Source organism: Phoenix dactylifera, chromosome 3, assembly GCF_051530095.1.
Source record: "Phoenix dactylifera cultivar Ajwa chromosome 3, Ajwa_hap1_PhDact_Kaust_v1.1, whole genome shotgun sequence".
NCBI classification, from domain to species: Eukaryota; Viridiplantae; Streptophyta; class Magnoliopsida; order Arecales; family Arecaceae; genus Phoenix; species Phoenix dactylifera.
This window is the reverse complement of record NC_143192.1, coordinates 67030-211208: the sequence shown is the minus strand read 5'-3', so window position 1 is coordinate 211208 and position 144179 is coordinate 67030. Positions and strand designations below refer to the sequence as shown.

Sequence of the window (144179 nt, the reverse complement as noted above, 5' to 3'; positions counted from 1 at the left end):
CTCAGCAGCAAGGACATTGCCCCTTGAACCTTTCAAGGCTCCCTCAGCAGTTACCAACATGTTGATTAGTTCAGTCTTAGTGCATTCAATCTTATTCATGTGGTAGTTTACTATAAACTGACCAAATGAATCAGGAAGTGACTGTAGGATCAAATCCACTTGCAATTCCTTGTGCATGTCCATACCGAGCTTCTCAAGCTCCTCTAGGTCCTTGATCATGGTCAGACCGTGATCATGGACAGACTGCCCCTCGCGCATCTTCGCTTTGAAAAGCCTCTTGGACACTTCAAAACGAGCTGTGCGACTCTGCTCACCATACAACTCTTGCAGGTGTGCCAGTATGTCCCTAGCAGTCTTTATATTTTCATGCTGGCATTGGAGTTCATTAGACATAGATGCCATCATATAGCATTTTACTCTAATGTCATCGTCCAACCACTTTTTATGCATCTCACGCTGAACATCAGTGGGACGTGCTGGTAATGTGGGGATATCTGAATCGAGTATGTAGCCTATCTTCTCACAGTCCAAAACTATTTTGAGATTTCTAAGCCAGTCCTTGTAATTGGTTCCGGTCAGTCGGTTGGTCTCAAGAATACGGGTCAAAGGGTTTGAAGCCGACATTGTATCTGCAGAGAGTAAAGATTCTAGTTAGACTTTTGTACTTGATCCTAATCTGTCCTAAGGTCTTTTAGAACAAATTGTGACTCCCACTATTTTCTCGAATTCCTCACACTCCCCTGGTAGGAAAACGGAAATCCCACACGACTAGGGTTTCTAGTGGGTACTGCGGTCCCACCGATTTACATGCCACCTCACCTAACAGTTATTGGTGACACATAGATGGATGAGTGTACAACTCTTGTACAATGCTTCTCAAGCATGTTGCAGTGTAACTTGGTCTCTAAGCCATGAAGACCTCACCTAACAGTTATTGGTCCCATTTCTTAGTTAAGTCAGACCCACCGTATAACCGTAGGAATAAAGTCGTCATTGGGTCCTCACCTAACAGTTATTGGTGCCCAACCCCACCTTTACCCTACAACATCTCATGTCTATAGAGAGGTCCAGCCCCCAATGCAACTTGACCACTGTATCCAGCCGAGACAAGTCAACATCAGAAAGGCCTTAGCAGCTCTACTACAGTGGAAGACCTATTGACTTAATATTGGTTAATCAGGTCTTAGTGTTTGCAACTTGAACCTTTCATAAGAGGTAATCGAACAATTGGCCAGGTAAGCAGGTGGGAGGCTCCCCTTACTCAGAGAGTAAGGTCCTAATTAAGTAACCACCTTTTATGCTTTCCTAGACACCAATTAGATCAATTAATCTAATATGACTTGCTCATGTCGGTTCACTCTCGACTTGATTGAGGAGGTTTTGATTTAGGTCTCAATTGGGTTTGCTACATCACATGTAAGCCTATCTACCCGACTCTCATTCACATCACATGCAAACGGCGCATTGCAGGCAGTTATAATCGCGGCAATAATTAAAGCTAAACTTTAACTAGGTGATGATCATGGATTCTAATTAGGTCGTATTACAAGCACATGCACATCAATCGATCAAGTGGTCTTCAACTCTTGAATTGATTCCAAGCTTCCTTGATTCGATCCTTGATCAACTCTTGATCCCATCGCCATCAACCGCTTAGATCATCTTTCATCTCATGCCTTTGCTTCAACTTGATCGTTGATGTACATCACATCACAGAAATACAACCAGATGTAAAATAAAAATAAAAATAATTTACATCTCCTTTTAGGAGGCACGCAGGCCTCTCAAAACATCAAATAAGATGCATGCAAGCATCTGAAAAATTACATGACATCGCAGATCACATCGCAGGTCATTACATTTGATACCAAAAGGGATTGAATCCTATGATCATCACCGTATGCTACAATTATAATTTTCAGATCTGAAACTTAACTGATTATATCATGACATAGGTTGCTGATCATGCTAATCATGATTCTAAACTTTGTAATCCCATTAACAATGCAATTAGAATAATCTTTTTATCACATAAAAATCAGCATGTAAAAAATCAGCACCCCTGAAAAATCTGCATGCAGAATTTTTCAGCATGCATGATCATTTAATTTTCAGATCTAATATGCCTTTAGATATTTAATTCTTACCTTAATCTACGAAACCTAGGCTCTGATACCACTGTTGGGAACCCGCCCATGCCGCTGATATTTCAAAAATTTTCAGATGGCAGCGGAATCGGCATGCACGAGTTCGACGTTCATCGCATGAACGTTGTTTCGAGACCTTTCGTAATTAGGCAAGAATTAAAACTTTTAAAACTAATAGGAAGATCAAATCTTCACCTTGTGCGGGTAGATGATCACCGCGAATCTGAATTCGTGGTTTTGAAAGAGGGTTCGTTTGAAGCCGTTCAAACGTCCGGCCTCTACGGGTATCCACACGAAGTAGAGAACCGATCAAAGCTTTCTTGTCTTCCCGGGGTGCTAGCTCCCTTGCAAAGACTTCCTATGATGGCTGATCTCTTCTCTTTCTTTCAACTCTTGAAAGTGCTTGAGAGGAGGAAGAAGAAGAAGGAACTCAAGGAAGAAGAACACAGCTTCTGCAGCCTTCTTTCTTTTCCCTGCGTTGGAAGAAGGATTGGAGGAAGAGGAAGACACCAACGCTTGGACCTTGCTCTCCCTTTGCTTGCGGCTGAACCAAGAGAGGAGAGGGGAGGGTGGCGGCAGCAAGAGGAAGAGGACTCCAATGCCTAGGGCGCCGGCCTCATGGTGCTTTTTATAGCCATCAAGGGCTCCTCCAAAGTAGGAGCCCTAGATGGTTTTCCAAAGAAAGAAGGGGGGGCGCCGGCCCCTCTCTTCTTCAATCCGCACCATCCAAGATGAGAGGGGCTGATGCCCCTCTTACTTGGTTAACCTAATCCTCTTCCAAAGAGGATTAGGTGCCTCTCTCATGGTTTAATCCTAATCTAATTAGGATTGGCCAAATTGGGTTCAATCTATGCTAGTCCTGATCCAATTAGGACTTGAATGAACCATGACTCAATTGAACTCTTCAATCCTAATCCAATTAGGAGTCATGTTGATTCATTAGATTAATAATTAATTTAGACTTAAGGAATCCTAATCCAATTAGGATTTGTTTTAATTTTAGTCCTAATCCAATTAGGACTCTATTTGAATCCGAAGTCCTAATCCAATTAGGATTTCTAGGAATCCTACTCCAAGTAGGAATCCAATTTTAATTCAAAACTCCTAATCTCATTAGGATTGAGGAATCCTATTCCAAGTAGGAATGCCAGTCCTAATCCAATTAGAACTCTAGGTATCCTACCCGAAGTAGGATTCTTGTTTCAAGTCCAATTAATTAATTCCTTTTCCTTCTTCAACTTCTTATCAATCAAATTGATTTCTTGTGATTCCTAATCACGATTTCAACTATCGGATCGGTCAATACTTCTAGTGTGTGTGACCCCATAGGTTCTATTCTGACTGGTAGTGAGATATATTGTGATCTCTATCACTATATCATTGAAAACTCCTTTCAATGGGTTGGAACGATTCCAACTCAACTCATTAGGGTTTATCGATCATCAAGATAATCCCTATGAGTCCCACCATCCACCAGTGACACCTAGCAGCATGTAGTGGCTACCCAGCAGAATGGAATGATGAACCTCTAGGTGCAGTTAACATGTGATACAGTCCTACTATCGTGGATCCCTACAGGACGGAGGTCATGGACAACTCGTCAAACCCCATCGTCTGTCATATGTCAAGATTTATTCGACTTGAGTTCGATAGTGGAAAACTCTTTCTCCACTTTACTGCCCTGGCCAAGGTCTTAGAACTCAGTCTAACAAATCACATAGGATCACTCCTCTTCTATCAAGGTCGATAGATTCCTTATAGGTGCATACCCTACTCCTACAGTGAACCTACTGCAGCCAATCTACACTGCATGGACCCATATGGCTAGAGACCATGTATGTGTGCAGTCAAACTACAATAACCTCACTGTGAGTAGCCGAAGCACCGCAGGTCAAAGGACCAGTCACACTACTGCAACATCAAGTAAGTCACTGACGAGTGGATAGACATCCAAGTGACTTCTTGTCTTGGTCACGCTCAGTACCCTTGTTCTCTAACAAGCACCTGCACTATCACTTCAGTGTCCCTACATTGTGGACTCAAGTCTCGTCCATCCAGAAGGAAAGTGATCTGTGCACTGATCGGATCGATCACCGTCCTCGTGATGATCCATTGATCAGGAGCATTTAGAAATTAATCACCAATGATACATGGCTCAAATTCTCAACTCTTGAGAATATGTATCATCATCTTATTAATTTCTTGGACGATTCATAGACACATAAACAATATGAATGAAAAAGATGCCTTTTATTTATTCAATAATAAATAGTCAAGTACAAAAATATGTCCCTAGAATCAACAATGTGTCAGCCAAATTGGCTTCTAGGGCATACATCTAACAATAAGGCACGTTGAATACTTAGAAAGAGAATTCGTGTTATCAAGAACATACTCCATAATTAAATTTTATCTGCCTATAATTCTTAAAGAAAACAAAAGAATCATAGAATTTATCGCATGAATTTGATATTATCAAAGGAGATTCTGGATCCCTACACCATCTTAATCTATCCAAACTTCGATTCTCTATTTACTGATTTATTTTCTATTTGCAAAACATCATCTTAATCCACAAGTTTATTGAATTAATTAATCTAAAATTATGCTAATAATCCATATTTCGTTCCCTGAGGAATCGACCTCGGACTTCCGAGTATACTACTTGTGCGATTCTCCTGCACTTGGGAGAGCAGTTTTATTTTTTGCACCAAGTTTTTGGCGCCGTTGCCGGAGAAAAATAACTCGGAATATCACATGTTGTCTACATTCGTCAAGAATGGTTCGTATGTAAAGAAAGAGCTATCAATTCCAACTAAGTATCCAAAGTACACAAAGGTCCAATACAATGGAGTCAAACCAGCCATTACCACATGTCACTGGGTTCAGCCCGACCAACCCTATTCATGTTTTTGTTTTTTTTTTAAAAAAAAAAAAAAAAACACATATGGTGATTACAATAGTCCAACCCCCTTAGGCTCTAGCAAGGTCCATGTAGCGAGTTTTCGGCCAATGACTCTTGATCCAGTTGGCTCAAGGCATTAGGTGAAAACACCCCTCGGGCTTAATTACTCGAACCAAACTACGCCACGAGGTTAGACTTGTCATCTCCTCATTTATCTATTTATTTAATTTTTTTTATTATTTTTTTTTCAAAATAGAGAAGGTAAACTGAACCATATAATGTGACTGCAATGTGACTATAGGTCAACCAAGATCGGAACATAAGGCACTTAGATGATCTAGCCGGGGTATTCAACCTCTATCTTTATGTGAAAACCAAATCAAGAACCTTATAGTACGGACAAGGATACTCGTACTTCTTTTACAGATATGGCTTAATAAAAATGCATTAAACAAATGTGAACTCCTGAGGCCTTCCTATAATCATTAAATACATGTGCGGGGATCTAATAATAGGTCTCTAATCAGTCATAGTACGCATGTATTCCTTGCCTTAATAGTTGCACAAACTCAATATGAAAATACATGTGCATTTGCTTAGAAAAGAATGCAAAAACTTTTTTTTTTTTTTTGCAAAATACTTCCCTCCCCCCAACTCAAACATTGCATTGTCCTCAATGTAATAGATACAAGAAAATTATAATGAAATACAGTAGAGAAAATAATATTGGAGAGAAGAGAAATACCTTGAGCTGTTGATATCCAGAAAATAAAACCTACAAAACTAGAAAAATAATCCTAACTAATATACACATACCTTTGCCTTCATGTTCAGTCATAAGAAGGCTCCCCCAAGAAAAAGGAGTCTTCTTCATCTGCAAAATTCTCAAGAAAAGGTTTAAGTCTGTGTCCATTTACCTTAAAAATTCTACCATCCCGTGGATTCTCAATCTCAACCGCCCCATATGGAAAAACAGTTTTTATAATATAAGGACCTGTCCATCTCGATCGCAACTTACCAGGAAACAGATGTAAGCGGAAATCATATAAAAGAACTTTTTGCAAAGGTTCAAAAGATTTTTTTAAAATTGATTTATCATGTAAGATCTTCATTCGTTCTTTGCAAATTTTAGCATTGTCATAAGCATCTCTGCGAATCTCATTAAGCTCATTCAATTGCAATTTTCTAGCTAGACCGGCATCTTGTAAATCAAAATTCAATTTTCTAATTGCCCAATACGATTTATGTTCTATTTCTACAGGCAGATGACACGCTTTTCCATAGACTAGACGGTAGGGAGACATGCCAAGAATGGTTTTGTATGCAGTACGATAGGCCCATAATGCATCTGATAGTTTCAAGGACCAATCTTTTCGTGATGGGTTCACCATTTTCTCTAAAATACGCTTGATCTCCCTATTGGCTAATTCTACTTGGCCACTAGTTTGCGGGTGATATGGGGTAGCAACTTTGTGGGTGACACCATACTTTTTTAATAATGTCTCAAAAGGCTTATTACAAAAGTGTTTTCCACCATCACTAATTATGACCTTAGGCATCCCAAATCGTGAAAAAATATTTTCTTTTAAAAACTTCAGGACGGGTTTGTGATCATTGGTCTTACAAGCAACAGCTTCTACCCATTTGGACACATATTCGACACCGACTAAAATGTACTCATATCCAAAAGACGGTGGGAATGGGCCCATAAAATCGATACCCCAACAATCGAAAATTTCGATAATAGTAATGGGTTGAAGAGGCATCATTTGCCTACGAGTTAGACTTCCAATACGTTGACATGGATCACATGTCTTGCAGAACTCGTGGGCATCTTTGAACATAGTGGGCCAATAGAAACCACATTGCAAAACTTTTGCAACAGTTTTCTTAGAGGCAAAGTGTCCACCGCAAGCATCAGTGTGGCAGAAAGAAAGTACGCTTTGTATATCATGATCCGGTATGCATCGTCTAAAGATTTGATCATTGCAATATTTAAACAAATAGGGTTCGTCATAGTAATAATTCTTTACTTCGCGCAAGAAAATTTTTCTATCTGTCGACCCCCAATGCTCCGGCATCCGGCTAGTAACAAGAAAATTTACAATATCTGCATACCATGGTATACTAGAAAGTGCAAACAACTGCTCTTCAGAGAATGAGTCCTTGATGGAAAATTGTGGCACTGAATCATGAAAAACTAATCGTGATAAATGGTCAGCAACCACATTCTCTACTCCTTTTTTATCTTTGATAGTGATGTCAAATTCTTGGAGTAGAAGTATCCATCGTATTAAGCGTGGTTTGGCCTCTTTCTTATCCAACAAATATTTTAGTGTCGCATGGTCCGTGAAGATAACAATAGGAGCACCAAGGATATAAGAGCGAAATTTATCTAAGGCAAATACTACTGCAAGCAATTCCTTTTCGGTGGTAGTGTAATTCATTTGAGCATCGTTTCAGGTTTTGCTTGCATAGTAAATGACATATGACTTATTATCCTTGCGTTGTCCTAAGACAGCTCCTATTGCATAGTCGCTAGCGTCGCACATAATCTCAAAAGGTAATGACCAATCGGGTGGTCGAACGATGGGTGCAGTGCTAAGCATAGACTTTAACTTCTCGAATGCATCTTGGCAAGTTTCAGTCCAATTGAACGGTGTATCAAGGGATAGGAGATTACATAATGGTCGAGATATGACACTAAAGTCCTTGATGAATCTCCTATAAAATCCGGCGTGACCCAAAAATGATCTAACATCTCTAACCGTCTTGGGTGCAGGTAGCTTAGCAATTAAATCAGTCTTAGCTCTATCTACTTCCATGCCCTTCGATGAAACAATATGTCCTAAGACAATTCCCTTTGGCACCATGAAGTGGCATTTCTCCCAATTCAGTATCAAATTCTTTTCCATACATCGAGCTAAGACAGCTTGTAAATGTGACAGGCAATCATCAAATGTGTCGCCAAAAACGGAGAAGTCGTCCATGAACACTTCCAAAAATTTCTCGTTCATGTCTTCAAAGATGCTGAGCATGCATCTTTGGAATGTTGCAGGTGCATTACACAACCCGAATGGCATTCGTCGGAAAGCAAATGTGCGAAAAGGACAAGTGAAGGTAGTCTTCTCTTGATCTTCCGGTGAAATTTTAATTTGATAATATCCCGAATAGCCATCGAGAAAACAATAGAAATTATGCCCTGCAACCCTCTCCAATACTTGGTCTAGGAAGGGTAGAGGAAAGTGATCCTTTCGTGTGACCAAATTCAGCTTTCGGTAGTCAACACACATGCGCCAACTCGTCGGGACACGAGTTGGAACTAGTTCACCTTGTTCATTTTCTACTACCGTCAAACCCGATTTCTTAGGAACGACTTGAGTAGGGCTTACCCACTTGCTGTCGGAAATTGGGTAAATAATACCCACGTCAAGCAACTTGAGGACTTCTGCCTTAACCACATCTCTCATTGTAGGATTTAACCTTCGTTGCATTTGCCTTGTGGTTTTGGCATTGTCCTCCAAATATATCCGGTGCGTGCAAATTAAGGGGCTAATTCCCTTCAAATCGGCAATAGACCACCCTAAGGCTCCTTTATGATTCTTTAAAACATCAATTAATTTTCTTTCTTGGGTATGATCAAGTCCAGACGAGATGATTATAGGAAAAGTATCTTCGGGTCCAAGAAAAGCATACTTAAGTTCCTTTGGTAAGGGTTTCAATTCGAGCTTGGGTGCTTGCTCATGGGATGGTACTATTTTCACCTCTTGAGGCGACAATCCCTCAAATTCTTCTACTTTTGGTCTCCACCCATTGACCATCTTGATATCCTGATTATCCACAATAGGTGTGACTGACAAATCACCATCATTGGTGCCATTAGGACACCAATCAATCAAGCTATCGTTGAATGGGTCGTTAATTGCTTTAGCTAACAAATAATCTTCTGCGATGGTTTCAACCCAATCAACCTCCTTACTCTCTTCGGGATCATTGGGTTGTTTGCACACATTAAAAATATTCAGTTCTAAGGTCATGTTACCAAAAGAAAGCTTCATGACGCCATTCCTACAATTAATCAATGCATTAGAAGTTGCAAGAAATAGACGTCCTAAAATGACCGGAATCTGAGACTGTGAGTTCGAAGCCGGATGTGTGTCCAATACAATAAAATCGACAGGAAAGTAGAACTTGTCTACTTGGACTAATACATCCTCGATAATCCCCCTTGGAATTTTAACTGATCTGTCAGCTAATTGCAAAGTGACGGAGGTTGGCTTCAACTCACCTAAACCAAGTTGCTCATATACAGAATATGGCAACAAATTCACACTCGCCCCTAAATCTAACAATGCTCGCTCTATCCTAAAGTCACCTATGATGCACGAGATGGTTGGGCAACCTGGATCTTTATATTTAGGGAGAATGTTGTGCTGCAAAATAGCACTCACATTTTCAGTTAAAAATGCCTTCTTCTTAATATTTAGTCGGCGCTTAACAGTACACAAGTCCTTCAAAAATTTGGCATATGAGGGTACTTGTTTGATTGCATCAAGAAGAGGTATGTTGATCTTTACTTGTTTAAAAAGTTCAAGAATTTCAGAATTAGGTTCGAGCTTTTGCAACGGCTTTAACCGTTGTGGAAAATGTGGAGAAAAAGGACATTCAACTTTCTTAGTAGAAGTTGGGACCTCAACTTCTTCTTTGTCCCTTTCATCGACTTTGGGAGCATCAGAATTAGAAGTGACTTGCGGTCTCAATGGGACGGTTTGATCAATGACTTTTCCATTACGCAAAGTCATAATGCTTTTTGCATGCTCTGTATGCGAACTAGAAGGAGCCGTATTATTACTACCGTGCATTTGTGGGTTAGGTTGGGGTTGAGCTGGAAGCTTACCCTTCTCTTGAATACTTAGGACGGTAGTCAACATTGACAATTGGTTCCTTATATCTTCAAAATTTCGAGTATTTTGAGCATTGATATTAGCTTGACCTTGTAGAAAAGTTTGTATGGATTGCAAGGTATCCTCGATATTTGGCTTTTGAGAAGGTGATGGTGCATAAGTAGGATGTGCAGGTGGAGGAGCTGAATGGTGTGACTGTTGAGGATGATCGTTTCTCCACCTAAAGTTTGGATGATTCTTCCAACCAGGGTTATAGGTATTCGAGTATGGATCGTTATAAGGCTTTTGGTAGGAGTTCATAGCATTTGCTTGATCGTGCAAGACTTCTTTGAATGCCGGTATGGTGGGACAATCAGTAGTAGTATGACCCGACATATCGCAGATACCACAACACTCGTTTCTAAGCTCTAAAGTCTTGACAGGTTCAACCTTCCTAAGCTCAATTTCTTCTACCTTCCTAGTGAGGGCTGCCATTTTAGCATGAAGATCATCCTCAGTTCTAAGGTTGTAAAGGCCTCCCTGTACAGAGCTAGTAGGCTTAGGCAAAGACTTATTGTTTCTATCCCCGTTATCCCAAAGTTGGGCAGTCTCAGCAAGGGAATCCAAATACTCCCATGCCTCATCAGGTTGTTTTTCTAAAAATCTACCATTGCACAAGGTCTCTACAAATTGTTTCAACTGTGGAGATAAACCTTCATAAAAGAAGCTAATGGTTCTCCAAGTTTCGAATCCGTGATGAGGGCATGAGAGAAGAAGGTCTTTAAATCTTTTCCAACATTCATAAAATGTTTCATTATCTTTTTGTTGGAAATTGCTGATATGTCTTTTCAAAAAGTTAGTCCTTTGTGTGGAGAAGAACTTCTTTAAAAATTCTCTCTGCATATCTTGCCAATTTCTTATTGATCTAGGTCGCAAAGAGTTTAGCCATGTTTTGGCCTTATCCTTTAGAGAGAAAGGAAACAATGTCAACTTGAGGACATCCTCGGTGACATTTGGCACTCTAAATGTAATGCTCAGTTCTTCAAAATCCTTTAAATGAAGATACGGACTCTCGGACTCTAACCCGTGGAACTTGGGCAGCAATTGGATTACCCCGGGTTTGATGTCAAAATGTCCTACATTATCAGGAAAAATTATGCATGAAGGCTGACTAGTCCTAGCCGGTTGTAGGTATTGTCTTAGAGTCATAACATGGGGTTCTCGTTCTCGATTATGGTGACTCCCCGCATCTTCATTTAAATCAGCCATCTCACAAGGTGTGAGATACTGCGAAGGAATTTCAGGGGTATGTCCTAAGGGATGATCTAAAGTTGTACGACTTAATCGACCGGTGTCGTCCCTATTCCACTTTAGCATGCAAAATATTTTCCTCTTTTTTTTTCTTTTTCTTTTTTTTAAAAAATAAAAGAAAATAAAAAATAAATATAAGTACCAACTAAAGTTACCCTAAAACGATATCCTAAAACAAAAATTTTATTCACAATCAAACATGCAACAAAACATTACACCTCAATTTCTAATATTTTTCTTAAATTTCTAGACAGCTCCTAACTGGTTTGAAGAGGACACCTAAGCCTCCAATCCGGTCTAATGAACCGAGTTGACCAGGTAAGCTCCCAGGTAAGTGGAGGGGTCACGATGCGTTCGCAAAGGTCCCACTTAAAACCCACTTGCCTCGAACAGATGAACTGTCTCCCTTATAGGGACAAAGCTTGCCTAGACATCAACTAAGCCACAGAGCGAAATTGGTGCAACTTTCGGTGGTCTTCGTCCTATTGAGCTCGAATGTCCTTAGGGGCCAATGTCTAGTTGATTTTAGTTAAGCTTGGGACATTTATGCACTGGGGTGATTTTTGGGCTAAGGACGAGTGATGAAATCCCGACCTTATCTTTTTAAATGGGTTCAGCCCTTAGAATATTTTATGCTGATGCCTTATACTATATGCAACAATCAAGATATTTTTTTTAATATTTTATGACATGACATTAAATTTCATTGAATAGGTGATCAAGCAAATTATTTATTTATTTTTTTTTTAAATTTTATGAGTTATAGTTTGAAATTTGAATTCTGAAATTTGAAATTTGAAATTTGAAATTTTAGGTTTTCCCTTTTTTTTATTTTTGAATAATCACCCTTGATCTGTTCTTAAGGTTTCTTTTCTTCAATTTTTAATTAGCAACAAGGGTTAATGAGATATAATAACAATATAATTCTGATTCTAAAAAATAAATGCAGAAAATTCAAAACAGAAATCAGCAAGACTTTATATTAATCTAATGGTCTTAAAAGTCTCAGAATGTCAATCAGACCGTTCAGATTATTCAACAATGTGTCGTGCACTAGCTGACCTAATTTGAGTCAAATCCGACGGCTAATTTCTATGATATCAGAGTTTGATGCAAACTATGCAGGGAATTAAAAATAGTAGTAAAGATGCAATTTTTTTTTTTCAAAAGAAAAATACTAACTACTAAGGTAAAAAATTAAATCTAAAATTATGCTAATAACTCAGCCGTTCCCCGGCAACGGCGCCAAAAACTTGGTGCAAAAAATAAAACTGCTCTCCCAAGTGCAGGAGAATCGCACAAGTAGTATACTCGGAAGTCCGAGGTCGATTCCTCAGGGAACGAAATATGGATTAGTAGCGTAATTTTAGATTAATTAATTCAATAAACTTGTGGATTAAGATGATGTTTTGCAAATAGAAAATAAATCAGTAAATAGAGAATCGAAGTTTGGATAGATTAAGATGGTGTAGGGATCCAGAATCTCCTTTGATAATATCAAATTCATGCGATAAATTCTATGATTCTTTTGTTTTCTTTAAGAATTATAGGCAGATAAAATTTAATTATGGAGTATGTTCTTGATAACACGAATTCTCTTTCTAAGTATTCAACGTGCCTTATAACGTCAACGATGAATCAAATAATCGAGGAAGACATGTATCAATAAGCATAATCATAAAAGAATTTTCAATATATAAGAATCATGACATAATCAAAAAATAAATCGTATAAAGCAAAGGATTAGAATTTACATCATAAACTCGGTACATCAAAGAATCTTCCTTCACCCATCACCTAGGACTTTAGCCTTCCATTAAAAACATTATCGCAAAAACTTGGTGCAAAAAATAAAACTGCTCTCCCAAGTGCAGGAGAATCGCACAAGTAGTATACTCGGAAGTCCGAGGTCGATTCCTCAGGGAACGAAATATGGATTATTAGCGTAATTTTAGATTAATTAATTCAATAAACTTGTGGATTAAGATGATGTTTTGCAAATAGAAAATAAATCAGTAAATAGAGAATCGAAGTTTGGATAGATTAAGATGGTGTAGGGATCCAGAATCTCCTTTGATAATATCAAATTCATGCGATAAATTCTATGATTCTTTTGTTTTCTTTAAGAATTATAGGCAGATAAAATTTAATTATGGAGTATGTTCTTGATAACACGAATTCTCTTTCTAAGTATTCAACGTGCCTTATAACATCAACGATGAATCAAATAATCGAGGAAGACATGTATCAATAAGCATAATCATAAAAGAATTTTCAACATATAAGAATCATAACATAATCAAAAAATAAATCGTATAAAGCAAAGGATTAGAATTTACATCATAAACTCGGTACATCAAAGAATCTTCCTTCACCCATCACCTAGGACTTTAGCCTTCCATTAAAAACATTATCCTCCCTCTCATCACTCTTTTTTTTTTTCTTTTTCTTTTTGGAAACAGGGCATACCCTGTTTCCTTCTTCTCTTTTCCTTCAACCGCAACAGCCCCCGCCTCCTCTGTTCTTCCTCCTCCTCTCTGCTTTCGTGAGAGCAGCTTCTTATAACAGCCGAGATGCTCACGAGCGTTGGAAAGGAGGAGGATGCGGATGGCTGGGCGGTGATCGCGGCTGCTGCGGCGCTTCACGGGATCGGGCGTTGATCGCGGAAGGTGGGATGAACTGACGCTGGCCCAGAAGCATGGGATCTCGGTCTCGGGCGGAAGAAGAGGAGGCAGACGGCTGGGAGATCATGGGCTTGCGGACGTCGCGATGCTTCACGGCTGGCTGGGATGGATGGGATGAGTCGTAGATCTGGAAGACGCCCGGAAAGGAGTTGATTGCGGACGGCTAGAGCGGCTGTGAGGCGGGATCACATGCTGAAAAAATGGACTCGGAATCTTTGAAACGGTGAGGGAGGCGGATGCTTGGGAGGTGATCGCGGCTGCTGTTCACGGGCTCGGGCGGACGCTGTGGATACGGGATGATGGATCTTGGACGGACGCTGGGAGAAGGAAGCTGGGAGGCGCCTTAAACGGGCGGAAGAGGCGGGCGGACGATGAAGGGAGTTGATCGCGGGTGCTTCGCCGACGCTAGGAGACGCGTGAGGCGGATGAAATTTGGGTGAGCGGAAATAGGGGATGCACGCGTGAGATGCTTGCGAGATGATGGGCTCGACTAGGCCATGGCGAGATCGGGTGCGTACAGCTTGGGCTATGCATCTTCCTGAACCAAATCTGTATCAAATATGCATTTTATTTCTGATTTACGATAACCTATACGAAACAAAAGTATAATATTAACTCGACGAAATTATCATCATCTGTTAACAATAAGACTAATTTAAGTGGTATGTAGATCGCACTTTTGTGCTCTCATCAACAACCCAAGTGGCTGCTCTGTCAGCCATCTGTCATCCATCACATTGATAGACCGACCATCACCTATACACTATCTGATCCAGAGGAGCACCACCGGGGTGCGGGCATAGATCTCCCTTTAGCAGAAAGAAATGTGTCACCCAGTCTGCAAGTCGAGGGCCCTCATCAAGGTACTCCAAATACTCTCAGGTTTAGGGAGGTACTTGGCTACATGTTTGACAACAAGGAGCTCTCACCCCACAAGCAATGAGTGAACTCCCAGTCCTCCACTACTCAGAGGTTGACAAACCACCTCCCAGGTCATCAGGTGAATTCTGCTTCTGCCCTCCCACCTACCCCAAATGAAGCTTCTTAACATCTGCTCCAAGATCTTCAGAGGTGCCATGGGCATAATAGCATTGGACAACAAAAATACCGAAATTGACCTGAGGACAGATTGTACCAAAGTAACTCTGTCCATCATAGAAAGAGCGCCTAACTACCAACCCTTAGCCTTTGCCCGATGCTCTATTCTATGTGGTGTAGTCCAACCTGTGAAGGCGAGCTTCTTAAACTGAATGCGCTTAATATCTCTATCTCCTCTTCGACCAGTGATAGGCACCCCCAAATATCTCAAAGTGCTCTCCTGCTCGCCCACACCTAGTAATTTCTTGATAGATGCTTTCAGTCATGGTTTGATCCTCGGACTGCAGCAGATAGCTAACTTGGCTAGGTTGACCTGTTGCCTAGAAGTTATGCAGTACTTTGCTAAGATCTTCTAATTCAGCTATGCAAACTGTCTCGTCGCTCTGGCCAAAAGCATTCAATCATCAGCAAAAATAAGGTGTAAAATCTGAACAAAAGTCAGCACAGGCCTATAGGCCTCCAGGGCCTGAGATACTAAAGCAACCTAAAGGGCTTTGGACAGGACATCTGCACAGATAATAAAGAGGAAGGGAGAGAGTGGGCATCCCTATCGAAGTCTGATAGAAGACTCGAAAAACTGTGTAAGCATACTGTTCACCAGGATGGCAAAGGAGGAAGTTTGAACACAGTCCATAGTCCATCTGATCCATATCTCGTGAAAACTGAAACTCTCTAGGGAGTGAGTCAAGAAGCACTAACTAATTCTGTTATAGACCATCTCCATATCGAGCTTGACACCCATCAAGCTTTTTCGGCACGAGACTCTCTAGAGTTCAAATATAAACTCCCGAGCAATGAGAATGTTGTCAGAGATACTAGGTCCCCCGACGAAGGCCCCTTGCTCAGGGCTAATGAGCTAGGGCAAGACACTCCTCAGCCTAGTCACCAAAATTTTTGTAGTGGCCCTGTACAAGGTAGTGCATAGACTGATCAAGCTATAGTGGCTCGGCTCCATGGCGTCCTACTTTTTGAGATTAGAGTAAAGGTCATGTTCCAAGCCCTGGGCACCATGGTCATCTTGAAAAATTGATGAATGGCCGCGGTCACCTCCTGCCTAATAATGAACCAATATATATTTTGAAGAAGACTGGAGAAAAACCATTCGACATCGGGGCCTTATCCTCGGCCCAAGGCCCAAAGAGCCTTCTGGACTTTTTTTGTTGAAATCATGCTGACTAGTATAGCATTCTCCTCTTTTGATACCCTCTCCATCGGTGTTGGCCCGAAAGGCGACCTACTACTACCAATTCAATCCGTCTATCTCGATCTAAAGAACTGCAGAAGCTTCACCCTGATAGTACTAGAGTCATCTGTCATCTGACCACTACTATCCCTGATGTTTATGATTTTGTTCCTTTGTCGATTGATGGAAGAATTTAGTATTCTGATCTCCCTCCATGATCCATTGTACCATCGATTTCTATCTCCTAAAGACCTCTTGCTGATGGAGAAGCGAGTGATGTATAACTAATTGTGCCCTGAGCTCCCCCAACTCTCCTTCAGATAGCCCCCACCCCACCACCCCTCTATGCTCTTCTAGAGATTGGAGGTTGGCAATGGAAGCTTTTGTTATGTGTAAGTTTACCTATGTTTTATGAAGAATAAGATTGTTTATAATTCTCTCCATGCGAATACAATTCCTTTTTTCTTGCATGGTTGGTTTGAGATTGTGGTGAAACTGTGGTGGTTTCAAATATGGACATGAACACCTTTCTTGAAAATTTTCTTAGGAATTATGAATTAAATCATGTCATGTATAAAATTTTTAGCTTTGTTTAAGAATGAGAATGCTTGATTTGATCTTGAGTTTTGGAATGCCAACGTCTGGCGCCATGGTAGGTTCTGGCGCTGCTGCTCCACGCGTAAAATACACCGCTCACCGGAGATGATGATGCTGGTTCTTATAAGTTCTCTGGACGGAGGACCTGCTCATGAGGCTAATAAACTAATGAACTCAACGTGGAGCCCTTCTTATTAAACGATCCGGGACTATGACTGACATGGTGCTTGTACGCCCCATAATTTTGTGCCTTGTGCCTGCTGGCTCCTACGTTCACCGGACGGTACCTGCACACCTTTGTTGTATACTTCCTCATCAGTCTCTCAGCTCCCGTCCTCCGCAAGGGAAGCGGTCACCTTGCATGCCAATAGATGGTGGAGATGCATCAGAATTGGCTTCTTAAATCTATCAGGCTTGGGGTCGGACAAGTCATACTGTTACGAACATCAGCCTGGATGCAAAGCTCCAGAACAGGAGCTGGGAGTTGCAGTAAGGAGAACATCTCATCATGAGATATGTCCATATATACCAGGGCGGTCCAAGAAATGGTAGCCCTCAATGGGCATGAATACATCTTCCTCCGCTGCATTAGTCCAGTCCAGTCATGCAGGCCTTTCATTGCAATAACTGGAAAGAAAAAAAAAACATTCCCCACTTTGATTCAGGAAAGAGTGCAACTCCTTTCATGCATAACTTGCTGATTTTGGTTATTTACCAACAGGCATAAGAAACAGTCACTCAGAAAACTGCCCAAACTCTGTAGGGAAGAACAGGTAAAAAACATATATAGTTATATACGTGATATGATAATATGCAGCAGAATATTGGTGATATTCAAAGTCAGTTGAGACTTCTCAGTCTGCCGACTCATAAAAGATGGAGAGGGCTACAATCAGATGAGCGCATTTTAGTCAGTTTCGCCTTATAACTGAAGATCGAATAAAGAATTGGGTGGGTTCCCCTCCAATATAATTTTTATATATAAAAAAATGTTGGTCAGAACCCCCAAGGTAGCTAGTACAAGAACTGCACTCTAATTGCTTGAGTTCTGAGTAGAGAAATTTTCATTGGTGTTGTCACACCCTTGACCCGAAATCGCAAGTTGGGGTCGTGATCGCCGCATATTCAATGAGAACTCTCTCCACATACATGCAAGGCATCTCATCATTATATTATAATAAGCAGCGGAATAAGTTTAAATAAGTAATGTTCAAACTTTAATTTAAATAACTAAAATCTAATTTTAATGTCTTACAGGACTAGCATTATTTAAATAGTTTTATATCAAACTCTAGCCAAATTCTGACCTAAACTAAATATGTCAAACTTTGCATTTGGTCACTCTTCTGATCATAATCTTGTACCAGCTTAATTCTCAGAATCTGAAAAAAAAAGAAAGGGACAATAAGGTCGACAGCCAAATAAGAAATGAATATCCTAACTAGATAATTCATGTAATAGCATAAGATCCAGTAGTAAAATACAAATTACAATAAATCAATATAAGGACATAATCATTTTCATTTCAAAACACAAATTTATATCTTTCAAATATTTATATACATAAATCTGATTCGAAACAAATCACATTCAACTCAAAAGTATTTAATTATGGCCACACTTCTATCCTATGGCTAGGTCAGAAATAGAACTGTGTTTATACCCTGTGGAGTGAGCTGCAATACTGCACTTATATCCTGTGGAGTGGGCTAGAATATCATATTTGTACCTTACAGCAGGGCTAGAAGCAAAATCAATGAGCTCGTCCCCAATTGCCAGGGTCCAATACATAGTTAGACTGAGGGTTCAAATCTAATACATGTTAAAGTTATTTTTACAAAATAACATATACATCATAATCCAATCAAAACATGCATATACAATGTAAGATCAATAAATAATATAACAATAATCCGAAAAATATTACTCCAAATTATATATCTATTTTTAATTAAATACACTCTCATAAAATTTATAAATCATATATAAATTGATTAACAATTTATTTGATATAAAAATAATACTATATAAATAAAAAATTTAGAAAAGGCAGATTATTACTTTGTGAGTAAAACCAAACTACAAGTCCAAATAATTTTGACAATCCATCCTAGAACTCAAGATTCAATTGAAAGTCAAGAGACTGAAATCTCCAATAAACACTGTGAGTTAAGACCATTGGAAGTCAAGAGAAGAAGGAGAAGGAACTAATGATGGTTCAATAGTGGTGATCAACAAAACTTGTCAGTAGGGTGTGGGGTCTTTAAATAGCCATGGGAGGTCAAATTTTCTAGCTCCGTAAGAAATTGGGATGGAGGACTCCGTCTCCTACTCCAAGTTGAACAAGATTCTATCTTTTATATTTCTATCTCCTGCCCTAATACCGACACTTTTGCTTTCAATAGGGCGTAAGAAACTAGCAATAACTACAAGCAAAACATGGCAAATAGTTCATAATATTGTAATAGAATAAGTAATTAATGACTAACTTTCGAATTTGCAAAATAACATAGAAAGTTTAGACAGTTCTCCATGTTAAAAATGGGTGGTGGTAGGGGAAGCAAAGCATCATTCTTTTGTCCCGACTAAAATGAAATTCAGAGGCTAATGGAAAGAGTTCGGAGAGGAAATATGTCCTCACCATCTTCTTTTATTTCTTCTCTTTTACGCTGAAACTGTATGAATCAGATCATCAATAAAAATTGTCCTGGTTGGCACCTTCAGTGTCTCTGAAATAATTTGAGAAGCACTAATCAGATTAATTCATGAAGTTTGACAATATTTATGGTCAAGTATGAAAGCATAACTAGGCCATGTCATCTAGGTCATGAAGCAAAACCACCTCTAAACTAGCAAGTCCTCAGCATATCAACACAACCGTAGAAAAAAGAGGGGGAGGAGAGAAAGAGATGAAGAGAACAAAAAGATCCTTCCTTGTTACATTAGGAAATAGCTATAGCCCACCTTTTATAAGGAGAAGGTGGCTATCGCATACAGTTACAACGGCTATAGTATCAGGTCATATACAATCACGTCACTAGCTAAGCTAATGTACAGCTAAGCTAACATCCTTCCTCAAACTCAAGATGGGAGTGAAGATGTCATCTTGAGTTTGCGAACCAAATTACGATGATACCCTGGTGGATGTGCCTTTGTAAAGATATCAGCAAGCTGATCCGCAAAAGTAACATATATCAACTGAAGAGTACTTTGCTTGATATGATGCCGAATAAAGTGACAATCTATCTCAATATGCTTCGTTCGCTCATGAAACACATCGTTACGAGCAATCTGCATGGCATTTACATTATCACAACAAAAAGAAAAACTGCTAGTCAAAGAAACACCCATATCATGCAGTAGCCATTGAAGCCACAAGAACTCAGAGGTAGTATTTGCCGGTGCACGATACTCAGCCTCTGTACTGGAGCGAGAGATAATTATTTGCTTCTTGCTTTTCCAAGAGATAAGAGATGACCAGAGCAAGAAACAATAGCCTGTGGTAGAACGGCGATCAGCATCAGAATAGGCCTATATATCTAAAGTAGAGTAGGCTGAGAAATGAAGACCGTGAAACAATGTACCTTAACGTACTGAAGAATACGTAGGACTGCTGCATAGTGCGTAGAGCGTGGAGCATGCATAAACTGACATTTTTATGCAGTCACCTTGGTTAATATAATATTGATTAATATACGTAGGCTGAGAAATAGCCATTTCCAAGTGCCAAAGTGCCAATCTTTGATTAATATAATATTGGCTTTCCCTCCACAAATTTTCACCAAAATGTTACTTGAACATGTGTAGGATATGAATGCTTATAAAGGTATCTAAAAAACTCTACATAAGCAATGTGGGACTAAAACCCCTCTCAAACATTACAAACTACATAACGATAGCTAAGAAGTCTCATGTTGGTCAACAAATTGCCTTAACACCGTATCCCCTTGGCTAGTCACTATGCCCAACATATCTTGTTAGCTCTCATCCAAATGAAACTTGAATTGTGTGACAAATCATAGGATTTCACTGTCATCCACTAAAAAGATTTTGCATGGGGAACCTGTTTTTGGGACTACGATCACCTATTAGGCTAAAATTGGTTTGTTTACCAAGGGTAGTCACTTGTCCTTGGGGAACCTGTAGGCTATGTCCCGATGGTTCACTTTGCTATGCTGGCTATGCATCAACAGCAGCACCACCACCACCAAACCTGCCGGTCTAAGAATAATTGGGCAATGGTTGATTTTTTTTTTCTTTTCTTCCTAGGCCAGCATCTTAATAGTTACCCGGGTCCCTCCTGGCGTGCTAGAAGACTTGTTGGGCTTTTTTGTAGATATAAGAGTTCAGTAGGTTAATTGGCTAAATAAATGCTCGGGCATGCCACCGATCCTCACCGGAAAGGCGATGCAGAAACTGTGTATTCTATCACCTTAAACCTTCAGAGACTTTTACCACTAGGATGCTGCCCACTCGTAGAAAGCGACGATAATAGATTAGGTAATGAACTAAGAATTCAATCTAAACATAAACTTCACTAGAAAATAAGGATAAAAATTTCATTGAAAATCCCACTTTCACAGTTACAATCTAATATTTATACATCCCTTTCTATAACTGCTAGGATAGACGGTCCATTTCTATTCTAACAGATGCCCCTATATATCATTTCATGCTCCCATCACTTTACTCTCTATTGCTCACAATCTTTATCTTCGTTACCAATTATCAATTGTTCCTTTTCATCGGAATACTTTGTTCTTTTCTGACTTGTTCTTATCCGACTAGGGGTATTTTGTCTTCTTTAATTGTAATCAAATCTTTTTGGGGATTGTTTCATATCCTATCACTTGATCGATGCTCGGCCGGCAAGCATGGTATTTTTCCATGCTCGGTCTGCATTCTGGCACTTCATAACTGCATTCTGGCACTTCATGCTCGGTCTGCATTCTGGCACTTCATGCTCAATCTATCATTTTATGGGCTCGTTTGGTTCGCGGGAAAAGAAGGGGGAAAAGTGTGGTCAACGGGAAAGTAATGAGATGCCTCTTGTTTGGTTGGAGTTTTCAAAGGAGAGAGAAGGGAAAGTTGTATTTCCATGGGAATGTGATTCCCACATTTCATGGGAAAGTCTTTCCCATGAGAAACATGGGAAAGTTACTTTCCCATGAGGCGGGAATCACTCCATTTTTATTTTTTCCCAAAAAGTCCCTTCAGCATTAAAGAAGCATTAAAGAGGCATTAAAAACTTAATTTTTATTAAGGGTATAATAGGAATTATATATAACTTTCCTAGGAAAGTGGATGGCCAACCAAACATAAGCACTTTGGAAATTTGTCACTTTCCCATGGTCAACCAAACATGCCAAAAGTACTTTCCTAGACATCCTCTTCCTAGGAATTTGTTTCCCAGGAATCATATTCGTAGGAAGGAAAATGCTTTCCGCGAACCAAACGAGCCCTATATGTGAATTATGCTCGATCTCCTCAGTATTTGGTTTGTGCTCGGTGTATACTCTGATGCTCGATCCATGCTCAATCTGCCACATGGTGCCTAGCCTCTGCTTGGTACACCTTCTATGCTTGTCCCTTGGGCTCCCACTTTTCATACTACGGACAAGATCTTTAAATACGTGGCAGTTCACATCCTTTCTTGAATTCATCACTTCTTGGCTTATCTTTGTTGACGTCACAAAATTTGTATATGGCCGGTCCATATCTCTTGATTATTAGCCTAGATATATATGGTGTAAGCAGAATCAGAATTTCTCTTAGAGTCTTTATTTGATATATGATTAATAGTCTTTAATTTTGAAAGATGATAATCTAGCTAGCGACTAGTTCTTTTACTACATCATCTAAAAAAGATTTACCTAGTTTGGCATCTGGATCCATCTCATGGACTGTGAACATGAGAGGGATATTTTTAGCCGAGGATGCTGTTTTACTGGATTAGATAACTTTATTTGTTCAACTTCGGCCGTTTTGTCACTGCAAATATGTTTAGGACTGATTTTTCTCTCTCTTCATTCTTTTCTAACAAATAATTTTTATTCTCTCTATTTGTTTTCATTTAGATTAAATAGTTAAATTGGTAAAGTTTTATTGTTCATATAATTGTTTGAAATTTTCAACCTTAACATCTTCACTGAGATTTTTGAAAATAATTTTAAAGGACTAGCTTTAACTCTTCCACTATCTGCGTAGTTTTAAAGGGTGGATAGATTGACTCCACTTCCACCCTTAGAGCGGTCTTCCAAGTATTAGGAAACCTTTTTATCATCATCACTTATTTTTATCGGGACAAATTTTCAAGCATAGACTCAAGAACAGTTAAAGAAAAATGTTTCTTTCCTCTTGTCTTCTTTGATTGTATCACATTCCCCATATATCTTTTCTTTTCCTTATAATGTTTGAAAAATCATTTCCTTTTATCCTCATTTTTTTTTTATTCGAGAGGATCATTAGACTCAATATCGACCACTTTGGCCACTATGAATATGGCTGATAAAGTCTAGGGGCAAGATCTACCATATCAGGAAGCCGAGATGAGCCAAATTTCTGGAGGCTATGACTTAGTCATACGACGCCCAATTAAGATGATCTCTTTTTTTTTTAAATCGGATAATATTTTGAGCTTTACGATGTGACGCCATTTCCTAGTTGTGTCCGAAAAAATCATACTTAAATTCCATCATTTGGATCTTGTAACGAGTCGGTCAAACCAAAAATCTCATTTTCAGAAAAGATTTTAACCTAACGTATCTCCTAATTGAAGAAGAATTAGATAAAACGACAGAAGACAAAGTTACTGTAACAGTCGAGATCTACCTCATGTAGAAGTTTAGCTCTTATAAGTTTATTTTTATTAATCATGTTTATTTTAGGAAAGTGAATCTTATTAAAACTAGGAGAGAAATTCGATCTAAATTGTATAAAAATAGATCTCACCATTATAAATAGTGATTATGTATCTTGGTTTTTTGTTACCAATGAAAGAAAAGGTGATGTAATTTCGACTTTCGCAATTTTTTTTACCTTCTTCTAATGTTTTTAAAGATTTGAGTTGAGCAGATTGAGAAATTCTTCTTTTTGCCCAATCGGATCATCTTCAGAATGAAAATTCCCTTTGAAAAGTCCTTTACCAATTTAAGTTTCTTCTATTAGTATTTGACATTTATTTCAAAATCTATGATAGATGATTTAAAGCTATCTACATAAATAATATAAGCAATATTTGTTGGCTTAGCTTAAACCTTTTGTTAGATATAAAAGAAGAAGAGACTTGGGCATCTATAAATATTCTTTTGTTAGACAAGAAATATATTTCAACATGCTTTTCCGGGGGTTAAGGATTTTTTTTATATTTCAGTTTCCTATATTTTCTCAGGCTCAACTTCTTGAAATAAAATCCATCTTTTTGGAAATGTAATTTCCTCCTATTTATGTTGCTTTGGGATAATAAATTTGTTCCTAGTATTGGCTTAAAAATTGTTGTATGTGCGTGTGTATACAAAGAAAGAGAGGGAGAGGGGTAGACTAGGTGTGAGGACCCGTGCGGGCGCGTGTTTAGTCCTACATCGGTTATTCGCTTGGTAGATCTTGGGTACTTATACAGGATCAAAGAACCCAAACAATAACTTCTGGCTAGCCATTTTGGGTGAGATACTAGGTTGTTACAAATGGTATCAGAGCGGACCCGACCCATAACTTATGTGGACTAGGGAACACTGCAGCACAGATCCATTGGGGTTGACCACGGACCGATCGTGGTGTTTGTGATTAGATTTGAATGAATTTGAACCCTTAGCCTGACGAGGACGTCAGGGCTTGAACAAGAGGAGTATGTGAGGACCCGTGCGGGCGTGTGTTTAGTCCTACATCAGTTATTCGCTGGGTAGATCTTGGGTACTTATACAGGATCAAGGAACCCAAACAATACCTTTCGGCTAGCCATTTTGGATGAGGTCCTGGGTTGTTACACTAGGCTACACTCGAGTGTAGCCCCATTCGACTAATGTGCATTCTGAAGCCTGAAAATTAGCTATTAAAAGCAGCCCCCCACAGCTACATCCAAAACATTAAAAATAAAAAGTGGTATTACATTAATAGAATAGGATAGAATTCATGCCTTTTCCTCCTCTCTTCGATATAACACTCATGTCTTAGGCCTTGTTTGGGAAGGCTTTTGAAGGGCCAAAAAGCACTTTTTGGCCCTCCAAAAGTACTTTTGAATGAAAAAGAGTGTTTGATAAAAAGTTCGAAAAACTGTTTTAGCTTTTCCAAAAAGCTGAAAACAGCTTTTTGAGAGAAGCTCTATTTTGGAGCTTTTCGAAAAGTTGTTTTCAGCTTTGTCAAGAAGCTGTTTTTTGATCAAAATACCCCCATTTAAAACTTTTTTCCTCCCAAAATGCCCCATCCCGCTGCCTCTTCCTCTTCCACCCATCCCCTCCTCTCCCTCTCCCCTGCCGCCGCCCGCGACGCCCTCCCCCTCTTCTCCCTCCTCCTCTGCTGCTCTGTATCCCACACCACCGCCGCCGATGCCCTCCGCCTTTTCTTCCTCCTCCTCTATCGTTCCCTCTCCTCTGTTGCTACCCCAATGCCCTCCTCCTCTGCCGCTCCCTCCTCTGCCGCTCCCTCTCCCCCGCCGCCTCCCCCGACGCCCTCTTCCTCTGCTGCTCCCTCTCCCCCGCCGCCACCCTCGATACCCTTCACCTCTTCTCCCTCCCCCGACCGCCTCTCCCTCTCCCCCGAAGCTTCTCCCTCCGACTTCGCCGCCTATCCTCCCGTCGTCGCGCCGCCGGGAGCTTGATCGCCCCTTCCATGACCGCGCGGGAGAAGTGAGATAAGGGAGGAAGTAGGGAGAGGAGAAGAGCTTCGGGAAGGAGGAAGAAGAAAAAAGAAGAGAAGGAAAAGAAAAGAAAAAGAAGAAAAGAAAAATAAAAGAAAAGAAAAAAAGAAGAAAAGGAAATGAAAAAAAATAGAGAAGATAAAATAAATAAATAAATAAAAATAAATATTAGTAATTGTTTAACCAATTTTATCATCTGATAGAAAATTTGTTAGAGAGATAAATGGTCATCAGAAGAATAAAAATTAATTTACGCTAATAATTAAAATATTTTATACCTTTATTATTGTATTATACTATAAATATTATATTATATTATATTATTGTAAATTAATATGTTATGTTAAATAATTTAATATTATGTTATATTATGAGAAATTAATTTATACTAATAATTATAATATTTTATATCTTTATTATTGTATTATACTATAAATATAATATTATATTACATTATATCATAATATATTAATATGTTATATTAAATAATTTAATATTATGTTATATTATGGAAAATTAATTTACGCTTATAATTATAATATTTTATATCTTTATTATTGTATTATACTATAAATATAATATTATATTACATTATATCATAATACATTGATATGTTATATTAAATAATTAAATATTATATTAAATTATTATCCTATAGTATATAATGTTATAGTACTATATTATAATATATTATATTACATTAAGATAATATTATATTATATCATATATTTATGTATTAATACATATTATATTTTATTGTGCTCTGTTGCATAATTCTTTGTAATGTCTTTTATGGTCATTTTGTTATACAAAAATACTTTCTCAGTTTGTTTACCAAACATATGTTAAAGTGCCACAGCACTTTAGAAATATAGTTATCAAACAGCAAACATCTTTTTATAAAAGCTCTACTTCCGACAGTTCTACTTTCAAAAGCTCCACTGTCAACAGCTCCCCCAAACAGGGCTTTAATGGTATGAAAAATGAAGCACCGTGACGCACGTGCCCATCCCTCAGAACATCTCTCTCTGCCCCGCCCTAGCCTAGATTTTTTAAAAAATTCAATAAAATTTTTGTTTATTTTCACAGACTAGGTATATATCACCGGGGGTTAGTATTTACTCCTATCAAATTAGTGTTTATTTTTGAGCACTTGGTATTTACTTCCTCCAAATTTTCTATTTATCCTACTCAATTGTTGTTTACTATGACACATCCTCACCTGATCGATAGTGGCCAGATTTTTTTATTTATTTTTATGATTTTTGTAATTATTTGCACAGTCTAAGTGTTTATCATTTTGGGGTTAGTATTTATCTTGAATCCCAATGAATAGGCACGAGCATGGATGGTGTGTCCTGTTGGAGTAAAAATGGATCGCGTCGAAACACGTGAACGCATCACCAGCATGTGACTGAAGGCGCCCAATCTGGAGGTGCCCGACCTGAAGGCGCCCAACCTGATGGCGCCCGATCTCGTCATCTCCGACTCCAAAATGTCGAGCCAGCCTCAGAAGGCCGACCTTGCCGTCCATACGTTGCGGCCACGCCTTGCGACAACCTCGCCACACCATGCTTAGCTCGCCAGCCATGCCACAACATGTCAACTTAGGACCATGCCCTGAGCAACTGTCAGCAATTAATGCGCATGGCCTTCACAGATCTCCGGCTTACTTAACAATTAATGCGCATGGCCTCTACAGATCTCCGGCCTACTCAAAATCTCAGGCCATCCACAGCAACTCATTGACTCACGCCTCCCCGCTCAATCATCTACGGCAACTCATTAATGCACACGATCATGCGGAATCATGATGGTAACTCATTAATTCGTCTAATCACATCTCAGGTAACTCTGCATCCCCCCTATAAAAGGGGAACTTCTTCCTCTTGAAAAGGGTCTTTTTCCCGTTGATTCCCAGTGACAATATACTGGTCGTCCTTCTTCAAACTAAGCCCCCTCTGACTTAAGCATCAGAGAGTCGGTGCCAGAAGCCCCGGCCACCGGCTTTTTGCAGGTCCCCCGGAGGATGCAGTTCATTGACGTACCATACCGCCCGCCGGAGCTCCTCCTTCTCAGTCGAGCGGTCGCCCCCGGGTCCAATTTCCAGCAACAGTTGACGCTAGAGGAAGGGCCCGAATTGCGGCCATGAAGCTAAGGAGCAAAGGAGCCTCCAATGCCTCCGGGCGTCCCGCACTAAGTTCTGGACACTCAGTCCAAAACTCACCACCAAGACCTCCGATGGACCCAGTTCCCCAAGTCCAGCCGGAACAGTTCAACATTCTGGTGCAACAAGTTCAAGCCTTGGCTGCAGCGGTCCAAGGCCTGCAACATGTGGAGCCCCCCCTATGCCGCCTCCACAAGTCCAGGTCCAGTCAGTGCTCCTTCCAGACGAACCGGCACCCCAAGGCCAAAATCTCCATGGCTCCTCGAGGGCCAACAATGAAGAACAATGCTGCTACTAAGGCTCAACCCGAGCATCTCCCCGGAGAGAGCCGCTAGGGAGAGGCCTAGATAGAAGGCCGTAACTATCAGAAGCCGAGTCAACCCCGGGTCAACCCGCATCGGAGCAGACTACCGTGGCAATCCTCCAGGACAGAAAACTCGATAAGAAGGTCGAGAAGCTCGAGCACCCGATCGAGGCGCTCCATAGTCGGAAGGCGAGGCACGAGGGTGACTTTGAGTTTACTACCAAGTCACCTTTCTCCCGTCAGATCGAGGATGAACCGGTCCCACCAAGGTTCAAAATGCCCCAAGTGGAGCCCTACAATGGGACTACTGATCCCTTCGACCACTTGAAAAGTTACCGGGCCCTCATGGCATTGCAGGGGTCCTCGGAAGCTGTGCTTTGCAAGGCCTTCTCAGCAACTCTTCGAGGAACGGCTCGGCTTTGGTTCTCTGGACTGAAGCCGAGCACGGTATCCTCTTTCAAGCAGCTCGGCAGGCAGTTCGCCATCAACTTTGCTGCCAGCCGATGCCAGCGGCGAACGTCGGACTCCCTCCTTGACATCAAGCAGAAGGAGGAAGAGTCCCTGAAAGACTATCTCGACTGTTTTACCGCCGCACCTGGAAGGTCCGCGAGCTCGACCAATCAATAGCCATATCAGCATTAAAAACTGGGACTCGATCCTACAGGTTCCTCTTCTCTATTGAGAAGAATTTTTCCGCCAACTTCACTGAGATGTTGGCCCGAGCAAGGAAGTATGCGAGGGCCGAGGAGGCTATCGCCTCCAGGCGGGGCACCACCGAGAAGCCGATCCCCCCGCCAAGATAAAAACCTGCCTCGGCTAAGGAATCTACATCAACAGCGAGCGCAGCTCCAACCGAGGTTCCCACCTCGACCGAGATCTCCACTGCGGCCACGGATGCCCCCAAGGAAGTACGAGAGCTACACTCCCCTCAATACACCCCGGACAGAGATCCTTATAGAGATAGAAGGCCAAAACTATCTCCGACCCCCACCCCCGATGCGGAAAATAGGGGCTCGGCGTAACCCTAGGAAATATTGCCGCTTCCATCGGGACCACGGCCACGACACGAAGGAGTGCTTCCAGCTCTGAGATGAGATCGAGGCGCTCATTCTCCGTGAAGTACTCAACCGGTTTGTGCAGAACCGGCGTGAGGAAAGAAGGCCGGTAGAAAATACCGCACCGCCCGAAAATTCAAATGACAACAGGCCCATCGCCGGCACCATCAACACCATCGGGAGAGGCTCGGCCGAAGGGAGCTCGGCTAAAGAGCCAACCGGGAGAGGAACCCCTCTGAAGCGCCCACGTACTTCCGAAGCTATCTCGTTCTCGGACGAGGACTTAGAAAGAGTTGAGACTCCTCATGATGACGCTGTGGTCATCTCCATGATTATAAATAAATTTGATGTAAAGCATGTCTTGGTTGATAATGAAAGATCAGCAAATATTTTGTATTATGATGCCTTTCCAAAAATGAATATGACAGAGAGCCAGCTCCAAAAAATGAATGCTCCATTGGTTGGATTCACCTGAGATTCGGTTCCGGTTGAGGGTGAGATCAGCCTTCTTGTCACGGTTGGGCTCGCCCCTCGAGAGAGCACCGTGAGGACAGGCTTTCATGTGGTCCGCCTTCCTTCAGTCTACAACGCCATCCTCGGGCGACTGGGACTCAACGCTCTTCGGGCCGTGGTTTCGACACGCCACCTGCTCGTATAGTTCCCCACCGAACAAGGAGTGGGCAAAGTCCGTGGGGACCAGATGGCGGCCAGGCAATGCTACATCGCCACCCCCAAAGCAAAGCAACCGACCAAAGAGCCAAGCCAAGCAGGACCATCGATCGAAGACTCAGCGCGAGTTTTCGATCGGGCGCTGCCTATCGAGACCCTGGAGGTGCGAGACGAACCAAAGAGAAAACGGGTAGAACCCGGTGATCTCCTCATCCCAATTCCCTTGGAAAAAGACCGTCCAGAGTTGACTGTGCAAATCGGCTCCGGCCTGAGCTCTCGCAAGCGGAACCACCTGGTCGAGTTCCTTCAGTCCAACGCAGACGTCTTCGCCTGGTCGCCCGCAGACATGCCGGGGAAAGATCCCGAGATTATGATCCACCGACTCCAGGTGAAATCGACTTGCAAGCCCATAAGGCAGAAGAAGCGGAGCTCTGCGCCAGAACGATAGTGAGCGGCGGCCGAGGAGGTGGACAAACTTCTCGAGGCCGGCTTCATCCGAGAGGTCTCCTATCCAGATTGGCTCGCCAATGTAGTCCTCGTGAAGAAGGCTAATAAAAAATGGCGCATGTGCGTGGACTACACCGACCTGAATAAAGCCTATCCGAAGGACAGCTTTTTTCTTTCCAACATCGACCAGCTTGTCAACTCTACCTCAGGGCATCAGCTGCTGGCCTTTATGGACGTATTCTCGGGGTACAATCAGATCCAGATGGCGCCCGAGGATAAGGAGAAGACAGCCTTCATCACTGACAGGGGCCTCTACTGCTACAAAATGATGTCATTTGGGCTGAAGAATGCCGGGGCGACCTATCAAAGGCTGGTCAGCAAAGTTTTTAAAAATCAAATAGGGCGAAACATGGAAGTCTATGTGGATGATATGCTGGTGAAGAGCCGAATGGCAGAGCACCATATAGCTGACCTCAACGAGGCATTCTCTACCCTTAGGAAGTACCAAATGAAGCTCAATTCTGCCAAGTGCGCTTTCGGAGTCACCTCGGGCAAGTTCCTTGGGTTCGTGGTAACCCAACGTGGAATCGAAGCAAACTCTGAGAAGATCCGAGCACTGCAAGAGATGGTGCCACCGAAGACAGTCAAAGAGGTACAACGGCTCACTGGGCGGGTCGCGGCTCTGGAAAGATTTGTTCTTCAAAATCCTCAAGCGGCCGAAGAACTTTCTATGGTCGGAGGAATGTCAGCAAGCTTTCGAAGAGCTCAAGCGCCTTCTTGCTTCCTCTCCATTACTCACAAAGCCCCAGCAAGGCGAGCACCTCTATTTGTACCTGTCCGTCTTCCCGATCGCGGTAAGCTCGGCCCTGGTCCAAGAAGAAAATAAGCTTCAAAGATCGATATATTATACCAGCCGGGTCCTGAGGGACGCTGAGATCCGATACTCTAAACTGGAAAAAATAATCTACGCACTGGTCACCTCAGTCCGAAGGCTCCAACCCTACTTTCAGGCCCACACTGTGGCCATACTTACCGACCAGCTATGAATCAAATTCTGCAACGCTCGGATCGTGCGGGGAGGATCACAAAGTGGGCAGTTGAGCTCAAAGAATTCGATCTCGAATATCGCCCAAGGCCAGCAGTCAAGGCTCAAGTGCTCGCTGATTTTATTGTGGAGTGCACCCTGCCAAACGATCCCGAGCCCGAGCTCGTACCAGCGGAAGAGACCCCAAGGCAACCATGAGTTTTGCATGTGGATGGCTCCTCAACCTCGGGGGGTACCGAAGCAGGCCTCATTCTCACTAGCCCGGATGGGCCAGAACAGGCTCTACGCTTCGAGTTTCCTACCTCAAACAACGAAGCGGAGTACGAGGCGCTCATTGCCGGGCTCAAACTTGCGAAGGAGCTGAAAGTGGAGGACCTGAAGGTCTTCAGTGACTCCCAGTTGGTCGTGAGCCAAATCTTGGGAGACTTTGAAGCGAGAGAGCCATCGATGCAACGATATCTCCAAAAGGTGCGAGACCTCACGTCCATCTTGGGCTCCTTCGATATCCAGCACATTTCCAGAGCAGAGAACATAAGGGCAGACCAATTGTCGAAGCTGACGACTTCCCGCATGAGCGAGCTTCCTAAAACAACAGTGCTTGAATACCTCCAAACGCCCAGTACAGAGGAGCCCGAGCCAACCCTCTGCATTGAGACTGAGCCAAGTTGGATGGACGCGTTCGTCAGCTATCTGCAGAACGAAATCCTCCCCGGTGACGAGCTCGAAGCTCGCCAAATTGGGCGCCGAGCTTCCAAATATATCTTATATGAAGGCAAGCTCTACCGCAGGTCGTTCACCTCTTCCCTCCTCAAATACCTCCGCCCGTCAGAGGCAGACTAAGCTATGCGAGAGGTTCATGAAGGAATATGCGGGAACCACTTGAAAGGCCGAGCACTGGCCCACAAAATTCTGTGCCAAGGATACTACTGGCCCACATTTCAAAAGGACGCATCCGACTTCGTCCGAATGTGCGATCGGTGTCAGCGGAACGCCAACATTTAGCATCGGCCCCGCTGACCTCGATCATTGCCCCCTGGCCATTCGCCCAATGAGGGATTAACATCCTGGGACCATTTTCTCTAGCCACTGGGCAGAGAAAATTTCTGGTTGTCTCCATCGACTACTTCACCAAATGGGTCGAAGCTGAACCAGTGGCCCAGATCTCCGAGCCGAAGATGCGGAACTTTGTTTGAAAGTCAATAATCTGCAGATTTGGACTCTCCCACATCCTTATATCTGACAACGGTCGTCAATTCGACCACGTCCATTTCAGAAAATTCTGCTCCGAGCTCGGCATCAACCACCGTTTTACCTCGGTCGCCCATCCACAGACGAACGGAGAAACCAAGGCGACGAACCGCACCATTCTTCAGGGGCTCAAGGCTAGGCTCGACCGATCCAAAGGGCAATGGGTCGAAGACCTATACAATGTTCTCTAGACTTACAGAACCACGTTCCGACTTTTCACTGGCAAGATCTCCTTCAACCTGGCATACGGAACGGAAGCCGTCATCCCCCTAGAAATCGGACTCCCCTCACCAAGAGTAGAGCACTACGATGCAGCCTCCAACTCCTCTCAACTCAGGAACAACTTGGACCTCGTCGAGGAGACAAGAAAAGCCGCCTGAAACTGCATGGCGATGTACCAACGAAAAGCGGCACAGTACTACAACTCCAAAGTAAAGGCCAAGCTTTCAAGGTGGGAGATCTCGTCCTTAGGAGAGCTGAAGCTTCTCAGCCTACCGAGCAGGGAAAGCTTGCCCCGAACTAAGAAGGCCCATATCGGATTGCTCGAGTCCAGCGGTCCGGAGCGTACAAGTTGGAGTCTCTCAAAGGGACCCTCATTCCACGAAGCTGGAATTTCAAAAACCTTCAGATGTGTTATCAGTAGAGCCCCCAGGGGTCCTCGACGATTGGAAACACAACTCTCGTTCCCTCGTTATGTTAATTTATTTGCAGCTCTCTCTTAATTATTCCATACTCTTCCTGATATTGGGACGCTTGTAAACTTCAGGATGCCCAACCAGGCTCGGATGCCTCGCTGCGTCGACGTCGAGCTCAATCTCGATCTCCATCAAAGATCCCGACCAAGATCGGGATGCCCCGCTGAGTCGACAGCGAGCCCAAGCTCCATCGACCTCGAGAAGCGTCGCGGGGTCGACAGCAAGCCCGAGCTCCCTCGACCTCGAGAAGCGTCGCGGGGTCGACAGCAAGCCCGAGCTCCCTCGACCTCATGCACAGTCCTCCGACTAAGGTCGGGATGCCCCGCTGAGTCGACAGCGAGCCCAAGCTTCCTCGACCTCGGGAAGCGTCGCGGGGTCGACAGCGAGCTCGAGCTTCCTCGACCTCGTGCACGGTCCTCATGCACAGTCCTCCGACTAAGGTCGGGATGCCCCGCTGAGTCGACAGCGAGCCCAAGCTTCCTCGACCTCGGGAAGCGTCGCGGGGTCGACAGCGAGCTCGAGCTTCCTCGACCTCGTGCACGGTCCTCCAACTAAGGCCGGGATGCCCCGCTGAGTCGACAGCGAGCCCAAGCTCCCTTGACCTCGGGAAGCGTCGCGAAATCGACAGCGAGCCCGAGCTCCCTCGACCTCGTGCATGGTCCCCCAACTAAGGTCGGGATGCCCCGCTGAGTCGGCAGTGAGCCCAGGCTCCCTCGACCTCGGGAAGCGTCGCAGGGTCGACAGCGAGCCAGAGCTCCCTCGACCTCGTGCACGGTCCCCCGACTAAGGTCGGGATGCCTCGCTGAGTCGACGACGAGCCCAAGCTTTCTTGACCTCGGAAAGCGTCGCAGGGTCGACAGTGAGCCCGAGCTCCCTCGACCTAATGCACGGTCCCCCGACTAAGGTCAGGATGCCCCACTGAGTCGACAGCTAGCCCAAGCTCCCTCGATCTCGGAAAGCGCTGCGAGGTCGACAGTGAGCCCGAGCTCCCTCGACCTCGTGCACGATCCTCCGACCAAGATCGGGATGCCCCGCTGAGTCGACAGCGAGCCCAACCTCCCTCGACCTCGGGAAGCAACGTCGAACAATGCTAAGTCAACCGCGAGCCAAGTCTCCCTCGACCTCGCGGCGACATCTCCGCGACATCTCCACAATGCTTCGACGACATTCGCAACTGTTCGACACCCCCTTATAGCAATATGCCCCAATCTGAACAAAGGCATCACGCCGGGTCGACCACAGGCCGAAGAACGCCGCTGAAAGTCAACCTCGAAGCGGAGTCGCTTAGCTCAACCCAGGACACCCATCCAGCTCCGATTGTGTGAGAGGTATATCCTACTCGGCATCTACATCTATGCACTTACTTGGTTATATTGCAGAACGATCATCGGGCGGGGCCCACCTATCGTGTGTATTCCCAACAAAGTCTCGACTAGGCTCGGAATCCTCCGACCAAGGTCGGGACGTCCTGTTGAGCCAGTTGTGAGCCCGAGCACCCTCGGCCTCGCACACGACCCTCCGACTCGGCTCGGAGGCCTATCCCGGTTCAAACGCCCCGGACCGGTTCGAAACACCCTACTACGACGATCCTGAGCTCTACCTAATAATGTCCCGGTCAAGCTCGGGGATACCTACTCTCATTGACCACAAACTCAACTTCAGATTCTACCCAACAACGCCTCGACAAAGTTCGGGATCAAAGAGCATGCAAGCTCCGACGACAACTCGGCCTTGGTCTACGCTGGTGGATCCAAAGACCTAATAAGGTCCCTCCGGAGGCCGAGCCCAAGGACTTGGCGAAATTTTGTCAAGAGTCTAAAGCCTAAAGCCTAAGTGCTTGGCAGGCTCTAGCGGGTTTCGAGCCCAAGGACTTGGCGAATTTTTCTGAAAGCCAAGCCCAGAGACTTGGTGAAAATTCGTCGAACAAAGGGTCAGTTCAAATAGCTAAAGCAAGAGTTGTTATAAAAGCAAACATGAGACTTGAGAAAAAAGATCTTTCATTAATGAAGAGCCCAAAGGCTAAATACAAAAGCAGGCCGCAGAGGCCGATTTCATTTACAAAAGGAAGAAAAGAAAGGAAAAAGGACTAAAAGGCAGTGGAGGGAGCAGCATCGGCTTCGGTGTCGTCCACAACGATCACCTCGAAAGCTTCGGCAGGAGCTGTCCTGAGATCATCTGTAACGGCCTCAGTTGGAGCCCCGTCGACGGCCTCGGGAGCGCCTTCGGGCACCTCCTCGGCAGCGCCCGTGGCGATCTCTTCAGGGGGACCCCCTCGGGCTATCTCCTCGGCAGCCTCAACTTCGGCCCTGGCCCTAGGGCTTGCGAGCGCACTATCGACCCCGCCATCTGGGTCCGCATGCTCGCCCCCATCTTCGTCCTCGGCAAGCCCCATTCTGGGCCAGATACCTTTGAGGTCGAGCTGGGGGCAGTACCGCTGCATTCGCCTGCAGAAGTTCTCGAAGTCGCGGAGGAATCCGTCCACGGCCTCTTCTTCCATTAAGCCACGGAACTCTTCCGACTCCTGGAAGAGTTGCACCGCATCTCGGGCCTCCTCCAGCGCCCTTCTTTCTCGAGCCTCAAGCTGCTCGATTTTGAGGTGAAAGACCCCTGCCTCGTACTTAAGGCCGACAACCTCGGAGCGAGCTTCGGCCAAGCGCGCCTCGGAAGCGCGGAGCTCTGACCTCGCCAAGGTATGCGAGGCCCTCTCCTCTTTGATCCGGTCGACTGCCGATCGCTGCCCGACCTCGGCGGCCTCCATCCTTGCTACGGCCTCCCTCCGCGCAGCCTCGGAGTCAGTAGAGGCCAAAGAGATGTCAGCGACCAAGACAAGAAAGCAAAAATAGAAAGTGTGACTTATCCGAATCGCAGTGCAGTAGGTCTGATCAACCAGACTCCTGGGATTGATGCCTTCGAACTCGGCCCGGTCGGCTGGGAGCAGCGCGCGGCGAAATATCTCACGTGCGACACCGCTATCATAAAGGACCGAATCGCCCTCACCTTCTGGGGACTTCGAGCCCCCAGGACCCCCCTCAGAACGGCCTCCGACCGCGGACGAGCTCGGGACATTGGCCCTCGACGAGCTCGGCCTGCCCGAGCTCAGAGCTGCAGGACGAGAAGAGCTTGGGATCCCGGGACCACTGCCCAGTTCGGGACCCGAACGCCGCAGGCGGATGACCTGGCGGCTCGACCGCTGGGAGATAGGGGTCAGGCAAGATGGGGCCGCCGAGTCCCTCGCCCCTCCGGAGCCCAAGCTCGTGCGCTCAGCAGGAGGGGCTTCCCTCTGAACGACCCCGGAGGTTCCGACCCCAGGAACTGCCATCCTGGCGGGAACAGAAGTGGAGGCCGACCTGGCCTTCTTCCTGGGCTCGGGATGAGCCCCGCCGGCCTCGGCCGCCCTCTTTTTAAGTCGGGAGAAGAGGGCAGTGTTGTTGGTCACCATATTGGCAATGTCTGAAAAGGAGAAAATCCCAAGTGTCATATCAGCACCAAAACTGATAAAAAAGAAAGAGGGAAAAAGGAATAAGTAAGACCAGACAAATGAGGAGCAGTACAACTGCCCTTACCCTCGGGGCGTGTCAAGCTCAGGCCGACATTCACCAAGGCCTCCTCGCTCAGAAGGTCGTTCAGAAGAATGTCTCCCCCAAGGCCGTGAAGAGCGTCGACGACCCTCTGCTCGTCCGCCGAAAGTGTGGAGAGCTTGTTAATGGCCCTGAGCCGGGGATGCCCCCATCTCGGGTCAAATCCCAACGAACGCTCGGAGGAAAGAAAGAAAAAATTTTTCTTCCACCCACGAATGGAGGAAGGGGCACCTCGGAAGAACGGCCTACTGCCCCAAAGGGCGAAGTAGAGCCATTCCCTATCCACCGGGCTGGACTTCAGCATGAAGCACCAGCGGAAGACATTCACCGAGGCCGGTATCCCGTGCGCGAGGCAAAGGGACAGGAACCCGATGATGGTCCTCCATGAGTTCGGAGCAAACTGCGCTGGGATGAGCTAATACGCCACCAGGAGCTCGTTCACGAACTCATGAAGAGGGAACCGCAGGCCGGCCTAGAGTGTCTCTATGTACACCCCGATCCGACCTGGAGAAGGTCTCGTTACCCAGTCCTCCGACCCTGCGGGCTCAAGATGAAATCCACCACGAGGGAAGAACCGGGAGCGGATTAACTCCAACTCCTCCTCGGTCAAGCTGGACCCGACTTCGTCCGGACCGTGACCCATCCCCAAGAGAAAAATAGAAAGAAGAAGGAGGAAAAACAGAAAAGCGAAAAACCTCCGAGCGGACGCAGGCAGAAGATCTACATAAATTTTACTTGGGACGCCGACGGCTAGAAGAGAAGAAGCAAGACGGTCACTGGAAATCGCCTTGGAGCACCCACGGAAGGAACTAAGCAGTTGTTGAAAAGAAAAAGGGGGGGAAGCCTCTAAGTGAGAAAGACAATAGTGGCGGCGGCCAAATAAGAACTTTTTAGGGCTAAGTCAGGGGGGTTTATATAGACCTTTCCGACGGCCCAGATCGGCAGGATCAGATCACGCCTTCTGTCTAGATCGCGCTACGTGTCAGCTTCGAAAATCGAAGCGACATACCAACCCAGATCGATACCTTAAAAGCAGAATCAAGGCCGCGTCCCATCGAATCCCGCAACTCCATCATGAGCCCACGACTCGAAGCAACCTCGAAAAGCAACAGGGCGTCGCCCCGTCATCTCTCATTAAAGATGCCCTGAAGCGCGCGGAACGGCGGAATAATTTAAAGCTACCTGGCTCCCCACTAGTACAATAAAGACAACTACTCCCTTCACCCGAGCTCGTAAACGGCTTGAACTCGAAAGTCGGAGGATAGTGTTGAGGAAAAAATGGATTGCCCCGAAACACGTGAACACATCACCAGCACGTAACTGAAGGCACCCGACCTGAAGGTGCCCGATCTGAAGGCTCTGGAGGCACCCGACCTGGAGGCGCCCGACCTGATGGCGCCCAATCTCGACATCCCCAACTCCAAAATGCCGAGCCGGCCTCAGAAGGCCGACCTTGCCATTCATACGCTGTGGCCACGCCTTGCGACAACCTCGCCATACCATGCTTAGCTCGCCAGCCATGCCACAACATGTCAACTTAGGACCATGCCCTGAGCAACTGTCAGCAATTAATGCGCATGGCCTCCACAGATCTCTGGCTTACTCAATAATTAATGCGCATGGCCTCCACAGATCTCCGGCCTACTCAAAATCTCAGGCCATCCACGGTAACTCATTGACTCACTCCTCCCCGCTCAATCATCTACGGCAACTCATTAATGCACACTATCATGCGGAATCATGATGATAACTCATTAATTCGTCCAGTCACATCTCAGGTAACTCTGCATCCCCCCTATAAAAAGAGAACTTCTTCCCCTTGAAAAGGGTCTTTTTCTCGTTGATTCCCAGTGACAATATACTGGTCGTCCATCTCCAAACTAAGCCCCCTCTGACTTAAGCATCAGAGGGCCGGCGCCGAAAGCTCCGGCTACCATCTTTTTGCTGGTCCCCCGGAGGACGCAATTTACCGACGTACCACGCCGCCCGCCGGAGCTTCTCCTTCTCAGCCGAGCGGTCGCCCCCGGGTCAAATTTCCAGCAATATGTCCCATCCCAGCCCATTAATTCTTTCTTCTTTTTCTTTTTTATGCAACGGATTGGTAGTTAACAGTTGTTTGGATGCTTTAAGATGAGCACCAATCGATTAGTGTCAGAGGCAACCAATTTCAGACTTGGCCATACTTGAGTAGCCTAGTCTATCATCATCTCCGAACTTGATTATACTCCAGCGTACACATGCATCTATGTATATGTATGTGTGTATGTATGCATGAATGCATGTATGTGTGTGTATATGTATATACATACATAAGCATGTATGCTGTGTGCATATGTATGTATGTATGTATGAAACCTCTCTTCATTTATTTAACTACAGTATCAAAAAAAAGCTTCATTCTTGAATACTCATAAAACTGAAGCTTTATCCTTTAGAGAAGAGATCAACTTTATCCAATTACTTTAAACAAGACGGCTCCACAAAGGATTGGGTGGGATTGATGACTGTCGATCGGTTCACTATCATCTTCCAATGGACAGTGCCAACATTTTCGTTGAGAGTTAAATATTGATGGGTAGGGAGCTGAAACATAATTTCTTTATAGCCTTTTATGAAGTTTTATGCTTGCTTCCAACCTTTATGAAGTTTTATGCTTGCTTCCAAGAAATGTCGTTGTTAACATTTTGTAGTATTACTTTCTTTAGAGACTTCTAATAGTATACTTCAGCATCCTGTCTCACGTTCGATGCATCTTTTTCCAGCATTTGTTCCCATCTTTCCTATCCCTATCCCTTTCCAAGCAAAGTGGATTTCAAATGGGTGGAAATGGGTTGAGCTTTAGATTAAGTAGAAAATTCATATTCTTTTGTTTGAAAGGAACGGGGTGATGAGTCCCTTCCTACCTTTTCTTCCTATCCAAAGATTTGTATGAGTTTGAAGCACATAAAAGGAGGTTAAGTTGTGCATGGTCATCTCTGAACACCAGGTGATTTTTTTTTTAGGAAAATAAATAAGCTTTCTTCCTCTGTTTCTTTCGAAGCTCGATGGGAATTTCTTTAAGGCAATGATATTGGTAAACTCCAAACTATGTGTCGCCTGGAAAATGGCATCAAGAATTCAAGAGATTCTATATTTTTAAGGGGAAAAAAAGCAGAAAAAGGAAACGGGTGGGTGTGGGAAACGGTAAAACCATGATGATCATGCTATATTTGGTTATTTATGTGGATCTTGCCTACACAATCATTGGAGCCATTTGTGAGTACGTAGCATAAGTCCAATCACGAAAAAGAGCCCCCACAAAGCATTCCCACGTTTTTTCTTTCTTTTTTTTTTTTTTTTTGATTGCAAGGGAGGCAAATGCATATCTAGACGAAAAAAAGCCACCCGACTTTTATTACATCTGCACAATCAAATGCATATCTAAACGATCTCAAGTGCTAAAATGCTTATTTTATGCATTTCTCAGAGACCAAGTTTACTCTATCCGCAGAAGAATCTCAAACCACGAACAGGCCCCTCCGAATCCGCTATAATGACCGTCCTAATGCTATAACGGCCGTTATTTTGGAACTCGATTTCTATAAAGGAAAACAAGTGGCCTCCTCTGCTTCTCTCTGCCCCCCGTCCCCCTCTGCCTTCCTCATGCTTCCTTCTTTGACGAGTCCTACAAACCATTAGCGTAAAGATAAAGAAACCCCTTGATCAACTCTTCCTGACTAAAAGGAAAGGACCTTCTCTTTTACCTGGAAGAAAAACAAACCATGGCTTAGAGCCCAGGATTTATAAAAGAGAGACGAAGGAGTGAAAAGAATACCCCGCCCCCTTCTCACTCCAAAGCAAGAAACTAGCTAGGACCGGAAAGAATACCCACCCATCCTCTTCCATCGCTCCCCGATGGCTCCTAAACTCCTCCCTCTCTTCTTCCTCCTCTTCCTTGCCATTCTCCCCTTGTCATGCCATGGCTCCATGCACAGAATCCCACTGCTGCCGGTGAAGGCCAACAACGGCCATCTTTCATTCGAGCTCGAACGCCTTCCCACATTCAGCTTCCTCCCCAGAGGCGTGCCCATCCCGCCATCGGGACCTTCGAAGCGGCACAACAGCATTGGCGACTCTGCTGCAACGGGCCGGTCCGAGGCTCCATGACCGGAAGGCTGCGGATTTCGATCATCGATATGTTTATATAATTCTAGGGACTGGATCCCAGATTCTTATTTGCATACTTTGTCGAGAGGAGAGTTCGACGATACGAAATACATGTGTCACCAGTTGGTTGGTTGGTTGATTGGCGTTTCTCTTTGGGTATCAATTTGCCTTCTTCCATCCTATATGATTTCTTATTGCTGAAAGACAGGCTGAGAAGAAAAAAGAAAGGTTGTGAGCGTTTCGTTGGATGGAATTTCTTTGTATAATTTCAGCTTTTGCGCAAACTACTACGAAGAAATATCTTTTACTATAAAGTTTGTTATGTTCAGCATGGGTGCCTTAGCAACATATGGTAGTTAGTATCTTACAATTTGGATGAGGAGGAAACTGCTAATAAATAACTTGAGGTTTTAGATTTGCTCAATCCTAGTTGAATGTTTCTGAGGAGCTTAAGTCTTGATTTACTTTAAGAACACGAAGTTCTTCTCCTTTTTAGTTTTTTATCAAGCCAAGCACGGATCCACTTGATATAACCTATTAATCTTTCTTTGCTTGTGTGGAAAACAATGGTTCTAAAGAGGACGAAAGTAAACGGCTCTGCTGTATCTGCAGGCCGTACCACCCAATTGTCAACCCACGATCTAAGCAGCTTGACTAAAGGCATCGCCTGCAGTACCCTGTAGGTGCCATTTATCAAAATGATGGTTTGCTGCTTTGCTAATCAAGAGCAAGCAGCAAGGGTTTGCTCCACATAATCACAGACTAGGCAAACTAAGTCATGCTTTAAATCAAGTTTAAGTTTTGAATTGTTTTTTCTTCAGAAAATTCCAAGCATATATAGTTCCTGGTTGTTTCATATATGTATCCCTTCATGTCATAATCACGACCATAACCATCAGGTCTTGCACCAACTATTTGCGACAGCTTTATGGGTCATAAAACATTGCATAAATACGAAAGATTAACGTCCTCTGTCATTATCGATTTTTAATAACCAATTGTCATGGCTTCTGGCCAAGCTTCTTCTCCAAGTCGTTCTTTCATGACGACCTTCCTTACCATTTCTACGCTCTAGTCACTAACTTCTCTTGCACCTGTAAATATTAATTAGTACATAAAGCGAAATTAAGTATAGCAAAACCACCAAACAGAATTATATCATTTTCACTTTAGGGCTCGTTTGGTTCGCGGGAAGCATTTTTCCTCTTAGAAATATGATTCCTGAGAAACAAATTCTCAGAAAGAGAATGCCTAGAAAAGTACTTTTGGCATTTTTGATTGACCATGGGAAAGTGACAAATTTCCAAAGTGCTTATGTTTGGTTGGCCATCTACTTTTCTGGGAAAGTTATGTATAATGCCTCTTTAATGCTTCTTTAATGCTGAAATGTTTTTTTGGAAAAAAGTAAAAATAGAGTTATTCCCGCCTCATGGGATAGTAACTTTCTCATGTTTCTCATGAGAAAGACTTTCCCATGAAATGTGGGAATCATATTCCCATAGGAATACAACTTTCTCGTCTCTCTCCTTTGAAAACTCCAACCAAACAAGAGGCATCTTATTACTTTTTCGTTGACCACACTTTTCCTCCTTCTTTTCTCGCGAACCAAACGAGCCCTTACTGATCTGGGTTCGCTAGGAAGGTGAAATTTGTTGGCCTTCGACCTAAATCGGGTCCAAGTAATCCGAATAGCTTGGTGTAACCGACATCAAATAAAGGGTTAAAATTAGAAAAAATCAAGCCTCCTTAGTCACTAACTTACCCTGGTGCGCTGATACTTTACAGGGTGCAGGTGACTGGGTACTGAGAAAAAATCAACACGGTAGGTGAATGTTGTTGCTAACCAACCCGCTGTGGGAGGAAAGGGCGGTGATAAGTTAGGCAAGAAGGGACCAGGGTGAGGTCACACGTGGCATTTGTCTGTGAGCTTGACCCCTTGCCAAAGATTGCATCGCAGGAGGATGTTTTGTTTCCGTCCGTCAATACGCCATGTCAGCTTGGTCAACGGCCGAGCCCAGCCGTTGCTTCCTAGAGCTTGAAACAACGACTTTTCATACTTGGCGGCCAAGATTTTTTTATATATATATACATGTTAATTTCTGTCTTTCTTTCTTCTTCGGGAGACGAAACCTAAGCAAAGTCAGAGCATGATCTAACTAGTTCCTAATCGTTGCATCACATGTTAAATAATGAGAATTTTCTAAAATCAGTCCAATTTATCTTTCGTTTTGCGCAACCAAACCACTGTTATTTCTTTTGCAGGAATGGCCTAACTAGCTTCCAATTTTTGGACACTTTGGATTCATTTCCCTCATATATTTAAGCAGAGTTTTATGTGCAAACCACTGTAAATGCACATATTTTAATAAGCATATGTCTTCTAATAAGTATATATTTGTAATATATGTACTTGTTGAGTATGCAATTGTACGTTCGCAAAATTGGATTATATCAATAGACACAAGAGCAAAAAATTCAATAATTATAAAACTGAGCCAGTTTGAAGGAAAAAAGAAAAGGGCAAAAGTGACTATTTTGAGTAACTTTTTTTGAGGAAAAAACTATGTCGAATTAACTTCAGCTAGCTGATAGCACCATCTTGACAGATTTCTCTAGTATTCTGATCTCCCTTCTCTCTCTCTCTCTCTCTCTCTCTCTCTCTCTCGTTGATTGATAGTATTGTAAGCTTCAAATGCCGTTTAATTATGCCGATGGCGCACACACCTACGGCCTTGAATGACCGACTGCACATATCCGCCCTTTCCACATGTGGACGCTAACATTTAATATATGCACCTCGTTTTGGAGCACTCATGGTATTCTGAGCAGAAAGGCTAAGAAGTTCACTGACAGCATCCATCAAGTCAAACAATCAAAAAAATAAACAGTTGGAAGTTCGTGGCCAGCCATCTGTGCTCGTGCTAGCTCACGTAGGCGCACAGCACATGCCGCTTGCATTCTATAATTGTATATCTACTAAATTTACAGAAATAAGTACAACAATATTACTTTGTATCATGGACGGCTATGCGTCGATCAAGGATTGGCACGTTACAAGCCAAAATCATATTTGGTTCAAAGCAAAGAATGAACTCCAGCCTAATCCATTTCAGCTCAATTTCAGCTCCATTTCAGCTAGTTTGGATCGATTCGGGATACATAGTGATGCAATCAAATTCATATTGGAAGCAAGCTATTTTTTCAATCTAAGCCTCATCCAAATACATTGGGTTTGAACTTGGCCATTGTCATGTCAAGTCCATCCAATCCACTTGCAGCTCTACCATCTCGACCAAAGAAGAAAATTTTGAAAACGAAATTAACAAAAAAAAAGACATGAAAAGAATATGTTTGCTACACAACCATATCAGCTTCATCCATCTACAACCAAATTAAGTTGCACATGAATAAAGCTTGGCCAGCAAAGTTCACTCCAGCAGCAAGGCTACGGAATATTGTGTTGCAAAAATAATAGATGAAAAGAAGAAAGAACTTATCAGTTGAAACGTGATTTCACTGTCCTTAAAAATAGATCGCGCCCCTCAGAGAATGAATCTCGATATAGCAGGTAATGGCGGCCTATCCTCCAGGACACAACAACTGGTTCACTCCAAGCGTATACTCGCAGATACAGTGACTCTATCGAACAGCCTGGAATCGCTCAGGAGCACAGATCAAGAGTATCATCTCGAGAATATAGAAAACAGCGAGATAATATTCTCTCAGGAACACAGAAAATAGAGAGAGTATAAAGAAGAGGAAGATAAGATTTTTCCTATCTTAATCCTCGGATCTGATAGGGTTTAAAAAGAAAAGAAGGAGACGCTTATTTAAAAGACACGACGTTTTACCAAGAGACACAAAAAACGGTTATAAGCACCCAGTTAACACGTTTCCGGATCGGATCCGCCAATTTTGACTTGGACCTCCATTAGACTCGTACATATGGGCTACTTACTTTTTTTGCTTAACCAAGTTAAAAGGTTGAATACTACATAAAGACCTTTTGAGTTTTATCTCTTTCAAATATGGAACTAAAAAAAGTACGCTAGATAAAAGACAAAAAACAAAGAAGGACAGACTTAAAATTTTAAAATATTCCAACATATTGCCCTTTTGGCAAAGAAGAGGTTCATCAAAGAAGTCCGATGTTATTGAATGGCTAATTCATTGACTTGGGATTGCGAGATGGATGGATGGACAAGAATGGGATAGAGTGTCCGGGGGGCTAACCACCAAGCCAAGTCCTCGGCTCAACTGCCGGCGAGAAGTGGGATGGCAAGTCAATTGGAATAGAATGGGAATGCTATGGTTGGCCCGGACCAAGTTCATTCAATTTTCGCAGTTCCTATGGTCCAAAAGAAGACTTGGCAATACGTAATGCAAGAGAAGTAATCAAAAAGAGTCGCTCTCTCCGTCTAGGATGTCAAGGACCATTACTTCATCCCACCATCAAACTTTCCACTTGGAAAACGCGAAAGCTTTTCCCGGGAGCCCTCTCCATTTACTTTTCTACTTGTGCGAGTCGAGGTACCACCAATAGCAGGGGGGAACCAGTCACCGGACCAGGAAATTTAGATTGCTTGCTGGTGAAGGCAATCAAGCCTCCCCCAATTGTGGTAGACTGATGACACCAGCAACTATACCTTGACGATTTCATCTCTCTCTGTTTCTTGGACTGAGTTTTAATGAGGTCAATCGCTTCTTTCTTCTTTTTTTTTTTTTTTTTCTTTTCCACTGCATCGAACTATTCCTCCAGCTTTTGCAAAACACACGCCATGAGCTGTGGTGAGTGCGGTGCCGCACGGCGCGCAACCTCGTCAAGTCGCCCCCGAGAGCAGACCGCTACCATGTCCCGGGATGCGAGGATGTGCCGAATGCGACGTTGGCAGCCACGATGGTGTGTCGCACGCAGCGTATACAACCAACCCGGTAGCTCTCCCAGATCGGGCGCCGACGGCTCGTGCTCGCCTAGACTCCAGGCTCGAGCAGTGAACTGAATCTAAGCGGGCCGAGATTGAATCTAAATGAGCCAAAGCGCTGCTTGAACTGAAATTGGTCCAAAATACGATCCGATCTCGGCTCAAATTGCATGTAATAGATAATACATAGGCTAATACTCGGGCCTGAATTTCAGGCTTGAAATTCATTTCAAGCCGAACGTGTCAGACCCAGCATTGCAACCTTACACAGTGTTCCCATAACAGCGCTCGATGCTGCTCTTGGCCATTGTCAGCCCAATCCGCACAAGGGCAGCACCCAGCCACCTGATCCAAAATGACCTGCACTATCGGACTTTGGATCTTTAAATGGCAGAATGGAGCCCAATAAAGAACCAGATCAGGTTGGGTCCTAAAATTGCAACGAGAAACAGTTGCCTATTTCAGTAAAACTAGAACTCCAATTTGAAGTGTGAATTGGTGCAAAACAAACCTGTGGAGGAAAAAATAGATCACTCAAAGCACGTGATCAAATCGCCGGCACTTAATAACGAACGTGACAACAGCAAGTATACTCTCAGAGTGCCCGACCTCCGAGCACTTGGTCTCGGCATCGACGACCACAGAGCTCACGACCTCGATCTCGATACAATCTTGGCAGGCATGGTCTCGGCAGAGTTAAGCCCGATCGACCTCAAGGCCAAGAAAGACCCAGTCAAAGGGAGAAGTAGACCTTCCCACTACATCGAAAATCAAGTCCTCCATATCCGGAATCAAATCCCGCAATCTCCGCCTCAACGGTTGCAGAGCTCACGACCTCGATCTCGATACAATCTTGGCAGGCATGGTCTCGGCAGAGTTAAGCCCGATCGACCTCAAGGCCAAGAAAGACCCAGTCAAAGGGAGAAGTAGACTTTCCCACTACACCGAAAATCAAATCCTCCATATCCGGAATCAAATTCCGCAATCTCCGCCTCAACGATTGTCAACATTTGAATACACGATCTCAACGGATCGCCAGCTAGCCCGAAATCTCGGACCGTTTACGGTAACTCATTGATTCCCACAATCACGCCCGATCACAGGTAACCGCTACACCCCCTCCTATAAAAAGGGAGGAGAGCTCTAGGTAGGGAACTTCTTCTTCTTCCCCCCGACCAAAAAATACATCCATACTTTACTATTCCTATTTCTCCTCTCCATCGAAAGCTTCTCTCTGACTTAAGCATCGGAGGGCCTACGCCGGAACCCCCGGCCGCAGGCTTCTTGCAGGTTCGCCGAAGCAGCCATCCGCCGCCGCACCACCAGCCGGAGCTCCTCCTTCTCGGTTCGCGGTCACCCCCGGGTCTAATTTCCAGCAACAAAACCAGTTCATAATATGGCTCCCCCTAATACAAGGATGAATGGATAAGAATTATATGAATAGATATTCCGGTGTATCCAAGATATGCTGACCCTTTCATCCTCTTTCTTAAACCCTCCCAAAATGTCTTCGTGTTATTTACCTCGGAAAATTCAAGCATATTTTATGGATGAAATCACTACAATCAACATATTTTGATGCCAAAACATATAAACTCATAAGTTATTTCCCTTCTGTCCAGCAAATACAATTCATCAAGAGAAAGCAAGTTGTAAATTACAAAACCAAACTGAAACCATGTGAAAGAGGTCACCATGATCCAAAAACTTATCAGACTTTATTTCCAATTTATTATTGCTATTCTCTGATGCAAACTTTCTTCTGGACGGCTGTGGGGCTGAATTTCCAACTGCCTCGCATCCTTTCTTCCTCCAACAACAATCCCTTCTTCCCTTGCCTCCATTCCTATGTCATCAAGATCTAATCCCTGCCCCTACCATACGCATCTATCGTTGCCACACCTTCACAATGCGCTGGTTATCATACTTTAGTATAGCTTCGTATGACAAGTACATAAAGAAGAATTCTCAGAAAGTGGTCCCATAGGCGAATAATTGCTCCAGCAAAAAAAATAAGTGCTTTAAAATGGTAGGAAAAGTGTTACAGAGCAAAAGCCATATGCGAAAAATAGAAGAAATCCAATGCTAAACGGCCCCTAGTACTCCCATGAAATGAGGAACCTTATCCAGGCATTTTCGCTCTTACCCATGATAATTAACTTTCAGCAGCGGCTTCAGCAGGAGTTCTGGTAGTCATTTGGTCAACAGCATGCACTGTACTCTGAAGCTCCTCCCATATAGCTTTATACACCATCCTCTGCCTATTTACTGCAGATTGTCCCTCAAATGCCTTTGAAATTACATCGATGCTGCAGCAGAAACACGCAAATGAATGTAAGCACAAGATATTTTTGATGTAAGAAACTGTTCTGTGAGAAACAATCATACCTACACCGTATAATAGAGAACTTGAAATAAACTAAAGGATACAGAGAATACCATACCATGAAAAGAAGGTACAAAAGTAGGTGTATGACAAACGAAACATGACTAATGCTGCTTGCAGGATATGGATCTTGCTGCAATGTAAATTTGAACTTACAATATTGATAAAGATTCTAGTTTGTGTCTAGAGAGTCGCAAGACATAGGGATCTCTTAGATTTAACTTTTGTTGCTCATTTAATGTTTTTTAATTATTTTTAGCTTTTAGCATATTATTTTAAAAGGAAGGCTGAGATTTAGAAATCATAGATCTTATTTGACAGCTGGATGAGCCTAATTTCTGTAGTTGTACTGTTATGGTGCCACTAGTGAGTCCAATATCATGTCCAACCCCCTCCCCCTCTTTGTGCATCTGATTCTGACTTCTCCGTCTTATTGATCTCCAAAGAGCCCATCGATTGCACAAATCAATTGTTCAACAGAACTCCATTATTTAAATTTCTGATCTTTGTCCACCAGTTTAGTCCTTAAATCCCAGCAACCTATAAGTTTCAGCTCTGTCCTAAATCATAAAGCTCCCTTCCATAGGTTGTCTTCCATCAAGTAACAAGGAATTAAACTAATTAGATATTGTTTTCTACTTCTATTGCTGAACTTTATAGTGCTCAAAGTAGGATCATATGTGATTTAAACTGGACCAGGATCATGCCTGTAAAAACATCTATGGACTGGGCTTCCTTCTCTTATGGAAGTCAAAATAACATTACATCTTTAGCAAGGCCTGGTTTTTCTCTTCCTGCATATTCAGCAACGTCTAGACCAATGCAATTCAATCACCCCATAAGCAACTCACAGGCCCCTGCTAGTGCGCTGATTTTATTCTTCCTCATTTTGTCATCATTACACAGGATTATACTGATTGCCCAACCAAAAAATTGGCCTCAATTTCTTGGTCTGGGCCCAGCCCGAGCTCAGTTTGTCCAGGTAGGATCTTTAGGCCATTCAGGCTTGCCCGGCCCATTATCAACCCTAAATTTGATAAAGATAGATTACTGCAATAAATCAGCACAGGCTTTAGAGTGGAGGAGGTGGATCAACTTTCTTGCATGATTCCCCTCAAGTCTCTACGCTTGTTAATGGTCACTGCAAAGGTAAAGATTTCTGTTCTCTCACTACCATTAACCCTTGTGTAGGAGGCATTTAGTGCGTACACAGTGAAAGCAAAAGACTTTGGGTGGTTGTGCAGCCAAACTGGGATGTGTCTGCCAGTGGCCTACATCTTCTTCCCCAACCATTCCAAGATGACATCATCATTTTGCAAGGATGAAGGTGGTTATCCGTAGATTACTCATGATGCACTACTGGGCTCAAGGTAAATTTTGCTAAATTTTAACAGCATGGATTACATGACGAATATGACATTATCATTGAATGGTGCGGCCATTGCTAATGTTCAGTCCTTTGGGCCTTTCTACTTAAAATTTGTTTTGTTCCTTTTCATTTGGGTCATTATTGTAGGAAGGTCTAAGCACAATTTTTTTCACTTGGACACGAAGCACTTCTCTTTCTAAGAGAAAGCTTGCCCAATTTCAGTCTCTTATCAAGAGGGTTTTAGAAATATTTGCAAAGCTAAGAAGATTTAAAAGAACTTCCTTTGGAAAGTATGAAAGATGAATTATAATATCAACTTGTTAAATGAGGAATACTCAAAAAGCAATCAGAGAATGTAAGTTTTGTGATAAGAATGTCAAAGCCTACCACTAGAACCTCCTTATAGAATGGGGTGGAGGTACTAATAGTCACACGGCATAATTTGGAAGGCCAATACAAAGAGTAATTGCACTACATTAAGGCTGTCTTTGGTTCTGGAATAGCTAACTAGTGGTGGCAAAAGCTAAGTGCCAGTACCCACCACTTAATGAGTTAACCTTAGATATAAAAAAAGGGGCTGTTTGGCTACTATGCAGTTAAACACACCTTTTTCTGAGATAACAAAAACGATGTTTGGTTGGAAAAAGCATGGGTTAAGTGGCTAAGTACCTTTTTTCAGATTATATGCAAAAGGTAAAGGAAAAGGGTAAAATAGGTCGAAAAATGAGGTGTGGGGGTCTTAACCACCTGGCTGAAGCTATTTCTCCCTTCTGCCTGAAATATATTGAACCATGTTTGGCTAGTTAGGCGGCATTGACTAGCTAGTTTAACCAGCCAAAAGGTTTGGTTTTTGGCTAGTTAAATGGATAACCACCACATAACCGGTGGTTGTCTAGGAATCTAATGCAACCTAAGGTTCAAGAGGTAGCAACACTTTAACACTTGGAAGGGTATGCAAGTGCTTTTGGGAGACAAATGGATTGGTTATAGAACTTCTAAAGTACGTTGTCCCTCGGTAGAGTGAGGTGCTTCATGAATAATTCCCTAAAGTGATGCTTCAGAAACTACAGATATGTGGTGGTGTGGGACTTACCCTTTGAAAGGAATAAAGAAGAGGATTTCTGTGGATGATAAGCTAGAGTCTTATTTGAAGGTCTCTACATTTCCAAGAGTTCTTCCTTCCATCTTAGCTAAGGATTTGAAAAATTTATACTGCCAGCATATCCAAAAAGTTCTTGCTCTAAAGTAACACTCAAAGAGTTTGTAAAAAAGGGCTTTCAAATCTCATTACTAATAGGTTGAGTGAATATGTCCGCTCAAATGTGTGGCTTTTATTGCAACCAGAAATTGAATCTTTATAAGAGCTTGCTATCAGAAAATGTGACCAAAACTCTTACCTACATCTCTTTATTTATCGTGTGTGGAGAAATGAATTCTTTCAAAGTCATTGGAGTCATTTTTCTTGGGGTCATCTGAATACACCTTGCACCACTGTTTTAAAAATTGAACCAGACCGGTCAATTGAACCGGTTGAACCATCAAATAGTCTAGTCTCCGGTCCAGATAGACCTATTAAACTGCTTCTTATTAAAACCAGCTTCTATTTAGAAAACCGCCTAAATTGCTGGTTGAGCCATCACTTCAACCAAACTATCTCAAGTTTGCTTAAACTAAATGGTCCTGGTTTCCTAGTAAAATTTGTTGAACACAATAGGATGGCTGACAGTTTCGTTTCATGCTCCTTGGGTTGTGATCGAAAGCGCCTGTTGTATTCTTCCACCCTCTGTGGCACAATCTTGACAAAGCTTCTTCGGCCGCTAGTGGACTCTGAGCAAGCCCGCCGTCTCTGTTTCTCTCTAGCTTTGCCAAAGGGGATCAAGACCTCGCTGGCCCATTTTTCTTCCATTAGCCCCAATCCTGATAGCTCGGCCTCAACATTGTTCTCGATGTCTTGCAACCTTTGATCAACCCCTCTCTATAATCAAAACCTCACTGACCTTTCTCCCTTCAGCCTCAACTCCAATAGCTCGGCCTCAATATCCAGTCGGTAACCTTTAATATCCATCTATCCAACTTCGAAAATGATGAAAATGATGGTGGATATATAAAAGTAGTGGTTGATTTTGAAATTTGGGATTCTTTAGGTTGTTCATTTTGAGATCTTGGTGGATATAAAGGATGATGTTTTCTTGTTTTGGATCGCCAGAGTAGAGAGAACAATGACAGAAAAGAAGAGTTGGAGATTTTGGATCACTAACCAAATGGAAAGGATGAATGCAAGAGGGCGAGTTGGGGATTTCAAGAACGGGAGTTTATTATCTTCATATGTTGTGAGAAGGAAGACGTTAAGACATGTGCTTTTGAATTGTTCAGAGAAAATTGAATTTTATAGATGATTCAGTGAGGAAAATTTGATCCAATTAAAGTTGATGATATGTAATGATCCTATTTTTTGAAGATTTCGGATTTTTTTCGATGTGCAAAGGCAATCACATATTTTTGAGTTCATAATATTGTTATATGATAACTTTTTTGTAATTTTTTATTTCTATATAAATCATTGATCCATAAAAATTTTAAATATACAGTATATGATGCATCATTGTGATACCATCTGGTTACAAATAGTGATAATAGTGTTTAGATAAGCATTTAAAAAATTATAGAATTTTTATATACTTTAAACTATATAATTTCAGCATATTTTTATTCATAATTAATATGTAACAATATATTTATAATATCATGGTGGTGTCGCGAATTTCCAATTAACTTGATGGTCAAACCAATAAATCATAACCTGGTTGTTTTCCCGGTTCGGTCAATGGTCTAATTTTTAAAACATTGCCCTGCACTCTAGCACAATAATTGATGGACTGCTTTTCAAGTTTGGCTATAGTGGTTGACTTTCGATAAAAAAGAAAAAATCATTGGTTTGAAACAAATCCAATCAGTTGGTTGATCATCGAGAAAAGCTAGATTAATATCATAGATTGGCTAACACACTTCTCAGTTGAGGATTTGAGGCAATTAGGAAACAATCATCAAATTTTTGCATAGGCCAATAGCAATGTTTTGTTTAACTTCTAGATCCTACTGTGTACTTATTGTTTGTATTGCACACGGTTAACTTGTTACATATAGATATGCATGTTTTATACACCTAAGCCTTGTTTCATACACATGTCAAGGACTAAAAATTAAATGGAATCGAATAGAAGGATTGAAAATATAGACTTTTGTCAATAGGTGCTAGTAATTAAACAGAAAATAGACCATGGATGGATAATTGATTTCTCCATATAAAAAATTACTGATGGGAACACAGTGACCCATCGAATATTCACTCTTTAAGAAGCAATTCAGTGGCTCATCAAATGCTCACTCTTTAACAAGCAATTCACTTGCATCAAAAGGAAAATAAAAAGAAAATTAAAAAAAGCAAGTGCTTTCACAAATCAACTGTCCAGTTAAAACCTAATCCTATCCTCTTCCTCCCCACTCTCAATGTTGCAATAGCCATAGCCTTCATTGCTTACCTCCTCCACCTGATCTCCACTATCCTCCACTAACCTATATCAAGCAACATTATGAGACTATTGCAAAGTTAACAACGCACATTGACTTGTCCTTCAAGATTAACTTTGTCTATATCACTAGCGACAACAAATGACACATCTTCAAAAACTTAATCATGACTTTGACTCAAATAGTATGTCGTGTGTTAAATAACCTCCTCACCTAAAATGTTTAAGGGGGAAGGGTCAACATTGCATATAAGGCTCAACAAACCCCCATTTCAAACCCCCATGCAGCTCAAACCATGCACGCAAAGGGATAATTGAGTTAACATAGAGATGTGTCAAGACAATAGACAAGAATTAAGATGGCAGATAATTGAGGATGATTAAATAAATAATTGATCTAGAGGGATTTAACCTCACAACCTCCACCAATCTTGGCTCTGATATTGTTAACTACTTGACTAATAGGTAATGGGCCAACATATTGGTAGTTAAGCATACTCAATGCCAAAAGCATCCAAAAATGAAAGGAAGCAAAACCTTGTTTTCTACAATAAGGAATGATAAATCAATGTCTTTGCATGTTATGCTACAAGATATTGAGGAGAATTCTTAAATAAACAAGTGAATTCTCAAATTCAACCAAATATCATAGAGAAAGCATGTTGCTAGGCAAGCTTGATATCATTAGAAGTTACTTGCATGTTGAAAGATGAGTAAAGGTTTTTGCAGCTATATTTACTAAAACATTCTAGACATGGCTTCCTTCCTAGTGGTAGTCTTTCTAACTCATAAACTTACTCTTGTAATAATCTAATCCTATAGGCACCTGCAAATTAGGATTCTTTTGTTTATTCCTTTGCTTCTTTTCTATGATGTCATAGCAGTAAACTTGCTCCATTATGACTTGGATGTCACGGATTCGAAATATGGAAACAACCTCTCCGTATGTAGGAGTAAGGTTATGATCATCTGACCCTCCCTAAACCAAGTAGCGGCAGGAGCCTCATGCATTGAGATACCTTTTATTCCTTTTTTTCTTTTCTGACCATTTTTATCACATGAATATTTACTACTCTCTCCTTTTTCTATCACATGAATACCTATTATTTTCTCCCTAGAGAGACTTACAAAGTGAAAGATCCTAAACAATGATCCAATGCATGCCAAATAGAAAAAGAAGGAGCAATCTCATCGACACTAAATGAAAGCATATTACCTTTGTCCAAGTTACATTAAACCATAAGTAGAAACAAAGGAACCAAAGATGAAAAATATTGGTATCAATAGGTTTGCAAATGCCATGGTGAGAAGGGCCAAATAAAAAACAAAAACTTGAAAGCATGGCTTTAGAAAATGCTCCAAAGCAATGAGAGCTCATATGTCAATAACTCTGACACAAATAACTGTCAAAACGACTCTATAAGCAAAAAAGAAAAAAAAGGGGGGGTATCTAACTCATACATGGTCTCTCATATAAGTCAGCATTCCTGTGCAAAAGCATGAGTGCACACACACACACATACAAGCATGCAGAGATAGAAAACACTAAGAATAACAACAATGGGTAACCAATTCATGCAATCCAGTATTTGCAAATGAACAGCACCAAAAGTAACAAGTTACTCTAGAAGAACCAGGCCAAAGCAAGTAACTTCATGATTCCCAGATAAAAGTGGCTCAGATCCTTCACAATCATTGTGACAGTATGTCAATAAAAGGTCATGGAATTAAGGAAAATGTCTGACTAATCTTATCAAAAAAATTTGATTACAGAAAGCCTCTAGCAGCTACAAAGTGCCCCATAGTCGAAGGGCACAGAAAAACAATGCAAGATATGAAACAACTTATAACGATGTTCTTACATTTTGAGTCAGTTTGAATCACAAGCAGATACACATAAATAAAAAAGAGACCAAAAAGTTTACAAGCACAGCCATTATGGATAATAGCAGAAAAAATGAGCTAACCTGACATGTCGACCATCTCCATATGCATCCTTGACTACAACGATATCTGCATCTAGTTGCTCCTTGATCTGCTAAATTGCAGGATGAATAAGACAATGATATAGAGACATTTTTAGGAAACAGATATTATAAGCAGTTGTTAGACATTTGAGAACATAACTCATTACTAATTATAGCATAACAATCATGGTAATGGATCTACTTCAAAAAAGAGTGCAGCTATAGAGGAAAGCCTGAGAAGCTGGGTAATTGAAATGAAAGAGGTACTTCTAATGGTATGCTGTAGAGAATCCATATTTAGAAACTAAATCTAAAATTTGCAAAATTGGCAATAAGAAAGAAATCCTAAGGCAATCTATGGGAGGTTGAAATAATGTGACAATCAACCAAAAACATGAAGCTGCATTTTTATGCACAGGCACAGGCATGGACATTGATACACAAAAGCACGTATATGGAGACCTTGGAGACTCTACAACCTTAGTTTCAATTCCCTGATCCAGCCTTTATATAATCAATATTTTTAAATTCGATTTCAATCATGATAGAACTTAAGCATTTGATTCTCCAGTCGAAATACGGGAAAACCCCATGAAATTTTCGATGGAAACGGAGTAATCATAATTCATAACAACCAGCAATATTCCTAGCTCTTTTAATATTTTTTATGTTCTAGTATTTCTTCCTCGACCTTTCACCTTTTGATCAATGACTAAGTGCTACTCCTCTATTGTGCTAACAAATCAGCTTTATCTGGAGGGAGTGGGGTGAATACATCTCGAATTGAAAGTCTTCGAGGCATCAAAAGCACAGCTTTGGCTTACTTTTGACAAGCTGAGCATATCGACGCTGTGACAATAGATTGAAGAGAAGAACTTAGTCATCAAGACAAGCGCACTGCTCTAAGCTTCTCATCAGACAACTATTCGACCAAGAACATAAGAGAATGAGGACCGAAAGAAGGGTTTTCTTTAGATCAAGAAGAGATAGCATCGGACCTTCTTCTCCATCGACCGCATCATGGGGGAATCAGTTGAGCCGGAGTCCGAAACGTGCGCCGCCCGCACGCTGCACAACTTACTCGCCGGGGCGCCTCCATGTCGGGGCGGTCCACCGCGCCGCAGCTCGAGCCTCGTCGCGGCCGGATGCGGCAGCGGAGGAATATACCCACGCCTCCGAAAAGAGACGGAAGGCAATACGGCTTTTAAAGGAGGAGGAGAATAAGGAGAAGAGAGACGGAGGCGGAAGAGGGAAGCGAGGGGGTAGAAGAAGGATCGCATCATCATCAGCGCCCGAGCTCTCAGGCTTCCTCTTTCGCGCGGCTCCAACAACTTGGGATTCTCTCCCTAGCCTCCGTTGCTACCATGGTATAACGCGATTACGCAAATGGCTTCGCGAATATTCACGTTGTGCGGATGTTAATTGAAACTCGGCATTTTTTTTTATTTTTTTTTTTTTTAAGAGAGAGAGATGTGGGGTTAGGTGAGTGGGTGCTTTAATTTTCGTGCAACCTTGGGTGGTCTCACGGGGATTTTATCGAACAGTAGGTGGGCGGGAGTCATGGCGGAGCCGGAGGTGGGAAGGAAGACTGGGACGAGGGAGGGCGTACCTACGCAGCCCAACCGGAGTCATGTGGGGGAAGGTGCGAAGGGGCCGTCGTGGTCGGGGGTGGCTAGAGGTGCCCCGATGCGGCCGCATTGGACGAACCTTCGCATCACGGCTGCGGAGCTGGAAGCGCTGCAGAGACGATACGATGATGTGGTGGAAGTTGAGGAGGATAAGCTGGAGGAGACCCGGAAGCCATGGATGGATTCGGCGGTGCTGATTCGGAGCCTGGGAAGGGTCGTCCCTGCCGAATGGGTGGTTAAGGAACTTAGTCGGGTTCTGAAGCTCTCTGATATCCCGGAAATCTTCCCACTGTTGGAAGGCGTCCATGTGGTTCGGTTTACCTGCGAGGAACACAGGGAGCTGGCATTGAGTTGGGGGCCATGGATGGTGGCATGGCAGTTACATGCCATGGAACGGGGGAGGCCAAACTTCATCCCTGGTGCCGGTGGGTTGAGCAAGGTGGTTGTCTGGCTTCGGATGCCCGGGCTGCCACTAGATTTCTGGGAGAAGTCCATCATTCTTCAGATGGCGGCGAAGGCTGGTAGGCCGCTGGCGGTGGACGAGGCAACGGAACAAGGAAAGAAATTGGGCTTTGCTAGGGTCAAGATCGAGGTGGACCTCAAGAATCCTCTAAGAGGTGGCACGTTTGTGAAGGGGAAGTCACAGAGGATGGAAGAGAGGGTTTGGCAATCGTTCATCTTTGAGAATCTTCCAAATCCGTGCTGCAGGTGTGGCAGAGTTGGCCATGGGGAAGGTTCATGTGTGTCCGGACCAATCGAGATTCCAGAGGATAGGAGTGGTAAGGCAGTGATGGAGGAAGAGATCCGATCATCGGAGGACTCTACACAGGGAGGGCTCAGTGGGAATGGCCCTTCGGAGACCCCGGGGTACGGACCGTGGATGGTTACCCACAGGGTTCGGCAAGTGTGGACTGGGAAAGGGAGTGAGAAACCTAGGAAGCAGTCGGCGGTGGCGGGCGGTCCCAAACCTGTGGGTACGCCCATCCGTGCGGAGGTCTCTTCGGTGGGTGGGGAGACGATCCTATCTGGCTCCCCGGTGGACCTGGACGGTTGGCAAAAGCCGTCCAAGGTGGCTCGGCGGAAGTCGCCGGACAAGGAAAAAGGGGCATGTTCCATTGGTAACTCAGGAGGAGGGGTGAGTCAACCTGGGAACGTGTTCGGCGCGTTGTCCGAGTCGACCAGCGACTCGGTGGTGGCTGATCGGGGCTTGCATGCAGGAGAACGGGCGGGTTTCCACGTCACGGCACGGCCCATTTCCCCTAAGGGTGGGCGGGCGGGGAACACTGGTCTTGGGCTGTTTTGCTCGAAGCCGGGGTCAAGTAGGCCTGGGGATGGGCCGGCCCCATTTAACCGAGGCTTGCCCATGACAGATCCGGGGCGCGGACCGGGTCTGAGTCCGATGAAGCGCGCCCGCAGCCCGTCTAAAAGGAATCGATGTGCCGACTTCGTGTGCCCATCTGGAGGTGCCCGGCCGGCCATGGGTCTTCGGAGACTGGCGGCGGGAGGACATCGGAGGAGCCAGAGCTCACCTCCGCCGACGGCATCGACGTGTCCCCGACCTCCTAGGGCAGCGGTGGCGACCGGTGATGGGCGGGAAGGTACGGGCGGAGTTTCTGCAGGTTGGAGGATCTCCCGTGCCACTTCTGTTGGGGACCTCTCGGCAGTCTTGCCGGCGGTGGAGGCGACGGCAGGGGCGGTGGAGGCTTTGGCGGGGACGGTGCGACAGTCGGAAGGTCGGGAGTCGGCCGTTCAAACAGGGGGTGGGGCTGGCTTGAAGGAAGGTTGCGGCACGAAGGAAGCTGGGGCTACTGTGGACTCTGTGTGCCATCCGGCACGGGAACACAATGCCCCAAGCCACAGCCAAGTATTTTCTCAGATCTTGGCTGCGGTGCAAAAGGAAGCCTCTGAGTCTTTTCCCAAGGAAGGAGTGAATGTGGATAGTGGGGTCGACTCTGGTAGGGAGAGCCGGGCCAATGAAACAGGTTGTCAATGAAGCTAATCCTTTGGAATTGTCGGGGGGCCGGGAAACCTTTTTTCGCCCCGGCTTTTCGGAGGTTGGTGCAGGTGCACAACCCTGATATGTGTATTTTATTTGAGACCCGGTTAGCCGGGAGGAGTATTGTGAGAGCTAGGAGGGCACTCCCGCGATCTTGGGGATTCTATGCTGTGGAAGCTCAGGGGTTGTCGGGAGGTATTATTGTAACTTGGAAATTGGATTGTGGTAATGTGGACATCTTTAATGTAAGTAGCCAAGAAGTGATTATGGTGATATCAGAAGGGGAGGGGAGGCCATGGATTATTGGAGCTGTATATGCTAGTACTGATTTCAAGGCTCGGAGGACATTGTGGGAGGAGGCATCCAAGTTGGTGGATCAGGGGCACCCAGTATTGATTGCAGAAGATTTTAACTGTATTGATGATCCACAGGAGAAGATGGGTGGGAGCCAATTCTCATATCAGAGGAAGGTGAAGGAATTTCAGGAGTTTATTTCGACAAATGGGCTGATAAATCTGGGGTTCACAGGGCCCAGATTCACATGGTGCAACAATCAACAGGGCCCAGCTAGAGTGTGGGAGAGGCTTGACAGGGCTTTTGCCACGGCTGGTTGGATTCAAGAGTTCCCAGATTATCATGTCAGACACCTCTCGCGGATAGCTTCAGATCACAGTCCAATACTGGTGAGCACTGATAGACCCATCCCTTTTCACTGCCCTTTCAGGTTTGAGAGGTTATGGCTGTGTTACCCTCGGTCTTGGGGTGTTGTGAGCGAGGCGTGGTGCAAGCCGGTCCGAGGGGATGCTATGTATCGGGTTTCTCGCAGACTTGAGTTGACAAGGAGATATCTTCGGAGGTGGAACAGGGTGGAGGTAGGGAACATATTCCGTAGAATTGATGAGTTAGAGGAGGCCATTGCAAATCTACAATCACGAGAGGCTGCGGGGGGTGGTCTATCACATGAGGAGTTGTCGGAATTGAGATCCTTCTTATCTATGCATGACTCCCTCCTTCACCAACAAGAGATCTTCTGGAGGCAGAAATCGAGGGTCAGTGGATTCAGGATGGGGACAGGAATACCAAGTTCTTTCATCAGTCGACATTGATCAGAAGACAGCGGAACAGGATCAGATCTATCAGGGGTGAGGATGGCTAGACCATAGAGGACCCAGATAAGATATGCAGGGTGTTTGAGCAGTTCTTCAGGGCCAGGTGGACAGAGCGGACAGGTAGTGGGATACATAATGAGCTACCCCTTCCATCTGAGGGGGTGTCCGGTGAGGATGCTTTAGCACTGATCAGACCGGTATCGGGGCGGGAGATCCAGGAGGCGGTGTGGTCCCTAGAGGGGGACAAAGCCCCTGGGCCGGATGGCTTTCCACCCGTGTTCTTTCGTAGGTATTGGTTGATAGTTGGACATGATGTTATTGAGGCCATCCAGCAGTTTTTTAGTACGGCCATGATGAGTCCGGATTGGCAGAGGACATTTATTACATTGATTCTCAAGCGCCAGGATGCTACTGAGCCTGGCCACTTTAGGCCAATCAGCCTATGCTCTACTCTGTATAAAGTCACGGCAAAGATCTTGGCAATTAGACTGAGAGGGATCTTACCCAGGATTATTAGTCCAGAGCAGGGTGCTTTCATAGGGGGGAGGAGTATATCAGATAATGTTCTGATTGCCCAGGAGTTCATGTTTGATCTGGAGAGGGCTCCTATGCGGCGTTGCCTCATGGGGGTCAAACTTGATATGGAGAGGGCATATGACAGGATGTGCTGGGATTTTCTTCGATCTTCCTTACAGAGTTTTGGCTTCCATGAGATGTGGATTAGGTGGGTTATGGGCTGTGTGACGGGCTCCTCCTTCTCCATTCTGGTAAATGGCACACCTTCTCACTTCTTTGATACATCTGTTGGACTTCGCCAGGGATGTCCATTGTCCCCCCTGCTATTTATCATTTGTGCAGATGCATTATCCAGAGCTCTTCGATCTGCAGTGGGTTCACAGACTCTGGAGGTTTATAGGCCGGTGTAGAGGGCCATGCCGATTTTCCACTTGCTATTTGCTGATGATTGCTTACTGTTGGCTAAGGCGACCTGGCAGACTGCACATACGGTCCGGAGGATCCTCTATGACTACTGTACTGCTTCTGGTCAACGGATCAACTTGGAGAAATCGTCTATTCTTTTCAGTCCGAAGACCAAGGCTCAGATAAAGGCAGCTATTATGGAGATTATGGGAGTTGGTGAGCAGGTGGGCACCTTGGCATACCTGGGTGTGCCGATTCTTGGGCGACGTCTACGTAGTGGAGATGTTCTCTCTCTTGAGCACAGCATCAGACACAGGTTGGAGGGATGGCAGATGCATACATTATCTATGATGGGTAGAGTCACATTGGCACGGTCAGTACTTAGTGCTATTCCGATATATCTTATTTCCCACGCTGTCCTCCCCGTATCTTCGTTGAGATCAGTTGAGCGACTTATCAGAGACTTTATCTGGGGGAGGCGTGGTGACAGAGGCAGAGCACATCTAGTGGCTTGGGAGGTGGTCTGTCAGCCGGTTAGACATGGTGGTTTGGGAGTGCCGTCCTTGGTGGCACGATGGGAGGACTCGGTTATGCGGTTGGCAGCTAGCCTCATGCTGGAGCCCGAGAGTATATGGTCCTCCCTGACGAGGGCTAAGTACGGTGCATTGACGGTTGGTGTTAGGGCGGGGCGGCTCCACTCCCCTATCTGGAGGGAGATCAGTGCTAGGGCTACATTAGTGCTTCCGGCGATCCGGTGGGCTATCGGGGATGGTATGTCGGTGGATGTCCTTGAGGATAGTTGGGTGACTGAGTTACCGATTAGCAGGCTACCGGCCATGGTGGACACGGGTAGGCTGATGGGACGTCGAGTTAGTGATTTGCTAGTCCCAGGGGAGGGGAGATGGGATGAAGTGTTTGTTCGGGAGACTTTTGGGGAGCACTTGGCGGAGAGGATTTTGGCCTTACCGATCCCGCTCCGGGCGGAGCCTGACAGATTGGTCTGGATTCCGACAGGCCGGTCGAGGGTGCGTGCCAGGGACATCCATGTGTGGACCAGTAGGGAGCCGGAGAGGCGGATTGATGGCGGATGGATATGGAGGATGAGGGTGCATCCCCGGGTGGCACTTTTTCTATGGAAGGTGGCTTGGGGCTGCCTTCCGACCAGGAGTATGTTGGCCAGACGGGGGATGAGGATGGGATCACTATGTGAGGTATGCCTGGATGCTGAGGAGACCATCGGCCATGTACTTCTCCGATGCCCAATAGCAGTGCAGTGTTGGAGATCGGCCTCGGCGCTACTCCCTCCTTTGTGGGAGTCGGTGGAGGATTTGCTGCGGTATTTGCGTGAGGCTACTCGGAGGCCGAGGGATGCTGAGACAGGTTCCATTGTGGCTTATCTAGCCTATCACATATGGCTGGCTAGGAATGACCGTCTTTTCGAGGGCGGGCGGTTACCCTCACGGGCTGTGATGGAGAGAGCACTGCGGCAGGCAGCGGAGACATCTATGTTGGCCACGTCGGCTCCACTTGGGAGGACTAGGGATATCTGGGGTACTTGCACTGCTGTTTCAGCGTCCAGGTTTAGTTTCTTCTCTTGGGTACCCCCACCCCCTAGCCATCTTAAGGTGAATTTCGATGGTGGTATGGCGGAGGATGGCGCATCGGGAGGCGTGGGTTTCGTGATCAGGGACCACCGTGGTACATTTATCGCGGCTGGAGGACGGAGTATTTTTGGATGTTCGGTGGTGGGAGCAGAGTTGCAAGCTGCTTGGGAGGGCGTTCTGGTCGCGAGACGGGTTCTGGGGGCCGACAGACTTGTTCTCGAGGGTGATTGCTCTACAGTGATTGACTGGATACGAGGTGTGGATACGTATGGGGATGGTCACCCTCTGATACGGGACACACGCAGTCTGGTACGGGAGCTGACTTCCTGTCAGATTGCCCATGCCTACCGAGAGGCGAACAGTGCAGCAGACTGGGTCGCCTCTTATGTTGCCCGGCATACTGGGGAGGCCTTCTGGTCTAGATTAGAGGGCATTCCACATGCTTTATTTTGTCTACTTTTCTTTGATATGTCTGGATGTATTCACGTTAGAGGTATATGAATGAAATACCGTTTTGACCAAAAAAAAAAAAACTCGGCATGCTCATTTGTCACATATATCCTTTTCTAAATGCTAATATTACATGGAACTATAAAGGATTGGATTTGGGCCGCTTGGCTTGGTCTGTTGAGAAGGGGCCATTCCAACTGCATCTGATACAAGTTACTAACTTTGTAGTTTGCCAGCATTATGCGCCTATAATTCGTGTGACATTGCATAATTGGTTGGTCATAGAAAGTGTAGCATTATGCACTCTCATCCGGAGAGTGCCTCCGGATTGCGCTTTGTGGTATGGATTGTGCTAGTTTTCTCCTCTGACAGGGGCATGTATTCTATGCGACTGAAGGCTCTGGCATGGATGATGCTCCATTGCGAAGACAAAATATCGTGTTGGATTGTGAATTCTCCTTTGTCAGTAAAATGTACTAGAGGCTCCGTTGGGGGCGAGGAAGCTTCCAATTTTCTATGACAAAGCATGCAATCTTTTACCATGCTTTGGCATGTTTACTTGTTTAGTTTTAGGATTCTCGTCTAAATTTTTATTGACCATCCAAGTAGCATGTAGATCACTCATTTTGAATTGAGATGACCCTAATGAATAATATGCATCCCCCTAAATTATAGGTTGATAATTATTAATTGGTTTCTAAAAAATTTTGATTTACATGCATCGACAATCAACATCATGCTATGTCAAGTCGGCAGAATATTTGCAAGGGAAGCATCATCAAACCATGCTAACTGAGTAGCATGTAATCCATGCCCTTCACTCCTCGTATAAGCTTTCTATCCCTTTGTTGTTGCCTTTTATATCGCTATCCTGACGTGGAAGTTCATCGAAATTCACGTGTGCCTACCTTCCGGTTATCCAATATGCCATGCAAACCTTTCAAAACAAACTACCATATCAATTTCCATCATATGTATACTTATAGATTTTTATACATTTTCTAAGTACCATCCATGAAGAGATATCATGCGTCATATGCTGCAGCATGCCTCGGAACCATGCTGCCCTGTATTGTTTACAGACTAGAATTTAGCAATAAAGATTATTCGCGTATATATGACATTTTACAAACAGAACCCTTGCCTCCAGACGGTATAACCGAACCAGCTGAAGAAACAAGTTGGCCGTTGCCATCAGAATAAACAGTTCAATATATTTTTTTTTTACTGTTTTTTTCTCAATGATTTTAAATGTCAAAATTTGTATGTTAATATACAAAACCACCTCCTTTTCTCCCAATAAGTAGCATTTTAAGCACAACAATATGTAGCATGGTATGCCATTGGTTCAACACGGGATGCACCGACACTCAATATAGTGACAGAATAGCGCCGATATGGAGCCCAGTACCAAGACGGTAAATCTTGATGTATATGAATAATTTCTCGCAGCCATGGAAGGGAAAAGATACAGGTCCGGTGGGAATAGTGATGGTTAAGCCACTGCAAGGTATAAATTAGCATTCCTCCTCATCTTATCGATTATGTATGTGGAACTTTAAGCTGCCTGTCTACCAAGGCGGACGGTCATCTTCCCTAGTTCGCGGTGGCTCTGGTTTCCAACCAGGTTTCTCATCCCAGTACATATCATAATATATATGGCCAGGATCACGGGACTCCACACAGCACCACAGGCCCACGTATCTTTTCACACGCTTTCTGAACTTCTCCTCCCTTACCTAATCATTCATTAGCATGGCACATAGTTCAGAAAATCTTGTGCTTTTGAGCAAAAATGCCTGAGAGTTGCAGAAAAAAAGGAGAACATAATCAGCTTACCTCATCCGTGAATCCTTGAAAGGCATCCTCCATCGATGAGAACTGTATGACTTTCACATCTTTGTATAGGGAGAAAGCTTGTATGAACTGCATGGCGAAACACCCTCGAGTCAGGCTTCTGCCCAAACAGACATAGGACCAAAAGTGCTTGGATGTGTAGAGTGAAGCATTTGTCTCATATTAAATTGAAAAGGACACCCACTCCGTTTGATGAACAATATATTACCTTCAGATAATAAACTCATCTATACAGTATTGTGGTTAACTATCTAACAAGACAGTGATCAGCTATTCAAAGGCAACAACTCTGTCCAATTAGTTACGTGCATGTTGAGAATCTCATCGATGGCAAGCTTCAATTGTTTTTCTTTTTTTTTTCCACTGAATAAGATAAATAAGATGGAAATAAGTTGTAATGGTTCTAAGCTCCTAAAATATTCAAAGAATTCTGCATGCAATATACTTTTTTTGGAGTAAATTCTGTGGTAGAATGCAAATTAATCAAAGATATCGAGTTAACGGATTTAGAACAGCGAGATGTGAACACATCTTTCTCTCACAACAATGGACTTTTATAGATACAACTCTCACTTCGTACTTCAAGAACAAGGTGAAAAGTGCTCCTATTTTTGTAGATGTTTATATTTTATTATATGTACTTTGAGGCCATAAATGAATGAGAAGAGCATCAAGTAAACAACAAATGTAACAGGAAATGATGATTAGAGTACATCCAATAGATTTAAGCAAACAAGTGGTGAATGATTCATGAAGTGTTGATTTTTAAACTTTATTTTTCTAATTTGTAATTAAAGTTCTACTAAAGTTAAACTAAAATGAACGAGAACCTAAACAAACAAGAGGATATGTAATATCATATCAGCATCTAGGACTAGTGTTCTATGCCTTGTACATATCCAACACTGCATATATGCAAGGTTCCAAAGCTACAAGCTTCATTGGTTGATAAATTAAAAAAATATCGTAATTATGAAGAAAGAAATTTTTTAGTTGACTTTCCAAGAAATGTCATCATAAATTAAACAAGCTACCAAATTTAAAACTCAATAGCCATAAGTACAATCCAAACTATCAGAAGCATAAATTAAGTGGCATATGCAAGTACCATCTGTTGGGTGCTATGCTTTGGAAAACGAAGAACTCCTCGTCTAGTTGTTTCATTGGCTATTTGGCATTTTGCAGAATGGTCATCACAAAGTTGAACTTCAAGTAGTGACTCCTTTATCTAAAGTAATTAGGAAAAGTGAATTGTATTGATATGCAAGAAATACACCAGCTGTTGACTGTTTTTGCATCTAAAATAGCTTCATTTACTTACCTCTTTTGGAACCAATGGATTCTGAAGGAAGGAATACTCTCTGAAATCAATTCTAGGGCCAAATTCTGCTTCAGGAAGTTCATTCAGCATCATATTCACCTGTGCATTTACATGTTTTCTTATAATGAGAAAATAGATGCGGCAGACACCACAAGAATTTTAATTTGAAGAAAATTACTGAACAAAGATGAAAAATCTATCAAAGCAGAAGTCTGAATATTAGTTTATTACAATGATATCTCAGAGCAGAATAATTTTCCATAGCCATAAAAATCTTCTGATTCATGCAAGTTATGTAGTTTAGACTGTTTGCAATGTTATGAATCATAATCTCTTTAAATAAGCATTAAGCATGAAGATAGTATAATTATACTAGGTATATTATCCCTTAAAATAAGCTTCTCAGAACAATATCGAACTACAAAAAAAAGAAGAAGAAGGGAAAAAAAAAGCATATACATTTATATGCAGTACACTATCACCAGATAAAGAAAATTTTATGTTACAGAATAATGATGTGGACCATGACTTTATCCTTATGTAAACCAAAATGTAAATGCATGGGGTGATCTTGGGACCAAATTCTCAAAATCCAATGGCTATAATGACTTTTCAAACAAACAGATGGCATCTGTTATATCTTGAATAGGTGAAGTGTATTATCCAATGCCTGGAAAAGGCCTGTAAATGGATGAGTGGGCCAGATTAGGCCATATCACTAATATCTAACAAAAAGAAGATATAATCTTATGGCTCTGAAGGCCTCACAGATCAATAGACGAACTAGATAAATTTGTCTAGTCCATCTAACTAAATGAACTTATGATCCAATGGCTTTGAAAGCCTTCTGGATCAATAGATGGATCAGATTAAAGTGTTTGGCTCATCTGACCAGATTAACTTACAATCTAATGGCTTTATAAGCCTAGTGCATCAATCAATGGACTAGATTAAGCCGATTGGTTTATATAATATAACTAAGTCACTTATGATCTGATGGCTCTAAAAGCCGTGCAGATCAATCCATGAACCAGGTTAAGGTATTTAGTTCATTGAACCAAAGTCACTTATGACTCTTCTGGATAATCAATGGACCAGATTAAGTCATTTGGTTCACTTACGTCATTTACAATCCAGTGGATTTAAAAGGATTGCAGGTCGATTAAGGGACCAGAGTAAGTCGTTTAATACATTTAACTAAAGCCACTTAACGATCCGATGGCTCCAAAAGCCTCGTAGAACAATTAACAGATCAGATTAAGTTGTTTTGTTCATTAACTAAATGCAGTTATAATCTGATGGCTCTAGAAGCCTTGCTAACGAATAAACGAATGGGATTTATTTTAGTCAATGTAACTTATCATCATAGGCTATGAAAAGTACACTTACAATCCAATGTTTTAGAAACCATGCCTACATCTTATGGAAGATGCCTACAATCTAACGATTGTAGATGCAACACTTACAGTCTAACGGCTCTAGTCATGATGTGATCCCAAATTAAGAGCAGTTTCTTAGGGTTTATTGCATTAGAAAAATACATAATTGCTCCTTAAAGATGGGAGCAACTACTCATCTGAAGAGGCCACCTTATATTCAGACGACAAAAAGAATAGCCAACTAAAAAATAAATGGTTGCCAGGTGGTTATCATGAAATCCTCTATAAATACTCTCTTAGAGAATATGAGAATTTTTGCTCTGATATTCCCCCCCAAAATCATACTCCCGCTCTTAGAAAAGGTGAGATGCCACCCATTGCACACCCGATTCTTCTTTTTTTTTTTAAGATCAAATACTAAAGTAGGGATCTTATTCCCTTCTTCTATAAGAGAGTCTCAAGACTCTGTGCATACAGGTCATTGACCCCTTAACATGAAGTATGTCTTCATTCATACTTCAATCAGAAATGAATTAGCCTCATCCAAAATGAGATTCCAGTCTCAAAATTTAAATAGGATCCTTATTCTGTTTTCATAAAGAGTCCAAGTCTCCATTAATAGGGAGCAGGCCTTTTGGTCATGCTTCAATTAGAAGTCAACGGACTTCATTGAAATGAAAATTGAGTCCCACAAGTATAGGATTTTGATCCTATTCTTATAAGGAGTCCAGGACTCCATCAATAGAAGGTTAAACCCCGCTTAACATGAAGAATGCCATCAATAATACTTTCACTAGAAGTCAACAGATTTCATTTAAAAAGAGATTCTGGTTTCGTAGTTCCCACAGGATTTCAATCCTATTTTATAAGGAGTTTTAAACTCCATTAATAGAGGACACATGAAGTAGACCCTTGGTTCTACTTTGGAAACCAAAGACTAAATCAAAATGGGATCTTTGACTTCATTATTTGGTGTAACATCTTGATCTTATATTGATTAAGAGTCTTAGACTGTATTAATGAAAAGAAATCAAAGATTTTTAAACAAGAAGTGTCTTAAATTATGCTTCAAAAGCAACTATGATTAATATTTTTTTAAAAAAAAGAATAATATCATGGTTTTAAAATAAAAATGGGCGTTTAGCCTTACTTTAAAAAGAAATCTAAATTCTACTGGCAATAGAATTTGATTTCAACTCCACTTTCAAAAGTCTTAAGTATAATGATATTGTTAAAATAAAAATAATTAAACTTCAATTCTTAATTTCACAAAATTCAGAATATAATTTTAATTCCAAATTGACATTATATTGACATTCATCCAAATTGATGTCATATTGACTTCTATCTTCTGAAATTATACAATAAAGAAAAAAAAGTTGATAAATCCAAGTTTGTATTAGTTAGCAACTGTGTAAAGTTTATTAATCGGAGACTTCCTAATCAAAAAGGAGTAATCAATAAAACATTCTTGAGTCTATTGGAAGTCTTGGACCTACTTAAATAACAAACCCTGACATATGGGTGAATTTGAACAAATCATACCCTAAATTATTTGTGTATCAATATCTATCCTAAGGTTTAATACCAAGGGACAGATTTGTGATCCCACAGTAAAATTTTGGTTACTTGCACATGGAAAGTGCAAAAACATACAGCAAACAGAAAACAGCTATAGAGACATATTGAAAATATTAACCAATTCACTTTATTGATTGTTATCATTGTTGTAATCTTTTCAAAGTTTTCTAATTTTTAGCCGCAATTTGAAGCCTAAACTGCTACAACAACTCATCTGGTTGGGGCCAGAAGTGAGAACGAATTTTTGAACCTTGACTAGAACAATGATGGTGATGAAGGGTACATAAGATTGAACCCAAAAAATTGAGGAAATGGGAGTAAGAGCACCAAAGAAAAAACAAAGGCCAAGTTTACAAAACCTTCTTTGTGCCAAAGTGTGCCAAAAGACTGGGCACAAAGGCATACACCAAGTGGCTAAGAAGTAGAGCTCAAGTTACAGACTTATTTGGACTCCAATCGAAAGAAGACAAGTCTCGAATTTACAGGATAGAAAGTTAAGATGGACAAGATTGAGGTTGAACTCCACACATTAAAGACGTTCTCAACTCGCATTACTCAAAATTGTGGTCTGAAAGAGAGAAAACTGAAACATTTTAGCAGAAGCACTTGAGTTTCAGAAAAATAATTTTATGTTAGGAGAGCTGAAAAAAGGGTCAAATCAGCAACTGCATTGCACAATGTAGTTATAACTGTGCACAAGAACCAGGCTCACTGTATTCCCAATTGAAATTTCAAGAAATATTGCAATGCCATTAGCAGAATATCACAAAGGCAATAAAAGGCTTCTGCAAAATTGGAGACTTACTACTGACATGAAATCAGGCCATATGTTAACATTGGGTGTGCATGGGTTGGGTCAGATTTGTTTGGAGATACACCCAAAACTGAACTAATTTAACTCGGTTTTCTAAAATCGGAATGAAACCGAATCGACCATGTACAAAAATTGCTTGAAACCAATCCAAGAAATTTGGTTCGATTTATTGGGTTCATGTACAATGGGTTGGGCTAAATGGGCTGGATTAAGTTTAAACATAAAAATTTCAGTTTTTATAGGTTGATATTTAATGAACTGGACTAAATGGGCTGAGCTAAGTCAAAAACATAAAAATTTATTTTATATATAAGAGAAAATATAAAAAAATAAAAACAAATTAAAATATATACACGCACATATATGAGTCGGGTCGGGTCAAGTTGGGTTGGTTAGAAAATATATATTTATATATGTACATATAGGTTGGGTTGGGTCGATTTGAATTGATTTTCTAAAAACTCAAACTAAAGCTGAACCGGATTTCTTCGGTTCAAGACTTTCTCAAACCGACACCAAACCGAATTTTAAAAAAAAACGATATAAACTAAACCAACAAGACTGGTTCCGATCAGGTTCACAATTTGGCCCCTTTTTTGCACATCCTTGGTTAATTTCCAAGAGAAGGGTACCAGAGGTAGTTGTTGACCAATAGCCAGCTAGTCCTTTTCAATAAAATATATAAAATAGTTGCAACATTTTAGTTCGTAGATTTTCAGTCTTGTCTTGAAAAGCTAATCTCAAGGTTTTAAATATTATAGGACAGGGTCATCTCAGTTTTCCTATGGAACATGACACCTGGTCCATGTTCCATATCCCATCATCCTGGTCCATATCTCATCTCGGTTTTAGATACTGACACTCAAGACAATGGATGTCCCATATTCCGTGATCCTAGTCCATGTCCCAACTCATCTAGTTCCCACATTTGGGACGGTGAGATACCAAATGCCTTCATTATGGGCTAATAGTTAGCGATTAACCTACTATAACACCTAATATTCTTCATTACTTAAAGGCATTTCTAAATTGGCCTCGAGGTGGACGAAAGTGGTTTGTCAAAAGTGATTTTTTCATTTTTTGAGAGTTTGGACCAAAATGTAAAAAATGAAAGCGACTTTGGACCCTAAAATCACTTTCCTAAAAACAACTAGGTGGGGTTAACATGACTTCCAGCCTGTCTCAACTTAAAGGTATCGAAAGTCGACCTTTAAGAGGAAAATGGGGGTCTCATTTTCAGCCCCCACTTCACCTCTTCCCCAAATACGGTCACCTCCTTCCTGATCCCTACGCCTCCCACTTGTGCTGCCCCTCTATGTTGTTGAACCTCCTTACTATGTTGTTGAACCTTCCTCATGCCCGACCACACTCTTGTCCTTATCCTTCATTCAGGTTTAGATGGACGGTGTTAGGCTACACAGTAGACAGTGACCTTTGCCACTTTTTCCCCAGTTTGGCCTCGCCGTAGCTTCCGAACATTAGATATGCATTTTCCAGCAACTAGAATACACTAACTATTTGTTGATCCTTCAAAAGTTGAAAGTTAAGGAGCAAGAGTTGGATTAGTGGCAAAATGCTTCCATGATCCACTGTAAGGGAGCAAATGGCCTAATAAAAAAAAACCACAATATTTGACACATGCCTCTCATTAATAATATGTCAGGAGAATACAACATAAGCAGTGCAGTCTACACAAACATGTAGATGAGTATATCTAACAAATTAAGTACCTCAAATATATGATCCATAGGGCAGATAAAAGGTTGCCTAGTCATTGTTCCTTTCATAATTCCAGGGTGTCCAAACCACATTCTATCAAACCTGCACCATAATGGAGGCATTACCTAAAGAAATGAACACAGAAGCAGGTCAGAATTTCAGTATTTCTAATAGAAATATATATAACGATAAATGATGTGAAGAAGCATGCTCCATATCAAGGTTGTCAAACGTAGTATTCCTTAACTTTATTGGAGTAGGCATTTCATCAAACTCCACATACTAGGTATTTATATGCTGCTGGAGGAACTATAAACCTTTCATATCTTTTCAACAATGGTATCAAAGCTCTTAACAACAGCAATATAAAATGAAAAATAACAGATTCATAATTTTGTCAAGATCGAAGTGCCTTACACTAGTGATGAGACAATAGTTGACAAAAAACAAATCATTTCTTCATTTAAAAACAAACAAACAGAAAAATAATGGCCTATAAAAAGGTTCTAAACAATGTCCGCCGTACCGGTACCGATCGGCGTACCGGTGGCTATACTAAAGATAATAAAGTCATTGCGTCATATCATGTATTGCAATAACGAGATAATTTTTTGTTAAATATGCTTAGTGAATATCTTTTTCTACAGAATTTTCGCTACACTTAAAAACGTGTTTATTTTAAGGAATCTGGTGCAAAGAAGTTTATCAGCTATCATAGCAAACCTGAAGACCATTCAAGAAAGAAGTATATTATGGCTTTGATTAAGATTTATTATGATTTATGAATAAGCAATAATAAGATTAACACAACTAAATTCCAGTTAGCAAAACATATAGATCGATCAAGAGGTGATATCTGCAAGCATGCATCCAGATGCTGGAATGCATCTTTTGATACTTGAAAGGGAAAAATAACATTTATACAACTATTATTAATTTTACAAAGTTAACTACAATCTGGCATAGAGTTGTTGATTTTTAATAGGTTTCAAACAGTAACACCAAAGAATAGGAAAAGAGAAACTTTTAAATGAATATCAAGTACTATCTGTAACAAGAGAAATCTCACTTACCAGTGTCCGGTTCAATAATGAAGCAATAGCAAATGCAGTCCTCATCTGCTTCAACTGAAAATTTGAAAGCCAATATATATATATATATATATATATATATATATATATATATATATATATATAATGCTTGATCATTTAACATGAAGCATTTATATTATATGAGGTATTGACTAAAATGAAAGCCAATCTTACTTGATAATTGACTAATGAAAAGTGAGATTCAAGGTTATGTGGGCCATCTAGCAACAAGCTCTTTGGAATATTTGGTTTAAATGTCAAGAAACCATCTGTGAAAAGACTTCCATCAAGTAAAAAATACCATAGGAATTGCTACGAGATTCAGTCAGCACAAAATATAAGGATGCATGCTGTAGAAAATAACCGTGTGAGCATAAGGAAATAATTTATGATGTAGTAGGACACATTTGAGTTTTTAATCAAGTTTTTCCTCAGTTCAGTACTACTTAGTGGTTGCGGTATTCTTTTCATTAACATTCAAACTCAGAATCCCTCTTAAGGTCCAAGAGTCCGTGGATAATGGGACATGAGAGAATTATTGATTTCGAAAATCTTTTGACTAGACAAAAGGACCAGCCTAAAATGAAAATTGCAAAGAGCTTCCTTTGAAATGCCTCTTTGCAAATTAGGATTCAATTAAGCATGAAAAAAGCTGTTTTACATTACTCAACATAAAGCAAAATAAAAAAGGGCATCTCAATGCACAAGGCTCCTGCCGCTGCAAGGTTTGGAGAGGGTGATGAAAGGAATAAATCCCACAACTAAAGAACAAGTTATATACCTATATTGCATCCAAAGTTGTTCCTATAGGTATTAGCCAAAGCCAGCTCAAAGGGATGTTTTAACCAGCACTAACATGCTCTAATGTTTCGCGATCTCTTGAATTTGACAGATCTAATAGCGAACTTTGCACCATCAAAAGGCATCCAACAATCTCATGCTCACAATCAAAGAGAGCTTCTAGAAGGCTTGCCCGTGAAGCATCTAAGTCAAAGCTTTTGACTTCAATTTGGACGGCACCAGAGCCTCCATCTAAAGAATCAGGACATTGACCAAAAGATTAGAGAACATGGTTCGCCATACCAGCTCTAACCAGGCGATATGGAGCATACCATACAGTACTGGTTTGATACCGATATCCGGTACAGATGGCGTACCAATACTCGATATGGCGAAAAGACCCTGTATTATACCAACATAGTGCTAGTGTGGCACTGGTTTAGAGTCCGGTACCAAAACAGCGAACTTTGCTAGAGAACAATTCCACAGTGGACTTAGAGATTGGTGGATCCAACGCAAGAGTTTCACCCCTTCCAACAATCAACAATTAGGTCATTGTTGCAAGGATATTTTCACCTAGAAGCACCCCTACAGCAAGTTTACTTGTTCTCGTGGGTTGACTTAGTTGTTTAGTTTTCTTTAGACTCTGAGAACACCACTTGGCCCTATCACTTGTAAGGGTTCCTAGAGCCTATAAATCCTCTTATTTACTCCCTATTTCGTCAATCAACGAAGTTTAATTTCTCTTGAACGCACATCAACTCATGTTTTTCCTAAAATATTTTTTTACATGGTAAATTCTATGCAAGCCCTAGCTAATTTGGATGATTGGTGGCAAAGCCAATTGTAGAGTCCTTATTCATGGCATGCTTCAATGGTGTCAGTTGGTGGAGCCCCTGATAATAGCAAAGCCCTCTTGGTAGCAAGGCAGTAAGCCACTAGTTATCCCTAAATAGTTTGGTTCCTTAGTTACCCTTAACATTTTAGACTTTTAAGTTTAATTTCTGGTTTCTTACTTTTGTGTTTAGTTTAATTTTTGCTTAGTAGTTTAGCTTGTCACTTAGCTAGTTTAGTCTTCCACTAGGTAACTCTGAAGCTAATGTCAGGCCTTCCTCATTTGCATCAGCAGATTTTGGTATTAGAGCTCGATCTCAAGTTATTATTGCTAACAAAATATTCATGCTTGGATGCTTAGATTAGGGTTAATTAAATTTTATTTGATTTAGACTTTAATTGGACAAAAAATGCTTTCGATACTTTTTCTGCTCGAATTCAAATTTATCTCAAACTATTTTCCAAAATTCTAATTTAATCTAAAGTAGGATAAAGTGTTTTGCCAGAAGTCAAACTCTATTCCCCCCTTGATTGTCTACTTTCCTACTTGAGCAAAAGAGAATGCATTTATATCCCACTGGGTGATGGGATCGTTTGAAGGCTTGTTCAGTTCCCATCTGTTTTCCCTAAAAATTCAATCCAAGCTTATCATCCATTCGGAGGGATCCCCCCACTCGCACCCGCAACCCTAGTTGCACCTGCTTTCACAGCCTAAAGTAACAAAGGTAAGGCAGTACATAGCACCACCCAATATTGCTACCTATTGCAGCCATGTCCCACAGGTGTACCGAGGCATTTAATCCCACAGTCAAAAACCCTACCGATGGCAAGCTCCCACCATCGGAACCCCAACTAATGACCAACATCCACTATCAGATCGAAAGCAACTCTAGCAAGCCCTAGCCTCCAATAACAGCCTGCAAACTATCAAAACTCAGAAGGCTTCAAAAGGCAGCAATTTCACTGTCAAAACCCTACCGACAATGACCTTCCCACTATCAGAACCAGTCAGCAATCAAAAGTTTTCCCAACTGCAGGTGCAACTCTAGTTGTGCTCGTGACCTTCCATGCACCTTCACAATGATAGCAAGCTCAACTAAATGACACACTAGCAGCAACATCAGCCTAAGCAACCATGGACACAAACAACAACACCAACTCCAAGGTTGAACAATTCGAGATATAGATGGCTGAGAACACGAAAGCCATGAGAGAGCTTTAGGCCTCTCTACGAGATGTCTTGGCCTGATGCAGGCACTTCCATCCTTGCAACCCATAACATCAGCAGCATAGCTCAACCCAAACCAGGAGTCCAATGCTAGCAACTCACCATGTCAAAACTGCCGCTACAACAACTAGAACCAGCATCCTAGCCAAGATGCACACGACAAGCATCATGATAAAATACTATGCTTAACCATGGATGACTTCTTCTAGAAGCTGGAGCTAATAGCATTTCAAGACTTGCTAGTCTCAATTGATGCTTATTTTGGTTGGCACCATCTGCCTGACCGGAAGCAAGTCCAATTCATTAGCTAAGCTGAAAGGTCCAGCCCACATCTGATGGTCCATCCTAGCAGAGAATGGTGCCCACTATAGCAAGAGGCCCATGCAACAGGTCCTAGATGAGGGAGAAGCTGGAGGACCGCTATATCCCTTCAGATTATTCCCAATAGCTCCACACTTAGATGATCTAAACAAGCAATACACTGATCAGTTCAAAAGTACTGAGTGGAATTTGACGAGCTCACTCTTCAAGTTCATTTCCAATAGTCCCCAAACCAACAGATCGATAGATTCAGCAGCAATCCCCGGCCCAAGATCTAGGATCAGATTGTCGTGGATCAATTTTCCAAGATGGCACATGTCATCCCCTTACAAAAAAGCTACTGATGCTTCCTTTGTTGCGAAGCTTTTCTTCAACAAGGTAGCTCACCCGCACAAGAATCCAAAATCAATGGTGTCTGACTATGATGTCAAATTCACCAGCCACTTCTGGAGGACGCGGGGCAAAGCTCGGCAATAAGCTCCAATTTTCTGTGCCTTTCGTCCCCAAACTAACTAACAGAGAAAAGTTGTCAACAGAAATTTGGAAAACCTACTAAGTCTTGTCGCGAAGAATTCACCCACCTAGGACACCATCCTTCCCCAAGCTAAGTTTGGTTATAAAAGACCATCAAACACTCAACAGGATGGTTTCTGTTTGAGAAGTTGACAAGGGAAACACTATGATACCCAGTAGATTTTGCCCCAATTCTAATATCCAATAGTTCTTCACTTAGGAGGTCAGATTTTCTCACAATATATCCAGCAAATCCATGAGGAAGACAAGAAGAAGATCCTGAAGAGTAACAAGCATTCCCAAAACAAAGCAAACCTAAAGAGCCAACAAATCCACTTCAACCTAGCGACAAAGTGCCATCCGTAATAGACCAAAATGGCACTCGTCGTTCCCACTGCAAGTTGCAGCCTAAGTATCTTAAGCCATTTGACATCATCAACTAGGTGGGAGATAATGTCTACGTCATGGACCTACCAAAAGATCTCTACTTCAGCTCCACTTTCAATGTCATTGACCTCGCATCCTATTTTGAAGGACAGGAGACCGTGGCTGAAAATAGAGAGCTGTAACTCCCAACATCGACAAAGCAAAAAAAAGGTAGGAAATCGGGGCCATCCTTGATAACGAGATTGTGACAATAAGGAAGAGGCCTCATCAAAAAGAAAATAATAAGTGAAGTGAGCAGTCATTGCCGACTTCACTTAAAAATTCAAAAAAAAAAAAAAACATGTAAAAGGCATTGAAGCCCCTATTTCGTTTCAAAACAGAGGCTTCGCTCTTGTTCCAGCAAGCAAAGGAGAGAGAGCTTCAAAAAGCCTCTCTCCACCCCTTCATCCACCTCTTTCACTCTCCACCACCTTCTCCCTCTCTCTCCCTCCCCCTCTCTCTTCTCCTTTTTTTCCTTGTCCCTCTCCCCCTCAGTTGCCAATTTCTCAATCCGGAAGCCAGAATTATCCCGAACCACTGTCAGTACAGCTCGGATCGTCGCCGGTACGGCTCAGTACATTCCAAACCGGACAGTTCGGAATGGTTCCGCTGCCTTTGATCTAAAAGATCAAAGGACAATTCCAAAGTGGTCACCAAAAGTGGTGAATCCGATGATAGGAGTATCACCCCTTCCGACAGCACACTAACTGTCATCCATTCACGGCGGTAGTTACATCATCACCAGATGGATATTTCTTCTAGAAGCATCCCTAAGGCGAGTTTAATTGTACTAATCGATCTGCATCATAGTTTTTAAGTTTTTCTTTGACTTTGAGGATACCCAATCAATCCTATCACTAGTGAGGGGTCCTAGAGCCTATAAATACTCCCTATATACCACTTGTTTCATGAAATCGATGAAGTTTGTTTTCTCTTGAGTGCATGTTAAGTCATGTTTGCTCTATTTTTTGGCATGGTGGATTCTATGCAAACCGTGGTGGATTCCGGGGATTGGCGGTGAGGCTAGTTGGTGGAGTCCTTAGTCATGGCATGCTACGGCACTTTAGTTGGACTCCTTGACGGCTATGGAGCTCTCTTTGCAGCAAGGTGGTAAGCTACTAGTTATCCGTAGGTAGTTTTGTTTATTAGTTTCAACTAGCTTTTTAGTTTTTTAATTTTATTTTCCGCTTTCTTACTTTTAGGTTTAGTTTAATTTTTTCTTAGTGGTTTACATTGTTGCTTAGCTATTTTAGTCCTCCACTTGATAGCCCTGAAACTAATGTTAGGCCTTTCCGCCTACATTGAAGAAAGAGATAGAGAGATATAGTTTCTCAAGTGCTAGTTATGGTCAAGTGATTTCTCTCTCATGGAATTCACATCTCAAAAGTTATGGAAAGATTTTAGGGATTTTAAATTAAATAATAAGAAACCCCACAAAAAGAGTCTAAAATACTCTTGCATCTGAAAAAAGGGAGAGTTATCAAATGATATCACAACCCAGTTATGAGTGGTTTATGTTTAGGTTTAAGTTCTAATTGATATTTAATAGAGTAGAGAAAAGAAATAATAATCAAATAAACTGAGTGAGAAACCAAAGGTAGGATGGAGGAGGGGTCTAGGTGTTGTTGTCAGATGGTTAAAGTTCTCTTTGCCTATTCATAGCATCAGGTTTCCATGGATCTGCAGGGTGGGGGGCTGGAATGCCCTCCGCCCCCTTTTAAGTCCACTTAGGTCCACACCTGTCTGCTCCAACACTAGTTCCTCGAGTATTATTTCTAGCAAATCACACATCCACATGAATCTTCTGGAAAAAGAAAATGGCACTAAAGCATGGTCTGCCGTACCGGTCCGTACCGGCCCGTACCCGGCTGGGGACCGATACCGAATCAATGTGGAATCTGATACCCGTAGCTTATCGTTGGAGAACCAGTATGGGACCGGTATGAAACCAGTACGTACCGGTTTGGGCCGCCACCGGTACGCTGACCGGTACCGGTACGGCAAACCTTGCACTAAAGTCCCCTTCCTTGACCGGTACCGGTACGGCGAACCTTGCACTAAAGTCCCCTTCCTTGATGTACAGAACATAGTCTAGCCATCCTAATCAATCATATGATAGCATATATGATAATTATTTTAATATTTGTAATAGATGTATTAAAAAGTGTGACTGGAGAGCAAAATAGTAATCTAAGAATTTTTTAAATGCAGCATGTAAAACTGGTTTAATTAGATACACACAGAAAGAGTACCTGGTGAATCATAATATGACTTTTGGTCATAGAAAAACATGGCCTCACGTAATCTGTGGCGTTTTCCTGCAGTACCTGCATACTGAAAAGTAGTGTGCACTGCATAGGGTTCAAGTCTGAGCTGCTGGTACATAGCCTGCCATTTTTTTTTTAACAAGCATGGTCACAAGAAAATTCATCAATAATACATTTATTGATACCATATACTTAAAGCACAGAACATAAGGAATGATGGATGGATAAGAAATATGGAACAAAAAAAATGTGTCTATCATCCATGATGGTTATAAAGATCAATGCTCGGAAAGGGAGAAAGTAGCAGTTTTAAATGCTGAAAGAAACATTAAATGGCACTACCTGGACAAAGAATGTGTGTCCACTGCAGAATATACTCGCTGGCAAGATTCCTAATTTGATGGTCCCATCAAAAGCATATACAAGCCCATTTTCTCCTTCAACTGGTGGTCCTAAAACTTTGTGGAGTAGCTCATTAAAGCCATTCTGGTCCCATATCTTATCATCAGCTACCAGCAGATCTCTCCACTCTTTTGCCAGCTTTTTAGCAGGATCAGTAGGACGCCAGTGAAAAATTCCAATATTATAGGCACCAGTTACTGACAATGATGAAAGAACAAAGATTGATTAGATGATTACTCAAATTTCAATGTTAAATTTGTTAAAACATATAAATAAGATGCCAAGATCTACATTTTTGAAACAAGAAAAGCTACAGGGATGATCAGACCCAAGACATATACATATAACTTCATAAGCAGTTAATAAAATTATACTCTCAAAAAACACTTAATGAAATTCTGTCCATCGTAGACTAGCATGATCATGCTTTTTTATTGTCGTTAGAGAATACTGATCATTAATATTCTAAAAATTATTCACTATAAAAGATATAAGAAATGCTTAACTTGAATTCATTCATGCAACAAGTTACATCAATCTAGAATTCATGTTCTGTGTTGCTCGGCTTCCAAATATGGAAAGACCCATTGAGAGTTGAAGATGTAGCCCATTTAAGTTACAAAAAGGCAGTTTGTTGATTGCACTATTCTTTATAATACAAGCTCCTACTTTTTTTCTTATGCCACAGCCTTGCATGGTTATTAAGAAACATTTCTGCAATCTTTGCACTTTCCATTATGATAAAGCTCCTCAAACAATTCACTATTCCTCCCATGCAGAATATATTCCCTATCATGCTAAATATTACATTCTCTCAAATCTCCTATCTAAGTGTTGCTGGAAATTGGACCCGGGGGCGACCGCGAGCCGAGAGGGGAGGAGCTCCGCTGCTGGAACAGTGGGTGGCGGCGCGTCGGCTGGTGGCGTCCTCCTGGAGAATCCTGCAAGAAAGCCGATGGCCGGAATCTCCGGCGCCGGCCCTCCGAAGCTTAAGTCAGAGGGGGCTAGTATATGAGTGGAGTAAAAGAGGAGAATGTTTGTTCCTGTGTGTGTCCGTCCCCTTTTCTTTCCCCCCAGGTTTCCTTTTATAGAAGGATATTATGTTACCTGAGAGGTGACAGGGTAAATTGTCTTTTTCGTGATAATTGGGCACGATCATGCTCATTAATGGCGTTGTGGAGAATAAGACCGGATCAGACCGGAGTCAGCGAACTGTCATGGTTGATCGGACCTGTTGGAGTGGTTGAACCGCCGGTCGTGGTGGGCCTGGGGTTCGTAGATGGCAAGTGCATTGATTGCTGAGTGAACCGGTGATCAGGGAGAGCCATACGCTTTGATGGTCCAGTGATCCGGAGATCATCTTGAGCCGTGTTCATTTAATGGTTGAGTGCATCGGAGGCCCGCAGGGGTCACACGCATTAATGATAGAGCGTGCCGAAGGCCTGCGGAGGTCATGTGCCTTAATGGCTTGAGGATGGTAACAGAGTACGGTGGAGTCGTGTATTTAGTTGTCAGATCCTCTAGAGGATTAGGCGGGGGTTGGATATTTGGCTAAGGCACGGGCTTGGCACGGGTGCCGAGCCGAGCCGGTTGCTTAGCGGGGTGTCTCGTTGTGAGGTCGGGCGCCTTCCTGGTCGGCGCTCTTTGGTCGAGCGCCTTCCTGGTCGGCGCTCTTTGGTCGAGCGCCTTTCTGGTCGGCGCTCCTTAGTTGAGCGCTTTTGAGCTGGCATGACTTGGGTTTTCCCCCCAACACTACCCCCCGACTTTCGAGTTCCAGCTGGCCACCAGCTTGAGAGCGGGAAGTAGTTTTAGTCGGGCCATTAGGCGTTAAGGAAATTTCGAATTATCGCGTGTTTCGAATTATCGCGCGCTTCGAGGTGCTTTTAATGGGCGGCGTCTCTTCTTTCCCGAAACGTCTCATTATTAGGGTGCCTTCTCCGAAGCGTCCTCGCGTCGTGGGCTCATGATAGGGCCGCACGATCCGACGAGGCGCTTCTGTGTTCGAAGCGTCAGCCCGAATTAAATGTGGTGCTCCGTTTTTCGGGCCAACACGCGTCGTGATCTGAATGGGGAGCAGCATTTTTTCACGCTGATCTGGGCCGTTGGAGGGATCTATATAAATCCTCACCTGGCCTCCTGCTACTTTCTTATTGTCTCCTTCCTCCAGCTTTTCTCAGTCTGAAGCTTCTTATCTCCGGCATCCTTCACAGGTCCCTATCCTCTCAGAACCCTTCTTTCTTCTTCCTAATGGATCCCGGTCCGAGTGATGTCGAGTCCACCATGAGTGAACTGGAGGTCGAGATGGCCGAGGAATGGTTCTTTCCTCAGCGAGGGTTCCGTCTGGAGCCCGCCGGGTTGGGGGATCGGGTAACGAATCCCCCGGTAGGCCGGATCGGAGTGTACCTGGAGGCACTCTGGGCCGGCCTACGATTTCCTCTTCACGGGTTCGTGAACGAGTTGCTTACGGAGTACCAGTTGGTCCCGGTGCAACTCGCTCCGAATGCCTGGAGGACAGTAGTCGGTTTCCTGTCGCTGTGTTTGGCGTACGGGATTCCGACTTCTGTAAACGTTTTCCGGCGACTCTTCGTGTTGAAGTCGAACCCGGGAGACGGAGAGTGGCTCTACATTGCCCTTCGGACGGGTCGGCCACTCTTCCAGGGCGCTCCTTCGTCCATTCACGAGTGGAAGAAGAAATTCTTCTTTCTGGGCTCTGAACGGACATGGGGGTTTGACCCTAGGTGGGGGCCGGCCCGACTCAGGTCCGTCAATAAAGTCCCCAAGCTTTCTACGCGCGAGCAGGGGATCCTCGACACCGTTCGCAGCCTCGGGGACGGTATTCTACTGAGCGGCCTCATAAGTGAGGACGCTCTAGTGAATGTTGGCCTGAGCTCGGCGCGTCCTCAGGATAAGGGTAACAGTAGAAAGTCATTTTTTATTCTGCTATTATTCTGTGTTCTAATCCTGCTCGCCCTTGCAGATATCGCAAAAATGGTGACCAAGAGCGAGGTCTTGTACGCCCGATTCCAAAAGAGGGCGGCCGAGCTCTCGGGGGAGCCGACCGAGCCGAAGAAGAAAGCAAAGATCTCGGCGACCACGGCGGTCGAGACGGGCGCTCCTCGCACCGCACACTCCGAGGCTGGTCGGAGGGAGGGCGCAGGTTCCAGGGGCGCGAGCTCTGGTGGAGCTACGGTGGCGTTCCCGTGCCCGGCGCCGATTTCGTAGATTCCTGGTCGGCAGGAAGCCCCGATCGCCGACCAAGGAGGGAGGAGTTCGGCGGGTTTGGCGCTCGCGCGCCCCGCCCCAGCTTTGCGGCAGTCAGATCGGCCGCCTGTCCGACCCCAATTCCCCAGTCCCGAGCCGGGGAACAGTCAAGGAGCTATGGGGTCGGCTCCGCCCAGGCCAGCCGAGGCCGGCGTTTCGGGCTCGTCGGGCCCCCGGGAGCGGGTGCCTTACGCTCCCGTGTGGGCAGTTTTCGAGGGCGACTCGACCCTCGATAACCCCCAGGTAGCGCGCGAGGTTCTTCGAGTCGCGCTGCTCCCGGCCGACCAGGCCAAGATCCGGTCCATGAATTATGGCGCCTTCATGGACTCTGCCCTCTGCTCTGCCGTCCGGGTAAGTTGATCTTTTCATTTGTGCAACTTCATTTGTGCAAGTTTTATTTTAAGTTCGTTTCTCACGTCTCTCTTTTACAGCATCTGCACGAGACGGAGACGCTGATGCATATTATCCAAGATTATCGGGAGCGAGCCCGAAGGCATCAGCGGGGGCACGAGGAGGTCGAGGCGAGGTGCCTGGCGTCCGAGGCCGAGCGCCATGCGCTCCAGGCGAGAGTGGGGGCGGCCGAGGACGAAATTCGGGCTCTGACCGCCGAGCTTGAAGAGGAGAAGGGCGCGCACACACTTGCCAGATCTGAAGTGCGCGTCGCGGAGGCTCGTCTGGCGGAGGCCGAGTCAGCGCTTGCCATCCGCGAGCAGGAGGTGGGGAACGCTCACCTCAAAACCCAGGAGCTCGAACAGGAAATAAAAAATTTGGAGCGGAAGGCCGCCTACCACGAGGCTCGAGAGCAGGAGGCTCGGGAGCAGGCCCAGGACGCCGTTAAACTCTTCCGTGAGTCGGGAGAGTTCCGCGACCTTTTAGAGGAGGAAGGCGTGAACGGGAGTCGGGAGAGTTCCGCGACCTTTTAGAGGAGGAAGGCGTGAACGGGCTTATCCAGGGCTTCAAGGACTTCCGCAACCAACTGCGGCGACTTCTTCCGAACTTCGACCTGAACCTGCTTCAACCAGGAGCAGGGGTCGAAGAGTCAGAGGCGGAGGCGGAAGCTTCGGCATCTGACAGGGCTGACCAGGAGGGCCCGGCCGAGGCGGGCGAGGCTGCTCCCGAGGTCGCCGAGGCGGCTCCCGAGGCTGCTCCTGAGGTTGCCGAGGCTACTGAGGTAGAAGCCTCGATCGCCGAGGAGCCAGTCGTTCCTGAAGTCGCCGAGGACAGCAGGGCTGAGCCTTAGTTTTCCGTTTTTCTTTTTGTAAGTCGGGATGGCCTCCATACTGTTAAGGCCGAGCCCGAGCTTTGTCCTTAGCCTACGGGCTCCTTTAAATGAATATATATATATATATATATATTTTGTAACTTGCAATTGGTTTGTGTTTTCGATTTTCGGTAGACCTAAGTTTCTTCACTTGGATCCGCTTTAGGCTCCAAGGACTTGGGCTCTGCGGCCCCAATTTCGTCCGTTGTGTAGTTAGACCTGCGTCCAAGTTTGGCACATTTGTCTAGTCCGAGCTTAGGTATGAATTTTCGCTGCTCGGACCTTCGACCGGTGATATCGCGATGCTTATGTCTAGGATACGCTTAGGCTCGGCAAGCCTTTTCGAGCTTAGCTCAGAATTCGGCCGAGCCCCAGGACCAAAGGTCACTAAACTCGAACTTTAGTCGGACTTCAAACTCGGACCTTAGGTTGTCGAGGCGGATGTCCCGAAGCTCGGGATGAGGATTCATCGAGCTGCCGGTATAAACTAGGCTATAGCTCGCTATCGAACGGTGCATGTGGGACGGGTGAGGCCGAGCAATAATTGGCCCGACCTGGTACCTCGACGCTGGTCAGGGTTTCATTCAGGTAATTAATTAACCAGGAATGAAATAAATGAAATAATGTAAAGACATTAATCGAAAGGGTACCTGGTACCATGAGCGTCTTACGCCGAGGCTGTGAACTTTGCCTGGCGATTTTGAGGACGCTCTTCTGCTCGGAGTCCGTTCTTTGGGGATGCTGGCATAATAGAAGAATCCAGTTGTCGTTAAAGATGTTTGTCGCCAATCACGAACGTTTCGCTGATCACGAGCAGGAGATCGAGCCGAGCTCGATGTTCGATGGAGATCGAGCCGAGCTCGATGTTTGGTGGAGACCGCATCTCGAATTCACGAACTCACGAACATCTTCAGGGAGACCACGTAGGTACTCCGTCATCCCGAAGTATCGGGGCATCCCGACCGTGGTCGAGGTAGGAGATCGAGCCGAGCTCGATGCTCGATGGAGATCGAGCCGAGCTCGATGCTCGATGGAGATCGAGCCGAGCTCGATGTTCGATGGAGATCGAGCCGAGCTCGATGTTCGATGGAGATCGAGCCGAGCTCGATGTTTGGTGGAGACCGCATCTCGAACTCACGAACATCTTCAGGGAGACCACGTAGGTACTCCGTCATCCCGAAGTATCGGGGCATCCCGACCGTGGTCGAGGTAGGAGATCGAGCCGAGCTCGATGCTCGATGGAGATCGAGCCGAGCTCGATGCTCGATGGAGATCGAGCCGAGCTCGATGCTCGATGGAGATCGAGCCGAGCTCGATGCTCGATGGAGATCGAGCCGAGCTCGATGTTTGGTGGAGACCGCATCTCGAACTCACGAACATCTTCAGGGAGACCACGTAGGTACTCCGTCATCCCGAAGTATCGGGACATCCCGACCGTGGTCGAGTAGGAGATCGAGCCGAGCTCGATGTTCGATGGAGATCGAGCCGAGCTCGATGTTCGATGGAGATCGAGCCGAGCTCGATGTCTGACGCTCCAAGATTTCGTCAAGGCATCCGGCTCCGCTTTATGCTAATTGACGAGCCGGGCGAGGTCTGGTACCATGAGACAATTATTAGGAGAATTGGTGAATTCGAACAAGTGCACATGAGCCGTTATAAAATGAAATTTATGATTAAAGAATGGGGAACCCCTCGGGGTTCTACTGGTAGTACACGCGGAGATTTTCAGAACTCCAGCTTCGTGGAATGGGAGTCCCATCGAGAGACTCCAGCTTGTAAGTTCCGGGCCGCCGGATGCGTGTGACTCGGTAAGGTCCTTCCCAATTTGGGGCCAGTTTTCCTTGCTCAGTTGGTCGGGAGGCCTCGGCTCTTCTGAGGACGAGGTCCCCTGCTTTGAAGGATTTAACTTTGACCCTGGCGTTTTAGTACTGTGCTGTCTTTTGCTGGTACCTCGCCATGCGAACTCGGGCGGCCTCCCTTGTTTCCTCGATCAGGTCCAGGTTGTTCCTGAGCTGTGAGGAGTTGGAGCTGGCATCATGGTGTTCTACCCTCGGAGAAGGGAGTCCAATCTCCAACGGGATGACAGCTTCCATTCCATATGTTAAATTGAAGGAAGTCTCGCCGGTGGGGACACGGAATGTGGTCCGGTAAGCCCACAGGACATTGTATAGGTCTTCGACCCACTGTCCTTTGGATTTGTCGAGCCTGGCCTTGAGCCCCTGCAAAATAGTACGATTTGTTACCTCGGTTTCTCCGTTCGTCTGAAGGTGCGCGACCGAGGTGAAGCGGTGGTCGATGCCGAGCTCGGAGCAGAATTCTCTAAAGCGGAGGTTGTCGAACTGGCGGCCGTTGTCTGATATGAGGATGCGGGGGAGCCCAAATCTGCAGATTATTGACTTCCAGACAAAATCCCGCATCTTCTGCTCGGTGATCCGGGCGAGTGGCTCGGCTTCCACCCACTTGGTAAAATAGTCGATGGAGACGACCAGGAATTTTCTTTGCCTGGTAGCCAGAGGAAATGGTCCCAGAATGTCAATTCCCCACTGGGCAAAAGGCCAAGAGGAACTGATGGAAGTCAACGGAGCCGAGGGTCGGCGTTGGACATTAGCGTTTCTCTGGCATCGGTCGCATCTTCGGACGAAGTCCAAAGCATCCTTTTGGAGTGTCGGCCAATAGTATCCTAGGCGTAAAATCTTATGGGCCAATGCTCGTCCTCCCAGATGATTTCCACAAATCCCTTCATGGACTTCACGCATTGCATAGTCAGCCTCTGTCGGACGGAGACATCTGAGGAGGGGAGAGGTGAAGGATCTCCGATAAAGCTTTCCCTCGTGCAATATGTACCAGGTGGCGGAGCGCTTTACTCGGCGAGCCTCATGTTCATCACTGGGGAGGACTTCGTCTTGCAGATAGCTAATGAGCTCGTCCATCCAGCTTGGCTCGAACTCAATGCAAAGAGCCTGCTCGGGCTCCTCCGTACTGGGTTTTTGGAGATACTCCAGTGCCGCCGTTTTGGGGAGCTCGCTCATGCGAGAGGACGCCAGCTTTGACAGCTGGTCGGCCCTAAGGTTCTCTGACCTGGCGACATGTTGGATGTGGAAAGAATTTAAGGTCGAGGTAAGATCCCGTACCTTCCGAAGATATTCCTGCATTGTGGGGTCTCTGGCTTCGAAGTCACCCAGGATTTGGTTGACGACGAGCTGAGAATCGCTGAAGGCCTTCAGGTCCTTCACTCCTAACTCTCTGGCTAACTTGAGCCCGACGACGAGTGCTTCGTATTCCGCCATGTTGTTAGAAGCAGGAAACTCGAGGCGTAAGGCTTGTTCGGCAACCACCCCCTTCGGGCTGGTGAGTATGAGACCCGCTCCGCTACCCCCCGAGTTTGAAGAGCCATCGACATGCAAAGTTCATGCCAAACTCGGGGTCTGCTCTGTTGGCGTAGGCTCAGGCTTGGGCTCGGCTTCGTCCGGTATGGTGCACTCGACTATGAAGTCGGCGAGTGCTTGCGCTTTGATCGCCGGTCTGGATCGGTACTCGAGGTCAAATTCTCCGAGCTCGACGGCCCACTTAGTAATCCGGCCCGCGCGGTCTGATCTTTGCAGGATCTGCTTTACTGGCTGGTCGGTCAGCACGGCCATTGTGTGAGCTTGGAAATAAGGTCGGAGCCTCCGAGCTGAGATGACCAAGGCATAAACAGTCTTCTCCAGCTTGGAGTATCGGGTCTCAGCATCCCTCAAGACCCGGCTGGTGTAATATACTGGTTTTTGGAGCTTGCCCTCCTCCCGGACCAGGACCGAGCTCACTGCTACAGGGGAAACAGCTAAATAAAGGTAGAGAAGTTCACCCTGCTGAGGCTTTGTGAGTAGGGGAGGGGAAGCAAGAAGGTGCTTGAGCTCTTCAAAGGATTGCTGGCACTCGGCCGACCATAAGAAGTTTTTTGGCTTCTTAAGGGTCGCGAAAAATGGAAGGCAGCGCTCGGCCGAGCGGGAGATGAATCTCCCGAGAGCTGCAACTCGGCCCGTAAGCCGTTGTACCTCCTTGACTGTCCTCGGAGGCGTCATCTCCTGGAGCGCTCGGATCTTTTCAGGATTGGCCTCGATTCCCCGCTGTGTAATGATGAAGCCAAGAAATTTACCCGAGGTGACTCCGAACGCACATTTGGCTGGGTTGAGCTACATTTGGTACCTTCGGAGTGTGGAGAATGCTTCATCAAGGTCGGTCACATGGTCTTGCGCCACCTTGCTTTTCACCAGCATGTCATCAACATAGACCTCCATGTTTCGGCCTATTTGGTCTTTGAAGATTCGGCTGACCAGCCTCTGATAAGTTGCTCCGGCATTCTTTAAGCCGAATGGCATTACTTTATAGCAGTAGGTACCCCCGTCGGTGATGAAGGCCGTCTTTTCTTCATCTTCTGGCGCCATACGGATCTGGTTATATCCGGAGAAGGCGTCCATGAATGCCAACAGCTCGTGCCCCGAGGTGGAGTCCACGAGCTGGTCGATGCTGAGGAGTGGGAAGATGTCCTTTGGGCAGGCTTTATTCAAGTCGGTGTAGTCGACGCACATGCGCCATTTTCCGCTAGCTTTTTTGACGAGGACCACGTTGGCGAGCCACTCTGGGTAGGATATCTCCCGAATGAAGCCAGCCTCGAGAAGTTTGCCAACCTCCTCGGCTGCTGCTCGTTGTCGTTCAGGAGCGGCGCCTCGCTTCTTTTGTCGCACGGGCTTGCAGGTTGGCTTTACTTGGAGCTGGTGGACCATGACCTCTGGATCTATCCCCGGCATATCCGCGGGCGACCATGCGAAGACATCCATGTTGTTCCGCAAGAAGTTGACGAGGCGATCCCTTTCGCGATCATTGAGGCCGGAGCCGACCTGCACGGTTAGCTCGGAAAAGTTTTCGCGCAAAGAAACTTGAATTAGTAACTCACCGGGCTCTACACGATTCTTCTGAGGGCCGACCCGTGCCTCCAGGGTTTTAGCTGAAGGCTGGTCGGTTGCTGGGACCGGCACCTCGGCCGGTCGCTTCGCCTCATGGGTCGCCATGTAGCATCGTCTTGCTACCGCCTGGTCCCCACGAACTTCGCCAACTCCTTGGCTGGCGGGAAATCGCATGAGCAGGTGGCGAGTTGAGACCACTGCTCGGAGGGCGTTGAGATCTGGTCTTCCAAGGATGGCATTATAAGCCGAGGGCAGGCGTATCACAAGGAAGCTCATTCTCACGGTACTTTCCCGGGGGGCGAGCCCGACCGTGACCAGGAGGTCGACCTCGCCCTCTACTGGGACCGAATCCCCAGTAAATCCGACCAACGGAGCATTCATCCTCCGTAGTTGCTCTTCTGTCATCCCCATTTTACAATAGGCATCAAAATACAAAACGTTCGCCGAGCTTCCATTATCAATTAAGATGCGTTTTACATCAAATCTATTCATAACCATAGAGATGACCACAGCATCATCGTGGGGAGTTTCGACTCCCTCCAAATCATCATCTGAGAACGAGATAGCTTCCGAGGCGCGTAGGCGCTTCGAGGAGGTTCCTTCCCCTGAAGCTTCTCCAACCGAGGCCCCGCCTCGGATGGTGTTGATGGTGCCGGCGATGGGCCTGTTGGCGTTTGAACCTTCAGGCTGTGCGGCTCCCTCCGCTGGCCTCTTTTCTTCACGCCGGCCTCGCACAAATCGATCGAGCACCCCTCGGCGGATGAGCGCTTCGATCTCGTTCCGGAGCTGGTAGCAGTCCTCAGTATCATGGCCATGATCCCGATGGAAACGGCAGTACTTCCGGGGATCACGCCGGGCTCCGGGATCTCGTTTCGGGGGTGGGGGCCGGAAATAATCCCGACCCTCAATCTCCATGAGGATTTCGGCCCGATGAGCAGTAAGGGGAGTGTAGTTTTCATACCTCCCTTCGGGTGAACGGGCCCGTGGTGGAAACCTCGGACGGAGTGGTGACCTCTGCTGAGGCGGTCCCCGTAATCGGGGTGGACTCTTCAAACGGGGCGGATTTTTGGCTCGGTGCGGGGACGGGCTTCTGGGCTGGCCACGCTCCTCGCGGCGTCTTTTCTGTTTCTTGGAAGTCTGCTCGGCCCCGCTCCGCCTAACGGCCACGGCTTCCTCGGCCTTCGCATACTTTCGCGCCCGAACAAGCATTTCAGTGAGGTCTGCAGGGAAATTCTTCTCGATGGAGAAGAGGAACCTGTAAGACCGGGCTCCAGTCTTTAGTGCCGACATGGCAATTGACTGGTCAAGCTCTCGGACTTCCCAGGTCGCGGCGGTAAATCGGTCCAAGTACTCCCTGAGGGACTCTCCCTCCTTTTGTTTTATATCAAGGAGGGAGTCCGATGTCCGCCGCTGGGGCTGGCTGGCGGCAAAATTGCTGGCGAACTGTCTGCCGAGCTGCTCGAAGGAGGAAACAGTACTCGGCTTCAACCCGGTAAACCAAAGCCGGGCTGGTCCTCGGAGCGTCGCTGGAAAAGCTTTGCACAGCATGGCTTCTGAGGCTCCTTGTAGGGCCATTAAGGCCCGATAACTTTCCAGGTGGTCAAGGGGGTCGGTCCTGCCGTTGTAAGGCTCCACCTGGGGCATCTTGAACCGTGGCGGGACTGGCTCGTCTTCAATCTGCTGGAAGAAGGGGGACCTCGTGGTGAACTCGAAGTCACCGTCACGTCCCGATTTCCTTCCGTGGAGTGCCTGAATCTGGCGCTCCAGCTTCTCGACCTTCTTGTCGAGCTCATCATTCTGGGGGATCGCCGCAGCGGTCCGCTCCGGTGCAGGTTGCCCTGGAACTGACTCAGCCTCCGAGGGTTGTGGCCAGCCACCGGGGCCTCTAACTGGATGTTCTCTCCAGAGGAAGGCCTGGACTTAAGAGTCCTGACCTCGAAGGGGGAGTCCGCTTGTAGGAGGCACCGGTTGAACTGGGGCCGGAGGGAGCGGTGCCGGCGGGATGCCCCTGGGTTGCAAGCCTTGGACAGCGGTGGCCAAGGCCTGCATCTGTTGCACCAGGGCATCGAACTGCTCCGGCCGAACTTGAGGAGTTGACTCGGCCGGAGGCGGCGAGTTCTGGACAGAGTGTCCAGGACTGGGTGGAGGACGTCGAGAGGCATTGGAAGCCCCCTTACTTCTCAGTTTCATGGCCGCAACTCGGGCCCTTCCTCTAGCGCCAACTGTTGCTGGAAATTGGACCCGGGGGCGACCGCGAGCCGAGAAGGGAGGAGCTCCGCTGCTGGAACAGTGGGTGGCGGCGCGTCGGCTGGTGGCGTCCTCCTGGAGAATCCTGCAAGAAAGCCGGTGGCCGGAATCTCCGGCGCCGGCCCTCCGAAGCTTAAGTCAGAGGGGGCTAGTATATGAGTGGAGTAAAAGAGGAGAATGTTTGTTCCTGTGTGTGTCCGTCCCCTTTTCTTTCCCCCCAGGTTTCCTTTTATAGAAGGATATTATGTTACCTGAGAGGTGACAGGGTAAATTGTCTTTTTCGTGATAATTGGGCACGATCATGCTCATTAATGGCGTTGTGGAGAATAAGACCGGATCAGACCGGAGTCAGCGAACTGTCATGGTTGATCGGACCTGTTGGAGTGGTTGAACCGCCGGCCGTGGTGGGCCTGGGGTTCGTAGATGGCAAGTGCATTGATTACTGAGTGAACCGGTGATCAGGGAGAGCCATACGCTTTGATGGTCCAGTGATCCGGAGATCATCTTGAGCCGTGTTCATTTAATGGTTGAGTGCATCGGAGGCCCGCAGGGGTCACACGCATTAATGATAGGGCGTGCCGAAGGCCTGCAGAGGTCATGTGCCTTAATGGCTTGAGGATGGTAACAGAGTACGGTGGAGTCGTGTATTTAGTTGTCAGATCCTCTAGAGGATTAGGCGGGGGTTGGATATTTGGCCCGTGCCGAGCCGAGCCGGTTGCTTAGCGGGGTGTCTCGTTGTGAGGTCGGGCGCTTTTCAGGTCGGCGCTCTTTGGTCGGGCGCCTTCCTGGTCGGCGCTCTTTAGTCGAGCGCCTTTCTGGTCGGCGCTCCTTAGTTGAGCGCTTTTGAGCTGGCATGACTTGAGTTTTCCCCCCAACACTAAGAATTCTCGACATGCTAAATATTACATTCTCTCAAATCTCCTATCTAAGAATTCTCGACCTCTTTGGACTTGCAACGACCACCTTCCAATCTAGGTTACTCTTTTACCCTTACCAAATATTGACATAAAAGATTGTAAGCTTATATTCCTGGTTCACAAATCATAAAATCTCCTCATGTACTTGCCCACCCCCACAAAAAACAAAAAAGAAAGAAAATAATAACTAAAAAGATGTATATTTAAAAATAGATAACGATAACATGAAAAATCTTATAAACATTTGCCTGCACTAAACCATGGAATGCCGTACCGGCCCGTACCGGCCGGTACGGGCCGGTACGTACCGGTCCGGCCGTGGACCGGTACCGGAACGGATAAAAAACCGGTATTTCCCGGTTTTTTATCCGAACCGGCCGGTACGGGTGCGTACCGGCCGGTTCGGGCCCGTACCGGCCGGTTCGGAGCCCGTACCGGCCGGTTCGGAGCCCGTACCGGCCGGTTCGGAGCCCGTACCGGCCGGTACCGGTGCGAACCGGCCGGTTCGCACCGGTACGATTTTTTTTTTTTTTAGAACCACAGCGCCGCGCGCTGTGGTTTTTGAAACCACCGGTACCGGCCGGTACGGGACCGGTACCGGCCGGTACGTACCGGACCGGACCGGTACCGTACCGGTCCGGCCGGCCACCGGTACGCCGACCGGTACCGGTACGGCGGACCTTGCACTAAACCTTCTGTGGGCATAATCTGCTTCAAAATCCTTTCTATCTCTCGTTTCCAAACTTCTTCAAGCTTCACTTGTATGTACCACTAGCTACTTCATTAGTAAAAAAAGGCATTACCCAGTTATGGTCCCAGCAATCCAAGGACTTGGGAGGGGCAAACTGGGGATAGACCTAATGTTTGGCATCTTTTTGTACAAAGTGGCTGCCCCAAGACTTGAACCCATGTCGTTGCGCTTGTCAGCTCAAGCCTTTTACACCAAGTAATGTCCCCTAACTACTTCTTCAGTAAGCCAACAAAATTAGAACTTGCTAATGGAACTCAATATTACTTTATTGCGCATGGTCCATCTTTTGTCAAAAGGTAATTTTATAAGTTCTTCATATTTTAGTACCATTTCAACCAATAACAACAACAGTGACAATGATAGTAACGAAGAAAAAGAAGAACAATATTAAAAATTAATTACTCTTAGGTGGTGATGCTACTTATGACTATCTAAATTCTTGTTTTCCACTTCACAGTTGGTTCCACTCCAATTTCTACCCCCACTTCATGCAACTATAGTTGAACACCAACCAACTACTCAATATTCAAAAAGAAATTAAAGCCAACTATAACTCATGCCCATCCACTCAAGGGACCTGTTCTGCTCTCTCCTCTTTTCCGCTATTTGTCATCATTTAAAGAAAGTCAATTCCTATCCCACCAACTAAGCTCAACCACATTGTCTCGTTGTTCCTATGGATTCTCACAATCCATCTCCTTTGAGAACATGAATATTTCTACAAAATTACCTACAAGGCTTAGAGAACAAGGATTCAAATCCTGTGGGATCAGGAAATCCTAGCCTTTCCATGGAATGGGATGCGCCACTTCCGACCACTTGGGACAATGGATTCTTGTTCCATTTTGGTCCTATCCCAACACTCAGGATGATGCCCCATCCTAATATCTCGGGACTTGAATCCTTACCGAGAACCTTAAACTACTTAAGCTAATCTCTTAATCCATATCTTTGCTTAACACAAGGTTGCATCACAAAAAAGGACATCTAACAAATTCAATATAAGACTCCAATTATTTTCCATTTTAACTTCACTTGGATGTGTTCCTTAACTCCCAGACCTAAACTGACCATCATAAATATCCCTAGCTCATGAATAATATCGAATCTAAGAATCAACCTAACCACCCAAACTCAAAATCGATCCGCCTCAAAAACTTTCAACCCAAACTCAATCTTTGGCTGGATTGGATTAAATCTAATAAGTTTTACACGACATTAAGTACAAATGATAATTTAAAGGGTTGTCTTGTTTTTAGAAGTCCAGTGAGATAAATCACAATATTTTATATATTATGCTGAGCTTAAAACAATACAATCCAGTAAATTAGCTTTAAAATTCAACACATGTAAGATTGCAATATTAGTATTGACAATTTAAAAGACGGTGTTTGAAGTTAGGTCCAAGCAGAGACAGAGATATATTCTATTGTCTAGAGAAACAAAAGGAGATGGTAAAAAGTGTCATAAGAATTTGCAAATTTTGGCAAGGTATTACCTTGCTGCCAGACTTCCAGACTGTCGTCAGTTACTGTCGGTATAACTTGATCACTTGAGGTCAAAACATCTGCTTCAGGAAAACGAGCAAGATATGGAAGTGGATTCTGTTTTTCACACAAAATACAAAAGGAAACTGCATTCAGTAAAGGGAAAAGGCTTTGTTATAAAGTGCTGAAATTATTAAAAATAATTCAAGAACATTGCAGGCAGAGCCTTCAAGGCCACCAGGTTGGTCACTATAATGAAAGATACTAAATGGTACAGACTAGACTCATGATTATTTTAGTGACAATGGTTCTCTAGTGAAACAGAATGTGCAGTATCAGGTTCGGCTCTGCTAATCTCCCTTATTAGGCTGAATTGATAACTAATAAATTACTCATCTCCTTCAAATAAAATTGTAAAATGTCAAATTGAAAAGTAAGTGACCTCTCAGAAATCTTGGTTAGCTGATCGGCAGTGCAAGGATTTCAAGGTTTTTATGCCCTCTAATTTTGTAACATTTTATTCTAATTTGTCATGTTAACTACCTCTGCAATTACAAAATGGACTGAGGATAATATGCTAAGACACATTAGAAAGATAAAACTAAAGCGAAATAAGCCATATATTGCAAAATAATATGTATACCTTTAACCAAACCATGTCAGTATCACACATTAGCACCTCATTGTCGAAACGCAGGAGAGCATTAATCAAAAAGACTTTTTCTCTTCCCATTTTATGAAATTTGGGGGACCCCCATCCAGCATTCGCCGTGTCCATATTACTTCCCATGTCAAAAACAGGAATACCTTTCCAATACAAAGCCTCCAGGATTTTTGAGTCCATTGCCCCTGCACCAACAACACTAAACTTCATCAAGCAATTAAAGAATAAATTGATCTAGCTCAGATTAGATCAAGGAAGGATGGCTTTGGTAATAGGTTGCATAAATTCTACGGAATTATGGGAATTACCAACAAGAAGGTTATAAACATTAAGATCTGTCAGGTGCTTGACCCAGGTCAAGATAAAGTCCATGTATGCATAGTTCCCAAAGGTCACGATTATGACATTATCTCTTGCCCGATGCTCCACCATCTCCTTTGTAAGCCGAAATGACTTCAAATCTGGCATTTTGGTACCAACAGGGGCATCCCATATACCTCTGGTGAACATGTTTCGAGGTTTCGCTGTGGGAGGAGGAATATTTGCAGTTGCGTTCCGACTTGCTTCGGACTCGGACAAACCATTTCCCTTCCTGGTAAAGTCTCTATCTAAAAAGCGAAAATACATCAATTAAATGTGAGCAAATCGAGAGCACCCCGGGCCAAAAAATTCGTTGCAGAAAACAGCTCCCACAAAACGCAGTCGAGGGGAATTTAGCAAGAGCACAACTCACCGATATAGATTGGCACTGCAACATTTGTCGTAATCATATTTATTTACATACAGTGATTAAGTGTCCGCCATAAAATTATGAGGTAACGTTCCATCCACTCTTTAAGTAAATAAAGAGGAAAAGGGGAAGCCTTTTTTACCCGGTAGACGAGGAGGCGCCGCGGAGGAGGAGAAATGGAGGAAGGAAAGGGGGTTCGCGTCGGTGGCGGGGGAATAGACGGTGGAGAGGATAAAGAGGGTTGAGAAGACGATGCCGGCGACGACGGTGGCGTAGATCACAAGGAACAGGGGCTTCCCTTCCGGGAACGGATTGCACGACGCCATCCCCAGCCCTAATTCCTGCTCCTCGTCATCGCCTCGTTCCAACTTCTCGAAGACCCTTTTTCTATAACGGGCACGACGGAGCGTGGCTGATAGGAGATCCCTCGTGGTCACGGGTCGGGTCAGAGACTTTCTATCCAGGCTCCTGCTGACTCTTTCAGGTACATCGGATCACCAAAGGGTCCGCTAGCTATAAAATGGAACTTCTTTAGTTCATCTCAAAATAAAGTAGTAATGTAACTAAATCTTATGATATCTACTAGCATTCAATACATATTTAATAAAACACAATAAATATAATAAATATGAAAGTATAAATTATTATAAAATAAAATAAGAAAATGTTAATTGCATGAAAATTTATATAAAAAGAAGAAGAAAAGACAAGCCAAAAAAATATTAATAAGATATTGATAAATAAGGAAATTAAATAAAACAAAATTTAAAGTAAAATAAGCAAAAAAAACTCTGGAAAAAACATATATCCCACAAGTGCATAACTATGACAAAATAATTAAAATGATAAAATAGAAATATGACAATATTAAAAAAGCAAAAATATATATAAGAAATGAAATGACATAAATTGAATATTTTTGTGATAAAATTATACATAAATTGGATACTAAAATAAAATATCCAAAATGTGAAACAAGACAATTGAAAATATAAAATATAAAATAAGATAAAAATTAAAAGAATAAATATATACAAATATTGCATATTAATAAATGACGAATATGAAATATCTATAAAAATTAACTAAAAGGATAAAAATAAAAAAATTATATGTGAACTTCAAGCATCCAACTACAATGAAAAAATAGCAATTTTTTTCAGGATAAAAATAAAACACATCAAAGTAATCAATGCACAACATTCACCACACCAATGTATTGAACAAAAATCAAGCCTTTCCTCGGACTATTACTATCAAAATTACACTACAACAAAAAATATTATTCCTCACCAAAAAAATTGTCACCATCAATTTCATCATAACAAACTTTTAGTCACAGAAAAAAAATCTTTACAACGCATGATATATATCTTTACACGTCAAGAAAGATGTGTCATTGAAGATACATGGTGACGTTAGAAATATTTTGTCAACAAATATATGCTTATTGTGGTGAAAATATATTTATCACCAAATGCTAAAACATTTGGCGATGATGGTTTGTCATAAAAAATTAAAAATTTCATCACGATATGATATATTTTCCATCATCAAAGATTAATCTCTATTGACATAAACAAACTCATCATTAAAGAAGGTATATTTTGTGATAACATTATTTGTCAAAAAAAGTAAAAATATTTCATCAATAAAAGATTCATCTGCAATACTAAAAGATTCAATAATAGATCTTCTACAAACTTTATATGATGCATTAGCTCAAATTTGGGGACAAAAATACTTCATCTTTGAATATTATTGCAATTTGTAACAAGTGAGATTTCATCATTGAATATTAAGTTTCAAAAAGAAGAAGAAAAGAGAATTTTTTTTATCATATTTTTTCCAGGAGGAGGAAGAAGAAGAATAAGGAGAAGAGGGAGGAGGAGGAGAAGAAGGAAGGAGGAGGAGGAGAAGAACTTTTTCTCTTTTTTTTACTATAGAATGAAAAAACAAAAAAAAATATTTTTTCCTGTTTCTTTTTTACTGCAGAATGAAAATCCAAAAAAAACAGTGCATAAGATCCGAAAAGAAGAAGAAGGAGAAAAAGAAGAAAGAAGGAGGAGGAGAAGAAGAAGAAGAGAGAAAAAAGATTTTGTTTCCTTGTTTTTTCTAGGAAGAAGAACAATGAGAAGGAGAACATGAAGAAAAAGGAAGGAAGAGAAGGAGAAGAAGAAGAAGAAGAAGAAATAAATATATCTTTCTATATTTCTTCTTACTGCAGAATAAAAATCCGAAAAAAAAATGGAGCATAAGATCCAGGAAGAAGGAGAAGAAGAAATGAGGAGGAGGAGGAGAAGAGGGGACAACATTTTTTTTTGTTTTTTGTTGTTTATTTCGGGAAGAAGAAGAAGAAGAAGGACAAGGAGAAAGAAAAGGAGAAGAAAAAAAAGACAAAGAAAGGAGGCGAAGAAGAAGAAGAAAAAGAAGAAGGAAACAAAAGGCAACATAATAATAAGGAGGAAGAGGGAGAAAAAATTTCTGCTGTGGAATGAAAATCCAAAGGGCTAGCCATAGCGATGAGCCTCAAGGAATAGGGATGAGGCCGGCTCACCTGGTTTGACCATTAGTTGGCTGGAGATGCAAGAAGAGATGGAGAACGGTGACAATGGTAGCTGTTTTTGTCACTGTTGGTGCGTTGGGGTGCTACCATTAGAGATCGTTGCTTAACACAGATGCTGAACTCCGAGTATATTGTCCAACAACTTCTCAATTGCTGGTGGAGCGCCTTGATACTGCAACTACCAGTATCTCCATGTCGCGGCTACTGTCTCGTCACCAGGAAGCAGGAGAAGAAGAAATGAGGAGGAGGAGGAGAAGAGGGGACAACAATTTTTTTTGTTTTTTGTTGTTTATTTCGGGAAGAAGAAGAAGAAGAAGAAGGACAAGGAGAAAGAAATGGAGAAGGAAAAAAAGACAAAGAAAGGAGGAAAAGGAGGAGGAGAAGAAGAAGAAGGAAACAAAAGGCAACATAATAATAAAGAGGAAGAGGGAGAAAAAATTTCTACTGTAGAATGGAAATCCAAAGGGCTAGCCATAGCGATGAGCCTCAAGGAATAGGGATGAGGTCGGCTCATTTGGTTTAACCATTAGTTGGCTGGAGATGCGAGAAGAGATGCAGAACGGTGACAATGGTAGCTGTTTTTGTCACGGTTGGTGCGTTGGGGTGCTACCACTAGAGATCATTGCTTAACACAGACGCTGAACTCCGAGTATATTGTCCAACAACTTCTCAATTGGTGGTGGAGTTCCTTGATACTGCAACTACCAGTGTCTCCATATCACGGCTACTGTCTCGTCACCAGAGAAGGTTGTTGATTGGATGCCCTAGCAAAAGGGGAGGACTTTAGGGGCGCACCAAGAGGAAGAAAAAGATTCGAAAGAGGAGGATATTTTTTTGTTAATTCTATTTTTTTATGAACTATCCACATAAGTATGCTTTTAATGCTTGTTTCTCATTACTTGTCCTTTGGAGTGGTATTTTGCCAATTCTCTTCCACATTTTTCTTTACCATTTTTTCTCTATAACATATTTTTTTGTTGGATGATCACTCCACCCGTTAGTGACAAAGTGCACAAAAAAAAAGGTATTAGCTTTAATTGTTTAATTAATTTCCTTTCATTTTTCTATGTTCAAGGCTGATAAAAAATATTATTGTTATAGTTTGTTTGTTTTGTTGTAGAGTAAATTTTCTCTTCTATTTTTTCCTATAGATAAACCGTTGTTTGATAAATTATGTATCATGTATATTTTAGTTTGATGTTTGATTCTGCTCTCACCTGTAATTGTAGGCATGGATTTTTTTAAAATATCATGCAAACTAAAGTTGGATGAGGTTGTTCATAAACTAGTGCTCCTTGCTCTTATTTATGGCATTGAATTGAGGAACAACATACTTTTTAGATCTTTTGTGGATGTTGTTCTAGGTGAAGATGATGAAGTATCAAAGGTGACTAGGGTTTGGGGATGCTTTGATACTGATGAGGCTTTGGAAGAAGCTATTGTTTCAACCCCCTAGATGAAAGTCCTGCCAAAAAAACGTTGCTTGCTGATGAGTTATATATCTTCATTATTCATCTTTTTTCCAACATGTATTGGTAGTACTTATAGGGCTCATTTGGTTCACAAGAAAAGAAGGGGGAAAAATGTGGTCAACGGGAAAGTAATGAGATGCCTCTTGTTTGGTTGAAGTTTTCAAAGGAGAGAGATGGAAAAGTTGTATTTCCATAGGAATATGATTCCCACATTTCATGGGAAAGTCTTTCCCATGAGAAACATGGGAAAGTTACTTTCCCATGAGGTGGGAATCACTCTTTTTTTATTTTTTCACAAAAAAAACCCTTCAGCATTAAAGAAGCATTAAAGAGGCATTAAAGACCTAATTTGTATTAAGGGCATAATAAAAATTATACATAACTTTCCCAGAAAAGTGGATGGTTAACCAAACATAAGCACTTTGGAAATTTGTCACTTTCCCATGGTCAACCAAACGTGCCAAAAGTACTTTCCTAGGTATTCTCTTTCTAGAAATCTAATTCCCAGTAATCATATTCCTAGAAGGAAAAATACTTCCTGCGAACCAAATGAGCCCATAACTTTTCAAACATCAATTTTCTTTTCTTTCTTTTTTTTGAGCTGCCTTCGGGAAAAAAGATAATGTAGCATGCACCGACAACATTCGTAAATGTGTTTTTTTCTCTACTTCTAAACATTATTTTTCTTTCCAGTAAAATGTAAAGAAATGATGAATGACGCAATGGTGTGTATATTTTGTTATCTAGCAATCAAATATTTCTTTCGTTTCTTTTTGCAAATCCTATTGAAAAATACAGCATAGCGCAACTTTGGCGCTACTTTAACATGATGAACCTCCAACTTTGGTGCTACTTTAACATGATGAACCTCCTCTGCGTTGTTTCCCGGGTAAAACAAAAAAGCTAGGAAGCAAATAAACAAACAAATAAAAGATTCCCTCTATTTTCTTGGTGGTACCTGGTCATCACTCGTGAGGATGCGCTTAAACCAAGTGAAACACCACTTTTTGTTATCTAAATGCATAAAAAATCAGATGGCTAGTGGTTCCTGCATGCCTCTGGAACGATCAGCATAATCAGTAAAGGCCTTCACGCAATGATTTGTAGGGCCTTTTTCTCCCTCAATACGTAAGACATGCATAGAAGTACAAATACGCACCTTGCTTGATTGACATGAGGTATACAGGCAAATTTAGCTGACAAAAGTACCAAGAGAAAAGGCAATTTCCAGTCATCTATCAAAAATTAAAGCTTAACTTTCAGTTAGATGATGATCATATAAAAAAATATGCAAACTGCACAGTGTTGAACAATTTGGCACCCTGAATGATATATCAAAATAAAAAGATAGGCACTAAAATAACCGAAAAACAGAACCAACACCAACAGAGGCAACAAGAAAAATGGTGGCAAGCTTCAACCACAAACAAGTTAGAGATGGGTTCTCAGAGAGAGAAGGAACGGGTGGTGATCTCTGATGTGCCTACTGTAACTAATAAGTCTGAATGATTATCCAGAAAGACGACGATTTCGTTTTTGATACATCCGTCTGAATATTTTTGCCCCTTCAAGCTCAGCATGTATTTCTCTCTCAGTCCGTATGCCCATTGGATTGTGCAAGAGCCATCCTTGAGTGTCGCATAAAAAATTCGGGTCAATAGTGTCAATATGCTCAAACTCATCCAAGCGAGCATCAAACTGATTCCTCATGTCAAGGGCAACTTCAAGCACATCTGATTGCAGAAAGACCTGGCTACATCAAAATCAAAGTGGGCTTAGCAGCACACTGACAATTTATGTGCCCAAAGATCATGAAGTAAAAACAGGAAAAAAAGGATAAAAACGAGAAGAAGACCAAAGGCATAATTTTAGCAATAGCAACACTTATGTGCCCAAACACCACAAAGCAAAAACAGGGGAAAAGAATGCATAGACTTCAGGATACGAATACTATACTGCTTTCAATGAGATGCTGGAGGATGAAGTGTCATTGTCTCAATGCCATATGCCCCTTTATAGCTATTAATATGCTAGCAAAAATTTGCTGGAATAATGTTTGGGGCCTTAGACTAACTAGATGTAGAAATAATGCTCTCTAGAAAATACTAATAATCCTGTTCTTTTATATTCTAGCATAGCTCTTTTACAATTTCACAAAATAAATCACATGCATAACTATAATTAAATTTTTTTTATCATAAATGTTTTTGCTCAGCAAAACTTAACAAAGGAACAATGTCGAGGCAATAATGATAATAATTTGTTATGCTGGATGGGTTTTGGAAACAAATGGATTGACTGAATATATATTGTCATGGTGATAGGGACATCAGAACCACTCGTTCGCGTTCACACCAGGAATTGGCATCATTGGGGCTGGGAGATAATCTTGAGCCACCAGATTGAGTCATTTTGTTTTCTGCATTTTGCTTTTATTTAATTGAGTCAATTTAGTCAATTATTTGTTACTAGACAAGTCAATTGGGTTAGCTGTTAAGTTATGTAATTGGGTCAAGTGATTGGATCGATTTTGGTATGTAATCAATCAATTGACTTAGTCAACTGATTGAGGATCCAATTTTGATATGTCGTCAATTGTTTGACCTGATGTAAGGCCTATATAAAAACCACCCCTCTCATGAATTAGGTATTGAAGAATTGAATAAAAATTGGCCTCCTTTTCTCCTCCTTCCTCTTCTCTTCTTCTTCCTCCTCCTCCTCTTTTCTCCTTCCTCTTCCTTCTCTATTCTTCCTGCAGTGGTCCTCCATCAGCTTGGTATCAGAGCCATGGCTTTGCCTCTGTTGCCAAAGCCCTGGATCCGATGTATGGACGGACCACCTCCGATTCTTTTTTTCCGCCTACCGCACAAGATTCTTGCTAGAAGCATCGCACCACGGACTCTGGACTGCGTTGAGAGTCGTCTGATGGGATCGACAGACCTCGACGAGTTCGGAGGCCGAACCCACGTTATCTCGCGACCATCGATCACGTTCCCCACGAAGATGCCGGAGTCGCAGGGAGTCTGGTAAAGGAAAAGAAGAGGTCAGCCACTTGCAGTTCGGGTGCGAAGGAGAAGGAGGGAACGAACGCCATGCACGAGGCTACAACGTCGGAAGTAAGAAACAATCCTCCGAAATGACATCCGGCTTTTCCGCACGTCAGTTATCAAGAGGTCACCCATGGGAAATAAATGAGGGGGTGAGAGGGTAGCTGGGGGGGTGTGGTATTATCTCTTGTCTCTTAGTTTGCATTGGGGGTTACTCTCGCCCGAAGTAGAGTGTTTTATATTTGCATGCATCGGGTTGCTCTCACCCAGAAAAGTAGAGCTTGTACCTCGCTTTCTTACCTTTCGAAGCCTATTAAAATAAAGATCCCTTCCTTTCTTTTCTTTGCGACTTCTTCTTTCCTTGATCTGGGACGTGAAGGAGAGCTGGGTCTTATCAACTGGTATCAGAGCCGGTTATGTCAAATAAAGAAAGGATCGAGCGTCTGGAAGTCGACGTGAACACCATGCAAGAAGAGCTGCACGGCTTAGAAGCACGGATGGAGGTGCGTCTCACTGAGGTCCTGGAGGCTATCCGACACCTCCAAATTACAGTGCAGTCCCCTCCGCCGTTTGAACCAACGGCATCACTACCACCATCACCACGAGAAGGAGCCCTTGGGCGAACGGAGGACATCGTGGGGGTCCAACGCCATCCCAGAATGGACTTCCCACGGTTTACTGGTAATGACCCGATTGTTTGGCTCGATCGAGCTGAGCAGTTCTTCGATGGCCAAGGAGTACCCGCTAACCGGTGGGTAATCACCGCTTCATTCTACTTGGACGAGGAAGCCAACCACTGGTGGCAGTGGTTACGGCGAATGTCCCAGGATGAGGGAGTTGTAATCACCTGGAGGGTGTTCGAACGGGAACTTCTGGCCCGTTTCGGACCCAACGAGTATATTAACTTCAACGAGAAGCTATCCCGAATTCAGCAACATGGAACTGTGCGGGAGTATCAACAGGAGTTCGAAAAACTAGCTAACCGAGTCCGGGGATGGCCGCCAGACGCACTCATTGGCACGTTCGTCAGAGGACTCAAGGAGAGATCGCAAAGGAGGTGTGAATGCGGAGACCTCACTCCTTGCGCGAAGCAGTCACGATAGCCCGGATGCGGGAGGAGAGGCTGGAGCAGAAGCGGAAGGCATTCCGTGGCGTGGCATCCCGAGTAACCAAGGGCCCACCCACAACTGCACCGCGGCTGCAGGCTCCGACACCGATCCGACGCATCACCTGGGAGGAGATGCAACAGCGCCGGGAACGTGGGCTTTGTTTTAAATGCAATGAGAAGTTCTCCCCAGGACACCGGTGCAAGACCCCTCAGGCTTATTTAATCGAAGCCGATCGCTTGGAAGATGCAGAAGGATCTAAGGACGGCGACATCGAGCACTACGACGAAAATACGACCGGAGAAGAGGCGCAACCGGTGATTTCTCTCCATGCTCTCTCGGGATGGAATGGGCCGCGGACGATGCGGGTGGTGGCATGCATCCAAGGGCATCCTTTGACAGTCTTGATTGACAGCGGATCCACCCACAACTTCGTGAGTGGCCGTGTTGCCAAATTACTTCAGCTGCCCATAGACGCCACCGACAAGTTTGGAGTCCGAGTAGCTAACGGAGAGGTCCTACAATGCCAGGAGATATTCCGGTCGGTGGAGCTGGAGCGATTCCTGGTAGACTTCTATACACTGGCGCTGGTGGGGTTGGATGCCGTTCTAGGCATACAGTGGCTGGAGAAACTTGGACCTGTGCTCTGCGACTGGAAGCACATGACCATGAAATTCTGGTGGAACGACCAAGCGTGTGGGCTCTCCGGGCAACTGGCGAGACCTACCCGAGCTGTAGACTTCCGAGAAATACAGAAGGAGATCAAGGGGAGTAGCCAACTCTTTGCGATCATGATCCGAGGCGCCGAAGAGCATCAACCAACGACAGTGCAAAAGGAATGGCCCACCGACCTCCAGCAGTTGATAAAGGGGTACTCTCCACTTTTTGAGGCACCCAGAGGATTACCTCCAGAGCGACCTTATGTCCATCGGATTCCTCTGCAAGAGGGAACCTCGGCAATCAACGTTCGGCCCTATAGATATGCATATTACCAGAAGAATGAAATCGAGCGCCAAGTAACTGAGATGCTAGAGGCCGGGATTATCAAGGAGAGTCAGAGTCCTTTCTCCTCTCCTGTCTTGTTGGTAAAGAAAAAAGACGGCACATGGAGATTTTGCACAGATTATAGAGCTCTCAACGCGGTCACCATTAAAGACAGGTTTCCGATCCCCACTGTCGATGATATGTTGGATGAATTGCACGGAGCTTGCTATTTCTCTAAGCTGGATCTTAAGGCCGGATACCACCAACTCAGAGTTCATCCAGATGATGTTCATAAAACGGCTTTCCGCACACACCACGGACATTTTGAGTATTTGGTGATGCCCTTTGGACTATGTAACGCCCCATCAACATTTCAGGCAGCCATGAATTCCATCTTCAGGAGTTACCTGCGTAAGTTCATCTTGGTCTTCTTTGATGACATTCTGGTATACAGCGCTACTTGGGAGCTTCACATATCCCATCTCCGCACCACACTAAGGATTTTGGCTGACCATTGCTTCTATTTACAACCCTCAAAATGCCTCTTTGGACAACAACAAGTGGAGTATCTTGGTCATATTATATCCGCTGCTGGGGTACAGGTTGATACCACCAAGATACAAGCCATGAAGGAATGGCCGCGACCCACTACCGTGACAGAACTAAGGGGATTTCTGGGGTTAACTGGATACTACCGAAAATTCGTTAAGAGCTATGGAGTCATCGCGGCACCCTTGACGACATTGCTAAGAAAAGGGCAGTTTCAATGGAATCTTCAGGCTGAGCAAGCATTCCATCTTCTTAAGCAAGCAATGATGACCACCCCTGTGCTTGCCATTCCTAACTTCTCAGAGACCTTCGTGGTTGAAACAGATGCTTCAGACAAAGGCATTGGCGCTGTGCTAACACAAGGAGGAAAACCAGTTGCTTATATGAGTAAGGCATTGGGTGTAACAAAGAAAGGATGGTCGACTTATGCTAAAGAGATGTTGGCCATAATGGAAGCGGTGCGGATGTGGCGGCCCTACTTGCTGGGAAGGAAGTTTCAGATAAGAACCGACCAGAAGAGTCTACGGCATTTCCTAGAGCAGCGAGTAAGCACACCGGAGCAACAGAAATGGGTCACCAAACTGCTGGGATACGAGTACGAAATAGTGTACAAACCGGGGAAGGATAATTCAGCTGCCGATGCTTTATCCCGACTACCCGAAGAGATTGCACTTCATGCTCTCAGTCGCCCCGTATTCGACATCTGGGAGGAGATAAGGACTGCTAATCAGGAAGATCACTATTTGCAGCAAAAAATTCAACAACTCGAAGCTACACCCGACCGCATGAAGAACTATCAGTTCAGAGGGGGAATTCTATATTATAAAGATCGGGTCTTGATCCCTCCCAGTTCGCCGTTGGGAGTGAGGTTGATGGAGGAATTCCATAATACAAAAATTGGAGGACACTCAGGAACGCTAAGGACCTACAAACGGATTTCTCAGGCTTTTTACTGGGAGTCGATGAAGAAAGATATCCAAAAATTTGTAGCCGAGTGCGTGGTCTGCCAACAGCATAAATATGAGACTCAAGTCCCGGCCGGGCTACTCCAACCATTGCCGGTGCCGACCCAGGTGTGGGAGGACATTTCCATGGATTTCATTGAAGGATTACCATGGTCTAAAGGGAAGAACGTCATCCTGGTCATCGTCGACCGGCTCACCAAATATGCCCATTTCTTGGCCATATCCCATCCATACACTGCAAGAGAAGTAGCAGCACTCTTCGTCAACCAAATGGCCCGACTGCATGGGATGCCAAGGTCGATTGTCAGCGACCGAGACCCGATATTCGTAAGTCATTTTTGGCACGAATTCTTCAAGCTTCAAGGCACCACTCTTCGCATGAGCTCTGCGTACCACCCTCAATCCGACGGCCAAACCGAGGTGGTTAACAGATGTGTCGAACAATACCTTAGGTGTTTGTGCAGTCAGTTTCCGAAGACGTGGGAGCAAAATTTGGCTTGGGCAGAGTACTGGTATAACACTACGTTCCATTCCACTGCCGGAATGACACCTTTTCAGGCATTGTATGGACGAGCCCCACCAACAATCGTTCGGTACATGGAAGGGCTCACAGCGGTGGATGAAGTCGATAGAACTTTGGCTAACCGGAACCAACTGATGAAGGAGTTAAAAGGCAACTTGGAGAAGGCTCAAGGACGAATGAAGCAACAAGCAGACAAGAACAGAAGGAAAGTTACTTTTGTAGTAGGGGAATGGGTGTTTTTAAAGCTTCCACCATATCGGCAACAGACGATCTTCCGACGAGGGCACCAGAAGCTTGCTCAGAAATATTTCGGACCCTATCGCATTATTCAGCGCGTCGGGCCAGTCGCTTATAGGCTAGCATTACCAGAGGATGCAAGAGTTCACCCGGTATTTCACGTATCGCTTCTCAAACGGAAGCTAGGAGAGGGACAAGTTCCTTGTTCAGGGTCTCCACTCATCCAAGAGGACGGACAATTCGCACTGGAACCAGCCACCATCAGGGACTATCGATGGGTAAAAAAGGGAGGGAAGATCATCGAAGAAGTTCTCGTTCAATGGCGATCATTACCGAGGGAAGACGCTACCTGGGAAGAATATAAACAATTGAAGCAACAGTACCCAAGAACCAACCTTGAGGACAAGGCTTTGGCTGAAGGGGGGAGGGATGATGGGATCGACAGACCTCGACGAGTTCGGAGGCCGAACCCACGTTATCTCGCGACCATCGATCACGTTCCCCACGAAGACGCCGGAGTCGCAGGGAGTCTGGTAAAGGAAAAGAAGAGGTCAGCCACTTGCAGTTCGGGTGCGAAGGAGAAGGAGGGAACGAACGCCATGCACGAGGCTACAACGTCGAAAGTAAGAAACAGTCCTCCGAAATGACATCCGGCTTTTCCGCACGTCAGTTATCAAGAGGTCACCCATGGGAAATAAATGAGGGGGTGAGAGGGTAGCTGGGGGGGTGTGGTATTATCTCTTGTCTCTTAGTTTGCATTGGGGGTTACTCTCGCCCGAAGTAGAGTGTTTTATATTTGCATGCATCGGGTTGCTCTCACCCAGAAAAGTAGAGCTTGTACCTCGCTTTCTTACCTTTCGAAGCCTATTAAAATAAAGATCCCTTCCTTTCTTTTCTTTGCGACTTCTTCTTTCCTTGATCTGGGACGTGAAGGAGAGCTGGGTCTTATCATCGTCACACAGCGCGCGTTGCAAAGGGACCGAGAAAGTTTATTTCCCTTTTCTCTCTCCTCTCTCTCGGACCTCACTCAAAGGAACAGAGGGGAAAACCCCTCATCTGGTGTCCAAAGGGGAAAACCCCCTTACTAGATTCCCTTCCACCCGTCACCGCGCCCGTGGCCACCACCACCTCCGCCACGCAGCGCCGCCTCGCCGTCAGCGCACTGCAAAGAGAAAGGAAAGTCTAAGCTCCCTGTTCTCTTTTCTTTCTCTCGACTTCACCAGAAAAATAGAGCGGAAAGCCCCTTTCGACGGTTCCTCCTTCTGCCGTCAAGCCCACGACCATCTCCTCTGCGGCCATCCGCAATGCTGCACCGCCGCCTGCCACTTTTTCTTCCGCCGCGCTCTACCCGGCCGGACCCTGTGACCGGCCGCCGACCGTCGCCGCAAGCCACAGGGTCCCGCCCACAGCCAGCGCCGTGAAGATCGGCGCAACCTCCTGCAACCGTCAGGAGGTTGAAGGAGATTAGCACTAATGGGTAAGTTCCTAACCTGTTAACCCGGCTCTGCTTCAAAAAAAAAAAAGAAAGTGTCATATGACCTGCACGTGCGGATCCGCAACGGGTTATTGAAGCGAGTCACGCCCGACAACCCAAATCCAACCGGATTCGAGTTGTTAAAAAAAAAATCCGCACGTGACCGTACATGCCATCCACAAAAAAATCGCAGGTGACCACATGTGCTGTTAAAAAAAAAACCACTTACATGTTCATCTTCTCCGCGACTGCCCCCCACCCGGCCGCCGTCGTCGCCGCGCCGTCGAGGCCCCCGCCGCGTTCGCCTCGGTTCTTCGTCGTCGCTGGAGTGTCACCGGCCGAGCCACCACCGACAGACCACCCGAGCGCCATCTCCTCCTCCGGCTCCGAGCGCCGCCTCCTCCGAGTCTCTCTGCCGATCGCCACCTCCTCCGGCCGTGCCACCGCGAGCCACCGTCCCCGCCGCACCAAGCTTCCCTTCACTGTCGGCCGCCGCATCTCCATCCGCAGTGCTCCTCCGCTCTGCTCCCTTCTTCCTTCCGCCCATCAGCCGACACCACCACCCCATCGCGTTCCGTCCCCTCCCCCTTACCGCCGCCACCGCTTCCCCTCCCATTGAGCACCACCATCTCCCCACCTCTCTCCCTCGGTTATCCCCCCCCCCATTCACACCTATCCAACGCCACCGAACTACAACTCTCCCTCCCTCACAACCCTTGCAAACTCCCCCTTCCCGATCCTTCCCCCCCTTCAGGGTCTATTCCTCCCTTCTCTCAATCACCGAGCGGGCCCAAACAGGCCCAACCACTTCATCCCAAGCCTGCGGCCCACCAGCACCACTCGACCCGCAGGCCCTTCAGGCCTTGCAGGCCCGCGAACGCACTCCACCCCCCCTCCTTCGCAGGCCCACACGACCTCCTTTCCCCTTTGCCAGGCCCAACTGCAACCACAGGCCCGCAGACTGATCAGGCTCACACCGTACAACCACAGGCCCACAGTAGCATCCCCTTGGCGCCCATTTCAACCGTGCAGCAGTCAGATTCAGCAACTGAGTTACTGCGCGCCGTCCGTCGTCGTCTCCACTGCTTGAGAAGCCACGAGCAAGCGATTCTAGTTGTCTGCTTCACGACAGGTGATAGATTTCTACTTTTCTTGGGCTTGTTCATTTAATTATATTCTAGTTCTCTTGCATGATTGTCATATTTTTGCAAACTCACATTCTTGTCAAAATTCAGAACATTGAATCTCTCACTTTCGAACCCGTCCTATTAATAACTAAATCTTTGTTTATTAAATTAGCACATCCTAGCAATAGGACGTTTCTCAACGTTTAACGACTAACTTACTTTAGGATCAGAACAACCGTAAAACTTGATTGTAACCTAATTTCTTACATTGATTAATCTCGTACTTTAACTTCAAAATAACTGAAGTAAAATCAACAACATTTAAATTATAAGTTACATTTGTGAAAGCTTGCTGATCTCTGAAATCATAGTAGGTTGCTTAAGTAGGTTGTCCCGCATCGCTAGGGTTTCATTGTTGACATTGCATATCTCGGACTTCGTTGCATGCCGACCAGTAGCGGTAAAGAGTACCAAGTCACTCAACCTAAGGTCACTTTAACTACCATGGACTTCGACACTCTGAAGTTTCTCATTGAACAGTTCGCTGCCATTCGAGCTGAAAATGAAGAATTCAAACAAGAGGTCCGTGAGCTCATGCGAAACATTAGGACCCCAGAACCACCGACCTCCGTCGCTGCCCAACTTCCTGAATTTGGTTTAGCCGCACCACCCGTAGTCCATCCCCATCCTCCTAGGAACCAACCACCTCCTGATTACCAACGCGAACTCGATGAGAGGCTACTCCGTACTGTTAGAGTTGAGGCCCCTACTTTTGCCGGTCAACTTGAACCAAGCATGTATCTCGATTGGACAGCAAGCATGGACAACTACTTTGAGTGGTATGAGATGTCCGATGATAGAAAGATACGATTTGCCAAGATGAAGCTTATTGGGCAAGCTCATTGGTACTAGTATAATATTGAACATATGCGTGAGACCCAAAGCTTCCTCGTATTACCACATGGGAGGATATGAAAGAGAAACTGAATGAAAAGTATCTGTCATTTTCTTACCGACAACGCCTTATGGATAGGTGACAGAAACTGACTCAAGGAACATTAAGTGTAGCTGATTACATTGCATGATTTGAGGAGTTTCACAAAGATGCAGTGTAGTAGAAGAAGAGATTGTCACTCTTTCTAGGTTTCGGGCTAGACTCCGTGAGGAGATCCAGAAAGAGCTCATTCTACTAGAGATTACAACTCTTAGCCAAGCATACCAGTTGGCTCAAGATGTGGATAGTTTCTTACGGCCACCAGTGATGAGGCGTATCGACCATCGACCAATGGCCTCAGGAGCTCGACCTACCCAAAATTACCTCCCACAACCCAGGTTGCTTCCCAATCCTCCTAATCAGACCGACTCTATCGAAGCACCGGCTAGGGCATCCCCGATGCCTGTCCCGAACCCTTCAAATGATAAGAAAAAATGACTATTAGGTCCCAACCCTCCTTCTCGAAGCCAAACCCAATATTTCCGGTGCCAAAAGTTCAGCCACATAGCATCCCAATGTAATGCCAAGACCTACATGATTACTGAACCAGAAACTGGAGCCCAAGAGACTATGTCGAAGAAGTCTATGAGCCAAACATCAAAGATTATATAGACGACTTTGGAAACGAACAAGCCGGATTAGAATTTGTCCAGACTGAACCACAAAAAGAGCTCACCGATCCAAGTAACCAAAATCCTAGGCTTCATGTGGTTAGGTGTATCCTTGCCCAAATAAAGACCGAACAAGATTGGCGTAGGACCTTCCTATTATACACTTTTATTAAGATCAATGAAAAAACTTGTAAAATTCTTTTTGATAGCGAGAGTTGCATCAACACCATTGCTTAGGAGTTGTCTCCCACCTCGGTCTGAAGTCCACCCATCACCCCCACCCGTATAAAGTAGCATGGGTAGATAACACATCTATCTCTGTATTGGAAAGATGCCTCGTCCCAATTCAATTCTTATCATCTAAGGACGAAATTTGGTGCGACTGCATTCCGATGGATGCAGGTCAGGTCATCTTAGGAAGAACTTGGCTATACGATATGGACGTCACACTTAGAACTCGTATAGTTTCATTTTTCAGGATCGAAAAATTAGCCTGAACCTAATGCCTCCTAGAGTGCTCACTCCTGAAAAGAAGAGTGCTGATCTGCACAAAAATGAGCCACTTCACATCATTACTTCGAAAGAGGTAGTGAAAGATATCGAGAGCCGATCACCCATATTTGCACTTGTGGCTTGAGTTATCAGTGTGGAGTCCAGTTTTGAGCACCCCGCCGCCGTAGTTCCCCTTCTGGAGGAGTTTCATTATGTGCTCCCTAATGATCTTCCAGATACACTTCCCCTGATGCGTAATATCCAGCACACAATTGCTTTAGTTCCGAGAGCATCTCTGCCCAACCTTCCATATCATAGGCTCAACCCAAATGAACATGCTGAGCTAAAACATCAAGTGGACGAACTCCTCGCAAGAGGATATGTTCGTGAGAGCCTAAGCCCCCGCGCTATACCTGCAATCCTCACCCCTAAAAAAGATGGTTTTTGGAGGATGTGCAAGGATAGCCGCGCCATCAATAAAATCATGGTTAAGTATCGCTTTCCCATCCCTAGGCTGGACGACCTCTTACACTCTCTCTGGTGCCACAGTATTTTCCAAGATCGATTTGAAGAGTAGATACCACTAGATTCGAATTCGTCCTGGAGATGAATGGAAGACTGCTTTCAAAACAAAAGATGGACTCTATGAATGGTTAGTCATGTCGATCGGGTTAACAAACGCTCCTAGTACTTTTATGAAGATGATGACTCAGATCCTTAGACCTTTTCTGAATAAATTTGTCGTTGTGTACTTTGATGACATCCTCATATATAGTCGAACTCAAGAGCTCCATCTCACAAACTTAAGGCAAGTCTGCGATGTCCTTAGAAGAGAAAGCTTCTTTGCAAACCCCAGGAAGTATGCCTTCCTAACCGATCATGTCACTTTCTTAGGGTTCATAGTGTCTTCTAAAGGTGTCTCTGTTGATCCTGCGAACATTGGCCCGAGCCCAAATCTCTAGCAGAAGTACGTAGTTTTCATAGTTTGGCCACTTTCTACTACTGCCTCATTAGGAATTTTAGTTCAATAATGTCTCCCATTATGGATTGCATGAAGAAAGGAGACTTTATCTGGACAAAATCGGCGTCCCAAGCATTTCACAAAATTAAGAAAAGAATGACCGAAGCTCCTGTTTTGCGCCTCCCCTATTTCACGAAAGTATTTGAGGTCGCATGTAATGCCTCTGGAGTTGGCATAGGTGGTGTATTAAGTCAAGAAGGTCACCCCGTCGCATTATTCAGTAAAAAATTAAATGACGGTAGTTTACGCTACTCTACCTATGACAAAGAATTCTATGCGGTAGTGCAAGCTTTACGACATTGGCGACACTATTTGCTACCACAAGAGTTTGTCTTATATTCAGACCATGAGGCTTTAAAATATCTCAACTCACAAAAGAAGCTGAATACCATAGACATGGCCGATGGGTCGAGTTTCTCCAAGCTTACACATTTGTCTTGAAGCATAAAGCTGAGGTTGCGAACAAAACTGCTGACATGTTTAGTCGACGGATCTTCCTCCTATCCATGATGAGCATTGAAGTGATTGATTTTGAGAGAATCAGGGAGCAATATACCACTTATCTTGACTTTAGTAAAATATACCTGACCCTGCGAGACGGAGTAGAAAGAGAACAAAATGATTTTTTTCTGCAAAATGATTCTCTTTCACTCTGACCGATTGTGTATTCTCCGAACCTCATTGAAAGATTTCTTAGTATGGAAAATACACGCTGGAGGACTGTCTGGACATTTTGGGAAAAACAACTATCGAAATGGTGGAAAGGCACTTCTTCTGGCCAAGTCTCAAGAGACGTGGCCAAAATTGTCAGCTAGTGTCGCACCTGTCATCTAGCTAAGCAACGCAAACAGAATACTGGTCTGTACACTCTACTACATGTTCCCGAGTGTCCATGGCAAGATGTTAGTATGGATTTCGTGTTAGGGCTTCCACGTACTCTACCAAGCATGATTTCATTTTTGTAGTTGTGGATCAATTTTCAAAGATAGCTCATTTTATTTCCTATTCTAAGACTTCCGATATCTCTAGAATTGCCAAACTCTATTTTGACGAAGTCGTTAGACTCCATGGCCTACCCAAATCTATTGTATCCGATAGGAATGTTAAACTCATGATTACTTTTTAAAAACTCTTTGGCACATGATGGGCACCAAACTGAAATTTTTCTCTGCATATTATCCTCAGACCGATGGTCAAACTGAAGTTGCCAACCGTAGCTTTGGAAACCTATTAAGATGTCTGATAGGTGAACATGCTAGAACCTAAAATTTAGTATTACCGACAGCTGAGTTTGCATATAATAGTTCAGTCAATAAGTCCATAGGCATGAGCCCATTCGAAGTGGTGCATGGTTACAAACCTAGGTGCCCATAGGCCTGATCTCCATGTCTCATCAGCATAGAATGTCTGAGTCTGTCCGGTCATTTGCATCGCACCTGCATTCATTGCATCAAGAAATCAACAAATGCATTCACTCTAATAACTTAAAATATAAATCCCTTGCTGATTTGCACAGACGTTACCAAAAGCTAAATGTAGGAGATTATGCCATGGTAAGACTTAGGCATGAACGACTTTCTTCGGAAACGTTCAAAAATTGCAAGCACGTAGTGCGAGACCATTCAAAATTCTAAAAAAAATTAGTTCGAATGCATATGTTGTGAATCTTTCTAATGACTATGGGATTAGTGCGACATTTAATATTGAAGATTTAGTCCCCTACAAAAAGACAACAATTATTCTTTCTGACCCCTTTGTTGACACACCTGCCTTTGTTGATCACCCTGACCTATTACCTGCTATTGAGCTGCCACCTCCAAAATTTCATGCATGCAGAACAACTAGAACATATATTGGATGAGCAGGTTATGTCAACCAGAAACGGTGGATACCAATGTTACCTTGTTCGGTAGAAAAGTCGACCAGAGTCTGACGTGACATAAATTTTCAGAGCCGAGTTGCAGCGCCTTGACCATGACCTTCTGGAGCAGTACGACAGCCGTCCAAACATGCACTCGACGGGGTCGAATTTTTCCCAACCAGGAGGAGTTGATGGGGACATCAGAAGCACTCGTTCACATTCGCACTAGGGATTGGCATTATTGTGGCTGGAAGATGATCTTGAGCCACTAGATTGAGTCATTTTGTTTTCTGCATTTTGCTTTCGTTTAATCGAGTCAATTTGGTCAGTTATTTGTTATTAGACAAGTCAATTGGGTTAGCTGTTAAGTTATGTAATTGGGTCAAGTGATTGAATCGATTTTGGTATGTAATCAATCATTTGACTTAGTCAACTGATTGAGGGTCCAATTTGGTATGTCATCAATTGTTCGACCTGATGTAAGGCCTATATAAAAACCATCCCTCTCATAAATTAGAGATTGAAGTATTGAATAAAAATTGGCATCCTTTTCTCCTCCTTCCTCTTCTCTTCTTCTTCTTCCTCCTCTTTTCTCCTTCCTCTTCCTTCTCTATTCTCCCTGCAGTGGTCCTCCATCACATGGCCAAATGCTTTGTCCTTTTAATGTTCCATAGAGAGGATACTTTTGATGATTGGATAGAATATCAGCAAGAAGATGATATTGTGTCTCTATTCTCTAACTTCTGTTTTAAATATTTCTATTGAATCTTTGACAAAGCAAGGAAATATTTAAGCTTTGAGGCTTTTATGTAATTTTGGTGTTGCCTGTACTATCCCATGTACAATCTGCCAATGAAAACATGGATGTTATGTGAGGATAACTTGGATCAATTGGAAACGATCAAGATATGACATCTGGTTTTGGAAGGACAAAAAGGACTGAAGTCAACTGCAAGAAGGATTCCATTATTGGTTCTAGATAGGAAAAGGCATTTGGAGAAATGCGACGCTTATCATTTCTGGAGTAGTGAAAATGCAAAAGAGATAACATTAGGAACTTTCTTAAGTGATACAACTAGGATGCAGTTACTGAGAGGATGATAAACAACCAAAATGAAAGAAAAAACTTATTTATTTCTGGGGTTGCATAAGGCATTTATGTGAGAAAATGTTATGCCCAATAGCTCAAGCAACTTTGTATGAAGGAGAGGAGGCTTAGGGAACAGTAGAAGATTCGACATCGTCAATTTGGGTGGAGTGGTTAGGGGTTCGAGGATTATGAGTTTGTCATCCACACCATATATCTACTGCATCATTCGTTGGAGCTGCTTGTCTTGGGTTGAGGTGCTTTTCCTCTCGAGTCCTCCATGTAGTTCCTAGTTACTAGAAGAGGGTGCATGTGGGAGCAAATTCAAGAGTGGATGCAGGGAACTGGGTCTCTTGAAAACTTTTTGAATAAGGAAGCGTATGTGGGGACAAGTTTCCAAGAACATTCCAAAATGGTGCAGCACCCTAAGTGGAAAATTCCTGCTGATAAAATATAATCATACCCTATAAACACATTATAGCCACATGACCAAGCATGCATCCCTACCTAGCACCATTATAAATCAAAATTCCTGCAACATCATTGAGTGTCCACAAGCAACTCGACCACCGAGTTAATTGCAATGCATATATGCACCTCTTTACTGAAAAATAGCTCTTCTCAGGAGCTCTCCGCAGCCAAAAACCTCCTTGACACCACATCCTTTTGTCCCTCCCTCAAGTTGAGCACTCTGCAACCAAGCACCTCCTTGACACCACATCCTTTTGCCCCTCCCTAAAGTCAAGTACACTACAACCACACACCTCCTTGTCACATCTGGCCCCTTAAATTGGGTACCGGACAACCAATCATCTCGACTCCAAACAAGGTATCACCATGCCATGACTTTTCCATTGTGCCACTAATCCACAAGCTAACCATGCTTCCTTCAAATACAAAAGCCCTTGAGGCACAGCTTGCAATACCACAATATTGTGCAAGACTCCTTGACAAGCCCAATATCACAAGCTCAAATTGCAAAGCTGATATGTCCCACCTCATTGAAGCCATAGGTGATTGTGCAATTCTGAACCCACCAAGATTCCATTGTCTAATCTGAGCTCTCATAACACAATCCCAGACTTGCATCCCTAATAAATCTTTGTCATATGTTCATGGCCTATTCACACAATGTTGTGTAATGGCACAGTGTTTTGTCACCTAGTCTGCCCATCAAGTAATTAGCAACCAAAATGGCAACATCTCTACACAGCCCATTGTCTGACACCTACAAACATTGGCTGTCTAAACAGTTGGCCAACTACAATCATCACCCTGTTCTAAACTCCTGGTATTGATATCTCAATAGCCTCATCTTGCTGCATGGCTGACCAACTCCCTTGGATCCCCGAGTAGCACCACATTGCCTCACGAGACCTGCAAATTTTACCTATTACAATAGGCCCATGGTCGGTGGAATCATCCCGAACCGCCCGGTTCGGAGCATCCCGAGCCGTACTGGCGGCGGATTGGGATGGTTCCGGCAACCAAACCAAAACGCCGTCGTCGGAAGGGAAGAAGGAGAAGGAAAAGAGAGAAGAGAGAGAGAGAGAGAGCGGGGGAGGGAGGGAGGGAGAGGGAGGGAAAGGAAGAGAGGCCGGCCCAAGGCCAGGAGACAGAGGGGGGCTCCGCCTCTGGTCCTTTATTTCATTCGAAACAGGGGCCCGGGGGCCTCTTTTATTTTTGCAGATTTTAAGTTGAAGTCGGTAAACCTATTGCCGACTTCACTAAAAAAATTTTAAAATATTTTTTTGAAAATTTTGCGATTTTTAAGTGAAGTTGGCAAACACAAGCTCATTACCGACTTCACTTAATTTTTTTAAATATATATTTTTTTAATTTCACGATATTTAAGTGAAGTCGGCAAATAATTTGTCGACTTTACTTAAAAATCGCGAAATATTTTAGTGGTCGAACCCCTGTTTCGAACGAAACAGGGACTCGACCGCGGCCTCCACCTCCTGCCCAGGTGTTGGCCTCCACCGGCCTCCTCTCTCCCTCCCTCTCTCCCCTTTCTCTCTCTTTTTTCTCTCTTCCGTTCGCTTTCTCTCCTGCCTCCTCTGCTGTATCGGTACAGGCCCGGCACGGCATGACACGGGCCCGTACCGACTCATACCGCCGGACAATCGGTACGGTGCCTAGTACCGGCACAACAGACTTTGGACAGGCCAAAGCTTACTCAGTTGCCCCCCATCACTTGCATGCTCCACTACAGAGATCAAACATGCATAGATGGTCCATAGCAATCTGCAAGGATAAGCATCAAATAATTCCCCTCTGCAAGATATGACTTGCTCGTATAACCAATAGCTTTACATGCTTCTATATAAGGACAACAAAGCATGTGGCTTCCTTACGCAACGAATGTCCCATGATGGGTCCATTTCGTATGGGCATGGAGAGTTGAGACACTTTCCACTAAAGGCATATACTGCTTCTAATACATTCAAAGTCTGCTTGAATTCCTAATATTTGTCTTGGTTGTCTGTTGCCAAGCCCCCAAATTTAGATCTGCAAGGCCCCTACAACCATGCCATGTCCCACCTCCTTATTACTGCAAGGCATCCAGTTTTTTTAAAAACCTGGGGTTCAAAGATCTTGTGAGAGCATATAAACTAACCAATCAAGACCCAAGGCATTCTGATAGGGATCAGGTCCACATAGTGTTGGACTCAAGACTTCCCACAAGGCAATATGCTAGCGCTCTAGGTTGTGATACTATGGTGTCTGGAGGTTTTCTCAAAGCAAAATAGTGACATTAAATGCAACAACAGATGGCAAAGTTAAATGTTACAATGAATATGTTGACTAGCAGGAAAATGAGAATGGAATTTTGATATAGGGACATGTAAAATCACTATACAGTAAGACGTTTGAAAGGCCTACTTTTCCATCTCAAGATGCCAAACTGAATGCTCCCATACTAAATAGGCAATGAAATTATAGAGATAGTTAAAAAGCTATGATTATCAAATATTTTTTGGGTGTTAGCGAGATCTGACGAACCAGCCCGTACCGGCCGTTCGAACCGGTCTAGCCCGTAACCAGTACGCCGGAGCAGTGAAAACCAGTACGGGCCGGTTCTGTGCCGGAGATGAAGAAGACGAAGAGAAGGAGAGAGAGAGCGGGGAAGAGAGGGAGGGAGGAGACCCGTGGCCTCCGCCTCGCCCCCAAGGGTTCCCCCGCCCCTCTCCGGCCTCCGCCGCCCCTCCGTGGCTCTCCGATGGCGGCCACGGGTCTCCTCCATCCCTCTCTTCCCTGCGCTCTCTCTCCTTCTCTTCTTCTTCCCCGGTTCCAGTGGAAAAGAGCTGGCCAGTTTGTACCGGTCGGTTTCAGAACGAACCAGAACCGGAACCGTACCAGTCCGGTAGGCGACCGGTACGCCTACCGGATCCGGTACGGCGAACCTTGGGTGTTAGTATGTTGTGCATGTAAGATAAAAGCATTTGAAAAAGGGAAGCTTCCAACTCTTTCACCTAATTACTTATGGTGGTTCTCATTATGCATTGGAGGAATTTGGAGAATGAAGACTTCAATGAAGAAACTATACTTACCAAACCTATCTTTCCTTGAAAGATAAGCATCACCATCGATAATAGCTTATGCAAACATTTAGGGCCTATTTGTATATATTTTATTTTCATGGTATTGGATGGGACTTCGATAATCCATAAGAATTTCAAACCAGAAAGGAATAAAACCCTACATAGGAGTTTGGATGCAATTTTCATGGATGAAAAATTCCACAATAAATGTGTGATTCCATGGGAATAAAACATCAACTAATATTCAATTTTTTATTCCCATGTTTTTGTTTGAGAGGTGCTCGCATCAAAAGCTGCTGTCGGTTGAGTGGTGAAAGCAGTGAGGGTAGTGGATACAAGGTGGTTGGCAGCATGGAAGGCTCGAAGAAGTTGCATGCATAATGAGTATGATCAGCAAAGCATTTCAGATTGTAAGAGAAGTTGCAGCGAACATGATATCAATTGTGGGAGAAGGGAGATGGGAGGTTAGGACATCAATGGTGTTGGGATAGAGATATTTATAAGTGGAGGTGAGATATCACCTAAACTAAACTTTAAAATTGGGGTTTGAATAAGGGAAAGATAAATGCGATGGTGGAGGATTTGATTCACAGGTTGGAGGGCTTCAAGCAACTTTCCTTTGTCTATTAGCTGCTTGTAATAATTCCTGTAGTAGCAATTAATAGAACTTTTTGTGAATTAGGCAAGATATTTAGATAGCTATATGCTCATACCCATGATACATGAGATGGAATTTTGTGATAAAAGTCGAGAAAATTATATTGATATAACCACCATTAGTTTAGGCTAAAATGGTAATATGATATTTTTCTTATAATGTAGACAAGGCTCTTACTTCTAATACCTCTAATTTTTCTATCATAAATGATAGTTTAAAATAACAGCCATTATAATTATACACTGGCCATTTATAGCAGTTTCAAATGTCCTTAATTATGTTATTTAGTAGTATTATGATGTGAAAAAATCAACATTATGTAGACTTAACTCCAAATATAGCATGTTATGCAATAAAGATAATGGAAACTATAGCATTTTCACTATTTTTCAGAAAAATGGTGGCCGGTCCATCACAGTTGAAAGAACAGTGATGCTAAGAAAAGTGAAAAGAAAGATCAAGGCATGGTATGCTGTACCGATCGGTACCGAACATACCGTATCCGTACCAATGGGTACCGGTATCGGTACGCCAATGTCAGTACGCCTGACGTACCGCATACCGTACCATATCGACACTCGGTACGCCTATACTAGTGCGGCACCGGTACGGGCAACTTATGCTAATTTACAAATCTATGCGCACATAATCATCAATTATACCATTGAAAAAATAATTTGCTAAACTCAAAATGATCTCTATCTTTATTTTGTATGATACTCATTAATTTTCTGGGAGACTACAAGTAAAATAACTCATATTTTATTAAGATTAGAGCTTACAACTCATTGTAGTTTCTATACAATTTGGGATACATAAATTTTTTTGCAAATGATTTTCATTTTTCTCAATCAAACAGAAAATACCATAAATAACCATGATAAAAAAAATTTCCCATGCTATCCTCATTTTCCATCACTGCATTGCTATATTTTTTCAATCCTCTATCTCTAGTAATTTTTGCTTATATATCCAAACAGGCTCTAACATGAGAGCATTGACAATTTATTCCCAAAATGTTGGTCTAGGGGTGTGAAAACATATATCATCAAAAACTCTTTTGCATGTTCATTTGGCAATAGTTGTAGACATAGAAGTTCACAATAAATTTAAATTGTTTCCCAACAATAATAGATCTGGAAAGGAAATATTTTCTATGAATTGATTCCCTATGTTTCTGCAGCTGCTGCCTGATCGTAGTGTTTCTTTGAACTAACTGGCAATGATATGCCTTCTGGTTGTTTTAATCTTGCGATGTATAGTGGAGGTGATGACAAATTCCAGCATAAAAGACACTGTTCAACTCATCCACTGCTTTCCTTCGAAAACAGAGGATAATAAACCCTTGACCAATGAAGTATGACTTTATTACTGCACTGCTTTTCCTTGATAGAGATATTTCTCTGATAGATTGTTATACAACGCGAAGAAACTATAACGATTAAAAGTGCATACCTGTCCCTCCATACACAGATTTTTTGAAATAGAATCCACCAAGGGTTTTTGCAGAACTCTTCTTTTGTGATGTCTTTTCTTGAAATGGGGGTCTGGACACTGCAATGAGCAGAGCTTCCATGTGAGTTTAATTTTGCATATGATGTTCAAGTAATCTATAACAAAGACTGTGACGGTAATTACTCGTCACTTCACAACTTCGGAAAAGAATCAACAGCCTGAGGTCAACTGTAATCTTGGAATATATGATGATTACTAACTAACCTCAGATGAGGAATCTAATATGAATATGCTCACCAATGTCGAAACTAATGTTAGGGGACCAGGATAACTGGACACCAACCGCTCAAAAGAAACCGAGGCATTTGCAAACATAAAGTAGCTGTTGAAAAAAGATATTGGTAAGTGTTTCACTTGGCTCATTATCATTTGCCTACATGAAGGCAGTTATTTGATCAACAAGATCTCACATGTTTCTGAGACCCAGCTCATTCACCCAGAATTGTGAACGCTGAACTAACTGCATTAATAAAGAAATACCAGTATCAGTAAGCAATATCCAATCACAAAAAATAAGCTAAAAGATGTAATCTTAAATGGTATAAAACACAAAAAAATACAGTACGTATCCCAATAAATATTGTGAAGTGAAAGTAAAGCTTTTATCTGGTACCTTCTGACGTATTTCCAATCCCAGATAGTTTCTTGGTTCAGGGAAATTTTTTGCAAGCCAAATGAGGAATCTGCCACTGCCTGGGAATGTCTATCTGTTAGCAGGAAACCTACATCTCTCAAGCATGGCCCCTCTAATAGATCAACAGTTCAAAGTTATAGCATATGCCAAATACCTTAATTTTTATAGTTAATTATATTAACAATCACAAAATTCTACTTTTACTTCAATTGTTTAATGATCAACTTTATTCTTAAAAAATAAAATCCTAAAACCAATTCCCTATGAAAGGCAATGTGGCACCTTTTTTCCCATCCCAACAACTACAAAAAGCATGCTAATATTTGCTATACTAATCCAGTAATATTTCAGCAACTGTTTCCAACCCCAACAGCCATGTCTTTACATGCACCCCCAATTCACTGCCCTCATTCTTCTTGCCATTGGCCTAAACCTGTGCCTCCCCAAATCCACCAACCCCTGCTTCCCCCTCCCACAAATCTAAGTCCAACATACCCAATACTAGCTACCTCTCTACTTAGTATTTAAGATATGATTTCATCTTCAAATCCTGACTGTTTAATGCTATGGAAGCCCAAGTCCCCGAGTACATAAAGCCTCCCTTGTTTTGCTCATGCAGCCTATTGTGGGTATTTTGCATATGGTGTCACAAAGCCTAAAATTTTATTCATTCAACAATCAGAAAAAAGTTACTAAAATCTGCTATTGAGGTTTGTTGGATCTCAATGAAGATTTGAATTATAATAGTTAGACTAAATATTACTCAACTAAAAAAATGTTTTCCCCATTTCTCAGCCTAATTTGAGTCCCCTCCTACCTCTATGTAAACTCCACTGTACCATCATAAATAGTCCAAGACTATCCCCTTTTCTCTACAAATAGTATACAACATTATCCTACTCTCTTTCTCTCTGACTTTGCAATATTTTTCCTTGCATTCAGCGGTGTTCCATGCTAAAGCAACAATAAAGCAGCGGATTCAGTAGCATCAGCTGCAATAAGGGCTCGGTGTCATTATGTTAATAAAAAATGGCTTGATGGTATGTTAACAAATTGGTCCACTACAGAAACGAGACTTCACAAGTTCAGGGACTTAAGAGCAGAACAAAAGATGAGATTTTTTCCCTCCGGAGGGGGACCCCGGCCAGAGCTCGAGTAACAAGTGTTCTTGTGTGGGTTAGGCTTCCCCCTTCAGATGTGGGATGCAACAATCTTGGCTGAGCTAAAGCAAGGCTTCCTAAAGCCCATCACAGATAGCCTTGGCCCCTTTTTTTTCATGTGCAACAAAGCATTGGGAAAAAAAGAGAGCATCTCAATAATTCTTTTTGTTAGTTAATAATGTCTTATGTCTCTGGTGATTTTTTTGAATTTCATACTTTTTATATCCGATGTTGTTCAGTAATCATGATTCAATGCGATATTATCAGTCAATGCATGTCTGCGGTCGGTTCATAGGTATCCTAGAACTTGCCTATTAGAGAACACCACATTCACATCCCTAACGGTCATTTCTACGTAATCTACTTCTTGGAAATTATCTTTCCATTTGCTGGATGATAACCACGTCAAAGAAGAAAGAGTTAACACATTACTGACTCATGATTTCTGGCTGAGCATGTTCATACCACAGCCGATATCCACCATGAGCGGCAGCGTCGAGCCCTGAAAAACTGCTTTCCAGTCCGGAACCTGCACCGGTGCCTGCACTCCTCTCAGTGTGTTGCCGAAAATAAAATTAAAAAAAGAAAAAGAGGAAAAGTATATTAACTTAAAATTATGAAAAATGGATGTAAAAGAAAAGTTTTCTTGAAGGGAAAAACACACACACACACACACACACACACACACACACACAGAGAGAGAGAGAGAGAGAGAGAGAGAGAGAGAGAGAGAGAGAATTTCGAGAAAAAGGAGAGAAATCACTCACGGAGAAAGCCGAGCTGAGGGGATTCACATGTTGCCGGATCCGCACCTGACCCAGCTGCCATTCATTTTGTTCTTTAATTTTTAGTTCAAAAAGTAAGGGAAAGAGGGAAAATTTACGGGGGAACAAAAGGGAAAATGGAGAGAGGAGAGGAGAGGATAGCTGGAGGACACACTGACATGGCCGGCGCCGTACAAGTCCTTGAGGTTGAGATCGGCGTACTCCAGCTCCACGACGTCGGCGCTCCTCGCCGCTCCTCCGCCGCCGCCGTCGGGGCTTCTGAGGAGGGTTAGGCTTGGGCGTTGGAGGAGCGTCGGGATGCTGCGACGGAGGGACGAGGGGAAGCCCAACCCGTCAGGAGCGGCGGAGCACCATGCCCCGCCGCCACCGCTCCACCGGAATCCAAGCATCGAACAGAGTATGTTCGCTACCCTCGTCTCCTCCTCTGAAGGAGGGGCCTTGGAGAGTGGACTGAGTTGGGATATGGGCCGAGACGGTGCAGTCCAATGTGGACACTTTCGGAGGGGCTTTCACTTGTCTGATTATCCGTAGGCCGTAGCCCTGCCCCGGGCGTTCACTCCTAATCGACCAAGCTGGCCCGAATGGTGGAAAGTTATTTTTCTCGATCGATTATTTTTTTGATTCCAGCTAAAATAACTTCAGACTTACTTAGTTCGTAGAAGAATTTTTTTTACTAAAATATTTTTTTATTAAGAGTTAATATTTAGATATATAATATCTGAAAAAGTAATTTTTATATATTTGATCGAACAAATAAGTATATTACAGAGCGGCTTATCTTTGGCTTAGTATCTACTTTTTTGAAAATATTGTGCAAGATATTTGTTATGCCCTTAATAAAGGAAAAGACTTTATATCTAAAAGTTTAAGAATATTTTTTAAAAGATAATTACTCCAATTTTGAGCATGTGATAATTGGACTTTTTCTTATCCACACAATTTTTTTTATAAAATATGAAAATCTTATTCAGAAATAAAAAAGATATTTTTTTCTCTCTTCATTGAAAACATCAACCAAACACAAAGCATTTCTTCATTTTTTTCATTGACCATAATTTTTTCCTCCCCTTCTCACGAACCAAATAAGTCATTCAGATCTATGGGTAAGAAAAGAAAATAATGCTTGGGTTAGTTAGATAGCCACAATCAAAATCATCCACTTTCCCCCCCTCTAGCGATTTTTTTTAAAAAACAAATCTCCCTATGATGTTATTTGAAGCTCTCCATATGGCTAAAGCTACAATAACCATCACCTAACTAATTAACCCCATGTTCGGATAAAGAGTTGTTGGCATATCTAGAGTTTTAGATCATATGATTCTTCCTTATCATCGTGCCTTCATCCAACCCTCTTGCTAAATTATTTATTATGGTTTATTCCTGTAGGATTGATTGATTAATAGTGGGTAATCAACCAAGAAAAACTAGCACTGACATGAGCAACGAGAAATATATATATATATATATATATATATATATATATTGGTAGGAGCAATAAGAAATGCTTTTCCAACACAAGAATCTCATATAAAAAAAAATCACGAATTGTAGCATGTCAAGCCACTTACTTTTAGGGTTTAGGATTTAGGATTTAGGATTTAGGATTTAGGATTTAGGGTTTAGGGTTTTTGGGTTTAGGGTTTAGGGTTTAGGGTTTTAGGGTTAGGGTTTTAGATTTTAGGTTTTAGGATTTAGGGTTTAGGGTTTTAGGGTTTAGAGTTTAGGGTTTAGGGTTTAGGGTTTAGGGTTTAGGTTTTAGAGTTTCAAATTTTAGGGTATAAGGTTTTAGGGTATAAGGGTTTTAGGGTATAGAGTTTTAGAGTTTTAGGGTTTTAGGGTTTAGGGTTTAGGGTTTAGGGTTTTGGGGGTTTAGGGTTAGGGTTTTGGGGGTTAGAATTTTTGAGTTTTAGGATTTGGGGGTTTAGGGTTTTAGGGTTTGGAAGTTTAAGGATTAGGGTTTAGGGGTTAGGGTTTAGGATTTAGGATTTAGGCTTTGGGGTTTAGAGTTTTTGGGGTTTGGGGTTTTGGAGGTTTTGAGGGTTTAGAGATTTGGGATTTTAGAGGTTTGGGGTTTAGGAGTTTTAGATTTAGGGTTTCAGGTTTAAGGTTTTAGAGTTTATAATTTTTGGGTTTAGGGTTTTAGGATTTAGGATTTGGGGATTTTAGGGTTTAGGGTTTAGGGGTTTAGGGGTTTAGAGGTTTAGAGGTTTAGGGTTTAGGGGTTAGGGTTTTAGGTTCAAGATCTTAGGGTTTAGGGTCTTAGGGTTTAGGGTCTTAGGGTTTAGGGTTTTAGGGTTTTAGGATTTTAGAATTTTAGGGTTTTTGGTTTTAGGGTTTTTGAATTTTGGATTTTTGGGTTTTAGGGTTTTAGGTTTTAGAGTTTTAGGATTTAGGATTTAGGGTTTAGGGTTTATAGTTTAGGGTTTAGGGTTTAGAGTTTTAGGGTTTAGGGTTTAGGGTTTAGGGTTTAGGATTTAGGGTTTTAGTGTTTTAAGGTTTAAGGTTTTAGAGTTTATGGTTTAGGGTTTAGGGTTTTAGGGTTTAGGGTTTTAGAGTTTATGGTTTAGGGTTTAAGGTTTTAGGGTTTAGGGTTTTAGAGTTTATGGTTTAGGGTTTAGGGTTTTAGGGTTTAGGGGTTTGGGGTTTAGGGTTTAGGGTTTAGGGTTTAGGGTTTTAGGGTTTATGGTTTTGGGGTTTAGGGTTTAGGGTTTAGGGTTTAGGGCATTAGGGTTTGGGATTTTAGGGTTTAGTGTTTTACGGTTTGGAATTTTAGGGTTTGGGGTTTAAAGGTTTCTTTGTTTAGGGGTTTAGGGTTTAGCGATTTAGGTTTAGAAGTTTAGGAATTTAGGGTTTAGGGTTTAAGGCTTTAGGATTTACGGTTTTCAGATTTCGAGGTTCGGGTTTCGGGCTTCAGGTTCATAGCTTCGGGTTTTGGGTTTCGAATTTCAGGTTTAAGCTTTGACAAGGGCAAACAATAATAACCACAGCATGGTATTTACTTAAATTAAGTTTGCAGTCTGTTTTTTTGAAGTGTGAATGGACTTATTGTAACATGTTCGATGGAACTATAAAAGATATATAAAATTTAAATACAAGTGTCTAGATGAAGTGCACTGACATCCTCAAATATGAAAAGTTTTAGTATCTTTTACATTCGGTATAATCATCTACGGAATGTAAGTGAGGATAAAGTCGATGAATTGGTAGTTTAGTAGCGCTTGCAACTTCATAGCAGGGCAAATAATGCTTGAATTATAACAATGAAGCACATGTAGGCAAATTGTCTCAGGGGTAGAGGGCATTGGCATTCTTGCAAAAGGTTCATGTAATTCTTGCCAGCTTTGCCATCCTAGATTTTTCTATTTTCAGAAATTGGAAGTTTGAGGTTGCCGGTCGCTTGTCCATAACCATGCAAGTTGTCACCCTTATGTGTAATGCATTTGTTAATCAGGTATTGGAGGAGGCTTAGACTAACCTGGTGTTTCTTCCATTGAACAAGATGCAGCATTTTTAACTGGAGCTATGATTTCTAAAGATGCAACCTTCTTCCATCAACATCTCAGTTGGGCTCTTGCTGATATAATCTGCCACTGGATGATTAAGGCTGTTGGATGGAATGAAGCACTAGGCCAGCATGATCATCAAGTGACTGTGGTGAAAGGACAACAAGAGAGGTAAATGGATTTGCCACCTGCACCTTCTACACCTGTCTTGCAGCAAGTCCTAAGTGACCGCTGGGTGAAAGCAATATTTTATAAGGTGCTGCACTATGTAAGAGGAGATCCCATATTGATGCTCAGGTTGTGTTGGAGTTTCTTCACAATCTTTGTGATAGCTGCAGAACTTGCATTGCATCGTTTTCTTGTCTACTGCTTAAGGGCACTCTACCTCTGTATCATTTGTACCGAGGCATGTTGCTGTCATGTAGTAAGCTATTGGGAAAATAGAGGAAATCCGACTCTTAGTGATTACAAAAATGAAAGATATCTCTCTATGCACCTTAATTGTATGGACAACCATAGGTAGAAGATCAAGCCCTCTCATATAGATAGAAGGTGCTAATTTTTTTATCCGATATGATTGAAAGATTAAAGGGAGCTGTAAATCTGGCTGACAAAATAATTTGAACGGATATTTGTTGATCTACTCCCTGACATCATGTTAACCCATGTGGGACTTGCATTCGAAGTTTTGAAGCTGAGGCAGGCGGCAGTATTGGCTGTTATCATACCTGCAGGATCATGATTAGGCGTCCAGTGTTTATAGAGCAAAGGCAGAGGAAATAGATACTTCTATTGCATTTTTTACAATCCTAATAGTATTATCAAGCCACTGAGGTGGTAGCCCAATGGAAGCGTAGCCTTACTTCAAACCAAGTGGTTCCGAGTTCGAAACGTACTCACACGTGGTATTCGTGTCGGAGCCCAGAGGGGTAATCGAGCCAGGCCCACGGATGGGGAGGGTATGAGTAAAACCGGCCGGGGTGCCCAACACATGGTCATTTCTGCCCGAATCGAACATTCTCTGGTGGGGTAGGGGCCCAGTGGGGGCTGCTACGCGGGGGTGGGCTTGTCCCTTCCTCCCCCCTTCCCCTTTTTTTACCAAAAACAAAAAAATAGTATCATCAATGATTTTGTCCAATTGCCTTGCCAGCCTTGTCAAAGGTGGGGAACCAATCCAAAGAAATTATGATGGTTCTTCGATGTACTATTTCGGCATATAAGACGAAACCATATAAGAAGAAAAACTCTTTCCTCTGAAGATTTGAGTTTTATAATATCCCCACTATTAAACTTTTTTTTCAAAATTTTAAACTTAAGCTTGGATAAATTAGGGAAGCCATGTGGAGAAATCTCGACAAATCGGATTATGAATGGAGAAATAGAATGCAGAAATCTCCGATGAACCAGGATATGAACTTAGTGTTTAATACCAACTCTCAAAAGTTTATCTTTAATTTACTTCACTTATATTAAATTCTAATGCATACCCTACAACTTTTGAAATTTTTTTTTAATTATGCAGGCTATATAATTATTTCTAATTTATCATTATGTTTGTAAAATTATATTTTTAAGTTATCTTATCCATCCATGTCATAATATTTTATTGCAGGTTCTAGGTTGAATCCAAATCTTACTTTTTGCACGCACCAAACTAGATCTCACTGGCCACCAAGGTGGTAGCCTAGTGGTACTGAGCAAAAATTCTAACCTTAAGGTCCCAAGTTCGAATCGCTGCGGCGACGATTAAATTGTGGACCGGAGCTCACTACTTTGGCCACTGCTTGGATTTGAGGTATAGGACCGCTCTTGAATCGCTAGTAGCCGGGGTGGTGCCGGGTGTGACGTACTCACACTTGGGACTCGAGCCAGAGCCCAGAGGGGTAGCTGAGCCAGGCCCATAGATGGGGAGGGTATGAGTAAAACCGGTCGGGGTGCCCAACACACGGCCATTTCTGTCCGCATCGAACATTCTCCTGGTGGGGTGGGGGTCCAGTGGGGACTGCTACGCGGGGGTGGGCTTGTCTCTTCCTCCCTCCTACCCTTTTCATTAGCCGGAAAAAAAAAAAAAAAAAACTAGATCTCACCGCGCCGAGTTTTTTATTTTTTTTTTTTTGGGTGCAAGAAGAGTCTTTTATTTTCATCCATCCCTCCGTCTCCAACTCGCCCTCCGACATTCAAAAACCAAAGAACCCTGGATCGAGAGGGCCGCCGCACCATCAGCCTCATCCCCCAGACGAGTCCCACGCCAAGGCCCATGCCGCCTCCGGCGCTCTCTCAGGCCCTAGCAGCGGCCTCGCCGCCGGCCACGACATCCCCCCGCCCCCCTCGTCCAGGCCTATCCAGTTCTCGTCGGCCCCATCCGCGATGTCGGTGCTCCTGCCCCCGGCATGATGTAGCCCTAGATCTCCCGGCCCCTCGTGCGGCAGCTATCTGCCGGGTAAGAGACATCATGATGTTTTAATCTGAGTAGATGAGATATATGACCTGAACTTAGTGAACTATTTCTTTCTGGAATCTTTGGATTGTCAAGATATTTTGATTTTTAGCACCTCGTTCTCGGCCTTTTATATTCTGTCCGGTATAAAGTCTCAGAAGAATCCCCTCCCACTCTCTTTCTCTCTCTCTTCGATGGAGAAGCGGAGGAGGCCGAGAACGATCCTCGCTTCTCCGACGACCGAAGAAACCCTCGTCAACGTCTCGGAGGTCTAAGCGGGGATCTTTCATTCTACTGGACTTCGATTAGGATCTTGAATTCTGGTGCATTTCTTCTCGCTTTTGCTTTATGATATGGTGTTTGATGTTTTGATCAATGTTCTTGTATTGATTGATATAAGAATTCGTTGATTCTTTGATTAGATTAGGGCAACTGGACTTGGAGTTCTTGGGTCGGATCTTTCCACTGTTCTGGATGATTCTTGATGAGTTTTTTGAGATTTTTTCTCCAGATTATGATGAATGGGAGATGTCCTTGTCTAGAATCCTTGTCGATGAATCTTGGTATAAAGTGCTGCTAGTGTTCTGCGAAGTGATCAGAACTCATGTGTCGCGGCTCGGGATTTACTTTGTCGTTCTTTATTTGATTATCGGATTTCCTTTGATGTTTTTAGAAAAAATGTTCTTGAACTAATAATAAACTTTGGAGTGTGAACCCATTCCTGAGCTGCTGGGTTTACCGGCTTTGTTGCGGTTGTGTATGATGTTTATGCGGGGATCTTGCAGAGCTGATGTTTTTATCTAAGTAGATGAAATATATGAGCTGAAGTTAGTGAACTATTTCTTTCTGGAATCTTGGATTATGACAACTCTTTGGTTAATCGTCAACTGATCTATATTGTCAGCTAGCGGAGAACCAAAGGTAGTTATACTTGCAGTAAAGATGATCTGATTAGTAAGTAGAAGCAGCTTGGTGTTACAGCACAATTTATTAATGTATTAAGTTAATTGCTATTTTATTTATATATGTTAGCCTCAGGGTTGAATAGTTGAAATTTAACTCGCTTTTCGATGTATGCTCATATCTAAGGATGCTGACTCTGTGGCCTTGTGTAGTTGGAGGGGCAGAGAATAGGATATCTAAGTGTAGTAACTACAAGAGTTAAAGAGGATGTTTAGAATTTTGTTGCTGAATGCCAAGAGGCTCACTGGAGAAACTATTGCTATAATTGTCAGAGATAATAAGAGGTTGGCTTCAGAAAAGAAGTACCAGTAATAAGGTGCTATGATGCAGTTGATTGCACATCAAGTGCTGGGATCTTTATTTGTTAAAGATTTATTTGAATTATTTGCTACTTTTGTTATTTGAATCAAAGTTTCTTAAAGACTGGGGAGTTGTGGAATATAGATGGTGTTTAAGTTCCAAATAAATTTCTTAAAAATTATAATTAACAATCTAAGTTTTTTAATCTTTTTAGGTCTCTTCTCTAAAGTTGAACTGGGGGAAGTTCATGTGAACCAATACAAACTTTAGTGGTGCCAAATTTTTGGTGATTGCAGCCAGTAGCCGATAAAAGGTGCTAGAAAATGGGAATTGAAACTTACCAATGATGTTTTGAATTATCGATACTTCTAGAATCATGGATAGTCTAATAGATTGCTGGTTATGCTCCAATGAACTATTGATTTGATTATTGGTGTTCTGCCAAAGTAAGAACCTCTCATTATTTATATACATGTGAAGAAACCTTAGCAATGGGGAGAGATGATTCTATTTACTAATTACTAGTACAGTGTCGTGAATCCTTTGTATGATAAGAAGTATGAAAATGATCATGACTAGTGATATCATGTTGGCCCATGTGAAGTTTTTTGGTGTATCATTGATATAATCCTAGCTCTTTGATGTAGCCTTGAGCACCTGTGTGGAACTCGTAAACATGACTATTGGTATGACACTTTAGTACGTGTTCTTCGGAAGAATGTATATGTCTGTATTTGGTCCTAATGACAAAAAGAATTTGGGTATAAGGGTCTGCTAGTGTTCTACAAAGTGATCAGAACTCATGTGATGTGGCTTTAAATTTTCTTTTTGATGTTTTTTATTTACAACTTTTTTTATGTCTTTTGGAGAAAAATTTGTCCTTGGACAAATTATGAAGTTACGAGTAGGAACCTATCTTCGAGTTGCTGGGTTTGCTGCTGAACTGCTTGGCTAAGGGAGAAGCAAAAACAGTTAGTGAATTTTTTTATGTTTGCTTTTTGGCTTGTTGCCATTCTCTAATTAGTTTAAAGGGTATAAAGATATTCAAATATAACCTAATTTCTAAGTTTTTTCATGTGCTGTATACTTCAGGTGTGTTATCCTCATGGACGAATAATCAGGATTTAGGGTCATTCAACTCCTCTTCTGCGTATGTCATGATCGCCTCTATGGATCAGCATTTTGCAGTCTTGCAAAGGAATCAAAGAGTTGTAATTATAGTTTCAGAGCATCGGATATATACATGTAGCCATCATAGGAATTAAATGGGATGTTTACAGTGGAACGACTTTAGGTTGTTGATATGAAAAGGCTCATGTGAGAAATTATAGCTATGAATAATGAGAGATGTAAGAGGTAAAATTCAGATAAGAAGGCGCAACAATTCATTTCATTATAATTCACATGAGATTTAGATGATTCATTAATTTAATTTATTTGATTTACTTAGTATTTTACCTTTGTCATTTGATCTTGAGTTGCTTAAAGGCTTCGGAGTTATAGAATGTAAGCGGTGTTGAAGGTCCAGATGAATTTATAAGAAATTCTTATCAATATTCTAATCCAATTAGATCCTGCATTAGGCGTCAAACTGAATGAAGTTTATTTGAACCAATACAAATTTCAAATGTGCCAAAGCATTGGTGATTTCCTTCACTAGTCCTGGAGAGGTGGCGCTAAAGATTGTTTTTTTTTGCTTCGGCGAACTTATAATGTAACTGTTGGTGTGGCACAAAACCAGCAATTCCAAAATTATTCATTCAGGTGTTGTGCAGGAACCTTGATAACAAGAAGCTATGATTCTAATTACCAACATTGGTTTTACATCATGAGTCCTTTCTACAATAAACCTTTGGTTAAAGTTAGTCTTTCTATGGTCTACAATAAACCTTTGGTTAAAGTTAGTCTTTCTATGGTCTACAATAAACCGAGTTTGAGGTTCGTGGTTCGGGGTTCGGGGTTCGGGGTTCCGGATCCGAGGTTCCGGTTTCGGGTCTGGGGTTCGGGGTTCCGGGTTCGGGGTTCCTGGTTTAGGGTTTAGGGTCCGGGGTTTCGGATTTGGGGTTCGGAGCTCGGGGTTCGGGGTTCCGGGTTCGGGGTTCGAGGTTCGGGGTTCCGGGTCCGAAGGTTTATTGTAGAAAGACTAACTTTAACCAAAGGTTTATTGTAGACCATAGAAAGACTAACTTTAACCAAAGATGTATTGTAGAAAGGACTCATGATGTAAAACCAATGTTGGTAATTAGAATCATAGCTTCTTGTTATCAAGGTTCCTGCACAACACCTGAATGAATAATTTTAGAATTGCTGGTTTTGTGCCACACCAACAGTTACATTATAAGTTCGCCGAAGCAAAAAAAAACAATCTTTAGCGCCACCTCTCCAGGACTAGTGAAGGAAATCACCAATGCTTTGGCACATTTGAAATTTGTATTGGTTCAGATAAACTTCATTCAGTTTGACGCCTAATGCAGGATCTAATTGGATTAGAATATTGATAAGAATTTCTTATAAATTCATCTGGACCTTCAACACCGCTTACATTCTATAACTCTGAAGCCTTTAAGCAACTCAAGATCAAATGACAAAGGTAAAATACTAAGTAAATCAAATAAATTAAATTAATGAATCATCTAAATCTCATGTGAATTATAATGAAATGAATTGTTGCGCCTTCTTATCTGAATTTTACCTCTTACATCTCTCATTATTCATAGCTATAATTTCTCACATGAGCCTTTTCATATCAACAACCTAAAGTCGTTCCACTGTAAACATCCCATTTAATTCCTATGATGGCTACATGTATATATCCGATGCTCTGAAACTATAATTACAACTCTTTGATTCCTTTGCAAGACTGCAAAATGCTGATCCATAGAGGCGATCATGACATACGCAGAAGAGGAGTTGAATGACCCTAAATCCTGATTATTCGTCCATGAGGATAACACACCTGAAGTATACAGCACATGAAATAACTTAGAAATTGGTTATATTTGGATATTTTTATACCCCTTAGAAGAATAACTGTTTTTGCTTCTCCACTAACCTACAAGCATAGTTCCCTCGGTGATCCAATAAAGAACTCTACCTTTAAAAAGATACAACTAATTAGAGAATGGCAACAAGCCAAAAAGCAAACATAAAAAAATTCACTAACTGTTTTTGCTTCTCCCTTAGCCAAGCAGTTCAGCAGCAAACCCAGCAACTCGAAGATAGGTTCCTACTCGTAACTTCATAATTTGTCCAAGGACAAACTTTTCTCCAAAAGACATAAAAAAAGTTGTAAATAAAAAACATCAAAAAGAAAATTTAAAGCCACATCACATGAGTTCTGATCACTTTGTAGAACACTAGCAGACCCTTATACCCAAATTCTTTTTGTCATTAGGACCAAATACAGACATATACATTCTTCCGAAGAACACGTACTAAAGTGTCATACCAATAGCCATGTTTACGAGTTCCACACAGGTGCTCAAGGCTACATCAAAGAGCTAGGATTATATCAATGATACACCAAAAAACTTCACACGGGCCAACATGATATCACTAGTCATGATCAGTTTCATACTTCTTATCATACAAAGGATTCACGACACTGTACTAGTAATTAGTAAATAGAATCATCTCTCCCCATTGCTAAGGTTTCTTCACATGTATATAAATAATGAGAGGTTCTTACTTTGGCAGAACACCAATAATCAAATCAATAGTTCATTGGAGCATAACCAGCAATCTATTAGACTATCCATGATTCTAGAAGTATCGATAATTCAAAACATCATTGGTAAGTTTCAATTCCCATTTTCTGGCACCTTTTATCGGCTACTGGCTGCAATCACCAAAAATTTGGCACCACTAAAATTTGTATTGGTTCACATGAACTTCCCCCAGTTCAACTTTAGAGAAGAGACCTAAAAAGATTAAAAAACTTAGATTGTTAATTATAATTTTTAAGAAATTTATTTGGAACTTAAACACCATCTATATTCCACAACTCCCCAGTCTTTAAGAAACTTTGATTCAAATAACAAAAGTAGCAAATAATTCAAATAAATCTTTAACAAATAAAGATCCCAGCACTTGATGTGCAATCAACTGCATCATAGCACCTTATTACTGGTACTTCTTTTCTGAAGCCAACCTCTTATTATCTCTGACAATTATAGCAATAGTTTCTCCAGTGAGCCTCTTGGCATTCAGCAACAAAATTCTAAACATCCTCTTTAACTCTTGTAGTTACTACACTTAGATATCCGATTCTCTGCCCCTCCAACTACACAAGGCCACAGAGTCAGCATCCTTAGATATGAGCATACATCGAAAAGCAAGTTAAATTTCAACTATTCAACCCTGAGGCTAACATATCATAAATAAAATAGCAATTAACTTAATACATTAATAAATTGTGCTGTAACACCAAGCTGCTTCTACTTACTAATCAGATCATCTTTACTGCAAGTATAACTGCCTTTGGTTCTCCGCTAGCTGACAATATAGATCAGTTGACGATTAACCAAAGAGTTGTCATAATCCAAGATTCCAGAAAGAAATAGTTCACTAACTTCAGCTCATATATTTCATCTACTTAGATAAAAACATCAGCTCTGCAAGATCCCCGCATAAACATCATACACAACCGCAACAAAGCCGGTAAACCCAGCAGCTCAGGAATGGGTTCACACTCCAAAGTTTATTATTAGTTCAAGAACATTTTTTCTAAAAACATCAAAGGAAATCCGATAATCAAATAAAGAACGACAAAGTAAATCCCGAGCCGCGACACATGAGTTCTGATCACTTCGCAGAACACTAGCAGCACTTTATACCAAGATTCATCGACAAGGATTCTAGACAAGGACATCTCCCATTCATCATAATCTGGAGAAAAAATCTCAAAAAACTCATCAAGAATCATCCAGAACAGTGGAAAGATCCGACCCAAGAACTCCAAGTCCAGTTGCCCTAATCTAATCAAAGAATCAACGAATTCTTATATCAATCAATACAAGAACATTGATCAAAACATCAAACACCATATCATAAAGCAAAAGCGAGAAGAAATGCACCAGAATTCAAGATCCTAATCGAAGTCCAGTAGAATGAAAGATCCCCGCTTAGACCTCCGAGACGTTGACGAGGGTTTCTTCGGTCGTCGGAGAAGCGAGGATCGTTCTCGGCCTCCTCCGCTTCTCCATCGAAGAGAGAGAGAAAGAGAGTGGGAGGGGATTCTTCTGAGACTTTATACCGGACAGAATATAAAAGGCCGAGAACGAGGTGCTAAAAATCAAAATATCTTGACAATCCAAAGATTCCAGAAAGAAATAGTTCACTAAGTTCAGGTCATATATCTCATCTACTCAGTTTAAAACATCATGGGGTTTGGGTGTTTGGGGTTTGGGGTTTGGGGTTTGGGGTTTTAGGGTTTAGGGTTTTAGGGTTTAGGGTTTTAGGATTTAGGGTTTAGGGTTTAAGGGTTTAAGGGTTTAGGGTTTAGGGTTTTAGGGTTTAGGGTTTAGGGTTTTGGGGTTCGGGGTTCGGGGTTCGGGGTTCGGGGTTCGGGGGTTCGGGGTTCGGGGTTCGGGGTTCGGGGGTCGGGGGTCGGGGGGTGTTAGGTATTAGGTTTTAGGGTTTAGGGTTTAGGGTTTAGGGCTTTGGTTTTAGGGTTTTAGGGTTTTGGGTTTTGGGTTTTAGGGTTTTGGGTTTTTGGGTTTTTGGGTTTTTGGTTCGGGGGTTCGGGGGTTCGGGGTTCGGGGGTTCGGGGTTCGGGGTTCGGGGGTCGGGGGGTGTTAGGTATTAGGTTTTAGGTTTTAGGGTTTAGGGTTTAGGGCTTTGGTTTTAGGGTTTTAGGGTTTTAGGGTTTTAGGGTTTTGGGTTTAGGGTTTAGGGTTTAGGGTTTTAGGGTTTTAGGGTTTTAGGGTTTTAGGGTTTTAGGGTTTTGGGTTTTTTGGTTTTGGGTTTTGGGTTTTGGGTTTAGAGGTTTAGGGGTTTTGGGTTTGGGGTTTGGGGTTTGGGGTTTTGGGGGTTTTGGGTTTAGGGGTTTAGGGGTTTAGGGTTTATGGTTTAGGGTTTTAGGGTTTTAGGGTTTAGGGTTTTGGGATTTTGGGGTTTTGGGGTTTTGGGGTTGGGGTTTGGGGTTTGGGGTTTGGGGTTTGGGGTTTTAGGGGTTTTAGGGGTTTTAGGTTTTAGGTTTTAGGTTTTAGGTTTTTAGGTTTTTAGGTTTTTAGGGTTTTTAGGTTTTAGGTTTTTAGGGTTTTAGGCTTTGGGGTTTAGGCTTTGGGGTTTAGGGTTTTAGGGCTTTAGGGTTTTAGGGCTTTAGGGTTTTAGGGCTTTAGGGTTTCGGGCTTTAGGGTTTCAGGTTTTAGGGTTTCAGGTTTTAGGGTTTCAGGGTTTAGGGTTTAGGGTTTAGGGGTTTAGGGTTTAGGGATTTGTGCAATGCCTGTTATGAGTAGGGATTTGACAAGATAATCATTTATTTTGCCTTGAATACCATGATAGTCCCTCTTTTCATAATTAATCCAACTAAATCCTATAATTTGATTTAGTAGACAGATAAGTCCTAGTTGCCCCTTAAGCTATGACTCCATTGGTCTTAAAACTGTAAATACCTAATATACCCTTAAAACTTTTAAGAAACAACTTGCAACTTCTCATATTTTACCTCACTTCCCTCTTGACCCCATACAGTACTGCCTCCTTCCGTCTTTGTTACCCGCCCAACTACCTCCCTTCACTTCCCTCTTGAACCTTCACCAGAATTCTTCAGAGATAGATGTTGATTGAATCAGCCTTTGCTTCTCAGGGTTCTGCTGTTAAAAAACTTGAAAGAAGAAGAGGCCAGCAGTTGCGAGCAGAAATAAATTGTTCTTGACAAACTTTGGTATAGATGAACGAAGAGTAATGAACTGTTCTTGACAAACAAATTGATGTCATTTCGTTTACCTTTACTCTCCTTGTATTCCAACATTTTGACATGTGAACTATTTCTGTTTTTTATACTTTTGGTCTTACTTTATTATTTTGCGGTTATGTAGTTTTTCTGTCTCTTCAGATTCCAACCAAGACTCTGAGCTTCTCTGGGATATTACAATAACCAGTAAAACCATGGAATGCCGTACCGGCCCGTACGGGCCGGTACGGGCCGGTACGTACCGGTCCGGTCCTAGACCGGTACCGGAACGGATAAAAAACCGGTATTTCCTGGTTTTTTATCCGAACCGGCCGGTACGGGTGCGTACCGGCCGGTTCGGAGCCCGTACCGGCCGGTACCGGCCTCGTACCGGTGCGAACCGGCCGGTTCGCACCGGTACGATTTTTTTTTTTTTTTTAGAACCACAGCGCCGCGCGCTGTGGTTTTTGAAACCACCGGTACCGGCCGGTACGGACCGGACCGGTACCGTACCGGTCCGGCCGGCCACCGGTACGCCGACCGGTACCGGTACGGCGGACCTTGAGTAAAACCGTAGTAGAAAAAAGAATTAGTTTCATCAACAAGCACAATTGGCATATGTTTTACTAGTGTTATCTAACCAGCATAACAGATGCCTGTTTTACTGAATGCTTACTGCTAAGCCCAAGTATGTTAGATATATTAGTTAAAACCTGTTCAGGATGCTGGTATGTAGTTTGGCAACGAGCCAGTTGAATTGCACCAGTTATTTTGAAAAGTGCAGTGCTTTTGTTCAAGGGAATTATAGTGTTTGTGTTTCACTTCTACACATCACACAGAGGAATGAGGACTGCTTTTCTTTTTTAAGAAAACAATGTACACATAAGTATTATTTATTAAAAGATATAAAACAGGATCAAAATGGCCCAAGAAGAGACCATCAAAAAATCAGGATAGTTTTTCAAATGCTTTTTTGGGCTTGAGAATGGCATGTAAATGGAATAACTTGTTACTATCGTAGAGTATCATTAGTAGTAGGAACAATAATAGTTTATCCAGTGTTGCTTTGTTCTTTTTCATTCAGGAGACAATTAATATATATGTAGTGTTTCTCTTTGATCTTCTAAGGCATTCAGCTCATTTGAAATTCTTCCTGTCTTACCAATGGTTCTTTTCAAATAATGGCTCCAGTACCATCGCTTCATTTCACATCTAGGTGGGACTTATGTTGGAATCAAGTTTTTTTTATTGCATCTATAACAGAATCATTGGAGCCAATAGCTATTTGCAGCCTCTTCATGGGCTCCATAAAACTACTAGTTATGCATCATAGGAATATTCAATTACTAAGTAAGCCATAGATCACTAGTTATGATGTAATAAAGAGGTTGAGTTACGACCTTAATCCTAGAAAGATGAACTGTGCTGATCCTTGCACTATTGCTGGTATGTAGTTTGTAGATCAGTTAAAATACCAAATTCAGAAAAAAAGGGGTTCAGAACTAGTAAAATCCCAAAGAGAAGAAGACGCTCCAAAGGACTGCTACCAACGACGAAGTGGAAAAAGACCAGGAAACCAAATGAAACTGATAGAGCTATTTGGGAGGAGGGAGGCAATAAGAGAGAATGTCTGTTTTTGCAGTCTGCCAGCCAGTGAAGCTTCATGTTGTTTTGCTGCCTAGTGTCATAGAGGAGCATTGGTGGGGCGGGTGGAAAAGAGGGAAGGAAGCAATCTTGGATGGGATCGGACGCGAGCTTGTTGAGTGGAATGAACCATGAACTCAAGAGGCAAAAGGTCCGTCTTCAGCGGATTCGAATTTGGATGGCGATGTTGCTTCTCGAGTTGAAGTTGCTAATGCCCTATCTTTCTTCTCTACTGCCCTTAGCTATTGCTTTTCGGTTGAATAAGTTGAAGATCTGGCATTCTCCACCCACCTCAGTGGGAAAGCTAAGTGCCCCTATTTAGTAAGATGCCCTCTCTTTCCGCGAATTGGGTATTACTAGCCGATGGCGAATAGTTCTCACAACAAAGCTTAGGTGCTTGAGACTGCTCCTAGCGCGAGACACTTTCGCATAGAATGAATTCGGTAAGGGTAGAACCCCATGAGCAGTAGTAGCTTGTTCGTTAAAAACCGAATGGGTTTATCGGGTATTTATTGTTTTACAACTGAGAGTTGTAACTTAGGCTGATTATTTGGGGTTTATCTATCCACTAAGCAAAATTATAGGACTTAGTTGTATTAATTAAAAAGGATTGTCTTGGCATTCAAGGTAAGGAAAAAGGCCATCTTGTCAAATCCCTTATTTAGTACTATTCTGACTATTCTTCTGGAACAAGTTCTGATAATTCAGACCCTATGATATGCTGTCTTTTTAAAGATCTTTTTATGATTATGTATTCTTACCATGTTGAATCAGAATTATAGCTCCAAATTAGCGAGGACTAGTTTTACTTTTAACAAAGTAACACTCTTAAGGGCATTGAGTTCAAATTATTCGTGTCCAAACTTATTCTTCCAAATATTGGGCAATCTTTCTTGATATCCAACAAGGTTGCCCGTCAAATTTCAAAATCCAAATTTAATACTCAATACATTGTTTCATATTCATTATTAACAAGATCTTAAATCACTGATAGAACGAGAAAATTTCTATAGTTGTTCTATTACTTTGGCAGTTTATTCATTAAGGACCAAAATAAATGAAACCTGCTCAAGTTTTTTGCTCTCCATTTTTAAGTCTTTTTGTTTCTTATATGTTTTCTGGCAGCAGTAGAATTGAAGTTGCCTACCAGGAGGCTGTTGCTTTGAAGAGACAGGAGGAGCTCATTCGTGAGGAGGAAGCAGCTGGCCAAGCTGAAAATGAGCTTAGGGCAAAGCGTGGTGCTGCTGAGAAGGACAAGCGTGCAAAGAAAAAACAGGTCCCCCCCCTCCCCCCCCCCCCCCCCCCCCCCCCCCCCCCCCCCACAACCCAAAACCACATTTTATGTAACTTATGAATTAATCTCTCTTATCCAGTCAGCTGATAGCAGCATTTGGAATTATGAATCTAGAAGCCTATGTCGTTGGCATAAATGATCATTATTTGGATGCTTAGAGCATCCTGGACAAGCTTTTGTTTTGCTGCAACTCCATGGTCACCTCTTGGTGTGTGGATACTTCGCCATCAAGTTCCTTAGGTACCTATGCACTAAGTCTGGAGTAACAAATGGGAATGAAAGGAGAACTTTGAATCTATTTGTTTGTCAAAGCAGAACCAGCCTTGCCTTTCAGTTAGTGCCACGACAGATAGGCTGATGAGAGTACTGACATCAAGATTTAGAATCAACATTGACATCATTTCTATCATAGTATAATTAGAGGATGCGCTATTAGCAGTACCCTGTTTCTGGACAGAGGGTATGGCTAGAAAATATAGCATCTACATGCTTAGACATTTGAAAATTATGTATGGCCTTTGCAATCAAACTAAATCATGAAGTCCGATAACAATCACTATGAAGATATGACTTTACATTGCTCCTCCTTGGACTTATTTTAACACATTAAGTATTATTTTGTTTAGCTACTGATGAATATATAATTATTAACTGCTGTATCCTTGGACTTTTGGAGCACTCATTAGTTTGCCTCGTTCTAACAGTTCCATGTTGTCTATCAAAGGGCTAAACTCTTGAGCACGTGAGATCTTTTGTGTTCTATCTGTAATTATCAAAGGGCTAACATTTTAAACAGGTATCCTGGTTTAAAAGTTTTCTAGAAGCTCTACACTCTAAAAGCACATCCACTACTGGGGCTTTAATCATGCTCTACAGTACCACACCATCTCAATTAATAGTTTATATCTATATCTTTGGGTATTAAGAATGCTCAAACTTGTAATACACTCATGGCTAAGCTGATAATTCTAGGTCTGATTACAAGCCAACCTCAAAATTTCATCATTTTGTCTTCATGTAACATGCAGATTTGTTTGTACTGCCTAACATTTTTCTGACCCATAAATATGTCTGCCTTGTAAAAATTATTGTAGATCCCATTGGTGTGCAGTGATTGCTACAAAGTTTATTGTCATCTCCATTATCACTTCTTTGAAAAGGTTTCGATATATTTCTCCTTCCTTTTATCTTATAAATCTCGTTCGACAAAAATAGTTACATCTATCTTCTAGCCATTGCTTTTGTCCGGGTCCTTTTTCACCCTTCTTGTTAGTATATCATCATGGTACACCATACCATACTGAACTGGGCAATATGAGGCGTATAATACCAGTTTGGTACAGGTACACGGTATGGAGCACGTACCGACATTAGGTATGCCGTACGACCCCTGTACTGGGCATTACCAACACAGTGATAGGGTGGCACCAGTGCGGAGCCCGGTACCAAGATGGTGTATCTTGATTACTGTGATTAATCATGCTGTGCCTTTTCCCTTTCATCTTGGAAGATATGTCAACTTGTTGCAATTTGAACTCGTAGTCTCCAATTCATTGTGATCCGTTCAGCTGTTTTATTTCATATGTCAATATATCTCTAACAAGTAGCTTACTTTTCCTTCTCTAGATGACCTATGTTGATATGTACAATTTTTTGAATATTTCTGATTAAATGCACAATTTCTTATTCACTGATAAATCTGCTTATTTGTCATTAATTTCTAATTTACTGGTAAAGCTACATATTCATGATTAATTTTTCACTGATAAAGCTGCCTATTTGTGGTTCATTCAGCATTCAGCTGCTTTTTACATAAAGATGATAGTCTATCAATCACAACCAAGTAGTTTAGTTTTTTTTGCTCGAATGATATATGCTTATTTCTACTTTTTATCAAGTTCGTATCTGTATTTGTCATTGATCTGGGTGATAACTATATAGCATATTGCTGTTTATGTGCATTTGTATTCTTGGAGTTAATTCATCATTTATGTTAGACAAAGTCAGATATTGCATTTTCAAGTAAATATTTTCCCTTGCCTTAGCATTGGAGTCATCCTTATGCTATCACAATTATTGCTTTCTACTTTTATGTTTGGCTGTTTCTCAACAATAATTTGGCATTTATATGATATTCTATGTATATATTTGCATAGTTAAGCTTGACAACCAACCATCTGTAAATTTGTATTATGTGATTATGGTAGTTGATTGTTTGATCTTAATTAGCTGCTGATAAGTTTGCACTTTTGGGCTTCTTTTTTTGATAACATGAGGCCGTTTCTAGGTTTAAGAGGTTCTTGGGAGCCAGATTATCTCCTGGTGTTACTTTGAATGGTTAATTGAAATTCATGTCTCAGCTATTAAGCTGCCTGGCAGATTGTTATGTGATTTATTCCTGTAATGACTGCATCTTTTAGGTTTTCTCTCATTTTGTTGGCATTGCTTTCTTTACAAACCCTGACAGCTTGTTCCTGGGTACCTTTGAGTAACAGAATGTGCAATTGTCGTTGCTATAATTTGATATTGTGCTGCACAATCTCTAATTCTTATATGATCCCATTCTTTTCCAGTTCCCATATTGTCTTGTCCTTTTAAGTAATCTTTAATGTGCCGGTGAAACCTTTTTGCACTGAATGAGTTGCAGGAGTTGTGGCTTTTTACCGCTTCTGTCTTTGAAGCATCCATTCTAAACTAACTTTTACACATTTTATTATATTACAGAAATGGAGAAACTGGAATTTGTAATGCAATCCTGTCTTCTTTTTACTATATATATTGTCCAGGGTAAACAGAAGCGGAATAATCGCAAAGGTAAAGATAGAGGAAGGGATGAGAAGTCTGATGCAATGATGTGGGAAAAAGTCCAGCGGCAAAGCCCATCTGATGAAAGAGGCCTGGATGACTTCCCTTCTAAGCAGATGGATTTGGTGATTGAAAGGATTGACACACTGGAAGATGCATCCGATGTCTCAGACAATGGAGATTTTGTTGCTGATGTCCTTCAGCCTGATTTAGATGACAGAGATAACAGCACTGTCAAC

At 43.2% G+C, this 144179-nt stretch overlaps 5 protein-coding genes and 1 non-coding gene across 24 annotated transcripts in view; 3 read left to right on the top strand and 3 right to left on the bottom strand.

The window, feature by feature from the left end:
• The first annotated feature begins 10683 nt into the window (after nucleotides 1–10683).
• LOC120107289 (small nucleolar RNA R71) lies at nucleotides 10684–10792 on the top strand. The gene has a single exon (XR_005509159.1). It is a non-coding gene; the product is annotated as a small nucleolar RNA R71 (small nucleolar RNA).
• Nucleotides 10793–47524: 36732 nt separating this feature from the next.
• Nucleotides 47525–56592, bottom strand: LOC103717708 (protein BOLA4, chloroplastic/mitochondrial-like). Of its 2 annotated transcripts, XM_088717312.2 has the most exons (4): nucleotides 56183–56587; nucleotides 55185–55252; nucleotides 48082–48244; nucleotides 47525–47872 (listed from the first exon to the last, which is right to left on the bottom strand). In XM_088717312.2, the coding sequence occupies exons 1-3, from the start codon at nucleotides 56468–56470 to the stop codon at nucleotides 48091–48093; spliced, it is 510 nt and encodes a 169-aa protein (XP_088573438.1). In that variant the 5' UTR covers nucleotides 56471–56587; the 3' UTR covers nucleotides 47525–47872; nucleotides 48082–48090. The 2 variants fall into 2 exon arrangements, with proteins under 2 accessions (XP_088573438.1, XP_008804411.1); XM_008806189.5 differs by having other exon boundaries at nucleotides 47525–48244; nucleotides 56183–56592.
• A 2299-nt stretch (nucleotides 56593–58891) lies between these two features.
• On the top strand, nucleotides 58892–59914 carry LOC148714172 (uncharacterized). The gene has a single exon (XM_088717268.2). It carries the CDS (start codon nucleotides 58892–58894, stop codon nucleotides 59912–59914), a length of 1023 nt encoding a protein of 340 aa, XP_088573394.1.
• Nucleotides 59915–63981: 4067 nt separating this feature from the next.
• Nucleotides 63982–96203, bottom strand: XEG113 (xyloglucanase 113). Of its 2 annotated transcripts, XM_039121218.3 has the most exons (14): nucleotides 95829–96143; nucleotides 95690–95704; nucleotides 95265–95564; nucleotides 94936–95141; nucleotides 94304–94409; nucleotides 79366–79622; nucleotides 79009–79144; nucleotides 72829–72923; nucleotides 72637–72690; nucleotides 71575–71688; nucleotides 66071–66169; nucleotides 65858–65977; nucleotides 64732–64818; nucleotides 63982–64631 (listed from the first exon to the last, which is right to left on the bottom strand). In XM_039121218.3, the coding sequence occupies exons 1-14, from the start codon at nucleotides 96010–96012 to the stop codon at nucleotides 64464–64466; spliced, it is 1941 nt and encodes a 646-aa protein (XP_038977146.2). In that variant the 5' UTR covers nucleotides 96013–96143; the 3' UTR covers nucleotides 63982–64463. The 2 variants fall into 2 exon arrangements, with proteins under 2 accessions (XP_038977146.2, XP_088573437.1); XM_088717311.2 differs by lacking the exon at nucleotides 95690–95704 and having other exon boundaries at nucleotides 95829–96203.
• Nucleotides 96204–100969: 4766 nt separating this feature from the next.
• On the bottom strand, nucleotides 100970–124580 carry LOC103696232 (uncharacterized). 9 transcript variants are annotated; one of them, XM_039121212.3, is made up of 8 exons: nucleotides 124258–124574; nucleotides 124082–124135; nucleotides 123780–123855; nucleotides 122134–122213; nucleotides 121931–121980; nucleotides 121725–121842; nucleotides 121461–121559; nucleotides 100970–101473 (listed from the first exon to the last, which is right to left on the bottom strand). In XM_039121212.3, the coding sequence occupies exons 1-8, from the start codon at nucleotides 124486–124488 to the stop codon at nucleotides 101234–101236; spliced, it is 948 nt and encodes a 315-aa protein (XP_038977140.1). In that variant the 5' UTR covers nucleotides 124489–124574; the 3' UTR covers nucleotides 100970–101233. The 9 variants fall into 9 exon arrangements, with proteins under 9 accessions (XP_038977140.1, XP_088573435.1, XP_038977141.1 ...); XM_088717309.2 differs by having other exon boundaries at nucleotides 100970–101477; nucleotides 121758–121842; XM_039121213.3 differs by having other exon boundaries at nucleotides 123780–123843.
• A 5138-nt stretch (nucleotides 124581–129718) lies between these two features.
• The window catches only part of LOC103698654 (TNF receptor-associated factor homolog 1b-like), an 18027-nt gene continuing 3566 nt past the window's right edge, over nucleotides 129719–144179 (top strand). The window contains exons 1-4 of one of the 9 annotated variants that reach the window (XM_088717305.2): nucleotides 129732–129971; nucleotides 138111–138188; nucleotides 140967–141117; nucleotides 143922–144179. The exon at nucleotides 143922–144179 is cut by the window's right edge and continues 203 nt beyond it. In XM_088717305.2, the coding sequence (XP_088573431.2) occupies nucleotides 143985–144179 (195 nt within the window). In that variant the 5' untranslated portion in view covers nucleotides 129732–129971; nucleotides 138111–138188; nucleotides 140967–141117; nucleotides 143922–143984. Of the gene's footprint in view, nucleotides 130043–137626; nucleotides 138206–140790; nucleotides 141118–143921 lie in introns of those variants that run through there. The other 8 variants (XM_088717302.2, XM_088717301.2, XM_088717303.2 and 5 more) reach the window with 8 other exon arrangements.

Bases quoted from the DNA above. Each gene is read 5' to 3' on its own strand.
- LOC103717708 (XM_008806189.5), bottom strand. From the start codon at position 56,470: ATGATGATGCGATCCTTCTTCTACCCCCTCGCTTCCCTCTTCCGCCTC. The intron at 55,253-56,182 runs GTCCGATGCTAT...GCAATTTAGCAG, and splicing joins TGCGGTCGATGGAGAAGAAG to ATCAAGGAGCAACTAGATGC. The intron at 48,245-55,184 runs GTTAGCTCATTT...TTTCTGCTGCAG, and splicing joins GGAGATGGTCGACATGTCAG to CATCGATGTAATTTCAAAGG.
- LOC148714172 (XM_088717268.2), top strand. From the start codon at position 58,892: ATGTGTATTTTATTTGAGACCCGGTTAGCCGGGAGGAGTATTGTGAGA.
- XEG113 (XM_039121218.3), bottom strand. From the start codon at position 96,012: ATGGCGTCGTGCAATCCGTTCCCGGAAGGGAAGCCCCTGTTCCTTGTG. The intron at 94,410-94,935 runs GTATACATATTA...TGTGAAAAACAG, and splicing joins CTGACATGGTTTGGTTAAAG to AATCCACTTCCATATCTTGC. The intron at 72,924-79,008 runs GTACTCTTTCTG...GTCTTTTCACAG, and splicing joins GTCATATTATGATTCACCAG to ATGGTTTCTTGACATTTAAA.
- LOC103696232 (XM_039121212.3), bottom strand. From the start codon at position 124,488: ATGCTTGGATTCCGGTGGAGCGGTGGCGGCGGGGCATGGTGCTCCGCC. The intron at 121,981-122,133 runs GTACCAGATAAA...TTATTAATGCAG, and splicing joins GATTGGAAATACGTCAGAAG to TTAGTTCAGCGTTCACAATT. The intron at 121,843-121,930 runs GTGAGATCTTGT...TTTTTTCAACAG, and splicing joins GAGCTGGGTCTCAGAAACAT to CTACTTTATGTTTGCAAATG.